We start from the raw sequence: 113329 nt of genomic DNA on the forward strand, positions 1-113329 counted from the left end.
CTGACGTCTATTTAAAAAATTTTTTTTTTTTTTTTAATGCCATGCGATCTACCCACACTACCTTTGCGATCGACCGGTAGATCGCGATCGACGTATTGGGCACCCCTGGTCTATAATATACTCCTCATGTTGGCTATGTTGTAAACTGCTTTAAAAGACTACATTAACCGACAGCAGTGCACAGGTTAAAGGACTACAAACTGAATGTTTCCTCTGCTGTGATTGGCTGAGAGGGGCGGGACTTCCGACGGCACAGTTTGGACCCTAAAGTGACAGACTTCACCTCCTTAAAACTGGAAGAAAAACCGAAGGACGACGCGTTACAAGTTTTAAAACAGTAAGGAACCAACACGAGACAAATAGGCGTTGAATAGTGTGTGTATAACCTGAGATATAGTGATGTTTACGGTACATTATTAGACATAAATGCTGTAATGTTGAAAGTAGCTCGCCGGCCAACAGAGTCACTGCCTGTAGTTTGGGAAATACGATGCTGCGTTTAGGGTAGGCTCGGAAAAGGGTCAAACGGATAAGTTAACACGCAACAAGTAGCTAATAATATGAGGTGATAGCTCGCATATTTGTTCACTTTATCAAAACACATTACCAGTTACATCCTCAACTATTTTATTCAGTCGTATGTGATGTTTACGGTACATTATTATCCATATTGTTTTGCCAACCGAGTCCTGCCTGTAGTTTGGGAAATACTACGCTGCGTTTATGTTTGGCTCGTAAATTGGAGATGTTGACACGCAACAAATAATAATATTATGAGGTCATAGCTCGAATATTTGTTTACTTTATCAAAAACATATTGCCAGTTAGATCCTCAATTATTTTATTCAGTCATATTTGGGCTGTTAAATTGGTTTAACATCACTTAAACAAATAGTCCATAATAGCCATAATTTCCAGGAACTAACAACATTCATGGACAGACAAATATCTATATAAAATATATCAAATAATATTATAAATATATTATAATAAAAATATATATATTAAATATTAAAAATATTAAAATATATAATATCATATAATATATTATAAATATATCAAATAATATATATATATATATATATCAAAACACATTACCAGTTACATCCTCAACTATTTTATTCAGTCGTATTTGGTCTGGTAAGTTTGTTTAACATCACAATAGCCCATAATAGCCAGAATTTCCAAGAACTGACAACATTCATGGACAGGCAAATATCTATATCAAATATATCAAATAATATTATAAATATATTATAATATAAAATATATAAATTAAATATTAAAAATATATAATATTATATTATAAATATATCAAATAATATTATCTGACTGATAAACATTTTTTTTCAGGTTTCAAATTGTGATGGACCTTTTTAATTTTTATTCTGAAATTTTATAGACTAAATTATTGATTGATTAATTAAGATAATCATCGGCAGATTGATAAATGATGGAAAATTATCATTACTTGCAGTCCTACACCAGTGAGACATTGAGTTAAAATGTTGGCATTTATATGTTTTCAGTGTTTCAGGTAGAGAAAGACCAAAAACACATGACTGAGTCAGGGTGTGTCTTATACAAAGGCATTTACAGGAGAGCCAGTCTACACTTGAGTCAGTGTGAGTTCAAATGGGGTGGAAGTCACCCTAGGGAGACACCTGACCATCACAGGTCCAACACAAATAGGAAACTCACGTTTGTGCCTGTAGGCAGTGTACAATCACTGTCCAGGCCTTTGCTTGTCTCTGGAATGTGGGATTAAATGTAAATGGAAAAACACCCGCGCACCGGCTCCTAGCTGGAAGGGTTTGGCCTGACGATCAAAGCCAGGTCCTTCTCGTTGTCAGGCAACAGTTGTAATCATGTTATGGTCAAAGAGGTTTGGTTCTAAGGAGGACCTGTGCTGTTTTTTTCCTCCAACAAGCTTTTATGGCTATAACGATTAACACTGGAACATCTGTAATGTTTCAGTCAAAAAAATCATCAGGCACAAATTAAAAACATAAATTGTTTTCAGATGAATATCTAATGTTTGTTTGCCTTTAATACATATTTTCATTTGTTTTCCTTGTCCCAGATTGTAATGATTTTCAGACATGGACGACATAAACCTTCATTATCGCTTTCTGAACTGGAGGAGACGAATTCGAGAAATTCGTGAAGTGCGAGCGGTGCGATACCGGGAGCGGCTCAAAAGGATGCTGAGAGACGGAGAAATACTCAGGTAACGGAGATGAGCAATGCCACCATGAGAGACACAGATTTGTTATGTTGTTTAGTGAAGTCCCTCATTTTATGATAAATCTCCTCCTTTGCTTGCTGAATCAGCATCCCACTTTGCTTACATTTGGCAGAAGTAATGATAATAGTAATATTTAGTTTTTTTTCTTTTTGCATCTCTTTGTAGGTATCATGGGAATTCAGATGAAGTTGGCTGTTTTGTGGCAGCCAGGCCATTGTCAAGAAGAAATCGCTATTTTGAAGTAAGAGTTGATCATTTCCTTTCAATCCCTGACTATTAATATGATAAAAAAAATCACTATGTCAGGGAAATAGTAGAGCAACACACGTCATTTAGTGATTTGATCTGACTCATTAACACTAATTCTTCTAAACTTTGTGTCCTTACTAGTCTCAGTGTGATATTCAATGATGAACCCAAACTGAACTCTAAACTGATTTTCACAGCTTCATTGTTGATTACCTGCCAATTTAATATTGTTTTGTACACAAATAAGCATCATCAGTCCAACAGGTTTCCTGCCACTCTCACTAGTTATATGCTGTACTCTATTGACTGCACAGCTGGCTGATGTTGACAGTTTGATGGCTCTGAACTCTTTTAATTATGACCTTTTAGCAACTATGTTTTAATTTAAGAAGAATGTGGTGTGATAAAACAGCCCAGTTGCTCAAGATTGTTTTAACAGAAGTCACTTTATTCCAGATGAGGATAGAAGTGAAAAGTCCTGGGAATTAATCAAGAGTGCAAGCTGTGCATACTATATGTGAACATACGTATGTGCTGAAGTACTGTGTCCCCATTTCCACACTACATACTAATTTAAACAGGGCTTTTGAGTTTGTAATTCACACTGGAATTTTTACAAAAAACTAATATAATCAAGGATACTAGTATGCATACAAATCAATAGTTTTTGTGGTATTGATGGACACTTATTGTCCCACAATGCAGCACACAACAGAAATGAAGGAGCACCTTTTTTGACCACAAGACATTGGTTATGTAGTACCCGAGGTTTCAGCTCAGATACATTTCAGACAGCAACAAAAAAATAAAGTATTTAGTATTTGGTAAAAACATTCTGCAGTATTTTTGAAACTGTCAGCAGTGATCCACATCTAGTTTAATTTCCTGTGAGTGGAAAGTAATAAAGTATATTCATGTACACTAACTGTCAAAACAGTGTACTGTAAAGATTAGTATAAAGATTTAGGACACAGCCCTTGTTCTGTGTCTGAGACTTGGCAGGCTAATGTGTCTGACTGCTTGCCTTCATCTTGCTGAGCCACACATCATTACACTTTTATGAGAAACAAAGATCTTTCAGCTTGGAAATAAATTTGTTGAATCACTTGGCAGCTCTTTCTAAATTGTGCGCTGGGACTGTGAGTACAGTAATGACTGAAGCTAATGCTGATTCTTTGAGTCATATATGCCAAAATCATTTACACCAAAGTCAGAAGCAGTGTCAGCAATTAAGTCTCAGTCCCAGCACAGAAAATAGCAACAGATTCACCTCTGCATGCCGCTCATCTCTTCTTAAACTTTGATGTTCGCACACTGTTCAATCAACCTACCAAGTTCAGTTAGGGTTAAGAAAATATGTCTTCATGTCTTTTGATTGCATCATTTTAATTCTAAAACCTTTGTGTTAAGAAGAGACAACTGTATATTTCTGGATCAGACGAGAAACCAAGTACGAAGAGCTGTAGGGTTGCACACATTTCCTAATTCATGCTATTAACATTGATTCACTTCCACTTGCTGTTGCTATGCCCCTTAAAGGACCAGTGAGTAACATTTAAGGGGATCTATTGGCACAAATGGAATATAATATTAATAATTTTCTTAGTGTATAATCACCATAGTAAGAATAGTTGTGTTTTCGTTACCTTAGAATGAGCCATTTATATCTACATACAGAGCGGGTCCTCTCTTCACGGCGCCGGCCATTAGAATCAGAATCAGAATCAGAATCAGAAAGGTGTTTATTGCCAGGTGTAAGGGGTATACACGAGGAATTTTCTTTGGCTTTGTTGGTGCGAGACAAATAGTATAATAACAAGAAATAGATAAAACGTTAGAATTATGTTTCTATAGTAGCTGAGAACGGACAAACCACTGTGTTAACTTTTCCTGCTTGGGCCGGAGTCGATAACGTTACTCGCTCCTGAGTTAACCCCCATCACTCCACAAGACATGGAAAACTTCTGTTGGTCTTGAGGAGATGCAACTTCCATTGTACATTCACGTAATTTTCTCAGAGCTAAACTAACTAACTCACTTGTACTCTCACACCATACACACATTCGCCACCGCTCTCTCTCTCTCTTGCTTCACCACTCACTTCCCACGTACACACTTACACTCTACACACTGGCTCTGCCCCAAATGACCTAAGCTACTTTTACAACAGCTCCAGATAGCTCCATTTGCGTTTTCACGTCAGCCACCGAAGTTCTCCTACACGCCTGGCACACAGGAGAGGCTGCAATCTGCAATCTCACCGCTAGATGCCGCCAGATGTTACACACTTTACCTTTAAGCCTTCCACCCTAGCATGGAACATATGTTGTTTACAATGATAATAACAAAGGCAGATTTTAACTTCAAATTCTTTGTCATTTTTAAAACGAGTCCTTTAATTCAGACAGAGGCAGACAAAAACAGGCTTCACATCTCTAGCCAGCAACTGTCGATTTTGGCGGCTGAAATTACAGCTGTTGTGGGCTAATTAAGATGATGTTAGCTCCATGAGTTGTTTGTTCAACTAATGTTTCAAGCGGACTCATTTCAATATGAAAAATATGCACTTGATAGCTACTTGCATGCCAGCAACAAGTCTTAGTTGCGGCTAGGGGGCTAAAATGAACAATACTGTGCTGTTGACACCATCTGAGTCTGATTCTTTATGTGTAAACAGCCTCAACTAGCAGCCAGTAAAACTCCACTATGAAGGGTCAATACTGTACTACGTACTGCAGTATATAAAGTTTCAGTGGTGCTTTTGCTTTGATGGGTGAACTGACTGGATCTGATACAGGGGCTTTCTTATCTTAGCCCCAACAAACTGGTTTCACAAAGCCAAATAAGTCTCAGCTCATTACAGATCAAGTGCTGGTTTGTTTATTTCATGGCTCTTGGTAGTCTAGACACTGTAGTGCACAAACATCCCAGGACAGTGACTGTCTCTCAGAATAAACCATGTTCAAACTTGCCTAACACACTCACACACATCCTGCCCCGGTGTGACGTGTAGTGAAACAGTAACTAACCCTTGCAACCTTTATACTTGCGTGTGCTTCATCGCTGTGACTCACTTTGTGGGAGTCACGTAGGAGGAGGCGATTTGCGTAAATGGGCATATGAGCTACATTAATAAATGATAGTAAATTGGATGCTGATTGTAGATTTGACGGGAGATTTTAGGGTTCATCTGAATGTTTTATACTAACAGAAAAAAGAGACGTATTACTTCTCACTCTCAGGAGGCCAGTGTTGAGGTCATGGGAAAGAAGAACTTACAAGTTTCCTCTGCTCCTTGCCCTGGATTTGCCAGCGGTACTCCGATTGCAGTGCGTCCATGTACGGCTCCCTGGGGATGATGTCATATGGCCAGTATTCAGTTATGATAACAATGGTGAAGGCCAGCTCTGTACTTCAGGGTTTTCCCTTTGAACCAACATGCAGTTTTGTACAAAGAGATGCTGTATAGTTTCAGGTTTGTTTGGAAATTTCATGAAGTGAAAAGAGAAGCAGTGCCAACCCAAAAAGCAAAATGTAAAAAGCCTGAAGGAGCAGAAACGGAAACAGAAAGCTTTTCTGGCAAACAAACCTGCAGCACTCAAGTGGGCATTTTGAAACTTTTATGTCACCTTGAATGATTTCCTACCATAAAATCTGTACAACTAGGAGCTATGAAATGTCTCAACAACTATTGGGTGGATTGCCATGAAATGTTATATTCATACTCTGCAGAGAATGAATCCCTCTGACTTTGGTTAAGCGTGTAATGATATCGATGTGGATCAATATATCGAGTCAACGATCGACGATCCAATATCATCAATGCAAAGTGAAAATATTGATACACATCATCTTTAAGATACACCTTTATTTAGAAATTTCCTACTTTATATTTATTATTTTTATTTAAAACGATAGATTGTTTTTCCTTTAAATGTCTGGAAGTGCTCAGTAATAAAATAAAATCATATTTTAGTTGCTTTAGTTGTTTATATAAATCTAACTGATTGTGTTAAATGGGTATATCATATCGTCTCATATCGATTGCAAGCGCCTGAACTGAATCAAAATCGGAAATCGAGTCCAAAGAATCAATATAATATTGTATCGTGATGAAACTTGTGATTTACACCCCCAGCTCTGGTGATCCTTTGACACCGGTAGCAGCACCACTACTTTAGTTTAGGACTAAATACCCACAAAACTAATGATATTCCCATCAACATCAGCTGTATTTTGTGTTTAATTTTTTTGTATTTTGTGTCTAATTAGCAAATAGTACATGGTAACACGCTAAACTAAGATGGCAAACATGCAGCCTGTGTGTTCCATGTGTTGGAAATTTACTTTTTTGTCCACCTGCCACTGTGGCTGATGGATTCCCAAATCTACCAGCCACTCAATAGATTGTCATTGATTCTTTGGCCGGTGAGTGAAGCAAATCTAGCAGCCACTTGCATATTTGACCAGCATTAGGCTTGTTGCTGGTGCTAATTTCCAACATAGCTCCAATACCCATACTACCATACTATTTAGTATGCCAAAATAAAATTTAGTATGTCCCAATGCATAGTATGTCAAATGTAGTATTCCAAAAATACCAGGATGTCTGACCATATCTGGTCACATTTTGCAGTATGAAAGCCAGCAGGTTTTTCTGGCTGACCATCAATCCTCTGTGCAGCAGATGTATGAGTAAGGGGGTCAAAGTCGCAATGTTATGAGGAAGTAGGATGTCCCAAAAACCTGTTTATTTGTGAACATAACATTCTCATACTGTTCATGTTATTTGATATATCTCAGTGGCTGAATCACCCATGTGTGACAACATCCACCAAAAGAAAAGAAAATTCTAATGAAAATAAAAGCCATCTGAGTCCTTCACCCTTGTTCCCCCTCCTTTCATACTCCTCCTCTTCCTCTTTCTCTGCCTCAACAAAGGTTGTTCTTCTTATGCACAATACATCAGCCTCCCACACATGACGTGTAATGAGTAGTCCATGACTTGTCGCTCTGGATGTTTAAAACAGCCTCTTTTGAATTCAAGGTTGACATCCTGTTGAGAGAGATGTGTCACAGCAAGAATAAAGTGACTCCTTGCATTATCTAGAAGAAACCATGTTTTGATGTTCACTTCTCTGAATATAAGGTTGTTCGCAGATTGTAATGACACCCTTCTGATTAAAATGAAATCCCATTTTTTGTTTTTGGAGTCCTTAAAAAGTAGAGCTTAAATTAATCGCCAACTATTTTGATTCCAGCTTCTTAAATGTTAATATTTTCTGGTTTCTTTACTCCTCCACGACAGTAAACTGAATAACTTTGAGTTGTGGACAAAACAAAAACACATTTGAGGACATCATCTTGGGCTTTGGGAAACACTGATCGACATTTTTCACCATTTTCTGACACTTTATTAGACCAAACTAATCGATTAATCAACAGATTAATTGACAATGAAGATGATTGTTAGTTGCAGTCCTACTAAAAAGAATAAAATGATCAGGAGAATGGGAATTTCTAACTGTAGTGATACTTCCTCTCTTGTTTCTCGGTGATGATTCAACCTGTGGTGTTTGCAGGTGACCATCATGGATACAGGAGTGAGGGGAATGATTGCTGTTGGTTTGGTGCCTCAGCTCTACAAGCTGGACCATCAGCCGGGCTGGCTCCCGCACTCTGTGGCTTTTCATGCTGATGATGGCAAGTATGTAATAATGTAGATTTTCTTTACATATACTGTAGACTGAACATGTTGTTAGTGATACATGGAGATGCAGCAGAATAATATACTTATGACACAACGTAATGTTATACATACACAAGCTCACAGAACACTTGTTGTACTCATGTTCTTAAAGCAGTGGTTCGACTCCCCAGTTTTGTTTAGTTTGAGCAGCTAGTACCCAGTGGGCAACTCTGGGGTCTGAAAAGTGAAGCAAATGCGGAAGTGCCTTAAACTTGCATTCTTTCTAACAGCCAGCAGGGGGCGACTCCTCTGGTTGCAAAAAGAAGTCTGATTGTATAGAAGTCTATGATAAAATGAGCCTACCTCTAACTTGATTTATTACCTCAGTAAACATTGTAAACATGAGTTTATGGTCTCAATCTGTAGTTTCAAGTCTCCTTCAATACAGCATGATGTTCATTTAGTAAATTATGGTCCCATTTAGAGTCAAATAGACCATAAAGCAGAGGATGCTTTAGGGCGTGGCTACGTTGTGATTGACAGGTTGCTACCGCGACGTTGTTCGGTCTGGGAGTTGTCCGTGTTTTCGTCTTACAAGTTTAACTTAATTTTTTTTATACTTATTCGTCTTATATCTTTCACTGTGTGTTTTCAGTTCATGAAAGTAAATTGATATTTTGGTCGCCTAAAAATGTCTTATTCAGCGTTCGGTTCTGTTTAGCTCCGCCCTCTTGTGTCATCTCTGGTTGCAAATAACTATAATGGTGGCAGCCAAAAATGCTATTGCTATGCTACTACTTAGGCGTTGTCCAATGTGCTCCAGACACTGTGGATTTTTCATGCATTCCTTGATTTTTTCCTCTCCCCAACCTGCTTTAAATCCCGTCAGTAGCTCATGTGCACGCACACTTTGACTCTCACAAACACACTCAACAAAATCTATTCTGAGGCAAATTATATCACTGGTACAGGTGATGTAATGTAAACATTCCCCAGTCTAAAATATGTTATTTTATGTTTTTTATATTATTTTAATTTAATTCTCCACAACCATCTGGCGACATCCAGGTTGAGGACCACGGTTCACAATTTGTTTCCTGTCTCTCTTAAAACAATAGTCAGGTACCCTTATGAACGTTGAAACTGGTTTTGCTTGCTGTAATCACCTCTGCTGTCCACATTGGCCATTAAGGGGTCCTTTCTCTACCTTTTTATTACTTAGAGGGAGATTATGCAAATGAGCTGTTGATTATGTGCCATTTTCCCTTCATTTTCTGTTACTGGAAGTATTTTCTGAGTGTTTTTCTGTGAACATCTTCAAAATCTGAAAATGATGAGCCATAATGATAATCCATTCGACCTCCCTTACTTCTCTTTCCACAGGCTGTATAATGGCAACACTGTAGGACAGCAGTTTGGTCCAAAATGCTGCAGAGGTGACAGGATCGGCTGTGGAGTATCCCTTGACTCTGATGATGGACAGCTAACTGTGTTTTTTACCAAGAATGGCAAAGAAGTAAGAGCTCCGTCACATCATTTATTCAACCATTACAATTTTTTACATGAATGTCTTCAAAGTTCCCAGCTACATTTCCCTGAACCGTACTGTATCTGAATGTTTGTTTTTCACTGCAAAGAGCTGCTAAACTGTTTTTCGTTGTTTTCAATGACAATGACAATAAAGTATATCTATCTATCTATCTATCTAATGTGTTCCTAGGTCGGCTGTGTGGAAATCCCAGCATCTCCTGAAGCTCTCTACCCCGCCGTGGGGATGCACTCTCTGGGGGAGGAAGTGCAGCTGGACCTGAACGCTGAATGGGGGATGGATGAGGATGATGGACAGATGATTGTGGATAGTCATGAAGAGGACTGGGGCCGTCTCCATGACATCAAGGTGACCGGCACGGTAAGTCCTGTTGCTGAGAGATAGACGAAAGAAAAATATATATAAAAAAATGGACATCATTTTTTTTTTACCAATTTTACTGTGAGCAGGTCTGCCGGTCAAGAACATTAAATGTAACACACATAGACTGTACATATAGTCTCCACTTCCTCCCACTGCACAGAAGTGAAAGCTAAAATATCCCAAATATGTGAGCTGCCATCTTGAGATTTTGACGTCATGTGTAGCCGGAGTATGTGTAGGCAAGGCAAGGCAAGGCAAGGCAGCTTTATTTGTATAGTGCATTTCAACAACAGGGCAATTCAAAGTGCTTTACATAAACATTCAAGAACATTGCAACAAAGTGCAAAAGAACATTAAGACGTAATTAAAACAGTTATAAAAACATTAAAGATTAGAAAATAAAAACAAGCTAAAAATAAAAGCTAGGATAGAAGCTAAAATACAATAAAACACAAAAGAGTAAAAGCTCTAATAAAAGGCAGCAGCAAACAGGAAAGTTTTAAGCTTTGTTTTAAATGAAGTGAGAGTTGTAGCGGTCCTGCAGGTTTCTGGGAGCTTGTTCCAACTTGAACTTCTGCATGTTTAGTTCTGACTCTGGGGACACTAAGCAGACCTGATCCAGATGACAATGAGAGGTCTGGATGGTTCATAACACAGCAGAAGATCAGAAATATATTTTGGCCCTAAACCATTTAGTGCTTTGTAAACCAGCAGCAGTATTTTGAAATCAATTCTCTGAGAGACAGGGAGCCAGTGTAGAGACCTCAGAACTGGACTGATACGATCCACTTCCTTGGTCTTAGTGAGGACTTTAGCAGCAGCGTTCTGAATCAGCTGAAGCTGTCTGATCGATTTTTTTAGGAAGTACAGTAAAGACGCCGTTACAGTAGTCAAGTCGGCTGAAGATAAATGCATGGACTAGTTTTTCCAAATCCTGCTGAGACATCAGTCCTCTAATTCTTGTTATATTCTTCAGGTGATAGAAGGCTGTCTTTGTAATTGTCTTAATATGGCTGTTAAAGCTCAGGTCAGAGTCCATGACTACACTAAGATTTCTGGCTTGGTCCGAGCTTTTTAACATCACAGATTGTAGGTGAGCACTAACCTTTAATCTTTCCTTTTTGGCTCCAAAAACTACGACCTCAGTTTTGTCTTTGTTCAGCTGAAGAAAATTCTGGCACATCCAATTATTGACTTGTTCAATGCACTCACTCAGTGCTTGTATTGGACTGTAGTCTCCTGGTGATAGAGTTATGTAAATTTGTGTGTCGTCTGCATAGTTATGGTAATTTATTTTGTTGTTATCAAAAATCTGACCCAGTGGGAGCATGTAGATGTTAAACAAAAGAGGCCCCAAGATGGAGCCTTGGGGAACTCCGCATGTGATTTTGTTCAGCTCAGATTTGCAATTACCTTTAGACACAAAGAAGTCCCTGTCTTTTAGGTAGGATTTAAACCAGCTGAGTGCTATGTCCAGTAATATATTATGGTCAACCGTGTCGAATGCAGCACTGAGATCCAGTAAAACTAAAACCGTAGTTCTACCACTGTCTGTGTTCAATCGGATGTCATTGAAGACCTTAACAAGAGCCGTCTCAGTGCTGTGGTGAGGTCGAAAACCTGACTGGAAGACATCAAAAGAGTGAAGTAGAGATCGAGGGGTTGTCTCCCTGATGAAGTTTCATGCTGTGTAATGATTGGCTCGTATCAGTGGGAGGATGAAGCACGGGGAGAATCTGCGTGCACCAGATTATTAGTCTGACATACATCAGACAGTTTTAATTAAGGTTGGCTGCTAACTGATGTCTGAAGCTTGACTCCTTAACCACATTTCAAAGGCGGTGCATCACTTGTTTGTGTCAGTCCATCACTCCTGTACTGTAACAAAAACATTTAGAATAAATTTAATTTACATCAGCATTTAAACTTTTAACATAAAATATGTATATAATTTAAGTAGCCCAAACTGTTTTAAAGGATAATTTTACACATAAAAGTCTTTTTTTACAGCTCTTTTTTAAATTTATTTTTATTTGACCTTTATTTAACCAGGTAAAATCAATTGAGAACCAATTCTCATTTACAATGATGACCTGGCCAAGAGGCAGTAGCAAGAGTATAAAGTCACAGTCCACACAAGCGACACAAACAGCACAGATACAGTACAGTATGACAAACATACTTTACTCTCTTGGGGAGTAAAAAAGAAAAAAAGTTTTGTAAAGCATTTTGAGGCTCCAGAGGGAGCTACATTAAGTATGATAAATTACCTCAAGGGTCTGTTGGGTCTCAAGACTACAAAAAACTATGGTGTGGAGATAAAAAGTAGCGAGCGGACCAGACCTCTGTAGCCTGCTCTTCATCTCCGCTTGAGGCTACATTAGCTGCTACTAGCATAACACACCCATAACTCCAACCTAACTGTCAGCAGTTAGATTTGCATTGTGGGTAATGTAGGTGCCAGGTTTTGACAAAGGATGAATGGAAAAAAAATGACTGCTCTGATTCTGCTGCATCGATCTAGATTCTTTTTAACATGTCCACTGTGAGTCTGACAATATAAACCCGATGGAGTACGCTTATAGAGTTTGTGAAGAAGCCTAACCCCAGCAGTGTATAGACCATTTCACAGCTCCAGTTCCAAAGGTGTCACAGTTTATTTCCTGTTGCAGTATTTGACATAGGCTGTGTCCGAAATCATTCACTCAATTACTACTCCTGACCCGCTATCCAGGGAGTTCTATATAGTGAGCTCAACGGCAAAATGAAAAAACACTTTCGGACAAAACTCGGGTCATTTTCTCAAGAACACCAACATATGCAAACATCTTTCTTATGCAATCAGAACAGTGGGATCTGCATTTGCATTTATCCCAGTCCCTGTAAACTCCAACATTATAGCACTACTTTCAGAGGGCACATTTCATTGAAAATGAAATCATGTATTGACTTAACTGTAAACTATTAATTAAAAATTGATACAGTTGTTTTTGAGAATCGATACTGTACTAACATAATATCGCGATATTCAATTTTTTCGCTATTTCCTTACACCCCTAGTCATTGCTGGTACACAATTACAACGTGCCAGATCAACGCCGGCTGGTAGACCATCCATAATATATACTGACATGTGTTTTTGTGATGAATACATATAGTAAGCTGATGCAGTGTAGGGATTTTATTGTGAAAGGTAACAACGGAAGGTGTAAAGCGGTGATGCGCTGCCGTCTGCCGTTGTGGCAATACGCATATTTTACCCAAATTAATAAATACAAAGTACTTTGTTGCTGTTTGTGTTGTGATGCTCTGCTCATATTAAATATATTATTTTTGCTTCACAACTCATGGATTTATCCCAATTGCTCCGCTCTCTCTCCTCTCGTTCGTCTGCCATTGCATGATGGTATTTACATTTAGTGCCTGTTTAGTGACCATCGTTGTCCACTCCTTTTCACAGTGCATTGTGGGATACTCACTATACATTTGGATGGCAGTACTAAATGGCAAACTTTCTATAGTCCACTATATAGTGAGTAGTGAGTAGTGAGTGATTTCACTAAGCTGTTGCCTAGCAATGAAACACTGTACACTCTGGCCAACATGTCCAAGTCCTGACACATTACCGACACTCCCCAAGTCTGCCTCCGTCTGCTCACATGAGTTCATTCAAGATTGTTGGAAGAGATTAAATGGAACAGGAATTGATCAAAAGTCAAACATAGTATCAGTGACCCTCTATGGAACTGCTGGATCTGTGTCAAATCCAAAATCAGAAAAATCCATATTGAAGATCAATAAGGCAAAGTGCAAACGTTTAGATAGCAAGTCCTCCTGATCCAAATCTCAGAGAGTCAATACAGAAATTCACACGTAAGCTTTTGCTAAATACCGGATAAGAAGAAACCAATATTTCATAACGTGCTACTTGACATCTTCTCTCCCTCTCTCTTGTTTGTCTGGGACTCCACCCCTCCCTGTGACGGCAGGGCTGCAGTGTTTGTGTCTGACTCAGGCGTTGATACGCACAAAACCTGAATAGAAAGAGGATGGGAGGGGATTTCAGCTGAATAGCCCTACGGCAGTTAATGCCACCTGCGCATTTAATTATCCTTTATTTCTACAAATGTCCTGTATGAATGCAGGGCCCACAAACCGCTGTCTGTACATCTCCATGCAACTCGTCAATTACACGTGTGCACGTCTTAACAGTACAGGAGAGCTGTCAGGACACAAAAAAAACCAAAACATGTTATTAACGAAACAAGAGTGTTGTTTTTCTCTGGAATTTCAGGGCTGGAGATTATGGGAGTAAGAAAATATCGGAAAAAATCGAATATCGTGATATTATGTTTTTTGATACTGTATCGATTCTCAAGAACACAGTATTGAATTTTATTTAATAGTTTACATGCAAAGATGAACTCAGTCAATACTTTATTTCATTGGCAAAGAGATGAGCCCTCTCAGTGTGTGTGCCCTCTCAAAATAGTGCGATGATGTTGATGTTACAGGGAATGTGATAAATGTAAATGCAGATCCCACTGTTCTGATTACATAAAAAAGTAAACTTTTTTTAATCAGATTTTACGCATATGTTGGGGTGTTCTTTATACTACGACTGTTTTCCAAAATTTGTTTAAAAAAACTGCAATATATCGCCTTACTTACTATATTGCATATATTGAATTGTAACCCCCGACTCATGATACGTATCGTATTACCAGATTCTTGTCAATACACAGCCCTACTGAAGAGGGATGATGAGATATTTTAGTTTTTGGATTACAGGTTTGTGCTTTATAGTTATTAGACATCCTGGTTTCTGGGTTTCTTCATCTACTTGCATTTGCACCAGAGTGGCTGCCAGAAAGGGAAGAGAAGGAGGTGTTCTCTGAAAATTAATCAGTCTATAAATGCTGATGGTTGAGATTTGATATTTATTTTTTATAATTTAAAAACAAAAAAGGTGTATGGTTTAAGTAGAGCTGCAACGATTAATTGATTAGTTGTTAATTAAATGATCGGACAGGTTTATTACAGTCCTGCGAGGTACCAGATTTCTTTTCTTTATTTGTCAGAGCATTTGATTTATTGATTGCTGCCAGGATGTAATAAGAATTTCAACAAATATAACACAAATATTTCTAAAATACAGTACCCACCCTAGCTTTAAGTAGATAGGGCTATATAACTGGGTCAGTTAGCTGCCTTTATGATCTTTTCTAGAGCTACAACAATTAATCAATTAATTGATTAGTTGTCAACTGTTAAATTAATCGTTTGGTTTGAGTAAAAAAAAGTAAAAAATTCTCTGATTCCAGCTTCTTAACTGTGAATATTTTCTGGTTTCTTTACTCCTCTATGACAGTAAACTGAATATCTTTGAGTTGTGGAAAAAACAAGACATTTGAGGACGTTATCGTGGGCTTTGGGAAACACTGAGCGACATTTTTCACCATTTTCTGACATTTCATAGACCAAACAACGAATCGATTAATCGAGAAAATAACCGACAGATTAATCGACAATGAAAATAATCGTTAGTTGCAGCTCTAGATTTAAGATATAAGCAAATAAACTGGTGTCATATTATCATTATTAGTGATGAAGTGACAGTGGTTGAGTTTAATGATATCAAACATTTAAAACACCATTAGACTATTTTTGAAATCTCACACAACCTGCTGTTTGTTAATGAAAGAAGAGTGAATTTAACTTTGCTAATTGGCAGCCATGGTAATAGTGAGATGTTGGGCCTGGACACTAATGTATGCCAGTCTTTTTATCTTCAGACGGTTGTATTGTGGTGCCATAAGTTCATTACTGCTCTGATGACATTTGGGAAGGTCACTCTGGAAATGGACTCAGCTCTGCTGGTGTTGTCATCCTCTGCTGCTGCATGTAGTTAACAGTGATGCTGTCTCTGTTGCCGTAGCTTTGCTTTTAGTTCCCAAACAGTTCGGTGCATTGAAGACGCATCCAAATCCTGCCCCATTTTTCCAGATAAGAAAGAATTGCATGACGTTGCGACCTAGTTTTTCACCTCGTCATCTAACGTCCCTAATAGGATAATGTGTGAATAAAACATGCTCTCCCATCTTATTCAGCTCCTGTCTCCACCAGCATGAGAGGGAGGCAGAGGCAAATCTGACATGCTTTAACCAGCAGTGAAATGCAGTGTACAGTCTACTGAACCCAGGAGTTTTGGGGTTATAATGATTAGAATAAACTCTTCTTCCAGTTTTGTTGACATGCCTAAACATTAACAACCTGCTTGAGTAAAGCTAGGCAGTGTTTCCATTTATTTATCTAAATATCAATAAGATTGTATAGATCTAAAAGCATGTTATTTAATGAATCTGCATGGAATAGCAAATACAGAAAGTAATTCTTGTCACACGGTTTGAGCTGTTTCAGAAAAAAAACAGAAGTGCTGCATAATGCATTGTAGAGGTTAGTGAAACAGACGCTACCTTGGAAATGGAGCAGGACTTCAGCTCTCTATATGGGACAGATATGCTGCTTAAAGCGAGCCTATGTCTCTTTTTGCAAACAGCTGTTGCCTCAAGTGACAAATATGGGATGATGCTATATGCTAAAACATAATGTAACAGTAACACATCTACACGAGTAGATAAGTGTCATAAAGTAATGTTAGTTATATAACCCTATCTACTTAAAGCTAGGGTGAGTAATGTATTTTTGAAACATTTTTATGCCTCTGCGCCAGCGACAGCCATGGCCGGAGGCATAAAAACAGGATAAAATGATGAAGTGATGACATTTTGGACCAGACATGGATGTAAACTGCAACTTGACTGGTTGGCGGAGGCAGACAACCACAAGGTGGTAATTCTATTGTTTTATCCATCCATCCATCTTCAACCGCTTATCCGGGATCGGGTCAATCGGGCCCCAAATTACTTACCAAAGCAACAAGGGTGATTTGGAAGGATGGATTTTATATATAGTTTCAGTAGGACCCACATTAATAACAACAAACTGAAGAGTCACAATTTTGTTATCTTAGTTGAAATTCTCATTACATCCCGACAGCGATCTATAAATCAAATGCTCTGACAGAAAAAGAAAAACAATCTGGTATCTGTGGCTGTCGCAGGACTGTAATATACCCGTCCAAACACACTCTGCCCTCACTGCACGTCACCGGAGTCTTCCACAAGCTGCTTTCATACTAACAATAGCCATGTTCGTTGTTTACGTTGGTGAGTTTCTGGTTAGATTTAGGGACATATGGAGCAAGTGCTGCTAGCTACTTTCATTGGAAACGAGATTGCACCAATGGCTGGGTTCTTTGGTTGGATAATATTTAAAATGTAGCGTACTCTTGCTGGTTTCTCCAACGTTACCTACCCAAGCTTTAAGTTAGCTAACATAAGCAAACGTTAGCCACTAAAAGCTTCTGGTCATACCAAACTAGATAAGGCTGTAGAATATATTGACTTAGGCAAGGGTGTGTTTGTGCTGAATACACAACACTGACTTATTAACATCTTACAAAGTTGCTGTAGTGTATGCAGTAACAACACATCCAACAGCATATGAAGCAACATTAGCATTTATTTGGAGTCATGTGTTCGGCCACCCCATAAATGTAAATCCAATATTCATTCTCCTTTTAGCTCATGAGAGAAATGTCTGTTTCTTTACTTGCTAGATGCTCCACTATGTTCACCAACTAGCCAGTTGCTAACATTGTCTGTTTTGTGTCACTGTCTGTCTGCGTTATCTCCACAGCTGCTGGAGTACGTGGGTAAAGGGAAGAGCATCGTGGACGTGGGCTTGGCTCAGGCCCGGCGGCCTCTCAACACACGCTTCCACTACTATGAACTGGAGATCACAGATGCTGGAGAGAAGTGTTACATCGCCCTGGGGCTGGCACGCAGGGTTAGTCATCACCATAATGATCACATGTCATTATCATTGACACACAATGTTACTTACAGTACAGCACACTCTGCGGTTATCTGTCGGTAAAGAAAACTTCACTCCCCCCCCCTTCGCCCCTCGTCATCGCTCTCCCTCATATGCACCACTGCTCTCACTGTTTCCAGTCTGAGTGATGGATGACCGAAAGAGGAAAAGCTAACAACAGAATAAATATTGTCTCATTTTACCCTCACATCTGGTTTTCCGTAGAAAGCAGGTTGTTCCATTTACATGCTAATCTACCATGTCAAATAGAACACTGTGGTCCAGTACGTGAAAGGTTAGTTATGAGATAAGATGAGAGTATCTGATTGTTTTCCCTCTTCAGATTCTTTCTTTATTTTACTTCCTCTTTCCACACAGTCCGTAGACAAGAAGGGGTAAATAGAAAAGAATTAGAAGTATGCAGGAGTTCCTCAGGCTAAGCAATTAAAGCTTGGTATCCTAATTAATTAAGTAGTATTAAATCAGAAATGATGAAAGCGAGCAATGATGCATATTTTGGAAATAAGTTGGGTCTGAGAAGACTTGTTGAATGTTTACACATCAGAGATCAGCTTGCCTTTGGCCTCACATGACATTGTCATAAACTCGTGTGCACACGTTTAATAAAAATATAACCGCGTACTAATGACGGCTGAGGATGCAGTTTAAACAACAGATATGAACTGAAGTGTGGCTCCGATATCGCTGCTCTCCGCTGGGATTCTCAGTTATTGGATGCTAATTGATTGAGCATCAATCTTGCTAATCACACTGCTGTTTTGCCAGCTGTGACGGCGCTCACACAGCCTGGGAGGTGGCGGATCACTCTTCCACTCACCCTCGACATTAAGCGCCGTTAGTTACTGTGTGTGGGCACGTCGCGCCCTCGGGTCAGACGGCGTGGAGAATAGAGCTCTGTCATTTCGCTGATTGTTTTCCTGGAATTGTTTTTCTCGATGTGTCTGCGGTTTTGCTGGAGCATTATAAATCCATCAAACGGTCATTCCTGAGGTTTTGTTCCATCCCTCGTCATCTCCTGCAAGACGCACCAATCTGCTGAGGGGAAGAAGCATTACCTCTCGCTACAGGAATCAAAACAAAGGTGTCTCTCTTTGGCTCAGGATAACACGTGCTTAACACTTACTAGTTGCTCAGTGGTTGCTTATATTGGATGAAGGAGCAATTGTTTGTGGTGCATTCCTTTTCTCTTTTGTTGCTTTGGGGGAAAGTCTTCACACCTTATCTCTTTAATTATGTGTTTCTTCGTCTTATCTTCTTGTGTTTTATCTGCCGTTCTCACCTGTTGTTGTGCCCATCATCACATCACATTAAATAGTTACGTAGACTTTATTACAGGCAATCTAATTCAAGAATCCCTCCCTGCATAGAAAGTCGCGTACACTCTGTTTGTTTTACTGATGAGAGGAAAAACATGAGCCTGTTAACTCTGCCTAAATGTATTTATTCTGTCTCATTTATAAAGTATTTATTCATGTTTTCAATAACACATGCATATTACGAAGCCTCGATTTATCAAACGTATATCTCTTTGAAATGGCTGGTTTACTATTCAAGATAATATAAGGTGATGTGGAAATGGAATAAAATAGAAAATAAGTTTGGGAAACTGATATAACCCATAGATGACGTCGTTTTTTTCTGCAGCTTGTCGAATCTGTTTGATGTGCAACCCAAATTTAATCAGCGGAAACTTCTTAAGATAATGCGCAGAAATACTTTCCCTCGTCTTTGTCGAGATATCCCAATCAAAACATACATTTATCATATATATAGACATACATTGAGTTTTCTCACAGGCGTGTGAGGTGACAGCTGGTTTGGTGTTTTCTCACTGTAGAGTCTTCATGTTGTTTCTGCACCTGTCTGAGATCATCCATCAGCTTGGATTCCTAACCTCCTAACCTGTCAGTCTCAACACTGACATGTCTGGATGCCAAAGGCCACAAACAATGTTTGTAATGCTGAGCATGAGGCAAAATCTTTGCTTTTGTTTTTTGAAATTTGAGTCTGTCAGCCGTTCAAGACAGAAAAAGAGAGAGAGAGAGAAATGTCCTCAAAACTTCCATAAATAAGAAAAAGAAATAAATGTATGGAGACATTGTTTAGACTATCTGATGTATCAATCAATCATAAGATGACACTTTCTCTTTTGTCTCACAGGACTACCCCAAAAACAGGCATCCAGGTTGGAGCAGAGGGTCTATAGCCTATCATGCAGGTGAGTGTCGGCTCATCATGATGATCTGTATATGTATATATCCATGTTACACTACCGCTGTCATTATGGGCAGCGTCAGCGTCTTATATAATGTAATTGTCACTCATGTTTCTGGCTAGTCGAGCTGCCTCCTCTTGGTTTAAGTCGACTAACCGGTTGTTTTGGTTTAAGTTGACTAAGATTTCTTTAGTTCATTAGTCGTTTTTATGCTTCTTTTTTTTTCGAATGAACGACTTATTTCTAAGAAACCTATGAGCACATCTCTGGTAAACACAAGATTTAAAGTGCTTTTGTGTGGTTCTTTGTGGAGAAACTCAGTTTTATAGATATGTCCATTAAATCAGCAAATCAATTAGTCAACGAAATCTGTATTTGGTCGAGGACAGCCCCACTGACGATGGTAGAAAGTACAGATTTGTTACTATTTTATTATTATTGGCAGCCATGTCAGTAATAATTACATATTTAAAAGGTTATTAATGATTTTTATGTAGCTTTCTTTGGCCTCCACCAGCCAGAAAAAGCCAGAACTGTGCATTGCTCAAAGTAGTTCCCAATAACTGTACGAGTAGTACTGTTCCCACTTAATATTTGATACATGTTCTTCCCTGTGTCTGCGTGGGTTTCCTCTGGTTGCTCTAGTTTCCTCCCACAGTCTAAATCATGCAGGTCAGGTGAACTGGAAACTATCAATTGCCTGTAGGAGTGAGTGGGAATGAGTTTGTCTGGCTATACAGTGTGTCGGCTGAGCAATACCAGTGGTTCAGAAAATGAATGGAAGGATGTTACTTTACACTCCTCTTCCGAACAAAAAGATTTATATAAATGTTAGCAATGGCAGATGTTGTCGTTGTATCACACTCTCTCTTGCATGTGACTTACAGCACTAATCAACGTCTCCCTGTTGTTCTTTGTAGATGATGGAAAGTTGTTCCAGGGCAGCGGGGTCGGCGACGCGTTTGGACCGCGCTGCTTTGAAGGGGACATCATGGGCTGCGGGATCATGTTTCCACGCGACTACAGCCTCGATGGTGGAGGTGAACAACATCTTCATATTGTTTCCAAAGCACTGTGCCTCATCGTGTACAACCTCTAATCATCTTTCTGTTTCTGGGTTCTCTCAGATGACGCAGACGACTGGGAGCTCGATGTGATTCCCAAACCTAGTGAAGTTCAGAACGACTTGTATGCAAACAATGAAGATGAAGACGATGAAGAAGGAGAAGATGTGGAGGGGAGGAAGGTCACGGTGAGATGCTGTCAAAATCTGGGAATAAAAAACTAGGGACTCTGAAAGCAACAGTGTGTAACATTTCGGGGGATCTATTAGCAGAAATGGAATATAATATTCATAACTATGTTTTCATTAGTGTATAATCACCTGAAACTAAGAATCGTTGTGTTTTCGTTAGCTTAGAATGAGCCCTTCATATCTACATAGGGAGCGGGTCCTCTTCACAGAGTCCACCATGTTGCTCCGCCATGTTTCTACAGTAGCCCAGAACGGACAAACTAAACACTGGCTCTAGAGAGAGCCACCGTAGTTCTCCGACACGCTTGGGAAACTGCGGTAATGTGAGCCGCAGAGTGCAAAACTGTGATACAGATACAAGTAGTGCTATTACTTATAGTGGTAAGGATGGCCTCTGAGCGAGGCGAACGCTGTTACCACGGTTTTGCACTCGGCAGCTCACGTTACCGCATTCTTGGAAAGGGAGGGGTGAGCGGAGGGGTACTCCGGTTTAGTTGCAATCTCCAACTAGATGCCACCAAATCCTACAAACTGTACTTTTAAACCTTCAGTGCAAATATTCATATCATCTCGTTGCTGTGTTTGAACAGGTGTTCTTCACCAGAAATGGAAAGGTGGTGGGCCGGAGGGAGGTGGCCTTGCCTGTAGGAGGCTTGTACCCCACAATTGGCATGATGAGCACTGGGGAGAAGGTCAGAGTGGACCTGCACCCCCTCAGCGGCTGAGCAGAGTGGAGGAAACCTGAGTGGAGAAATCAGAGCACGGACGGATGATTGAGCTCTGGGACATTTTTGGAGATCAGGTGATAAATAAAACCTCCACATCAACAAGCTCCAAGATGTTACTTGAAAAGTCACTCCAGTGTAGAAGGTGACTGAGACTCATGCTGTAGGAATGATCAAAATAAGTTGATACATGTGTGCCCTCAAAGAAGTGCTTTATAATGAACTGGTTTTACAGAAAACCGTCAAACCAGATGTTTGTATAGGTGAAACACACACAATCACACAGAGTAAAGTTCATGAAATGCCAAAAAGGGTCTCACCAGAATAATGAATGTAAAAATCAAACAAGCGGATCCTCTTATCAGCGACAGATATGTAGCGCCTCTCTCACAGCCTGAAGCCACACAGTCTGCTGTGCCTCTTCCTATCGACGGTGTGCTACTGACACTCAGTGGTGAGAGTGATGCTCTGAAATATAATGCTCGGAAAGTCTTCCCAAAAAAAAAGGAATAGAAAAAAAAGAGTAGTGCACTGAATGAACAGTGAGTTTACCCCGTGAAGCAATGTCAGTCAAATTAGCTGCTTTATGAATGTGGTTCTGTACAAGTATGAGTTCTTGTTCTGACATTGAGCCATGTTTGATGCAAGCCACATGCATTAGGAATTATGGGATGATTAAATGTAAGAACAATTTGTTGAAGTTAAATGTTGTTTGTTAAGTTGGAGAAAGCAGTTTTAAAAGCAAAATCCCAAATTAAGGTTATTTTATATCACAACTAGCTGCTGTCCTTTTTTTAATCAGGTTGATTTTAACCGAACTGTAGACGATGTACTGTCATTAAATAACATGTGCGGGTCATAATCACTCCAAAGTTTGTGGGAGAAACATCATGTCTAAACTTTTAGACTCTAAAAGATGAAACAGTTTAACCAAAATCATGTCAGAAGAAGAACCCCAAACAGACTTCTTTTTTTTTGCTTTGAATGTGTTTTTCCAGTATAGAGATATTTGGCATCCAAGTGTAACTACATACATGTTCTCCGAGTATATACCTCACAGTTTGCCTTCCAGACAAACAAACACAAAACATTACTAATATTTAAAGAGGACCTATTATGCTTTTGTGCTTTTTCTCTTTCCTTTAGTGTGTCATATAGTTTTTTGTGCATGTAAAAGGTCTGCAAAGTTATAAAGCCCAAAGTCCACACCAAAGTGAGGAACTCTCCCCCACAGAAACACTGCTCCTGAGCTGCCTGAAATGCCTTGATTGACGTCTTGCCTTTTCTTCTTGCCTTTGCACGGCCTCAAACAAAGCTGGTTAGAGTGGAGTCCAAAGAGTTTGGTTCGGTTGACCAATCACAACACAGTAGGAGCTCAATCAGAGCGTTTCAGACAGAGGGTGGAAAGAGGTGCTGCAGCACAGCCGGTTAGAGAAAAATAAAGTGTTTTTCGAACATTACATCATGTAGACATGTTCTAGTAGGAACCCAAAATACAAGTATGCACCTGAAGATGAGCATAATAGGTCCTCTTTAAGTTAATGAAAGTACAGTAGTGCCGAACTCAGTGGAGCTTTTTTGATAGAATTGAACTTTACAGACACAAAAGACACATCTTAAATCATGAATGTATTTTCTGTGGATCATGAGGATGACATGGACACCAAATGTCTCAAAATGGGGAAAAAAACGTGAAGAGCAACTCTGTTGAGTATTAAACCCCGGCAGGACGAGAATAATTAAGGACTAAACATGGTATAGTTTCCTACTAGTTCAACTTTTGGATATCTTACAAAAGATGTGAATGTTGACAATGAAGCCATACTGTTACTAAGATTTGCTGCTCAGGTATATTTGAAAATCAAAATGAAATACCTTGTCTTTTTCTATGGTTATTCTTGTGATCTTGCTGTATGTTAAAGTCAATCGATTGCTAGAAACCTGTAATGCATTTTGTTTTTGTGTGGTCACACACTCAGCTGTTGTTTTCCAGTGAATCTTTTTGACATTGAATACTGTTAAATTAGTAGACTTTAACTGTTTTCCTCCCTGAAGTCAATGTTAAAAGATGTTTTCTTTTTGTGACACCAAATTTTATGCACAACACCTACCTTTTACAAACATTGTAGAGATAAAAGGAGCTGCTTCTGGTATCAATTCACATTTATAACAGGTTTCTCTGCAGATTTCTGTGCCAAAAGTTGTGAATCATTCATAAAAATATAACAATAGGCTGTTAAATGCAACTGCAACTTTTAGAGGATTTACTTACTGTATATTATTTTATTTTATTCATTCATTTTTTTTTTTTAAATCTGACATTAACAGATATAAGAAGTTCTTCAGGCTTTAAAACCAGACTGATTTTAAACATTTGACCTAATGAGCAAAGTGCCTGTGTGAATAGTTCCAGTCTTATTGAATAATCCATGTAGGTGGTGGACGTTCACACTGAAAACCTTCTTCTACGCCTCATCCTGAAGGGTCCATGTTGGACTCCACATCTTGCTGGGATATTCATTTGAATAAGGAATATTTGCGTCCATGAAGTGCCCCCCTGGTCACCAAAAACAAGTTTATAGACTGGTGTTCATGTGATGCTCAACTGCTGCTAATCGTGTGCCGAGGAAAACACTGCACATCCTCATATCAGCCTGTACTGTAGACGGGGTGTACTCATGTTTTCACTTTTTACCCTCATCGTCCAGTTTTGTGTCGTTGATCATTTTAGCTCGCAGGAGCTAATAATGGTCTTCTGCTGCTGTTGGCTGTCTGTCACGCTTTTAATATTTAGCCTTATTTTATCTTTTGTGTAATTAATCATGAATGAAGTTAAACATCAGTCTCTCAATCCAGCCCCTGTGTACATCCTGTCATGTATGTTTTTATTTAACTGTTCTCTCATTCACTCTGTCTCTTTTCACTTAAAGCAATCAGGTAAACATGCCAAAAATGATTTTAAAAAATAAAGAATATTTACACCCTGCGTTCAGGCTTTTCTGTTGCATCAAGTTGAATATAAATAATATTCAGTGCTGTCTGCTGACTCTAATGAGATCTTCTTAGATGTTTTATAAAATGCAGACCTAATATTTCAATCCTTAAATTATGTATGTAAATGAATATTCTTCCCACATTTGTCTCGTAGTAGCGGAGTAACATTATGAAAGAGATTCTTGACTTTTTTTTTAAGTGTTAAATCTTTGATCATTTCATATAGCAGTTTTTCTATCTAACAGTATTTCAAAAGAAGTGATGATCTTAAGAAGCTGTTCAGAGAAGCATTCATTTATGGTGTTATTTGATGTGACACATTTTGTGTCAATGTCTTAAAACGATTAAAATTTAAGTACTTACAACAGTGGTACTTTAAGCTCAACAGTGACTGCTGCATGATAGGGAGATTTGTCAAGTATTTAATACTCTTATCAACATGGGAGTGGGCAAAGATGCTTGCTTTATACAAATGTATGTATATATTTACTATCAGAAATCAATTAACACAAAACAACGACAAATATTGTCCAGAAACCCTCACAGGTACTGATGTTACGTGCTGTGCCGAGGCTTCGGAGCGTGTGTCGAGTAATCCAGGAAGTTTTCCGCGATGCGTGTATCGAGGCTTGTATCGTTTTAGACCAATGACGTCATTGATGACATCCGAAGCCTCGCTGCCCGGCCGTACCGCCCACTGGTTCATGAAGTGTTTCAGATCTTCACTGGTTCAACCAATGCCGCTTTCCAGAAGTGACACAGAACACTAATATTAACCCTCCTGCAATTATTATATTATATTACACTCCACTACAATACAATTATTAACTTAGGATTGGTTTGCACACATAAGATGAATTACTCACAAAACAATTACAGTTTATTATACATGTATCTTATATACTCATAATATACTTACTAAATAGAGATTTTATTAAATATGATATATATATATATATATATATATATATAAATTGATTACATGGTAATAGATTTTTTTTCATTGTTTATAGTCATTCCCAAAAGCCTTTACTGGCGCAAAATACAGTATATCACAGATCTGTGTTCCCAGTAGACCACAACCAGCACTGATCCCAGTAGAGCACTTACACTTACACACCAAAAACTGACAAACTGACAATAACCTGATATTTTCAGGTGGATTTTCATTTAATTCTCACTGCAATATCATTTTCCACTTGTGCAATTTTGTTAATAGTCTGTTTATTGCCAATACTGTATAGACTCCTATTTTTATACTTCCAATCTTTATACTTGGTTCATATTTTGTTACACTTTGTTTAGCTCTTTTTTACTGTGTTAGCTTATGCATCTTGTTTCTTGCACTATCCCCTTTGCTGCTGTACACTGCAAATGTCCCCACTGCGGGACTAATAAAGGAATATCTTATCTTATCACATGGTTAAGATCATATTTGTGTTTTACACTCTTTGACCACCAGGTGGTTTCGTGAGCACATGAAGCCTCGAGCAATGAACCCTTTTCCGAACCAATTTGCTGGAAAGCTTCAAAGCTTCATGAGGCTTCATCTCGCCATCACTACTCACAGGTACTGCATTTAGCATAAAAAGCATAACAGCTGTCAGTGTGCTGACTTAACTATGACTTGCCCCAAACTGCATGTGATTATCATAAAGTGGTAAAAAAATCATAAAAGGGGGGACTCGTGGGTACCCATAGAACCCATTTTCATTCACATATCTTGAGGTCAGAGGTCAAGGGACCCCTTTGAAAATGGCCATGCCAGTTTTTCAAAGCCAAAATTTTGTGTAAATTTGGGGCGTTATTTAACCTCCTTCTGAGCCTGCTACAACCTAATTGCGTTAATGTGTTAAACAAATTAGTGGCGTTAAAATGAATTTGCGAATTAACGCGTTATCGCATTAACTTTGACAGCCCTAATGAATAAATATATAAAATCTATTTAACCAAGTTCTCTAAAGGAGATAATATCCATCATTCAGTTAAGAGTGGGCTTTTTCTTTGGCTCAATTGTTATAATGACTGTCTCTTCTCAAATAGATGGCTTCAATGACACTCGTAACAAGACATAAATTCATAAAGATAATATTCTGACTAGCCTGCAAGAGAAGAAATCTGTGTTGATTAAAAACAATTGTCTTCTGTTAAAAAGGTGCACTCACCAGGAAGCTGGTACTTCTGTGGTTTTTAGTATGTTTCATTAATTTCTGAACTCAAGTAAAAGTCCGGATGGACTGCAAACTCTGGATTTCCTTCTTGATACATTTTAATGGTGTGTTTCAACAACAGTTCAGACTGTAATGCCCAATGTGTCATACAAATTATTAAAAAATATTCTGCGGGGAAAACATATATTCCACTTCACATTTTAAAATACAAAGTGTTTTACAAACCATATAAAGTGGATCATATTTGTAAACACAAATCCAGAAGGCCCAAGGAGATGATACTGTATACTATATACTATTAGACTGAAAGGATAGCTATCAGTCAAAACCTTGATTAATCATATTTTCTCCTATTATTGTGGTAAAGGTGATTAGAACAGATCAGGAGCAGATTTTGGACCAGCACCAGGGAAATTCTTCACCAAACCAGAGCCCCCTGCAGGATGGTGTTATTAAGGTTTACCGACTCATCTGTTGGTGCTGCATATTGTCTGCTCTACAGTATTTTAACATTTCCAGTAATTGTAATAGTTGTAGTAATTGTGTTGGTTTGCTAAAATCTAATCCAGATATTTCTCATTTGGGTTCTGTTTTGTATTTTTCTTCAATTTACAATTTAAATTGAGATAATGTGTAAAACTATGAACCGCAAAAGGCAAGGACATTTACTCTCCAAAAACATCTAAAAAATACAGTACTGGTGTGCGCTTTTTGGTATAAGATATTTAGGTCTTTTCTGCATTCTAGGAAGGGCAAAAATACACATAATGACTGGATGCAGAAGGGTACTCTGTCATTAAAAAGCACTTAAAGTGCCGCATGAAGCATAATGGCTTTTGGACACACTACATGCAAATAATACGCCACTGACGGTGAATGTAATTATCAAGAGATGATTCAGTTTAATAAAGGCCCACCTTCCAGTATAATCAGGATTCATATAAAAGCTGTATTAGATCTTTTTTACAGTATATAATTCAAATGTAAAAAAAAAAAATCAAGCATTTGTACTTTAACAATTAAAGGCAGTTATTGTAATATAAATGCACGTATACACACCTATTACATTGTTTTTTGCATCTCTCCTATAACACTATAAAATCTGGCAAAGCTACATTTGTGATCTATATGAACTGAGAGTGTTATGTGGTGGATGGATGTGACAATAAGATGTTCCTATGAGTCAGAGTCCTCCTCGTCGTAGTAGCGGTTCCTCTTGATTATATCCTCTGCACTCAGCTCCTCGGCATCACTTCCTTCTTTGTCCTCCTCCCAGAAGCCCACATCCTGGGAGGCGCGGTTCTGTTTTGGCTGGAGAGGTGGAGAGGGGGACGGTGAGATGTCCGGGGAGATGCTTCTAAGAGAGCCTTCTTCTGCCGCCATCTTCTCTGCTGCTGCCTCTCCTTTCTGTACTTCTCTTACTTCTTGTCCATCGGTCTCCACGTCCTCCTCGCCTGCATTTGCGGCGTCTTCGCTCGGTATTTGAGGCTTCGTCTTCTCTTTCTTTTCCTGCTGAATCTCTGGCTTGTTTTCTTTGGGTGGTTCTTCAAATTGGTGTTTTTCTTCGAATGATGTTTTCCAATCCAGCAGGGATTTGAGAGGGCGGCGAGGTTCCTTGGGTACCAGACTGGCTGCGGGGCTGGGTCTAACTGCGATTGTAAAAGGGCGACTGCGCTCCTTTAGAGAAGAGCTCCTCCTCAGGCTCTTCAGTTCAGCCCGCTCTGTGCTCTGGAAGGATGAAGCCACCTCGTCTCCTGGGGGCCACTTGGCTCTCCAGGGTCGGCCTGAAGAGACTCCCTCCGTGACTGGACTGAGTGCTTCTGTCCCAGAGGGGCCCTCGCCAGCCGGCGGAGGCCAGGCGACCCTCAGCCTGCGTTTCTCAGCTGGCTTCTCCATACATTCAAGCTGCTCATCAGACCTGGTACGTGTCTGCACACGTGTCTCCAGTAAGGCTGTCAGGTCTGTAACCTTAACCTGTGGGGATGTTTCCATAGCCGGGGTCTCCTCTTTGTCTGAGACGCTCTCAGCTGGACGGGTCACCACTGCTGCTGCTGGTACCTCTTTTTCCTTTGGCGTCACCGGTTCCTCGTCTTCCTCTCCTTCAGCTCGAGGCTCCCAAAGCTCCTTGTGAGGCCGATGGCCAAAGCCCTCGTCGTAGTTGCCTTTAGCTTTGAACAGCTGGCTGAAATGGGGCTTGCAGTAGACGTTGCCATGCAGAGAGGCGTAGTTCCCAAGACTAGAAATACAGAGAGAGTAGCAAAGATATTATTCTGCACATATCCCACTGAGGAGGCATTTTAAAATCAAATCAAATGAATGAAAATTCAGGACATATGCAACAACTAACCTGAGCGTTGTGCTGCAGTGAATGCAACGGAAGCAACTTTTGTGGTAGACGTGCTGAAGAGCCACCAGTCTCTCCAGCGGGTACACCGTCTTCAGACAAGCGATGCACGTCTCCCTCACCGGGGGGCTGAACTTCTAAACACAATAACAGCAACGTATATCCATAATTAATAAGGGTTGAAATTTGATTTTTCTTTTGATGATTCATGCATGTCTCCTGCTTGTGATGACTAACTCACCCTGGATGCTTTGGGTTGCTCGCTGCTCTCCCCTGAAACAGACGAAACACAATAAAGGGCAATCAAACCAAACTGTATCTCATTCTGGATGCCAAAGTTATTTGAGTATATTAATATTGTAGTTAATGTTATATTTCCCATTTTATATTACAGGTAATACTGTATCAAGAACATTAATGTGGGAACTCGTCCTTGGAGTATCCGCTAAGTCTCACCGTTGCACTCAGGTGCAGCAATGAGTTTCTGATTTACTGGTGCAGATGTTTTTGGAACAGGCACCTCTGGAGTCAGACCCTGGAGGGAAACAAACACCCGTATCAACTGGCTGTTACATAATGAACTGTTGTGTATTTTTCCCTATTTATGGTGTAGGCAGGAAGGATGTAATTAAAGAAAAAGGAAGACGTCAAAACAATGAACAAACGGTAGCATTAGTGGGGAGATCTGCAGAGAAAGTATGTAAGAATGTAAATCACCAATGCAACATGTTGCCTTCATTACTACATGTCAATTTTACTTTTGGCTTGTTAACAGATTTGATCGGAGCTCAGTCATCTTAAAGCCTAGTGCATGAGAATTAACTTATTTCAGAACATTTTTGGTGTCAATCAAAACCAGTGTCAAGGTGTCAACTATATTATTTTTTAATGTGGGAGCAAACTCAAATAATCTGGGAAATACTGTGATGATCACTGAGTTTTTTTTTTTTTTGGATCACTTATCTATTTATTTACTTTTTTGCAACAATTATTGATTATTGGGAAGTTTCTTAATTCCCATTAATTAGAAAAGACATTTCTTATTTAACAATGCAATAAATTAGGGCTGCAACTACCGATTATTTTCATTGTTGATTAATCTGTCGATTATTTTCGCGATTAATCGATTATTTGTTTGGTCTATAAAATGTCAGAAAATGGTAAAAAATGTTGATCAGTGTTTCCCAAATCCAAAGATGACGTCCTCAAATGTCTTGTTCTGTCCACAACTCAAAGATATTCAGTTTACTGTCATGGAGGAGTAAAGAAACCAGAAAATATTCATATTTAAGAAACTGGAATCAGAGAATTCTGACTCTTTTTTTTTCTTAAAAAATTACTCAAACTGATTAATCGATTATCAAAATAGTTGGTTATTAATTTAATAGTTGACAACTAATTGATTAATTGTTGCAGCCTACACAACAAGTAGTTATATAAAAATCAAAGATTTTTTATTGATGTGTGAAAACAATATATTAAAACTGTCCCTTTGATAAACTGCGATCAAAATTACTTTATTTAGGATTAAGACTATTGGCCTTTAAAAACACCCACTGTTAACCTCTAATTTATAAAACACATTAAAAACTCTCTTTTTGTGGTTTTGAATATTTCTTTTTACAAAAGTTTAATATTTCATTCATATTTTAGAGATTATATTTTTGTAGTTATATGATTTGAACTGTATGAACTTACAGAGCGCTTGGCGCCTTGTTTAGAAACAGCAGCCTGGTACTTGGCCATCTTCTCCCTCATGTTCGTCGACTCCAACACTCTGTCAAGCACAGACTGACCTAAAGCAGAAGAGACAATCACACTTTATACTTTTACTGTATTCTGCAGTAAACTCACATGAAAACTACGTCTACAATTCTCTAAAACTGCAAATGATATCTCTTCGGTTTAAAAGTATTATTCATGATCCAGTTGTGGCTCGTACTATTGTGTTCCCAGAAACAAAACTGCTTGTAACTCAGTAGTTTTGACATTAAAGTTTAGCACTTAGGAGATGACAGTTAATTTAATTCTCTGTATGGCATCACCTTCACAATGATGTACAGAGCCTCAGTTAATCAGTCAAAGGACTGTGTGTATTTATGTGTGTGTTTGTCTTTACCGCCATGTTGGTCCATGTCCTCAGATGAAGTACTGCGTATACGTGTTGTCTTGCCTCCCTGTGAGAGGAAAATGATTGGTGGAATCAGTTCATAAAACTGGGGCTATAAACTCATATGTGCACCAAGAATGTGCAACACCATCCCTGTTTCCTATCCTAGCTTTAGTTTATGGGATTTATCAATCATGACATTTGTTTATCTGCAACATCCATCAATTCTACAAAGCTTTAATATCGTTCAGCCAAACAAACTATAACTCTTACATTCTCATAAAAAAACGGCCCTTTGCATTTACGTTTCTGTATTTGATACAAGGTTTTTAAGACCACCATGCTGCTGTGATGGGAAGGCCATAAGAGATTTTGATGCAATAAAGTGGACCTACATAGAAAATGTAATTTTACTCATCAGTATTGTTCTGGAGGTTTTACAGCAATGGACAGAATAGATTTTTACTAAAACAACATATTGTGAAAGTGGTTCAGTTTGTGTGTGATTTAATACTAAAGGATACTATTTTAGCCTCTGGCAATTAGTGTAAAGGGTCGTGCCTAGAAGGTAACCCACAAGTTGGGAAATTCTCACATGACGGTTAAGGTTAGGCATCGACCTTGAATAGTTATGGTTAAGATAGGTTGTCGGGCAGCGAGTCTCGCATGATTTATTGCAAGTTTTTGCAAGATTTAGCAAATTTCCGGGTTACCTAATACACACAACCAGTGTAAAGGTGAAAGAGAGTGTCAGAAATTCTAATTATTTCTGAGAGAAAGATATTCAGGTTAAACTACAAGATTAACAGCTGGTATGTGAGACGCTGCCTGTCCTGTTTCCCACATGGATATATCACAAGCCACAAGCCGACTGGTGTAAAAGCATCCCAACCAGGTCAGCACTGTGTTAAGGAACATGAGCAGTACCTTCAGTGTAAAACTGATAGAAGATATGAAGCGGTTGTGTCCTCATAAAATTATAAAAATATAGCTAAAGCCACAGATTTTCAAATCAACTTAAAATATCTTCCATTGTTTCAGGTATTGTCCAGAATATTATTTTTGACAGATGTACAGCTTCAGAGACTCTATACCTTAAATCCTGTTATAGTAAGTAGACATAGTCACTGGTTTGTGAACTGCCGTTTTGAAGCCTCAAGTTCGGCATTTTGGCTGTCGCCATCTTGGTTCTTCGCAACCAGAAGTGAGAGGGTGGAGCTAAGTACTACCGAACTCTGAATAAGACATTTTTAGGTGACCGAAATGTTACAATTAACTTTCCTGAACTGAAAACACACTGTGAAAGGGTTAAAGCTCTAAGATGAAAACACAGACAACACCCAGACCGGACAACGCCGTGGTAGCGACTTGTCAATCACAAGGTAGCCACGCCCTAAAGCATACCCTGCTTTATGGTCTATTTGACTCTAAATGGGACCATAATTTACTAAATGAACATCATGCTGTATTGAAGAAGACTTGAAACTAGTGATTGAGACCATAAACTCATGTTTACAATGTTTACTGAGGTAATAAATCAAGTGAGAAGTAGGCTCATTTTCTCATAGACTTCTATACAATCAGACTTCTTTTTGCAACCAGAGGAGTCGCCCCCTGCTGGCTATTAGAAAGAATGCAAGTTTAAGGCACTTCAGCATTGGCTTCACTTCTCAGACCCGGAGGTTGCCAACTGATCCTGACTCAAACTACAGGCTCCATGTCAGCAACACTTCACTAAAGATAAACCAAGTCTAGTACGAGAGTCTCCTGTTATTACCATTGGCCAGTTTGATCTCAGTTTAAATTATCACGCATCTGCATGGACAGCCACCAACATGCCTTTGACCTGCAGTCCAAAGCACCAAAACGATTCCACTGCACTTTACTAAAAGAACGAGCTTTGTATGTGCCCACGTGTCACCAACTCTAATGAATAAACCAGACCGTTTCTCTCAGCAGTTATCCTGCACACACACCAGTGGAAAAGACTTTTGGCCAATTCAAATAGCCCATTCCTTCAGGCTGCTTCACTGGTCTGTGGAGTCCTGTTGTGCCACCATCTTCCACGTAAACACAAGCTGCATTATAAAGCACTCAAAGCTTCAGTTAGACGAGGACACGGGTGCACTAACCTGCAGTACTTGTGTTCACTGAATAAGGAGAAATTCAACCTTTTCAGCCAGTATTGACAGAGCGAGTGTTACAACACTCCTGGTCGACCCTGTAAATGTTCACCAGCAGCTTTTTTACTTCTTCTTTCCTAGCGGTGACGTAATGCTGTTAGTCATACTGTTAAGCATTTTAAGAGAGCTGGAGACACCATATCAAAAGTGACAGTTAAGTGAAAAAGGACACGAGTCACGAGGGTTGTGTTCACTTGGTGTGATGACTGCTGCATTTACACCGAACCGCACAATGTGACCTAAAAACTGGAAAACCAAAACCTAAAACCGAAGCCCAGAGGCCTGTACTACGAAGCGAATTCAACATACCATGGGGTATCTTCTTGTTTATCTGGCTTAACTAGCCCTAACAAATGAGATCCTGCTAAGCGGTCCTACGAAGGTGGTTATCATCTCGGTAACTCAACCGAGGGTTTCTCAATCTGGCTATGAGCGCGTTCACATAAACGGGGCGCTGTTTGCAGCATAGGACCAATCACAGACACAAACAAGTCTGTCAGCAGAGCGGCACATTTTACAAACGAAGTGCAAACTATAATATTAATCAAATACGAAGAAGTTAAACACATAATCCAGACTAAAATTAACACAATTAAAGCTGCCAAATGCAGGAAGGACAGCTGGCAAAAGAAAAAAATGCAGATGTGTGAATGGGTAAATTAACAGACTTATTAATTTAACGGAATACTCAAAAGTTAGATATAGTCGTCTAGATGGGGCAGTGATGTATAAATAGCTTTCAGAAGTGTAATTTGGCATGTATGACTATTTCAGCCTTCTTTATGAAACGGACTTGAGAAAATTAATATAAAAACATAATTCAAAGCAGTAAACACCCACAGCATACAGCCAGCTGTTTATGATTTACACTTCTTCGTATTTGTGTAATATTATCATACGATCTGCAGAAACAAGCTTTGATTGGTCAGTAGGGGAGTGATTTTATACGAGTTGATCTCTTATCTGGAGCATAACCTGCCCCGGAGCAGGTTAGCTGTTCAGCATAAGTTACCATGGTGATCTACCCCGGTAAGAAGTGAACCACCGTCATAGGACAGAAAACCCTGAGTTAACCCTGAAGTTACATCGCTAAATGCAAATCCTGCTTCGTAGTACAGGCCTCAGGACTGTTTGTAAATCCAGAATACACACTGTGCCTAATGTAAAGTGAGATAACGCCAGTTGCTCCTCAGAGGTGATCCTCTGTCTGAAGAAAGAAACGGCCCTGGGTCAGGAATGTTCCTGCATTCCTCTGTTATGGAAGGTGAAGAGAGGAGGGCTTGTTGTTTTGGGCTGAGAGGGAGAGACAGAGATGGTTGGGGGGGGACGGGACGGGCCAAAAACCAGGTGGAACACGACGTCTTCAGAAAATACAGGGAACAGAGAACACTAGGAAGAATATGAAACACATAACTATGCTAGTATTTAAGGTCAAAGAAAGGAGCTCGGCTTTAACTGTTATTGCTGGATGGAAAAGTTATCATTATGGTGACTTCTTATTTTTCTTTCACATGTGAAACTAAACTAAACTAATTACATAGTCCCAGACAGCGTTGCCAGATAATTATCGTATTTGTACGATCATTTTGCCCTCTGTCTGATGTACGATAAACAAGGCCGAAAGTGCCATAATGTACAATAATTTCACCATTTTGTGATGCTTACAAATAGTAGTTGGTTTCATTTCCGGATCTATCCTGCGTCTGTGTTTACGCTTCTCTTTCTCTCACATGACCTCTTTCCAGCCAATCATGCTTGGTGTAGGCTACGATGTTGATGAACGTGACTCGCAAGCACGGCTGTCGTTCTCTCCCTCCGGCTGCTCGACGCTCATTTGAGAGTTTGCAGAAGATATAGCTTTGAATGCACCAGTTTATTTATTCATTTTTTAGTTATCTTATGGCCTCAACTGTCTTCATGCAGAAAATTAACAGGCTTCCAATCATGCTGTCTTGTTATTTAATTTTGTAATAGTAAGCTATTAGTTTTTTTACGTTTAAAAAAAACTAAAACTTTGTGGGTAGATTTGTAGGCTTGTCAAAAAGTTATTAAAATACATGTTTTGTAAAATTATTACACATTTATGCCTATTTGTTTTCGTGATTATGTCTCATGTACGATAATCATCCTCAAAATACGATAATTTTAAGCCTCTGGTACGATATTTAACTATTCCCATCTGGCAATTCTGTTCCCAGAGTCACAATATAAATAATATTACTAATTACTGTGTTCTGTTTAGTTTAATATCTCCTGTCAGGCTGGATAATTAGTGCAAGCCTCATAACGTAAATGAGGATCTAAGTGGTTAAGATAATGCTGATTAAAGCCGCTTCATGTTACGCAACATAAAGTTAACCGCATGAGAAAAACATTCTGCCTTTTTTCTCAAGAGGGGTTCAGAAAATGTGTTTTACAGGGCTGACCAACATCAGAGCAGTAAATCTCAACCATCAACATTGTGGTGCTTGAAACGTGGCCAGTAGATGCACAGCATTCGCAAAGCATTAATGCAAACAAATATGATCTCAATTAATGTCTGATGTATGCCCAAACTGAGAACTTTTGTGCCAGATTTGTAGATACTTAAATAATGTATTAATGAATATATTGAGAGGACATCCTAGTGCTTGGAAATCTGTGTCTCAAATGTATCAGAAGAAGAAGCTGCCAAAGCAGAAAACAATCTGATCTCTCTGTAACATGTCATGTTGCTTTTTCATACGTCGGTGGACTACTTTGCCTAATCTTTGCAGGCCTTTAGACCACGATGGAAACGCAGACAAAAATGGGCTGAAGGAACCTTTTAGTTCCTTGAAAAGTAGTCCCGGGACTAAAATGACAAGGAACATCTTGGTGGAAACCCGGCTTACCTTGCCCATGTTGTCCTCTCCCCTCTCAAACTTCATCTTCAGGTTGTTCAGTGGCACGCTGGCTTTTTCATAAGAGGCACGGGGGCTGGTTGGAACTTGCTCTTCAAGCTTGTCAGGTCTTTCACGGTGTGTCAGCTGATCCCCGTCCATCCCTCTCTGCTCTTCACCTTCTGGAGCTGCTGCGGACTGCTGGACACGACTGGCTGTAAACTGACCTCCCTGAGCGGTCGGCAGGCCGGGGCTCTTTAACGGAGGACAGGGCTCGATGATAGAAGCAGGCCTGGACAGAGCAAGAGGCCGGCTGCGAGAGCTGGACTGGCTGGGAGGCGGGACGGTAGAAGGCTTGTTCTGTGCCTGCTCCCAGCGCTTCTTCAGAGCGCTGAGGTTGCCGGTTCGCAGCGAGGGTGACGCAACCTCAGAAGACTGTGAGGAAGACAAGAGATTAACAAAAAGTGAAGATAATGAATGAATAAATTCACAAACCAATCAAAAGCAACAGTCTGTTCTTCTTCTTGTCATTACAGCCTCATTTAAAACAAGTATTTCCATTTGGCAACAAACATCTACAGTACTAAACACGCAGCTTAAAAGCCCAATTCAGAACGACGGAGTAGAGGAAATGCCAGAATGTGAGCCTGGCTTCACTGACAGATTAGGTGAACAGCTGTTCAAAGCTGGTCCAGGAAGCAGATGTTTTGCTGCGGCCGCTGAAGGCAACGATTGGCTCAAGATGGAAACAGCAGGGCTGAGCATGTAGACAGTCGCATTCCTTTCCACGCGACAACTTCACCTTTCCCAAAAAACACACTGAGGAGGGCTCTGTTCACCACTCAGCCGGTCATGACAATAAAACATAGTGAGCAGCAAACAGAACAACAGGAGGCACATTACTGCCGTGTGACCTCCGGGAACTTCCTTAATTATGAAAGAGGAATGACACGTTGAAGAAAGAGGATGTGGACATGTTCATAAATCACTCTCATATAAGTAAACTAATCAACTAATAAATCTTAGAACACATTGTGAGCTTTTGTAGGCAAGCCTCCCAGCTGACTTGAGGTCAGTGGGAAACATTTAAACACTATTATATTATGAAAACCACAATTCCACAAAAAAACAAATTTAAACTTAATTTAAAGATTATTAGAGATGAAAAACAAACAAAAACACACACTTAACTACTGTATTAGTACATCATACTAAATCTACGAATAAGTTATATGAACATCCACAAACACAGACAAACAAACAAAGACGAAATAAATAAGAACATAAGAATAAAGAAGTGAACAAAAGGGACAAAACCCCCAAAGTGCACAAAAAAACGCACAATTACTGTCTTTGTGAGGCAAGTCCAGGGTGAGCGGAGAGGACTGGACAGTGACAAGATTGTTCCCGTTTTTTAAAGCAAAAGACAAAAAGAAAAAGAAACCTCTGTGAATGCGTGTTGGAGAACCCAAATGAGGTGTAACCACAACTTGACAGCAAGGAAAGTGAGAGTCCTTTGGTTGGTCCTTCTTTACAGGTCAGTGTGCTGAGAGACGGAGCTCTCCCAGATGTTAGCAGCTACACAAAAACCTACTCGTAAGAGCTAGTCCAGCCCCTTTAACAGCCGGAAAGTGAATGAGAGAGAGAGAGAGAGAGTCAGAATAGCTAGGAAACCAGAGCAGGAAATGATACATTCAGGGAAAAGTTAACTCTTTGTTCGCTGTGTTTGTGGCTTTGACATTTTTTCCACTCACAATGATATCTGAAGATAACCGCACTAAAAAATGTGTCTACATCGCACTTATTTTCACAGACTGGCACAAAGGTTTTTTAGATGAGGCAAAGAAAATGACACAAAATACTGAATACACACCAAGATGGAGGGAAAAATACCGGGACAATAAAAGAACAAAAGCCATTAAAAATGAAAGCTGAATTGCTAGCCGTCACAGAGTTTTATAGATACTTTTAAACACTATTCAGAGCTCAGATACTCTACTAGATACTCTACTAGATACTCTACTAGATACTCTACTAGATACTCTACTAGATACTCTACTCTACTCTCACATCTACTGTTCCACAAAAAACAAGCTCTACTGACAGATGATAACTTGAGTCCACATCAGGGCAGCGTCAGAAGACACATACCACACAATTACAAGGAAAGCATTCATCAAGCAAGCAATTCATCTTGGGGGTAGGGGTGTAAGAAAATATCGAATATCGCGATGTTATGTTTTGTGATACTGTATCGATTCTCAAAAACACTGCATCGATTTTTAATTAATAGTTTACATGCAAAAATTAACTCAGTCAAAGCTTTATATCATTTGCAAAGAGATGCGTCATCATAGACATGAACGAGCATCGATCAAAACAGTGAGGCGACACACGTCAGCTAAAACCACAATTATCACTCTATATTTCGCCTGCCTAGCAGTAATGTTAGCTGACCAGGCGAAGGTCTCTCCATGAATCACTGCTGATCCTGTGTTTCCTGCTTCAGCCTCTGAGAAAAGCAGCAAATGTTCTACAGCTGTTTTGATTAATCAATTAGTTGTCAACTATTAAATTAAACGGCAACTATTTTGATAATCAATTAATCGGTTTGAGTTTTTAAGAAAAAAAATTTGAAACTTCTCTGATTCCAGTTTCTTAAACGTGAATATTTTCCGGTTTCTTTACTCCTCTATGACAGTAAACTGAATATCTTTGAGTTGTGGACAAAACAAGACATTTGAGGACGTCATCTTGGGCTTTCTAATTAATCGACAATGAAACTAATCGTTAGTTGCAGCCCTAAAAACTTCTCATGTTGTATCTATGTAATTTATCTAATGGACTAATCGTTTAACTGTTGTGTTTGAAAAGTCCCCCCCTGCCCCCAACTCCCCCTCACCCACACACACAGACAGACAGATGGTCTTTTGCGCTGCTCATTCAAACTTGTGTTATCCTCTATTTGAACTAGACTCCCGTATCCCTGTAATAGTGTCATTATCTCATATCCATACACACTATTGGTTCCTGAAAATGAAGAATCAATCACCCTGACATGAATATAAAGAATGAACCTGATAAACTGAACTTGTGGACAGAAATTTGCCTTCAGAGCATCTTTTCTATTCTTTGAACGCAGCATGTAAGTAAGTAACACATACAGTACATTCATATCACGTTTCTACTGGAGTAAAAAACAAATAATGCCTTCTTGTAACTGTCATTACCAACCACATCATTAAACAAAGGAGTTAACAGGCTTTTAAAGCAGATGGTTCACAAACTGGTAAACACATTTCATTAAGCACATTCACAGAAACATTACCTTATATTTCTCCATGGCATTAGCTGATCAGTTACCCATTTAATCTCTGTCCTGCTTTGTTTATGAGTCTTTCACACTGACAAAGCAGCTAACCTACAGTTGGAGCCACAAAGAGCATTTCAAGGGGATTACACCAAAGTAGGATTATGGGTTTGATAGCCTGCCCATCACAACAAGTGGCCAATGAGAGGTCAGCCGAGACAAGACATTTGGCCCGGACAGACACTGTGTTGGCATGGTGAATGTGTGTGTGTGTGTGTGTGTGTGTGTGTGTGTGTGTGTGTGTGTGTGTGTGTGTGTGCAGTAATTATCTTAGCACCAGCAGCTACTGAGCAAATGGAGCAAGACATGAAGCATACACACCCTTCATTAAATCATTTAGTTTGCCAGGAGAGGCTTATCAAAATGCTGTAAACAAGATGTAGATTTTCATGTGAGAAACTTTGTACACGACTAGTTCATAAACCCCAAGAAATAAAATGTCTGAAGCATCCTTTACATACTTACTCCTTTTTTCTTCTCGGTGTTTGCCACCTCAGCAGCTCTCTGATACCTGAGAGACACAGAAACAACAGTGACCTCTGGTGACTCAGAACAAAAACATCAAAACAAGAATTGTGCCATTTCTTCTTTCAAGAACCTTGCAAGGCGTTCAACGCTGTGAAAACTACGATTTTTAAAAATATTTTTTAGATCTTAGTTTGTTTGATTTTATTTTAGCTCGCAGCTTGTTTACATATAATTTCAATTTAGTTTCAGTTATAATTCTTAATTTTTTAGAGGGTCATATTTTTTAGATTGAATGACAAATTGAGAAGATGTATTCTTTATGCATTTTAAACATGCACCGTTTGATACAAAATAATAAATCAAGGGCTGTCAAAGTTAACGCGATAATAACGCCTTAATGCAAATTTGTTTTAACGCCACCAATTTCTTTCACGCATTAACGCAATCGATCTTTCGGAGGTTGTATCGGGCTCAGTTTTTACAGCTAGAGTGAAGATACTGGTATCCTATGAAACTAGAAAAACCTAAGGAATCCATTGGTATCAATCATGTCATACTAATTTGTTGCAAAGGAGGCTAAATAACGCTCCAAACTTACACTACATTTTTGAGAGGAAAAACTAGCATGGCCATTTTCAAAGGGGTCCCTTGACCTCTGACCTCTAGATATGTGAATGAAAATGGGTTCTATGGGTACCCACGAGTCTCCCCTTTACAGACATGCCCACTTTATGTTAATCACATGCAGTCTGGGGCAAGTCATAGTCAAGTCAGCACACTGACACACTTTGATTAATTTGCAATTAATCAAAATCAACTCTGGACAACCATGCGATTAATAATGATTAAATATTTTAATCGATTGACAGCCCTAAATAAATCATAAAAATATTGAGAGGTAATTTTCTATACATCATCAGCTCAGTTAAAAGGTTAATCACTTGTTTTCTGGCTGCAGAAATTAAACGCACAAGCAGACTCAACAACAGTCTAATAACTGAAAAAACACTGATGGAACTGGAAATGTAATTAAGGTTCAAGAGGGCTAAACATGATAACGTTATCTAGAAATGCATTTATTATAATTTTTTTCATATTACAGATAGTTTTCCAAGTGTAAATTAACAACAAACATGACTTAAAACCAGGTGTTACTCACCTAGAGAAGCGTTCAGCGAGGGCATTGTTTCTCCCTCGGCCACTGAGTGACAGCTCCTTCGCAGTGACACGCAGGGACTGTGCCGCCCAGGCCCGTCGATTGAATGGACCGCTTTCCATCTCTGGCAGCTATCTCGATACCTGAAATACAAACACAACCATTAGCCATGTTCATTACTACACCTGATTGTAACTCTTCACTTCTAAATTATTTCTCAAACTTTTGACTTGCTTCTTAGCAAGATAATAAAATTCTCCTCTTCATCCTCAAGTCTGCATGTGTTCACCAGTCTACTTTTCATTTGACAGAAAATGTGAGTCCAGGTTTGTGCATGTAGTTGAACTACCCAGGGCTGCAACTAATGATTATTTTCATTGTCGATTAATCTGTTGATTATTTTCTCAATTAATCGATTAGTTGTTTGGTCCAACAAATTTCAGAAAATTATGAAAAATGTCAATCAGTGTTCTCCAAAGCCCAAGATGACGTCATAAAATGTCGTATTTTGACTTTCTTTCTTTAAAAAAACAAGGCAAAAGTGAGCATGGCTCACATACCCCCGCTCACTGCTTGACCCCTACTAAAGTAGGGCCAAAGGTTTTGCCCCTTTGGAATTAATGGAATCACAGTTTTCTGCCAAAATTTCAAAAATGTTGGGTACCCAGGACTTCTAACCCCCAAAAGGCACAACTAGACTCCAATGTCAACCATCATACCAAATTTGAAGTACCTAAGTTAAATAGTTTCCGAGTTCTGCTCCAGAAACGAAAGTGTGACACGCGAACGGACAGAAGGACGGACGCTCTATATACCCCCAACTACGTTGTTGCAGGGGTAAAATTACTCAAATTATCAAAATAGTTGGCCATTAATTTAATAGTTAACAATAACAACTGATCAATTGTTGCAGCTCTAGAACTATCTGCTGTCTGAGATCACTGATGTGCAAGTTTGTAAGATGCTCTCCATGTGTTTACCTCTTATCACAACCCAACTTCCTGACATACATACCACAGAGTGGTTGCTCATATATGTGATCATGCAACTATGCATGCAAACAAACAGGTCGAAATGTTCAAACTTGCCCTCCGGCTCGTGCCGCATGATTGCAAAATGGAAACGCAAGAGTGCGAGCACGTTATCATTACGAGAGGTAAACTCGCCACGGGCAACATTCACAAAAGACCAGAGAGGAAAGCAGTACACTGTATAACACACAGTCTTTCTTTGACTTCACTCAAACAAACAAACAAACCCACACTTAAATAAGTACTACAGACGGATGATGAGCCTCTGATGCAGTTTATGTGTCTGGAGACCATGAATCCCCCTTTTAGTGCTCAGACAGTATATTATAACCATGTGTTTAAATCACCACTGTGCGCAGCTGATAGACCTAATAATCATTTCTCTTACTGTCTGGGCCTTTTCACTCAGGTGCACCGATTACATCACCACTCAGATGCAAAGCGACACTGGTGACAAGTAGTGTGAGGACTTTGGACTGAACTGAATTTCAACACAGCCCTGATTTAAAAAAAATCAACAACTGTAAAATGCAACTACACATCTGACTGTATCACCTACACTGTTACCTGTTTAGATATTTATAACATATTAATAATATGTAATAATTTAATGTAATTAATTAAATCTACTGTCAGGCTGGTGTTTGTATTTCTAGATGGGCGGATACGGATAGTTAGACACAACACAATGATATGTAGGATGGTCCACTGCTCAATAGGCCTCTTACAGCTTCGGGGCTGTTTACTGTTGCTACAGGTTTTGAGGCCTGATGGGCAAGTTAGCTAACCTTGTCTATGGATTAGGGTTAGGGTCTATCTGTGTATAGGTTTTATTTAATGGACCTGGTTTTAAGCACAAAAAAATGAACTTGATGACCATGCTGAAATCATTGTCCTTTCTACCATGTTAGTCCTTTTGCAGGACCAGCATGCGCTGAAAGACAGACAGGTAGGGACACACCCTGAACAGTTCTCAGGAGCTATTAACACAGGTGGACTGAGTCTAGAGTCTTTTGCATATCCTCAAATATGTTGAAGGAAGCCAGAGCAACTGAAGAAAACAGAGACAACACATGAACTCCGTGCAAAAAACGATATGGGTTGAGAATCAAAAACTCAAACTTTGTCTCACTCGTGCAAAAGTGCACAGAGAGAGTAGCAGAGCTGCTGAAAATCAATACATAGCAGGAAATGTTTGGGATTTAAATAAGGAGTAGGGTGGGGTCATAGCATGCTTTTCCTGTATGTGAAAACAATCTTAGTGCTTTACATGGTTGTCTTTTGTGTGACCTAGTTTGGAAACCTCAGAGTAAAACATTGTCTTCTATTATTACCAATTTATCTCACTGATTAGGACATGTAGGTCACTATTCAAATTAAAATAGAAACTGCACAAACCACAATTTGTAACACATTTAAGTTCCCATCTACCACATGTGCAAAACCCTTTGCAAGTCCAACAGATGATAGATAGATTTGCAATAATTGGTTTAGTTGTTAATGAAACTTCTTCATTATAGGATTTAGAGGTACAGTTTGCATAACTATTATTAATTAACATTTTAACATGTTTGTATGACAACAGGTACATTTAATCTTTTATAAAATTGCCACACTATCAGCTTCACATTGCACTATTTGCTTTACCTTCCCACCTCTGATGCCATTAATTTGGGAGAGAGAACATTTATTAAATCCTTAATCAGAGGTAACTATTAACAAAATGTAAATAAAGGTGGCCCTGTTTGTTTCAGCCTGCATAGGGTGAGGTAGCTACACTGCAAGTGGAGCCTAAAAAACACCACAGGTTATGTGATTAATGAGCTTTTGAAATCTGATAATCTAAACAGCAGCATTGAGCTTCATCTCCATCACCTTGTTATCAGTGAAAGGTGCGTACTGACCTTTAACCTTCGCTTTAAAGCCAAGTTTTCCTTAACAACAAGTAACCAGAAGAACACCAGATACAGTATGACTCATGAGTATAAGGAGGAGTCCACATTGCTTAACGCATGATTGAGCCAAGACGCAATTCTTATTAAAACAAAAAGCACAAAATATGTTGTTTGTATGGAAAATAATTGAGTTTGACCAGAAGAATCAATAAAACAATTTGTTGAAGATTGCTGCTCAGAGGCCAACATGATATTTAATAAGAAGTTTAATGTTCAGGTAACACTGTAAGCCAGGTAGAGGACGTTTGTGGCATAAAAAAGCCAAATTGCAGCCTAATTATATGCTATACAGTGTATATTATATACTTTTATGTAATTTTGTTACATGTAAATTGTATTTAAATTGGGAAATATAAAGTGAAAGCATTAGCTTATAGCAGCTGGACTGGTTTGGCATCGATTATCTCGAAAAGACAAGAAGTCCTTTGAGAGCAAGACAGAGTATATATGAGCACGTGTCTTATTATAATAAAAACCAACCATCTAAACACCAACAAATAGCCTACAGACATACATTTGGTATTTTTTTTTCAAAATAGCTCGAGTTATTTACATATATTTTCACATCTTTGCTCCGAGTTTTGTCTTACCTGCGCGAACTTCCGTTGAGTCACTCCTTTAGTGGAACCTGGAGACACCTGACACTCTGCACACCGCCTCTGCGTCAGACAGACAGAGGGACAGAGGAGGGAGGTGGAGGGAACAGCAAGGTGACATGGGAGTGGAAGAGCTGGGTCATGTGATTTGATGCACCAATGACCTTAGGTGTTGCATTACCCCTACCTGGTACATTTTATGTCTGTGTGAGCACACCTATACCCACCCACCCAAATTCCTGAGAACAACAACAAGCCATACTCCTTCATTTTACAAGTGCAAAGAGAAATTCCGAGGAAGAAAACGAGAGAAAGCAAGCAGACACAGTGAACAACTCAGGTTTCTTCCACAGATCAGCATGATTCCTCAGAGACTGCCAATGCAGTGGTGCAGACAGAGATTGGTTGAACACTGGATTTATTTAAGATTCAAGATTCAAGAGTTTTATTTGAGTTTTATTTGCCATTTGCTCCTATAATAAGTACATTGGAATTCTGAGCAGTTTACACCGAGTCAGCTTTAAGAAAAAAAAAAAGGTAGAAAAGGCACAAGGTAATTACAGTACAAAATAAGTAGCACATTCAAATCAACACAATAAATAAATAAATTATTAGAATATAAAACGCCCTCAATGTAGTCAATAAATAAACTAAACTACCCTCTGCATAGGAACGATACCCTCAGAATACAAATATACAGTAAATGCTCCATGACCATGTCAAAAGAACTTGTAACTCTCAAAAATATTTAAAAAAAGAAATAATTAATATATTTCAGACAATTACACAGTGGAAGGCAGCATATTGCACAGCATTACAGTCCATTCAGTTCAGGTTTACTGTGTGTCAATAATGGTATGGAGGTGAGATGTGGGGTATTTGTGTCCCTCTTTAACATCCTTTGCCACAAGTCTTTTTGTAGGTTACATTAGAGAGATAGAGACAGATCTGAAGTGCTACATTTTGTAATAATAACATTACAATACTAGCCCACTACTAATAACTAATACTAATAACATTAATCATCATTATAAACTGTATTTATATAAAACCTTTCATTAACAAAATGGAGCTCAAAGTGTTTTACAACAAAAAAATTAGAAGTGAGCAGCAGACATACAAACAATACATTTAAAGGTCCAATATTATGAAAAATTAGATTTTCATTTTTTTTTTATTGTAGAGCAGGCTTAAGTCCTATATAAATACTGTGAAGGTATCGAAACAAGAGAAAGCAAGCAGACATTGTGAACAACTTAGGTTTCTTCCACAGATCAGCAGCTGATTCCTCAGAGACTGTCAATGCAGTGGTGTAGACAAAGTTTGGTTGAACACAGTGTATTTATTTAGGTTACATTATTAGAGAGATAGAGACAGATCTGAAGTGTTACATTTTGTAATAATAACATTACAATACTGACCTACTACTGATAACTAATACTAATAACAATAATCATCATTATAAACTTTATTTATATAAAACCTTTCATTAACAAAATGGAGCAAAGTGAGCAGCAGACATACAAACAATACATTTAAAGGTCCCATTTTATAAAAAAGTGAGATTTTCATGTTTTTTTTATTATAAAGCAGGCTTAAGTCCTTTATAGAACTGTGAAAGTATTGAAAACACTCAATCCACAGGGAAATACACACTTTTTTCAGAAACTCTGCATTTGAAACAAGCTGTCTTTTCTGCCCATTCGTGATGTCACGAATATACAATATTTAGACCCTTGACATAATTTTAAATGTAAATATTCTAAATGTGTCCCAGTTTATTCCTGGTTGCGGTGTATGTGAATGTCATCAGCTGACAGGAAGTACACATAGACCCAAGCTGTTGCCTAGCAATGCAATTCTGTTGCAATTCTGTTGCAATTCAGTCAAAATGCACTAAAATGGAGCGTTTCAGAGAGAGGGTAAATACAGGCATATTCAGGCTGACAGTATGAGGAAAATAAACTGTTTTTTGAACATTAGAGCATGCAAACATGTTCTAGTAGAAACAAGAAAATACAAGTATGAACCTGAAAATGAGCATAATATGGAACCTTTAAAAAGAGATCTCTGATTCAGACATGGTCAGAGGCGACAATGTAGGGACAAGTGTCATTACTTTACAACAAGCTACATTTTAACAAAGTGCCATGCTACCTTTGTGAGATTTTGCATTATTCATTGTTAAATGGGAATAAAAATAGGTTGTCGATGTGCATGGTGCGTTGAATGTTTGCATTACATTTGACTTCTAAATAAAGCCAGCTGGGTGGTGTAGTGAGAAGGGAGCAGTGGCGGTTTACGATGGGCCCTAGTGCACACTTGTTACTAGTTATAGGAAGCACACAGACACCATTAAAGGTATAATATGCAAGAATTAACTAAAAAAACAATGTATAGACTGAAAATAATCCCTCTCAATCATCGGTTATGCCCCACTAGAAGTGTGGTTGTGTCTGTTTCTGCAGAGACCCTGCAGCCCTCTGCCTGTATTTTCTCTTTTCTTATTATTTTTGCTATTCTTGGGACGCTTCTGGGCGTCTGCAAACAGCCTTTGTGCTCCACGTGGTCAGTCAATAACAACAGCGTAAAGGGTGTGAAGCCCATTCAGGTGGTCAAATGCTGCTGCTGAGAAAGTTTGTGACCCAGCAGCCATGTTGAGATAAGTTGAGGAAATACCAAGCACCGCCCACCAGCCGGAGCAAACTTTCTCACAGCTAAACAGTACACGACAAGATGTTCCTGAAAACATTTGAGGTGAGAAATAGGCATTACAGTAACAGAATATTGATTCATATTTGATCAGCGCTGCCTGGTTTGACCGTTTCATCGGAGTTCATGAGTGATTGACAGCTGCCTCCGTTGAATGAACAGCCAATAGGAACGCTCTCTCTCTGAAATGACCTGTGATTGGCCTAAGTCTAGATTTTTTAAAGCCTGAAAACAGAGCTATGAGGAGGTGCAGAAGTCTAGTTTTCTCTCAGAACACTTGAATCACAATATGCTGAAAGGTTATTATTGATTTTTTGCCCACTGATGCCAAAAATATTCTTCCTACTGCAGGTTTAAAGCAAAAAGATACACAGTCAATGTAGGAGCCTGTTTGAGCACAGCTCCGAGATGATGTTTCCATAGTATTGGTATGAAAAACCGCCTAGTAAGGACTTTAGGCAATCAGTAATCACACAATTTAAGATTTCCCCAAATGTAATACATTTTTACAAAAGTTCAAGGCCAAAAACAAACATTATGCCCCATGCTACAAACCAATTAAGAAAGACAATGTTTATTTTTAGTTTCAGGTAAACATTCACCTCAACTATTAAACACAAAAAAGAAAAGAACAAAATGCAGAGTTGTAAACTCACTAAAAGAAATCAACATCCAAAGACTGCAGTTGATACAAAACGCTGCTGCCATCACACAAATCCTTGCTGCCCTTCACTGGTTACCTGTGAGTTTTAGAATTGATTTTAAGATTTTACTGCTTGGTTTTAAAGCCTTGAACGGTCTGGCTCCTGCAAATATCTGTGATTTGCTGACTCCCTATGAGCCTGATCGATGCTTGAGATCCTCTGGCAGGGCCCAACTAACGGCTCCAAAATCCAAACTTGTCAACAAAGGTGACAGATGTGGTACTCCCTGCAAACTCAGTATCTTCCTTTAAATCTCACTTTTATATTATGACTTTTTCTTAACTGATGGTGCATTGTTGTTACTATTTATGTGACGTTATTTTGTATTTATATTCCATTCGATTCAATTCAATTCAAACTGAATTCAAAATTTAAAAAAAAAAAAAAAAAAGTGTGAACTGGCCGCTGGAGAGATGCCAGTTTGCCTCTTGGACACGAGCGCATGCACGTGTAGAGGTGGAGCGAGACAGCGAGAACGTGCGCGTTGTGTTAGTGAAGGCAGGCAGCGGAGCAGAGACTCCGACCACACGCGAGTGTGCATATTGAGCGTGCATGGGATCCCGACCCGGTAGATTTATATGTGTAATAAGTTACAAACAGTCCCTTTAAGTTCTGGGTGTTAATTATGCTTTTTATTGTAAAGCACTTTGTAACCTTGTTTTGAAAGGTGCTATATAAATAAAGTTATTATTATTATTTATAATAATAACAATAACACTGACACAATTGACGATGACGTCACCTCTCGTTAAACGGCAGTTTGTGGGAGGAGCTATCTCATAACAGTAAAAATCATTTTAGATTAAAAGGTTCAATATTAGCAGTCATATTGTAATATTTACTATTATTAATTTGGCCACCTCAGACTAACAACAGGGGGCAAAAAAGGGGGGCAGCTGGATTGAGCCACAATATGTCTGCACGTCCCTGTCTTCTGTCATCTCAGTCTCCACTCCTTCCTTCCTTTCTCATCTGCGTCTTTTCCGTCGTCGTCTTGAATCTGCTACAAACTGAGACACAGGCCAAAACAAATGGATTAACAGAGACATCTTGTGAAAGCATCTCTCTGTGATATCTGGTAGAAGAAGATGCCCGTGTGCTCCTCGCTTGAGGAGTCTGAGCTGCTGCTGCTGTCTCTGTGTGGGGGAGTAGAGGGAGTGGAGGGCTTCAGCTACATCCTGTGGCGTTTCCTGTGTTTGTAAACTAGAGACGGTCTGGTTGAGAAAACGTCGGCGGAGTGAAGCTGTGAAAAGGAAAGGTAGATAAATAGCTTCTTCATGTTTTCCTTTCGATGCACGGTGCATTTTGACTGAATGATCTGCTATTTCATTTGTTAAACCTTCACGCTCGGAGACGTTAAAAGAGATGCACCTTTAATATATTACAGAACGTTAACGTTGGCCGTTGGTTGGCCGTTTGGCCGTTGCTAGCTCGCGAAGCTAACAACCGTTAGCGTCGAGAGGGGGAGGCTCTCTCAAACGACGGCCATCACGACAACGTCTTTATCGCTTTAATCTTTATCTTAAACTAGTATTATCACGGTGAAAAAAAGATTCATAGATGCAGTCTGCAAGGTAGATATCATCGTGAAACTGCTGAATCAAACGGATGACCAGGTGGGCTTTAAAAATGTTCCGATTGCTAACAGTTCAGTGGGCGAGGGCGCCAGCTAGCGAGAGGCTAACGAGCTAGCTGAGGTTAGCATTCAACAACGTTAGGTTTGTAGGTAGTGTGAAGGCCAGCTCAGGCACTACCTGGAAAATGACTAGTATGTTCAAAGCAACATTATGTTATGATTATGGCATTTCTTCTGTTTGCAACCAACGCAACAGAAGTCAGTGAAATCTGAACTATGCGACGTGGTGAAGTCTTTTTTCTATTAGCTGTTAGCCTGTTAGCTGTCTGTAACCAACGCCGACGACCAAAACGACTAGCGTTATATTACAGCGATATATATCTGCCTCCGTGTGGCTATCGTTAATACACTATGTGATGTATACTTATGATATACTTGTGCCACAGTTGGAGAAAAGAGCAAACCCTGAAAAGCCATCACAAGATAGAGCAGTGTGTTTCTTTGAGTGAATTAATGGGCCTCCTCTTAGCATACTTGTTAAACCCCTCAAATATCTACCCCCTTAATGTAAAGTTACCAGAGTAGCATGGCTGCAGACTGATTGAATATATAGTAAGTAAGTAAGTAAGTAAAGCTTTATTTATATAGCACATTTTAAAACACACCGTTACAAAGTGCTTCACACACAAGAAGAAACATCAATTAATGATAAAAACAAGGACAAATTACATATATGACACAGAAACAATGAGAAACAGATCAAACAAACACAGACAAACACACATGTGGATGAGGCCTATAGAAAGGCTTGCCTACAGATATATAGCTATATATATATATATAACGTTGTATTTTTACAGCCAAGTTGGTACCTTTTAAAATATGCTCTCATTTAGTTAAACAAAAGTTTTGTATACTTATGCTATACTTGTGCCACAGTTGGAGAAAAGAGCAAACCCTGAAAAGCCATCACAATATAGAGCAGTGTGTTTCTTTGAGTGAATTAATGGCCTAATAGCATACTTGTTAAACCCCTCAAATATCTACCTCCTTAATGTGAAGTTACCAGATTAGCATGGCTGCAGACTGATTGAATATATAGTAAGTAAGTAAAGCTTTATTTATATAGCACCTTTTAAAACACACCGTTACAAAGTGCTTCACACACAAGAAGAAACATAAATGAATGATAAAAACAAGGGAAAATTACGATATGACACACAGAAACAATGAGAAACAGATCAAACAAACACACATTTGGATGAGGCCTATAGAAAGGCTTGCTTAAAGACATATAGCTATATATATACCGTTGTATTTTACAGCCAAGTTATTAGCTTTTCAATTCCCCTTCTAGAGTAAATGTAGAATCACAATCACTCTCAGATTTTTTTTTTTAGGTACCTTTTTAAAATATGCTCTCATTTAGTTAAACAAAAATTGTTTCCAAAGTTGTACTGTGTACAAGGTGAAAGATGTAATATATATTTTTAATCAGGAATGGCGCTTCCATTAAAAACAACAAACAGACTCACACAAGCAGTTAATAAATTATAACTACTCTTATCTCATTATTTTTCATTTTTTTGCCATATTCTGTATACCTTTTTTAAAGCTGTATTGTATTCTTATGACTTGGATGTTTTACAGCTATGTCCTACATAAACCATAACACTAATACACTTGAATCCCATATAGACATTTGAATCACATGTTTCTTTTGATATTGGTGGTGTGATTGGTTGTATCTTATGGTGAGGCAGAGAATGAGGGCTAATATGAACCCTCTTTTTAACCACAGCATGTCTAGTAGTAAAAACATTTCTATGTCTTGATTGATTGACACTCTCCAAGCATTTACTGTATAACAACTTTTTTTTGTGCTATTATATATGTTGAATTTTGCTCTGTACTTTAGGAACCTTTTGTCTAATGTCGTCTAACACGTGATGTGTCTTTTAGAACTTGTTAATGCATAAGTTTAATGTTTTGACGTACTTGAAGTTCTCAGATTTAAGAATATTAGTTGTCTCATCATACTTTAAAAAATTACATTATTCGTTTTGTTTGTCTGGCTGTGCTGTAGAGATTTTTCCTCCAGATTCTTCCCTTTTGCGAAATTACCGTGCAGTACCCTCTTGTCTTCATGTTTCAACTTGTTTCCCCTCATTTCATACAAAAGTACAAATTATTTTAACCTACTATATTACTTACCCAGAACATTCAGGTGTGCTTTGTGGTTGGATTGTCAGCATGCAGTTTACTGGCGTGCAAACTAGTGGAGAAACTTGGATAAGTGGTAGCTAGGTAACCAATGGAATATAAAATAATAATTATATATTGTAGGGATGGGGGAAAAGTATTGCCTTTTTAATGGTTAGTGTTTGGTGTCTATAACTGAATCCGAGCTGGTTCCAGATCTGTAAAAATAAGCATGCTTTTGGATTCCACTTATTGATTTACAGAAAGCAAAGTTTGGTTATGCTTCCATATGCTTGAGTGGTCATGGTATTCAGCATGAGAAGTGTATAGTTTTTACAACAGAGGATCAGAGCTACCCCTTACAAAACATTGATGAGCTCCACAAAACAATATAGTGATAAAGAAACATGTTATCACTGTGCGAAAAATAAGTTCATTCAGCTGGGAGGTTTGTCTTACCCGAGGAAGCTTTAAGTGTAGCATATAGTGTATGACTGGACTGTAGCAGTCATAATTTGAGAATGTCAGGCGGATATCGCAGTTCAAGTGGACTTTAAGTTACCCTGCAGTTCAATGAATCTCAGCTAAACAGGAGATTTGATACATGATAATGTTATTAGTGTTTTATTTAAAATATATTTTTCCTGCGTGTCACCCAGCAGTGAAGTAGGTAGGATGTTAAAGTTGTAGTCCCAACCACAACTTGGTTATGGGCAGATCATTTTATTATTCAGAAGCAAATAATTGTGGAAGTCCATCGGTTGCTTACCAACTAGGGTAGCTCCAAAAAAGAAAAAAAGCTATACATGCATACAGTATGATTAATCACATTGGCCACAACCTGTAAACTCTGTTTATGGTCAGTTTTTGTAATGGCAAGTATACTGACTTATTTCTTATAAACAAAATCTACTAACATAGTTATGGAATGAAGAATATTTATGTGTGTTATATTTTGTGATTTTTAAATGCCATTGGGGAAAATGATTGTTAACTGGACTTAATGGAGTATGTAGCCTAATGAGAAAGACAGCGAGTGATGCTGTTGTCATTTAATGATTGTCTGTTTCATCCACATCCTCCTCTTCCTCAGTTTTAATGCTAGATGAGTGAGGTGGGTGTGGCTTCCCACCAGCCCGACCATCCTGACTGACGGATCTCTGGATGACCTTGTCCCCACCCCTGTCCCTGCGCTCACATACACCACAGCAATGTCACATCTGCCCAGCAGCTCAGTCCGCGACCATATGAAATGGGTTTGTTTTGAGAACACCAAAAGTGGTTACAGATAACTTTCCTTGCAGTCTTGTGTCACTCAGGATGTTGTCGTTGATGACTAGCTTGGCAAATGCCATGTGACCGGCAATATTGTCTTAGCTATAGATACTTTCAAATTGCAGACTGTTCTTAAATGTTTGACATAGCTGGTAAACTGTCGCTCTCCATTGTTTTTCTTCGCAGGCGGGGCTGCTTGGCTGCGAGGCTGTCCTCTCCAGCATGGCCCTGATGCAGGCCAGCTCCATGGCTGCTCCGCCCAAAAAAATGATGGCTCCACTTGGCCATGGACCACCGCAGAGAGAGGCACCTGACCGTGCTCCCCAGAGCCATATGATCCTCCCGTCTGGAATGAGCTGTCCGCCCCTGGTTAGGACCCACTTCGGAAATGTAGAGTGAAAATTGAGATGTTACATGCTACAATTCTAATATTGTATATGGTGTAAACTTGTGAAATTGAAAAATTAAGTGTGGGAGGACTTTCCCTCTGAATGCAGTCATGATGATTTATTCTACTTTAAAACAACCCCCACTTCTACTTAGTAGTGTTTTACTTATAAATTGGAATAGGAATTTATGTCATACATGCTTTTAATAATCACTACCAGGTGATACATAACCTATATATGTATATGTGCCCCACTGGCCTTATACCTCCACAAACATCAGTTTTCTTGTTTATTATTATTTAGATTTGTTTAAGATGAACATAACCTTGCCCTAACCAGCACAGTATATAAATGATATTCCTCCTCCATCAGAAATTATTCAAAATTAAAAAAATTGGGTTACTTAAATCAAGATCCTAAATTTACACAACCAGCCCTATTTAACACTGGCTTCTTCAGCAGGCAGTGGCAAGGAAAATGCACGTGATAATTAATTTTCGTCATGTTCAGATATACTGTTTTTAAAGTGGAAATGAAACGTTCAACCAAGTTAAGCTGGTTTACTAAAGGGATTTCCACTCTAGTGAACTATTATATAACAAACATGACAAATGTCAGCATTTAAAAGAAAAAGGAAGATCCATTTCATCTTTCGTGGCAAGAGCGCCGCTATGTTGCAGTACTCTAACCTGTGACGTCACGAGGTTGGTTGGCTCGGCTGAGTTACACAGAATACAACGGTAGACACCGGAAAAGACGTAGACTGTGGAGACACGGGACAGAAGAAAACAAAAGAGGGGACACTATTGTATGTAAAGATGAGTTTTACAATGTTAAAACCAAGAACAAAACAGTCTATTTCATAAATTGCCACTGAAATGGAAATCAGAACTCTGTTTCAGCGGCAGTTTATGGACTGTTTTGTTCTTGGTTTTAACATTGTAAAACTCATCTTTACATCCAGGAGCAATACAGTAGTGTCCCATCTTTTGTTTTTTTCTGTCCCATTTCCCATCAGTCTACGTGTTTCATGGTCTCCATCGTTGTATCTGTGTAACTCAGCCGAGCCAACCAACCTCGTGACGTCACAGGTTAGAGTACTGCAACATAGCGGCGTTCTTCCCACGAAAGATGAAACAGATCTTTTTTTTTTCTTTTTTTTTTAATGCTGACATTTGTCATGTTTGTTATATTAATAGTTCATTAGAGTGGAAATCACTTTAGTAAACCAGCTTAACTTGGTTGAATGTTTAATTTCCACTTAAAAGGTTACAGATCTGAAATCAGGAAATAATTGACCTTTTCTGGCTTTACAGCTTATCCGGAAGGAAGGTGAATTCCAAGCTCCCCGCCTGCTGGATGAGAAGGAGATGAGGGCCAACGAGGACATGCAGCAGAAAAAAAAGAACAGGAAATCAGTAACGCCCTGCAAAGTGAGAGAACAAGAAGGAAGGGGAGGGAAGGTCAGTGCCTGTGGTGGCTAAATAGGGAAGGGTCTATGTAGTGAGTTTTCATTTTTCCTCATTACATATAATGCGGCCGTGGCTGCTTGCACACATTTTTGTAAAAGCATTTAACTTTATTCAAGAGCGCCTCACTTGGAGCTTTCATGAGTGCACATTTTGTTTGTGTGGGGGTGGGGGGAGGAGTTCAGGGAAGATGTGGAGGGGGTGGAGGATCTCTAGAGAGGAAAGAGGGGGAGGGGAGCAGAGCGAAGCGGAGCACAATAACTGCAGTTGTGTGCATAACAGGGGGAGCAGTAACATGAGGGCATTAGGCCATTGGAAGGGATTGCGAGGTATTTTTCAATTCAAATGTTAATTACATGTAGTAAAAAACAAAGCATTCACGTCTTCCTGTTAATACTAAATATAATTGGGATTTTAGAGAAGATAAACCATTAAAACATACAGGAAAAAGTAGGATTTTGTGTGCAAATCATAGGCCTTAGATTTACTGAAATTTTACAGGGGTTTTAGATTTTCATCCAGTTCTGACCACTTGTGGGTGGGAATGTGTTTGTAAATTGTACCATTGTGTTTCTTGTAAAATAATGCACTGTATCAAGTTTGTATTATTAGTGCACTGTGAAACTGGCATTTGAATCATTGTTCCTACTGTCCTCATTAGGGCACAGGTGGAGATGAGAATGGTCCATCATCCAAAGTGCAGAAAAACTTTATTTGTGATCACTGTTACGGAGCTTTTAGGAGTGGATACCACCTGAAGAGACATATCCTCATTCATACAGGTATGGGTCACGCTTGGAACACTTCAGATTTACAGCCAAAACAGCTTTTTAATGCCTGATTACATAAATCATTTGTTGAAAGAGGCCCTGAAAGTTTCAGTTGGAATGAATCTTAAGAGTGTGCAGCAACTGTAAGGTTTTGCAATGGCCTGCTTAAAAACCTTGTTTGGTGATAGTTTTTTTGCCTCACAGCTAATTGGTGGTATCTGTGGGGACTTTGACTAAAACTGGTGCTCTTCGGTTTAGGGGAGAAGCCGTATGCTTGTGCCGTATGTGACATGAGGTTTATTCAGCGTTACCACCTGGAGAGACACAGCCTCATTCACACGGGTATGCGTCCTTTAACCGTACCCATATTACATAAATCAGACTACATCTGTAGTCTTTCTCTTGAATCAATGGACAGATGCTCAGGGTTCATTTTGTCTGTGGACAGTAATTTCCAACAAAGCCACCCCTCCCCCCACCCCACCCCCAAATCTGTTCACCCCAAAATATAAAGCACAATATTTGTCTTAACAATATTGGTCCCCCAACACCAGGACAAATTTACAGAAGGCAATGTAATACAGTGCGGTCCAGTAGTCCTGAGTCCACTATTAAAAACGGTTGTTTCAACATTTATGATAAAATTGATGTGTTTTGTTATTTACTATAATCATAGCTTACATTTTGACTGGCATCAGTTGTAGAAATGTTTGCAGTATTTGAGAATCCATATTATTTCCGTGCAATTTTAGAGAAGATCCCAGAGATGTTGGAGGAACATTCCTCCTTTTTCTCCAGAATGCTGTTGATCTCTGGTGTCTGTGGAGGGAGAAATTAGCCTCTCTTGTGACATAAACTCTTATTGCAGATTCAAACTTGGATTCGTCTGTAAAAACGAATCTCTCCTTGGTTTCAACTGTGATACTTTGACTTTGTTTTGCTTGACTCGTTTTGTTGTTAAATCGTTTTAAGGAGTCAGATAGGAGGCTCTTTGTTCATTTGAATTCGTATTGTTCATGCAAATGCTGTTGGGTCCTGCAGAGATATCAGCTTGATACACTAGTCTTGATCGTGGTGGTGTGGTCACTTTAAAGAGTAACGACACCCAGGCTGATAATCCTGCACGTTCTGCCATCTAGCAGTTGCTGCATGCTCTGTAAACACTTCACAATGCGCTATTGGGTAATGCTGGATCACAGCTGGTTGTGGTCCCAACACAACAGACCACATCTCACAGCCCACGCTGTTTGACCATCCGACAAGCACTTCTGTTGAAGCATACTGGCCGCTTTATTATTAAAGTCTGCCACGTCCTGGTTTGGATGATTTGACTTTAGAAAATCTTTCCAGTATGCAGTCCCTTTCAGTTTAAAAGCAGATTGGTGCTGGAAACGTTCTGATTACAGCGGAGAACCACTTGGCTCCACAATATTGGTTTCAAAGAAAAACAACATTTGACAAGTTGAAAGTATGTTACAGTTGAAACTCAACGTTAAAGCACCAGCGACACATAGACGACCATATTAATTTGGTCAACGCATGGTATTCTGTTTAAAAACTAAAATAATTCTCACAATTTATTATTGTGCTACTGTTTGAATATTCCGATTTTTGTTGTTTTTCTCTGTGCAATTCTTAGATCTGAAAATACTGATTTGCATCAGTACCAAATAAGTTATTCTTGAATTAACTGAGAAAAAGAAATTGTATCAATTACATTGCAAAAATGATGACAACAAACAGTTGTGTAAACAAGACTTTTTAATAGTGGACTTGAAAATGGACTCAAACTTGTGGACCCCAGTGTATGTTTGTGAAAGCCTCAAAGCACAGGCCACAAAAAAACATGCAAGATGTATTTGTTTTATTCTGTATTTTATTTTTGTATGTAATTATTACTTTGTCAGTGAAAATAATTGCATGGACATCAAAGGACTATGTTCTTAATTGTTTATAGAAAATGAAAATTGAGGACTTAAGTTTAAAACATATGCATAGTGTCAATATATGCGTTTCACCCTTTCACACCAAATTCTTTGTTTTTCATTTTTTAAGAAGTATGCACTGTGGGTAAGTCAACTTCCAACCTAATCGTTTTTCCAAGTCAGTGACTACTGCCCCAGTATTCACCAAAAGAAATGCACCAAGAGTAAACTAATATTGACCACATCAGTTGGCATAATTTATATATTTGTATATACAGTATGTAATTTTATTCCCACTAGCTTGAGTAAGCAGTTGCTCTTTGTGGCAACACTGCATCTGTTATTTCTGTTTTCCACATAATACATTTTGTGATTTTTCTTTTCCACATTTTCGCTTACTTAATCGACTGAATAGCTAATAATTGTATGCTCTGTGTGTGTAGGGGTGAAGCCGTACGCTTGTTCCATGTGTGACATGAGGTTTTTCCAGCGTTACCACCTGGAGAGACACAGACTCACTCATACGGGTATTTCAAGTTAAGAAACTTTATTTCAACCGGGTAGTCTCATTGAGATCAGATTTCTTATTCAGGAGAGGCGTGAGAACAACCACACAACATAAACAACCTTTTAGGGGTTGATCAGAAAAAATCCAGCATTGACCTTTTATATATTGGACAGATCATTGACCTTAAACATAATGTTTAGACAGTATTTCACATATTATAAAAATATTATTGACTTGAAATAATATCAGTAGTAGACTGAAATATAAGCTAAATAGTGACAGCAACACTGAAATGCCATAGAAAAAGTAATAAGTATACAGTATAATGTAATCTTATACAAAAACCCTGCAATAAATCCTACTGTTAAGAAACATGTAAATCTTCTGTTGAATTGGGTTGACAAAATATAGAAACATCTTTTTGCCATCCAATACAACAACAGGTTGAATTGTCCCTTACACAGAATGGCTTGTTATTGATTATGTCCAATAATGGGTCATTTAATGTAACGCACTGTATGAATAGATGCAAGTAGACACCTGACATGAATTCAAATTGTTCCTGTGGACCCCTCAAAGTGTATTATCCCTCTTGTACCATCGCTGCTCAACAAAATATACAAAATTATATTTTTCTATGATATTTTTTATTCTCTAAGCATATTGTTACCGGTGCTTTATCGTGCTAGCAGAGCTGAAGAGATAAAGTTAGCTGTTAGCTATCATACATTTGTGTAATGTACATTAGTTTTACACGTTTTGTGTATACTGTCAAGTATTAAATGAGCTGCAATATATGCTATATTTATTTTTAATATTATTAATGGGTGTATCCATCATGATTAGGATCCTTTGAAGGAAGTGACACGGTGCCAAAGCCACAGTATAAGAGATAGGGGTGATTGGTCACAATGTATTAAGGACAAAAATGTAATTAACGCACACAATTTTCCAGGAGACTATCTCACTCAGGTGTTTATTAAAATGTGGTTGTGCATGGCTTAACTAGAAAGTTAAAATTTGCAAATGAATATTTGTTATTTCAAGTTAATAGTTAACAGTGGGTAACAGTTTGCGTTAATGCCCTCCTGTCTGATCCAGCCATATTGAAGTAGCTGATTAACATGGGCCATGGTATATTACGGGAATAGTCCTTTGATGTCCACACATATTTCACACGCAGATTAATGGCTGCACAGCTCATGTGTCTTAGGCGTAACTGCCTGGCTTTTTAAATTAATATTTCAATTGTATAGTTGCACAGTTGCGTATACAGATGCTTCTGCTGTGAGTTTATGGCGGAGATCAGATTGGAAGCTTTTTGAAAGTTGAGGCAGATCATCACTTTGGAGTGCTAGAAAACAAGCACACTTGTAACACTTCAAAGCAACACACGCCACTATAATTTGAATAAATGTGCACTATATAGATATCTAAAACAATGTCGACACACGTAATAGTGAACTGTGGAGAAGTGTGCTGACGTTTCTGCCTTCAGCTGGCCAGTGTGATCACCGTCTTAGATGTTTCTTTGCTATCTTGCTGCTGACTTGAATGTCTTGTTTTAAATGTGCTTGGCTTATATCCTGTTGTTGCTTTTGTTTTATGCTGTACTCCAGATAATTTGAAAATGCTCCCCAAAACAGAAGACACTTTTACTAATTAGAAGAAAAACAAATCACCCGTTCGCATGAAGCTTGATTGGAATATGTAATGTTTGCCAGGTCCTAGTGATTTAATACCTGTGAATGATGCTTCCCTTTGATGCTTAAGGAACGTCTTAGCTAATATGTTGATACTTTGTGTATGTAGGGGTGAAGCCGTACGCTTGCTCCATGTGTGACATGAGGTTCTTCCAACGTTACCATCTGGCAAGACACAGCCTCACTCATACTGGTATGCGTCCGCTCACCCTAGCTCATTAGGTTGTGGTGTTTTAGAAGTGCCTTAACTTTTCAACTCATAGCAGTGTAGACAGACATTTAGGGTGTCTTAAATCAGTTTCAAAAATTCACATATTCAGAGACATGAAGATGTATCGAGACATGTATTAGGAAAATATGAAACCTAGCATCTTAAGCTCTTGATGTAAATACATGCATACATAGTTGGGCACCTGAATGTACACAACTTATAACCCACTTGTAGTCACAATACACATAGCCATGTACTGCAAAATAAGCATTTGTTTCTCAGGCTGATGGTATCATGTGTAGAAGCAATAGAAGAGTCATTGTAAGGGAAGAGTTGATGGTTATGTGCTGAAACTTTTGACATTTTCTTTTCTGTTTCTAGCTTATATTTACATACTTTCTTGTGTGTGTAGGGGTGAAGCCATACGCTTGCTCCATGTGTGACATGAGGTTTTTCCAACGCTACCACTTGGCAAGACACAGCCTCACTCACACGGGTAGGGGTACGCCCTTCTTTGCTACATTGGAGCTCAATTACCCAGTTTATCTGTCCTTTGTTTATAGAATGACTTTAGTCTGGTTTTTAAAACATTCACTAGCATCAAGCTGTTTTTAACTGTTGGGGCATGGTGGAGGAGAGCATTTCAGTTTTAGCCTTACTCCTTTAGGGCTCTATTTTGGATTCCTCAAGTTAACTCCATTGGTACTTCACTGCAGTTCCTGTAAATTACATATTGACTTGTGTCAAGCAATGTCGGCATTGAAAAGCTGCATTGAGTTTAGCAAAAAAAGGCATTTTCATTGAGGTCCCTCCTTTCTCGCATGTCAACAGATTAGAAAATGTTAGTGTTGCATCATACTGGTGCCATTGCTTTTGGCATGTCTGGATACATAATATAAGTGAGTGTGTGTCCTGATCAGTTTATTGTGTTTTTACAAAATATTTTGCTCTGTGTGTGCAGGGGTGAAGCCATATGCTTGCTCCATGTGTGACATGAGGTTTTTCCAGAGATACCACCTGGCAAGACACACTCTCACCCATACGGGTATAAGTTTTATTTATCCCTCTCACTTGACAATATCTGGGGTTGTGGGCTTGTGCGTAGGCATCACCTACCTGTGAATGTGTGTATGTGAGATGACATATTTTGTGTACATGGTTCATGAGAACTCTTTTCTAAAGTTTGGTACTGTATGCGTTTAGGGGTGAAGCCGTACGCTTGCTCCATGTGTGACATGAGGTTCTTCCAGCGTTACCATTTGGCAAGACACAGCCTCACTCATACTGGTATGCTTGAATTATTTGTTCCCCTTTCACTATGAAACCTTTCATATAAACAATCTGCACATGATTTTTTTCTAATTGATAAGTCCCTCTCTATACAATACCATAATCATGCCATTGTTGATAAATTAATTTCCCCTCCTAAAAAAATGTTTAATAGCATTTTTAGGCTTTGTTGGAAAACTGTCCACAGAAAAAAGTGACTCCCTCTGTCAGTTACCTTGTTTTGTGATTTACACCGTAATGGTACTATTGCATGTGTATTGTTGAGTACTATGTTACATATCCAATGAAAGGCACATTACACTAAAAAGCATTTTAAACGCAGGCATCAATAATCTAAACTGTCAAGAAAATGAGGCTATGTTTCTCAAGACTTTATCAGGCAAATACAAGACTGTTGGGCCTGACTGAATAGTGAAATGGTGCATCTTGAAAAAAAGCTTCAATATGAAGTTAAAATGTTATTTCCACCACCATCAAGTGTTGGTTTGCAGGATGACTGAATGTTACTCAAGCTGGTCCAAATTGCAACATGTAAGCCCCGTTTCTCCTTAAAGGATGATGCACCTTAACTCTTGATGTCTGCGGGTTCTTAGACTCTTTTTCGTGTAATGTCTCTGACAATTTTATCTGTGATATAGCATGCAGTAGTAGACAAGCTGAGAGCATTTCATTATGTCTTTTTAAATCTTGGTGTTCATGAACTTCATCAGTGCGTTGAAATGTACTAATATTCTTGTGCTCTGTTTAGGAGTGAAGCCGTATGCTTGTACCATGTGTGACATGCGGTTTATACAACGTTACCAACTGGAGAGACACAGTCTTACTCATACGGGTACGTCCTCATTCTTCTGAACCTTGACACTCTCTTTCCCTGTCTTTGCTCATGCATGTGCCCCACATTAATGTTTACATGGCTGCTTCAAACTCGAGTTTGTATTGCTTTCTGTCACTGTATTGATAAGTGCTAATGTTTCATGCAGCATCCACACATAAGCTTCATAAGCACCTGCATAACAATGCCTCTCCTATACTTTGTATATGAAATGACATGATGACAATGGAGCAAAAAATGCCATCACTCATTGGTTTGTAGTTTTATTCAGCTATTTTACTTAATATTGTTAAATGTGTTTAGATTTTAGACGTCTGCAAGTCAAAAATAATTTACATTACGGTAGGGAATCATATGGAAATCGCAATAAAGCCTACTGCAAATTTCTAATCGCAGGATGAGGAGGAAATCACAGTATTTGTTAAAGGTAAAATGTGTGTCAACATTTAGATTAAATATTGTCATGCTGCAGAGATGTCCTAGCCTACACATCATATTCTACAGACTTAAGAAAACAAATTTGTTCGATACAGATCCCCACAAAAATCACACAATAATCATTTTAATGTTTTTCAATGAAAATGAGAATAATGATGTAAAATTATCCTTTCCTCTAAACATCGCAAGTCCTATTGCAATTACAATATCAGTCAAAGTAATCGCAATTAGGTATTTTTTCAAAATCGTGCAGCCCTACATTCTGGACAAATTTCCTTTTCGGACTTTTTTTGTATGCGATTCATCACAGGTGTAACTAGAAATTCTACTTTAACACGATACAGCAGCCCGATAGCTAGATCTTTCTTGTCAAAAAGCAAAAGACCAACAGAAAGTTTTGTTGCTTATATTATTCTGCTTACATATTTCCAAAAAAAAACAAAACAACCAGATTCATAAATACATGAAACGCCTTATTGCTGAGAAGAGCATATGAAAATATTTCATAGACACTTTAATTCCAAGACTGATGGTGTCTGTGGCTTGCAGACTTTAAAACATGCACATTAAGATCTCTTTTTTTTTCTTCTATTTTGACACATATTTTTGTGATTGAAGTCGAATAGGAACATTTTATAACACTCCATTCCCTCGTCTGAAAATGTCATTGACATTATTAATAAACATTAACGCTGCGTGGGGAAGGTTCAAACTGCCCAAAAAGATAATCACCTAAAATATTAAAAATGCAAGACCTGTAAAAACCGGGTCAAGGAAGGCTGCAGGCGTGCGACTCAGTTTCCAGTTTCCAATTTTCTAGTTATGGCAATTAATATCAAATTATATTATTATTATATTATCAAACATTGTGGGGGCTCATTTGATATGAATAGGACTTCATATTTAGTTTATATTTAGGCTAAAATCCACACAGTGATTTTTCTTTTCCTGTAAAAATTCACTCATGCAAATTTCGAGCTGACTGCTCACACAGCTTAGTCATGTCATTTCACATTCAAAGTATGTCGAAGATATAACATAATCCTCTGTTATGAATAGTTTAGTGTCATTATCTGTCATATTTGAAAACAGGTTTTATGTAAGGATATTCTCTATTTTGTTAGTTTGCTTTTACAGTACAGTTTTTAAATTTGAAGATAGAGCAGTTAGAGATAGACAGTTAATGGTTTATTTTTGCTTAGATCACAAGCTTTGTATGATGGTTTCAGAGTAGTTTGTGTTAATATAAAACAGTTTTTCAAGTTAAATGATAGAGTTGCTCTGCAAGCAAATGTCCAATCTTAATGTGTTGTGCATAGTTGTTTACCAACTGCCTAAAATTGTCTAACCTTTGCGATCAGCGTTACCAAAACTCAAAGTATTTACGTTAACAAATCAATTCTAGAAATCTGTATGCGGTATGCTGAAATTATATGTTCTCAAGCACCTATTGGCATCGTCGTGAAAAACCTGCTTTTGTGTTAGTTCGAATGTGCCCGCTAGGGGCCTCAATTTGTCTGGTCATTTTGAAGTTTTTTTAGCTTTGAAAATAAGAAAAATTTGCTTTCCACTCAGGATATTTTCATTTCACCCAATTTGTCCAATTTTTAATTTTGGCCTTTAGCAGTTACAGTGGAACTCAAATCCGATGTGAAAATGTAATTTCCAATTGGAATGAATGATTTTTGAAGCACGCTGGAATTTCCAGTTTTACACAAAGCGCTGATAAGTGCAACCAAACTTTACTAAGCAATTAGTAAAGTTTAACGTCGATCATTTTTGGCAGTTGAGTGTTTCATGCTAAAGCTGGTACTTTGTGTGTGTAGGGGTGAAGCCGTACGCTTGCACCATGTGTGACAAGAGGTTTTTTCAGCGCTACCACCTGGCGAGACACAGCCTCACTCATATGGGTATGCGTCAGACAATCTTAACCCAGTCACAAAGATTAGGATGCTGCAACACCTGTATGCTTGATCTAGTCTCATATATCTGTATTTATAAAACACAAATTATTCAAGTGTAATATCAAATAGATGACATCATCCTCTCATGTGTTGTTTAGGTGGATTTTAGATCCCTTATATCATATTGTACCTTTTTTTTGTAAGTAATTTTAGGGAATGACATTGGTTATTAACCACCGATATCAATTTAGAATAAATTATAGATTAGGGGTACAGATTTATTTGATCTATCCTGGTGGCAGAGACGCAAAAATAATTCTCTTAATGCTCTGCGTTTAGGTGTGAAACCTTATGCTTGCACCATGTGTGACATGAAGTTTTTTCAGCGTTACCACCTGGCAAGACACAGCCTCACTCATACGGGTATGCGTCCGTGCACCGTGCCCATGACATTCACTGTTAGAAATCAGCGTGGACATTTCATTTTGTTAGTTCACTTCAGACATACGCCTGTTACATTTAAGGGAAATGTCAGTATGAAGTTTTAAGAAGGTTATCTAGTCTGGTGATGTTGGGTATTATCAGTTGAGCAGGATATTTGATGTTTGTTGGTAACTACAACACTACGACATGGATAAAAGCATTATGAAGAAAATATATATATATATAAAAAAAAAAGTTTTGTGTTTTTGCATGAATTGGCAATTGTGTGGTTAATAACCAATAGCGTATATTTTAATTCCTGAATTAAAAAAATGGAAATTGAGGCAAAGTAATATAATACTGCTACTTTGCATTTAGGTGTGAAACCTTATGCTTGCACCATGTGTGACAAGAGGTTTTTTCAGCGCTACCACCTGGCGAGACACAGCCTCACTCATATGGGTATGCGTCCGCCCACCTTACCCATGTCACTGAGATCAGACTGTAATTACATTATGTCAGATACAGAGTCAGCCATCTAAGGTAGTTATCAGTACTCTCTTAGATCATTTCTTGATCAAGCCTACCCTACATTATGTGTGTAAATGCAACATTAAAGCAAGTCTTCATGTGTAAAGAGATACAGGACTGCAACATCATCAGCTCATGTGATGTGTTAAGTTGTGGATTTGAGAATTGGTTCATAACAGTTTGATGTATTATTTATTGGATTTGGAGGAAAAAACAATTAATTTCTTAAAAAAGGGACATTTCAAAACGATTGAGAAAAGTGGTAAACAACCCATCAATCCTGATTTAGATATTTGAAGTACATTGCTTATTGATGGATTGTGAACACACACAAAAAGTCTGAAAATAATACCATAATGCTCTGCGTTTAGGTGTGAAACCTTTTGCTTGTACCATGTGTGACATGAGGTTTGTTCAGCGTTACCACCTGGCGAGACACAGCCTCACTCATACGGGTATGCGTCAGTGCACCTGCCCTTCTTACATTTTGTAGGCCATTATTACACAGTCTGTATTGTGCTAATATCAGCAGCACAGACACTTTCAACACAGATGTCTTATTTTAGAGGTAGCCAAATCAGTAGCTGTTTGTAAATGTATTTGCGTTAAATTTCTGTAACCTTTAGTCTAAGTACCTTAATGTAGTTCACTTATAATGATAATAATTGATGCCCTCTAGAACATTTAACATCTTTTAATGAAAATTAACTAAAAAGTAAAGGCCAGAAATAATGTTTGTGCTTTTAAAAAACCCTGGTAAAGCAAAATACTCTGTTAATATTAGCATGATTTAAATCCTACTTCAGTAAATAGGCTATTAACACAAGATACACAAAAGTAAAGGCATTGATTTGAGTGCCTCCTGACTGTAATTGTAATTCTTAAGAGTTAAATTTGCAGAATACAAATCTTTTTGATTGGTGATGTAGCTAAAATGGTTAGTTGTGTAGCTGTCTTTGTTGGAAACTATAAGTGTTACATGAAGGAAACATTAGACATATCTTTTTGTTTTTGCATGAATTGGCAAATGTGTGGTTAATAACCAATAGTGTAGGTATTTATTTCGTAAGGAATGGAAATTGAGGTAAAGTAATATAATATTGCTACTTTGCATTTAGGTGTGAAACCTTATGCTTGCACCATGTGTGACAAGAGGTTTTTTCAGCGCTACCACCTGGCGAGACACAGCCTCACTCATATGGGTATGCGTTCGCCCACCTTACCCATGTCACTGAGATCAGACTGTAATCACATTATGTTAGATAGAGGGTCTGCTGTCAGGCAATTATTATTATTATTATTATTATTATTATTCTGTAAAAGTAACTAGTTGTACTGACATTTTTCTTGATCAAGGCTATCCTGCATTATGTGTGTTAAATGCAACATTAAAGCAAGTCTCTACATGTAAATAAATACAGGACTGTGACATCAGCTCATATGATGTGTTTAGCTGTGGATTTTAAATTTGATCGACACAGTTTGATGTATTCATAATTGGATTTTGGAGTAAAAACAAAAATGCATTTTATTTTATTTTTTAAAGGAAAATTTCATATAGCAAGAGAAAAGTGTTTAACAACCCATCATTTGTAAATAGATGTTTAAAGTACAGCACTGATTGATGGATTGTGAAACAGAAATTAAAAAGTCCTGAAAATAACGTATTGATGCTCTGCACTTAGGTGTGAAACCTTTTGCTTGTACCATGTGTGACATGAGGTTTGTTCAGCGTTACCACCTGGCGAGACACAGCCTCACTCATACGGGTATGGGTCCGTGCACCTGCCCTTCTCACATTATATAGTTCACTATTTTTACTCTTCATAGTGCTAATATTGGATACCTTTGTGTGGTTACAGTAAGAGTCAGAACGTGTTTTTGTTTTTTTGTGCTCCGGTTAGTTGGTGTTAGTGAGACATTTAAATTACTAGTATTTACTCGTGATCTCACATTTACTATACTTGAAACTAGGTTAAGTTATTTTGCAAAAAAATTATGTTGCCCTCCAGAATTGTTAGCAGACTGTGAATCTTCATTCATTATCTTGGTTGAGAAAAATGCTTGTTAGGCGTTAGGCATAGGTGTAAATGCAATCTGTACACAATGACCACATTCTTGAGAAAATCCACCTAGCAAGTTGAAAGGATACCTAACGTAGGTAGCGTTGAAATGCCATTTTCCCCGAGCCCTTCTAAAAACGTTTTCCCACATGACCTGACGTAGGTTGCTGCATGATGACACTGCCACATGTATAGTATATATACATCCTTATGGTCAGTGTAGTAACTTAGATGGCGGCCATCATGCTCCCAGTTTGGACAAGCAGACAGGAATACCGGCATATCAGCATAACTGAAAAGCACAAAACTAAACAAATCTACAGTTCTTCTGTATCATCATAATAAAAGTCTTACAATATCTTTTATCTCTCTACAGCATTTTGAGAAAAAAGTAAAATAAAAGTAGACGATGGCTTAAGGAAACTTCATATCCAGTAATAACAGGTCCGGATTCAAACTCAAAATGTTAGATACTTACTGCTAATTATTTGTTAATGTCTTTTGTAGTGCAAATATATAGGCATACTAGATCGAAGGTGATAGGATGCTGAAATAGTTGTTGCAGTGTGAAGTGAGGATGTTACTAATGTTTATTCAGACAAAGCATACAGTGATTGGTGATAAATGTTATGACAGACACATGTGACAGATGTTTTTGCTTTTGAAACCAGACAGGTTTAACTCCAAATTATGTTAACATCTGACTCTATTCACAGTTTAACTTTTTAGTTGCATGTCTGAACATTTCAACATATTCTCTAAAAAAAAGTAAATGAACATTACATACAAAGAAATGATGAGGTGTTATCTCTGTCAGTGTTTTAGTCCTAGTGCTAGTTTGAGCTTGAAAGTTGTATTTCTTGCACTTGTGGGTGGTAGGGCTAATATATTGCTCTGTGTGTGTAGGGGTGAAGCCGTATGCTTGTTCCATGTGTGACATGAGGTTTATTCAGCGTAACCACCTGGAGAGACACAGCCTCACTCATACGGGTATGCGTTCCTTTACCGTACCCTTGTTACTGAGAAAGGCTCTGGCGCTTCCAACAGAACGAGGTCACAACAAACTCGAGTTTGGATTGTCAAGTCATTTGATGGGATGTTGAACCAGCCTCAAAAATATTTGCCCCAGTTTTTGGGGCCCACTATGTTGCGTAGATCTGGGCCAAGAAAACACAAAATTCCACTCTGATCTACACATAATGAGTTGATGACGAGGCCTTTTAGAATGTACATTTTCAGATGCTGAAACTACACTGTTGAATTTTACAGATTTTTGTAAGTGTTGGAAATATATTTTGCAAATAAAAAAAGATTAGTAAGTGAAAATTGCACCCAGTTTTGTTGGTACGAGACGCTAAAATTGATTCATTGACTCTGTATTTGTGTGCTCTTTCAGGAGAGAAGCCATTTGCTTGTGACATGTGTGATATGAGGTTTATCCAGCGCTACCACCTTGAGAGACACAAGCGTGTCCATAGTGGGGAGAAGCCTTACCAGTGTGAACGGTGCCAGCAGGTATGCACGAATGTAAACAAAGCAATGTGACCCAAATGTTATATTACAGTATTCATTTGTGGCTTAAATTCATTCTTTGTGTCGCATTTGGATGTATAAAATGTGCAATATGAAATTTTGTGATATTTCAAAATAGTTTTTTTTTTTCTTGGTCTTTATAACTATTGAAACAGGGGCCCAATTCAGACCTGGCATTAACATGCATCCTGGGTGATTCGATCACAAGTGGACAGCTCTAACTACGTCAGTTCACACCTGGCATTAGAATGCGTCTCCACATGTGCCTTGAGTGACCGCTTGTGATCGGATCTCACTTCCCGCTCTATATGCAAATGAACACAATGTTGTTTTTAACCAGTTTGTGTTTTGAATAATTTAATGACTTACTTGTGCCGAGCAAATGAAGCAGTTAGCTAGCTATGGACTGATAAAAAATCGTTTAATTCACTGTGCCGCTCAAAGGCTACCGGCAGCTACGGCAACTTTTAAGGTGGAATGTTACTAAATGCGTGAATCGTGAGTCAATATGACAACTTTGACCATTCCACTTGTTTTTATTGACTCTTTTGCATGACATACGATCCGATGATGATTGGATCTTCAAACACTTAAAAAATTGTATATGAATTCAAACCGTCATTATTTATTTTCAAACCAACAACCTCGGTGAGGTGCTGATTTTACTTTCGTACTTTCACACTTGATTAATGAAAACATTCTTGGCAAATGCTTTCGCTTTCGCCCGTCTTGCGCCGGTCCAAGAATTTCACCTCTAGCGGCACAATACGAATGCCCCCGGAGCTGTCCACTTGTGATCGGATCCCCCAGGATGTATGTTAATACCAGGTCTGAACAGGGCCACATTTACCCCCCCCCCCCCCCCCCCCCCCCCCCCACACACATTAAATTGAATTACTAACTAGTATAATTACCAAATAATGTCCAATTTGTGTGTTATGAAGAACTTTTCAAGGACAGACCGGCTGTTGCGACATCGGCGGTTGTGCCAGGGTCGCGGCGTAGCCAAAGTAGAGAACCAGCCATGCTGCGAACCACGCCCATACCCCCAAGAACCCCCACCCGCACCCCCGACCTGGAGTCCCCTGCACCCCCCTCCAGGACGACTGGCGGTCTGACATTCCACCTTCCCGACATCCACCACACCGCCAGAGACGGGACAAGCCACAGGGTTTCTTCTTCTCAGCTCTGCGCTGAGTGACGCCACACTCTAGCACAGACTGATCTTGCAGCTCCAGTCTTGGGATTACTAATGACAGAGGGACATTTGTGTTTTTGTTTTTGTTGACTTTTTACTGTGTTTCCTTTTCTCCCCCATTTTTTTAAAAGATGAGACTTTTCTGTGATGAACAGTTGTCCTGTTTTGTACTTAATCTATTTGATTTTTGCAAAAAAAGAAAAAAAGTTTTTATTGTTGTTCAAAATATATCTGCATTTGGTGGTACTCGGGAAGGGCTGTGGGTATTGTTTATCCTGACATGTTAGCATCAAAATGGGATGAAGTGGTGAGGAAAAAGTATTTGAGCTTCTTTCTAATTTTTCCTCATGTGGCCCATTTTGACTCAAAAAGTTTGTCACTTAGGTCAGAATTGATAAAACTGAACTTTCCTTCCAGGTAAAGCAAGGAAACCCACTCTGTTGACATCTCATGTAGACCAGATCTTGCTTGCCAATGTCGCCAACATAGTGCTAAGCATTAAGACATTTCACTGAAAGCAAGATCTGGTCTAACTATGATTTGAACAATAGGATCCCTGAATTTATCAACATAGGAGGTACAGTTTTAATGCTAACTTTGTGTAAATAATTGAAAATGTTTATTATTATTTCACTATGGGACTTAAGTGTTGATTTCTTTTTTTTCTTTTTTGGTGCACAAAATGGGCCAAAAACAAACTGATCATTAGAAATTGGTTCAAATACAGTCTGTTCCACCTTTTCAGTGAAATCCTAAGGAAACCCTGAATAACTTTGAGTGTTTATTTAAAAAAGAAAAGAAAAAAATAAGTAATATCGAACAGTGCTTCATAACTGTAAACCAGGACTTCCAAGAAGTGGATGATTAGAGGGGCAGCCTGCAGTTGATTGGCTCTGTGTCAGACATGAAGGGATGGGTCACAGGAGTATCACCTGTGTATCTCGTGTCGTGTGTGACGTTGCTGGTGACTCAGGAAATGGCACAGGATGGCAGCCTTGGCAAGTCGTCCTCCCACACTTACCGAGAGTCCTGCTATTGTAAGTTCAGCTGTGTATATATACAGTAAATAGGCACAGATGTCCAGTACATAACAGAAAGGTGTCTCGCCCTGCTCTGTCCATAGATTCTGGTCTAAAATAGCACAGGTTGGCCACTTGAAGTCCCATTATGTTGTTTGTACAGATACTCTCATCGTGAGATCAGCGGGGGTATACAAAATCTTGTGGCCTTAGTGTGTTTTTTTTTCTTCATTTGCCTTTTTTCTCAACAGTTTATTATTGTGGATCAGATGTATTTACTAAGACGAGACAGCCTTTCATCATCATGGTGTGTTTTTTTTTTTTTTTTTTTAATCCTAAAGCTGTCATGGTTACAGATTGTTGATGGCTTCAGTGGCGCTAAAACAAAACTAATGTGTTCTCCTGTCGAGAGAGGCTGTCTTTTGATGATGATGATAATGAATATTTTGGGTCATTGTTACTGATTACAGTGTAACACAGTATGTAATCCTGAAGGAGCCCCCGGGGAGTTTGACAGGGAGTCGTCGGTAGTGCTAAATTGTTTCCCCACTGCAGTGCTTTGGCTGGTCGCACACCATAGCAGAATCAGCACTTGCTTGACTCTACTACACACTAACAATTGCCTTTTTTATCCAAATATGTGGTTGGTGTGTAATAATGGATGTCTGTCATGTCATTGGGTTTAGCCTTAAGTAAGTGCTGATACACAAATAATCATTGTAGTACTAAATGATATTGTAACAAACCATTTTGTTTTTACCTATGATGAACTTTGATCGTACTGTGTGGAAAGTCTTTGACGGTCGGTCAGTCAGCAGAGAGCCGGATGATCAGGGCCACTTTGCTGCCTGTTGAAAAAAAAGTTTCTCAAACTTGATCCTTTCTGTGACTGGTGAGCTATAGTGGTTGCGTTGTCGTAGCTGTTCTGTTTAAGCCAGAAATGTCAGCAATTTTGTGGTAGGATTAGTCTGCTGGCTGAACATACATGTACATATCGAGACATCACAACTGTTCTTTGATGGCCAGAGCAAGAAACCATCATGGTTGATTTCAAGGGACAAGAGGACTTTTTTAAAATTCACATTATTTAAAGGTCCAGATAAGATTCAGTGAATGTGGAGATGGAATCTCGGAGCGCATTATCTGATTTCTGATTTCGAGGATGAACAGATGTTTGTGTGCGATACAAATGAGATGCAGATTACTGAGTTAAGTGATATTTTACCAAAAGTATTATTGGGAAGATTTCTCTTAAATGGTCCATTGATATCAAGGCAAAGTTGTGCAACGGTTTAAGTGTGTAGAGATGGGTTTCAGTGTTTTGATCAGATTAAGGCAAACCCAGTGGCAGCAAAAGGGCCAAGTTTGAGAAATGCGTTCTTTAGCTCTGGAAACACTATTCCAAATCTGTGGAAGGGATACTGCTGGTGCGAGCACATACTAAAAAGGCTAAAGGGCAATACAGTATATAGTTGACATCACTTGTTAATACCTTTTTGTCTTTTATTGTTTTTAGTATTATCAATCTCATTGTTAAAATGCAATAGAATCCTTGAGTCTCAGATCATTTGTTCATAAGTTTGAGGTTTAATTTTTCAGACGGATCCGAGGGTTTATTTGTCTGAGAGTTTCACATCACATTTTGATGATTGTTTCAAGGACCTTTTTTTATTCTGATGAAATTGTAAACACTGGAGTGAAAAGGAAAAAAAGACAAAAGATATTTTTTTCCCATCAGACTGTACTAGATTTTAGGTTTTAGACAAAGCCTATTTCTCCTCAACTTGACACAGAAGGTGGACAGAACATTTGGATCAGTACAGTTGAGAGCCCAGTGTGTTTGGTAATTTTGACATTAGAGACAGTATCGCAAGAAAATGTTTTCTTTCTTTATACGAAGTCCCTGGTATTTGTAGTAAATTATATTGATAATGGTATTAGATGAACAACAGCATAACAGTAGCTATCACAGATTAGTTGTTTTCTTTTATTAGTCTTGCATGCAGAGTTATGGTCCTCAGTTAAGATAGGATCTTGATATTGATTATTTTGTGTAGGAAAATGAGTGCATAAGAATAACTTCCTAAAAAAATATGTTACAATGATTATTGTAAAATGGGCTAACTAATATGTACCCTTGTGATCCAATTAGTTTCAACTATATGAAAATCAGAGGAGAGGCTTCTTACTATTATGCTGAAATAAAAGAATTTGTAAAGGACTTTTTGTATGCTTACTGGCTGTGTTGACTTAATAAGAATCCATCAGGTTTTATAAAGCACTTTTCAAAGTTCTCAAAGACATTTTACATACTGCAAGATGAAAATAAGGAAACAAAACACCAATAGCACTGCCATTGATGAAATTACTTAGGGGATTATTAATGGAGTTGTTTGATTGGACGATTTTGGACGCGTTCATTAAATATTCATGACGTTTCGACGACCATGAATGGAATGCGGAGCCAAATCGAATCTTGCTGACGTCATAGAATAGAACTCTAGTATAGAACTAACTTTTTAGGGCATAGTCTAGAATCCAGAGCAGAGGAGTCCAGCAGAGAGAGACACACAACACAGACCAGCACCAGAGGACACCAGCATAATATCATCTTCTAACTCAGGTAGGTCCTTTTTTGAACTATACATTTTCCAAGAGTTTATTATAGATATCACCATGAAACTTTCCCATTTGGATTACCAGATTAAGACAATTATTTTTTTGGATTGCAAGTTTTCTTAAATTGTATGTTAAAAATGCAGCAATATGAGGCATTATCTTTGCTAATTTACGTATATTTCCAGATCAGAAATGTAAATATGGATAAAGCCAGGTTCAAAATAATTGTTTCCCTTTGTTGACATATTGGAGTCAAAGGTTTTTACAGAGGGTTTTTTGGATATCTCTTATCACTCACATAAAAACAAACAAATTTCTGCATGTTTTTAGGAATAAAATATATAAATCAGGCTATGAATGATATATAAACAAACCCCTATGTAAATATCTTAAGTATATAGATCGGAATGAGATGTAAGTGCTACTGAAGTGGAGATTTCTGGCTCAGAGTCTGAGGAAAAACCTAATTTTGAGAAAAATGCCTTAAAGATACAGTATGTATTGTAAAATTCCATTCATTTTGCAAGACACTACAGGTGAATAGGTTAAACTTGTTTAATTAATAGGTGTAACCATGAAACTTCCCCAGATGATTGCCTACATTAAGACAATTATATTGTTTATTACAAGGTTTCTGAAATGCTATTTTTAAATATGCAAATGATGTGTTTTCTAATGGTAAATTCTGGTGAATTCATTCCATACATTTCGCAATACACTGCAGGTGAATAGGGTTAACATGTTTAATTAAATATATCACCATGAAACTTCTCTAGTTGATACAATACAAAGAAATATTCCCATGACACAGTAACTGTATGTTAGAATAAATAAGATATAGACTACATTTAACATGGCAGCATTTAATGTGCATTTTGCAGTTGCTTTTGTGTAGACTTCTTGTTTTAGTGATCTTGCTGCTTGCCTCAGACCTGTGCTGACATGCAAATAGTTAAAGTCCTTTTAAAACCAGGATAATCAGTATATGCTACGTGATCTTAATACCACAGGGCAAAAATATATGCTAAACCTTGGAACAAGTGCCACTGAAAGACTCAAATATTTAAATGGGATGGATCGAATTTAGCCACTAAGCCAGGCTCTATAGTTCACAGGTAAAAGGTGGTTGTATACATTTTATAACAGTTAATGTGGGGTAGGATGATTTCTTGGTGTTTATGTCCATATGTTACAGTGGTAATGTGGTGTGTAATGGATAGCTGTTCACTCGCACCAATAACACACCATTGATTAAATTAATTCGGGGATTATTAATTTAGTCGTTTGATTGGACGATTTTGGACGCACTCATTAAATATTCATGACGTTTAGACGTTCAAGAATGGAATGCGCATCAACAACGGAGCCCAATCGAATCTTTTGACGTAATAAAATAGAATTCTAACTTTTTAGGACATAGTCTGGAATCCAGAGCAGAGGAGTCTAGCAGAGAGACGACACACAACACGGACCAGCACCAGAGGACACCAGCACCATATCATCTTCTAACTCAGGTAGAGTTTATTATAGATATCACCATGAAACTTTCCCATTTGGATTACTAGATCAAGACAATTATTTTTGGAATTGCAAGTTTTCTTAAATTGTATGCAGCAATATGAGGCATTATCTTTGCTAATTTACCTAGTTTCCAGAACAGAAATGTGAATATGGATAAAGACCAGGTTCAAAATAATTGTTTCCCTTTGTTGACATATTAGTCAAAGGTTTTAGATTAATTATTAATAATATTAATTATTTTGTTAGAATAAATAGAAGGATAGCCTACATTTAACATGACTTGTTGTTTTAGTGATTTTGCTGCTTGCTTCAGACCTGTGCTGACATGCAAATAGTTAAATCCTTTTTAAAACCAGGACATACAGTGATCTTAATACCATAGGGCAAAAATATATCCTAAATCTTGGAACAAGTGCCTCTGAAAGACTCAAATATTTAAATGGGTTGGATCGAATTTAGCCACTAAGCCAGGCTCTAGAGTTCGTAGGTAAAAGGTGGTTGTATACATTTTTACGACATTTAATGTGGGGTATGATGATTTATTGGTGTTTATGTCCATATGTTACAGTGGTAATGTGGTGTGTAATATATTGCTGTTCACTCGCACCAATAACACGCCATTGATTAAATTACATAGGGGATTATTAATGTAGTTGTTTGATTGGATGATTTTGGAGCAGCTCATTAAATATTCATGACATTTAGACGTTCGAGAATGGAATGCCCATCAAAGCCAAATCGAATCTTGCTGACGTCATATATCTCTAACTTTTCAAAGGATTTGCCAGTTCAGAGCAGACAGCAGAGAGAAAGCACACACAGCCACTAGAGGGCACCATGGATCTATAGGAGGAAATCAGCAGTATGGAGAGAGGTATGGTATTATCTTCTAACTCAGGTAGGCCTACAGCTTTTGGACAATATTTTTTCAAAGAGTTTATATAAGGAGAGACACCCAAGGTGAATAGGGCACAACATTTAACTAATAGCTATCGTCATGAAACTTTCCCAGCTGATCAATTACGTTAAAACAAATATTTTTTTGTATAGTAGTTTTCTGAAATATTATGTTTAAATAGGCAAATGATTCATTATCTTTACTAATTTGCTTGTTTCTAAATGGCCTCTAAAGTGAGGCCAAATTACGATTGAAAGAGCTTTCCAGACAGCAAATCAGAGAGAGAAATGCAGAAGCTTAAAACGCTGTCATGGAAACCAGCAGATGAGTCCCATGCTGCCCCGAATAGACCTCTAGGGTCTGGAGATCCCACTCCAAGTTAAACCGTAAGTTGCCAAGGTGAAGAATCACCTGCAACAATAAGGTGAGAGAAGGTAGTATCTCACCCCTTAAAAGTGACACACATGTCAAGACAGACGAGCAGATTGACCCCAAGGCACTGTGGAGCTTGATAGAGGTGGCACTCCTCAAGTAATTAATGGTCGAAAAGGGCAGTCCAATTGGCTTCTGCGGTGAAGCCGATTACAGAATAAGGTGAGAGAAGGTAGTATCTCACCCCTTACAAGTGACACACATGTCAAGACAAATAAGCAGATTGACCCCAAGGCAGTGTGGAGCTCGATAGAGGTGGCACTCCTCAAGTAATTAATGGTCGAGAAGGGCGGTACACCTGGCTTCTAAAGTGAGGCCGAATACAGAATAAGGTGAGAGAAGGTAGTATCTCACCCCTTACAAGTGACACACATGTCAAGACAAATAAGCAGGTTGACCCCAAGGCAGTGTGGAGCTCGATAGAGGTGGCACTCCTCAAGTAATTAATGGTCAAGAAGGGCAGTCCAATTGGCTTCTGCGGTGAAGCCGATTACAGAATAAGGTGAGAGAAGGTAGTATCTCACCCCTTACAAGTGACACACATGTCAAGACAAATAAGCAGATTGAGCCCAAGGCAGTGTGGAGCTCGATAGAGGTGGCACTCCTCAAGTAATTAATGGTCGAGAAGGGCAGTCCAATTGGCTTCTGCGGTGAAGCCGATTACAGAATAAGGTGAGAGAAGGTAGTATCTCACCCCTTACAAGTGACACACATGTCAAGACAAATAAGCAGATTGAGCCCAAGGCAGTGTGGAGCTCGATAGAGGTGGCACTCCTCAAGTAATTAATGGTCAAGAAGGGCAGTCCAATTGGCTTCTGCGGTGAAGCCGATTACAGAATAAGGTGAGAGAAGGTAGTATCTCACCCCTTATAAGTGACACACATGTCAAGACAAATAAGCAGATTGACCCCAAGGCAGTGTGGAGCTCGATAGAGGTGGCACTCCTCAAGTAATTGATGGTCGAGAAGGGCGGTACACCTGGCTTCTAAAGTGAGGCCGATTACAGAATAAGGTGAGAGAAGGTAGTATCTCACCCCTTACAAGTGACACACATGTCAAGACAAATAAGCAGATTGAGCCCAAGGCAGTGTGGAGCTCGATAGAGGTGGCACTCCTCAAGTAATTAATGGTCGAGAAGGGCGGTACACCTGGCTTCTAAAGTGAGGCCGATTACAGAATAAGGTGAGAGAAGATAGTATCTCACCCCTTACAAGTGACAGACATGTCAAGACAAATAAGCAGATTGAGCCCAAGGCAGTGTGGAGCTCGATAGAGGTGGCACTCCTCAAGTAATTAATGGACGAGAAGGGCGGTCCAATTGGCTTCTGCGGTGAAGCCGATTACAGAATAATGTGAGAGAAGGTAGTATCTCACCCCTTACAAGTGACACACATGTTAAGACAAATAAGCAGATTGACCCCAAGGCAGTGTGGAGCTCGATAGAGGTGGCACTCCTCAAGTAATTAATGGTCGAGAAGGGCGGTACACCTGGCTTCTAAAGTGAGGCCGATTACAGAATAAAGTGAGAGAAGGTAGTATCTCACCCCTTACAAGTGACACACATGTCAAGACAAATAAGCAGATTGAGCCCAAGGCAGTGTGGAGCTCGATAGAGGTGGCACTCCTCAAGTAATTAATGGTCGAGAAGGGCGGTAGACCTGGCTTCTAAAGTGAGGCCGATTACAGAATAAGGTGAGAGAAGGTAGTATCTCACCCCTTACAAGTGACACACATGTCAAGACAAATAAGCAGATTGACCCCAAGGCAGTGTGGAGCTCGATAGAGGTGGCACTCCTCAAGTAATTAATGGTCGAGAAGGGCGGTACACCTGGCTTCTAAAGTGAGGCCGAATACAGAATAAGGTGAGAGAAGGTAGTATCTCACCCCTTACAAGTGACACACATGTCAAGACAAATAAGCAGGTTGACCCCAAGGCAGTGTGGAGCTCGATAGAGGTGGCACTCCTCAAGTAATTAATGGTCAAGAAGGGCAGTCCAATTGGCTTCTGCGGTGAAGCCGATTACAGAATAAGGTGAGAGAAGGTAGTATCTCACCCCTTACAAGTGACACACATGTCAAGACAAATAAGCAGATTGAGCCCAAGGCAGTGTGGAGCTCGATAGAGGTGGCACTCCTCAAGTAATTAATGGTCGAGAAGGGCAGTCCAATTGGCTTCTGCGGTGAAGCCGATTACAGAATAAGGTGAGAGAAGGTAGTATCTCACCCCTTACAAGTGACACACATGTCAAGACAAATAAGCAGGTTGACCCCAAGGCAGTGTGGAGCTCGATAGAGGTGGCACTCCTCAAGTAATTAATGGTCAAGAAGGGCAGTCCAATTGGCTTCTGCGGTGAAGCCGATTACAGAATAAGGTGAGAGAAGGTAGTATCTCACCCCTTATAAGTGACACACATGTCAAGACAAATAAGCAGATTGACCCCAAGGCAGTGTGGAGCTCGATAGAGGTGGCACTCCTCAAGTAATTGATGGTCGAGAAGGGCGGTACACCTGGCTTCTAAAGTGAGGCCGATTACAGAATAAGGTGAGAGAAGGTAGTATCTCACCCCTTACAAGTGACACACATGTCAAGACAAATAAGCAGATTGAGCCCAAGGCAGTGTGGAGCTCGATAGAGGTGGCACTCCTCAAGTAATTAATGGTCGAGAAGGGCGGTACACCTGGCTTCTAAAGTGAGGCCGATTACAGAATAAGGTGAGAGAAGGTAGTATCTCACCCCTTACAAGTGACAGACATGTCAAGACAAATAAGCAGATTGAGCCCAAGGCAGTGTGGAGCTCGATAGAGGTGGCACTCCTCAAGTAATTAATGGTCGAGAAGGGCGGTAGACCTGGCTTCTAAAGTGAGGCCGATTACAGAATAAGGTGAGAGAAGGTAGTATCTCACCCCTTACAAGTGACACACATGTCAAGACAAATAAGCAGGTTGACCCCAAGGCAGTGTGGAGCTCGATAGAGGTGGCACTCCTCAAGTAATTAATGGTCAAGAAGGGCAGTCCAATTGGCTTCTGCGGTGAAGCCGATTACAGAATAAGGTGAGAGAAGGTAGTATCTCACCCCTTATAAGTGACACACATGTCAAGACAAATAAGCAGATTGACCCCAAGGCAGTGTGGAGCTCGATAGAGGTGGCACTCCTCAAGTAATTAATGGTCGAGAAGGGCGGTACACCTGGCTTCTAAAGTGAGGCCGAATACAGAATAAGGTGAGAGAAGGTAGTATCTCACCCCTTACAAGTGACACACATGTCAAGACAAATAAGCAGATTGAGCCCAAGGCAGTGTGGAGCTCGATAGAGGTGGCACTCCTCAAGTAATTAATGGTCGAGAAGGGCAGTCCAATTGGCTTCTGCGGTGAAGCCGATTACAGAATAAGGTGAGAGAAGGTAGTATCTCACCCCTTACAAGTGACACACATGTCAAGACAAATAAGCAGATTGAGCCCAAGGCAGTGTGGAGCTCGATAGAGGTGGCACTCCTCAAGTAATTAATGGTCGAGAAGGGCAGTCCAATTGGCTTCTGCGGTGAAGCCGATTACAGAATAAGGTGAGAGAAGGTAGTATCTCACCCATTACAAGTGACACACATGTCAAGACAAATAAGCAGATTGACCCCAAGGCAGTGTGGAGCTCGATAGAGGTGGCACTCCTCAAGTAATTAATGGATGAGAAGGGCAGTCCAATTGGCTTCTGCGGTGAAGCCGATTACAGAATAAGGTGAGAGAAGGTAGTATCTCACCCCTTACAAGTGACACACATGTCAAGACAAATAAGCAGATTGAGCCCAAGGCAGTGTGGAGCTCGATAGAGGTGGCACTCCTCAAGTAATTAATGGTCAAGAAGGGCAGTCCAATTGGCTTCTGCGGTGAAGCCGATTACAGAATAAGGTGAGAGAAGGTAGTATCTCACCCCTTATAAGTGACACACATGTCAAGACAAATAAGCAGATTGACCCCAAGGCAGTGTGGAGCTCGATAGAGGTGGCACTCCTCAAGTAATTGATGGTCGAGAAGGGCGGTACACCTGGCTTCTAAAGTGAGGCCGATTACAGAATAAGGTGAGAGAAGGTAGTATCTCACCCCTTACAAGTGATACACATGTTAAGACAAATAAGCAGATTGAGCCCAAGGCAGTGTGGAGCTCGATAGAGGTGGCACTCCTCAAGTAATTAATGGTCGAGAAGGGCGGTAGACCTGGCTTCTAAAGTGAGGCCGATTACAGAATAAGGTGAGAGAAGGTAGTATCTCACCCCTTACAAGTGACACACATGTCAAGACAAATAAGCAGATTGAGCCCAAGGCAGTGTGGAGCTCGATAGAGGTGGCACTCCTCAAGTAATTAATGGTCGAGAAGGGCGGTAGACCTGGCTTCTAAAGTGAGGCCGATTACAGAATAAGGTGAGAGAAGGTAGTATCTCACCCCTTACAAGTGACACACATGTCAAGACAAATAAGCAGGTTGACCCCAAGGCAGTGTGGAGCTCGATAGAGGTGGCACTCCTCAAGTAATTAATGGTCAAGAAGGGCAGTCCAATTGGCTTCTGCGGTGAAGCCGATTACAGAATAAGGTGAGAGAAGGTAGTATCTCACCCCTTATAAGTGACACACATGTCAAGACAAATAAGCAGATTGACCCCAAGGCAGTTTGGAGCTCGATAGAGGTGGCACTCCTCAAGTAATTAATGGTCGAGAAGGGCGGTACACCTGGCTTCTAAAGTGAGGCTGATTACAGAATAAAGTGAGAGAAGGTAGTATCTCACCCCTTACAAGTGACAGACATGTCAAGACAAATAAGCAGATTGAGCCCAAGGCAGTGTGGAGCTCGATAGAGGTGGCACTCCTCAAGTAATTAATGGTCGAGAAGGGCAGTCCAATTGGCTTCTGCGGTGAAGCCGATTACAGAATAAGGTGAGAGAAGGTAGTATCTCACCCCTTACAAGTGACACACATGTCAAGACAAATAAGCAGATTGAGCCCAAGGCAGTGTGGAGCTCGATAGAGGTGGCACTCCTCAAGTAATTAATGGTCGAGAAGGGCAGTCCAATTGGCTTCTGCGGTGAAGCCGATTACAGAATAAGGTGAGAGAAGGTAGTATCTCACCCCTTACAAGTGACACACATGTCAAGACAAATAAGCAGATTGACCCCAAGGCAGTGTGGAGCTCGATAGAGGTGGCCCTCCTCAAGTAATTAATGGATGAGAAGGGCAGTCCAATTGGCTTCTGCGGTGAAGCCGATTACAGAATAAGGTGAGAGAAGGTAGTATCTCACCCCTTACAAGTGACACACATGTCAAGACAAATAAGCAGATTGAGCCCAAGGCAGTGTGGAGCTCGATAGAGGTGGCACTCCTCAAGTAATTAATGGTCAAGAAGGGCAGTCCAATTGGCTTCTGCGGTGAAGCCGATTACAGAATAAGGTGAGAGAAGGTAGTATCTCACCCCTTATAAGTGACACACATGTCAAGACAAATAAGCAGATTGACCCCAAGGCAGTGTGGAGCTCGATAGAGGTGGCACTCCTCAAGTAATTGATGGTCGAGAAGGGCGGTACACCTGGCTTCTAAAGTGAGGCCGATTACAGAATAAGGTGAGAGAAGGTAGTATCTCACCCCTTACAAGTGACACACATGTCAAGACAAATAAGCAGATTGAGCCCAAGGCAGTGTGGAGCTCGATAGAGGTGGCACTCCTCAAGTAATTAATGGTCGAGAAGGGCGGTACACCTGGCTTCTAAAGTGAGGCCGATTACAGAATAAGGTGAGAGAAGGTAGTATCTCACCCCTTACAAGTGACAGACATGTCAAGACAAATAAGCAGATTGAGCCCAAGGCAGTGTGGAGCTCGATAGAGGTGGCACTCCTCAAGTAATTAATGGTCGAGAAGGGCGGTAGACCTGGCTTCTAAAGTGAGGCCGATTACAGAATAAGGTGAGAGAAGGTAGTATCTCACCCCTTACAAGTGACACACATGTCAAGACAAATAAGCAGGTTGACCCCAAGGCAGTGTGGAGCTCGATAGAGGTGGCACTCCTCAAGTAATTAATGGTCAAGAAGGGCAGTCCAATTGGCTTCTGCGGTGAAGCCGATTACAGAATAAGGTGAGAGAAGGTAGTATCTCACCCCTTATAAGTGACACACATGTCAAGACAAATAAGCAGATTGACCCCAAGGCAGTGTGGAGCTCGATAGAGGTGGCACTCCTCAAGTAATTAATGGTCGAGAAGGGCGGTACACCTGGCTTCTAAAGTGAGGCCGAATACAGAATAAGGTGAGAGAAGGTAGTATCTCACCCCTTACAAGTGACACACATGTCAAGACAAATAAGCAGATTGAGCCCAAGGCAGTGTGGAGCTCGATAGAGGTGGCACTCCTCAAGTAATTAATGGTCGAGAAGGGCAGTCCAATTGGCTTCTGCGGTGAAGCCGATTACAGAATAAGGTGAGAGAAGGTAGTATCTCACCCCTTACAAGTGACACACATGTCAAGACAAATAAGCAGATTGAGCCCAAGGCAGTGTGGAGCTCGATAGAGGTGGCACTCCTCAAGTAATTAATGGTCGAGAAGGGCAGTCCAATTGGCTTCTGCGGTGAAGCCGATTACAGAATAAGGTGAGAGAAGGTAGTATCTCACCCATTACAAGTGACACACATGTCAAGACAAATAAGCAGATTGACCCCAAGGCAGTGTGGAGCTCGATAGAGGTGGCACTCCTCAAGTAATTAATGGATGAGAAGGGCAGTCCAATTGGCTTCTGCGGTGAAGCCGATTACAGAATAAGGTGAGAGAAGGTAGTATCTCACCCCTTACAAGTGACACACATGTCAAGACAAATAAGCAGATTGAGCCCAAGGCAGTGTGGAGCTCGATAGAGGTGGCACTCCTCAAGTAATTAATGGTCAAGAAGGGCAGTCCAATTGGCTTCTGCGGTGAAGCCGATTACAGAATAAGGTGAGAGAAGGTAGTATCTCACCCCTTATAAGTGACACACATGTCAAGACAAATAAGCAGATTGACCCCAAGGCAGTGTGGAGCTCGATAGAGGTGGCACTCCTCAAGTAATTGATGGTCGAGAAGGGCGGTACACCTGGCTTCTAAAGTGAGGCCGATTACAGAATAAGGTGAGAGAAGGTAGTATCTCACCCCTTACAAGTGATACACATGTTAAGACAAATAAGCAGATTGAGCCCAAGGCAGTGTGGAGCTCGATAGAGGTGGCACTCCTCAAGTAATTAATGGTCGAGAAGGGCGGTAGACCTGGCTTCTAAAGTGAGGCCGATTACAGAATAAGGTGAGAGAAGGTAGTATCTCACCCCTTACAAGTGACACACATGTCAAGACAAATAAGCAGATTGAGCCCAAGGCAGTGTGGAGCTCGATAGAGGTGGCACTCCTCAAGTAATTAATGGTCGAGAAGGGCGGTAGACCTGGCTTCTAAAGTGAGGCCGATTACAGAATAAGGTGAGAGAAGGTAGTATCTCACCCCTTACAAGTGACACACATGTCAAGACAAATAAGCAGGTTGACCCCAAGGCAGTGTGGAGCTCGATAGAGGTGGCACTCCTCAAGTAATTAATGGTCAAGAAGGGCAGTCCAATTGGCTTCTGCGGTGAAGCCGATTACAGAATAAGGTGAGAGAAGGTAGTATCTCACCCCTTATAAGTGACACACATGTCAAGACAAATAAGCAGATTGACCCCAAGGCAGTTTGGAGCTCGATAGAGGTGGCACTCCTCAAGTAATTAATGGTCGAGAAGGGCGGTACACCTGGCTTCTAAAGTGAGGCTGATTACAGAATAAAGTGAGAGAAGGTAGTATCTCACCCCTTACAAGTGACAGACATGTCAAGACAAATAAGCAGATTGAGCCCAAGGCAGTGTGGAGCTCGATAGAGGTGGCACTCCTCAAGTAATTAATGGACGAGAAGGGCAGTCCAATTGGCTTCTGTGGTGAAGCCGATTACAGAATAAGGTGAGAGAAGGTAGTATCTCACCCCTTACAAGTGACACACATGTCAAGACAAATAAGCAGATTGAGCCCAAGGCAGTGTGGAGCTCGATAGAGGTGGCACTCCTCAAGTAATTAATGGTCGAGAAGGGCAGTCCAATTGGCTTCTGCGGTGAAGCCGATTACAGAATAAGGTGAGAGAAGGTAGTATCTCACCCCTTACAAGTGACACACATGTCAAGACAAATAAGCAGATTGAGCCCAAGGCAGTGTGGAGCTCGATAGAGGTGGCACTCCTCAAGTAATTAATGGTCGAGAAGGGCAGTCCAATTGGCTTCTGCGGTGAAGCCGATTACAGAATAAGGTGAGAGAAGGTAGTATCTCACCCCTTACAAGTGACACACATGTCAAGACAAATAAGCAGATTGACCCCAAGGCAGTGTGGAGCTCGATAGAGGTGGCCCTCCTCAAGTAATTAATGGATGAGAAGGGCAGTCCAATTGGCTTCTGCGGTGAAGCCGATTACAGAATAAGGTGAGAGAAGGTAGTATCTCACCCCTTACAAGTGACACACATGTCAAGACAAATAAGCAGATTGAGCCCAAGGCAGTGTGGAGCTCGATAGAGGTGGCACTCCTCAAGTAATTAATGGTCAAGAAGGGCAGTCCAATTGGCTTCTGCGGTGAAGCCGATTACAGAATAAGGTGAGAGAAGGTAGTATCTCACCCCTTATAAGTGACACACATGTCAAGACAAATAAGCAGATTGACCCCAAGGCAGTGTGGAGCTCGATAGAGGTGGCACTCCTCAAGTAATTGATGGTCGAGAAGGGCGGTACACCTGGCTTCTAAAGTGAGGCCGATTACAGAATAAGGTGAGAGAAGGTAGTATCTCACCCCTTACAAGTGACACATGTTAAGACAAATAAGCAGATTGAGCCCAAGGCAGTGTGGAGCTCGATAGAGGTGGCACTCCTCAAGTAATTAATGGTCGAGAAGGGCGGTAGACCTGGCTTCTAAAGTGAGGCCGATTACAGAATAAGGTGAGAGAAGGTAGTATCTCACCCCTTACAAGTGACACACATGTCAAGACAAATAAGCAGATTGAGCCCAAGGCAGTGTGGAGCTCGATAGAGGTGGCACTCCTCAAGTAATTAATGGTCAAGAAGGGCAGTCCAATTGGCTTCTGCGGTGAAGCCGATTACAGAATAAGGTGAGAGAAGGTAGTATCTCACCCCTTATAAGTGACACACATGTCAAGACAAATAAGCAGATTGACCCCAAGGCAGTGTGGAGCTCGATAGAGGTGGCACTCCTCAAGTAATTAATGGTCGAGAAGGGCGGTACACCTGGCTTCTAAAGTGAGGCCGATTACAGAATAAGGTGAGAGAAGATAGTATCTCACCCCTTACAAGTGACAGACATGTCAAGACAAATAAGCAGATTGAGCCCAAGGCAGTGTGGAGCTCGATAGAGGTGGCACTCCTCAAGTAATTAATGGTCGAGAAGGGCGGTAGACCTGGCTTCTAAAGTGAGGCCGATTACAGAATAAGGTGAGAGAAGGTAGTATCTCACCCCTTACAAGTGACACACATGTCAAGACAAATAAGCAGGTTGACCCCAAGGCAGTGTGGAGCTCGATAGAGGTGGCACTCCTCAAGTAATTAATGGTCAAGAAGGGCAGTCGAATTGGCTTCTGCGGTGAAGCCGATTACAGAATAAGGTGAGAGAAGGTAGTATCTCACCCCTTATAAGTGACACACATGTCAAGACAAATAAGCAGATTGACCCCAAGGCAGTGTGGAGCTCGATAGAGGTGGCACTCCTCAAGTAATTAATGGTCGAGAAGGGCGGTACACCTGGCTTCTAAAGTGAGGCCGAATACAGAATAAGGTGAGAGAAGGTAGTATCTCACCCCTTACAAGTGACACACATGTCAAGACAAATAAGCAGATTGAGCCCAAGGCAGTGTGGAGCTCGATAGAGGTGGCACTCCTCAAGTAATTAATGGTCGAGAAGGGCAGTCCAATTGGCTTCTGCGGTGAAGCCGATTACAGAATAAGGTGAGAGAAGGTAGTATCTCACCCCTTACAAGTGACACACATGTCAAGACAAATAAGCAGATTGAGCCCAAGGCAGTGTGGAGCTCGATAGAGGTGGCACTCCTCAAGTAATTAATGGATGAGAAGGGCAGTCCAATTGGCTTCTGCGGTGAAGCCGATTACAGAATAAGGTGAGAGAAGGTAGTATCTCACCCCTTACAAGTGACACACATGTCAAGACAAATAAGCAGATTGAGCCCAAGGCAGTGTGGAGCTCGATAGAGGTGGCACTCCTCAAGTAATTAATGGTCAAGAAGGGCAGTCCAATTGGCTTCTGCGGTGAAGCCGATTACAGAATAAGGTGAGAGAAGGTAGTATCTCACCCCTTATAAGTGACACACATGTCAAGACAAATAAGCAGATTGACCCCAAGGCAGTGTGGAGCTCGATAGAGGTGGCACTCCTCAAGTAATTGATGGTCGAGAATGGCGGTACACCTGGCTTCTAAAGTGAGGCCGATTACAGAATAAGGTGAGAGAAGGTAGTATCTCACCCCTTACAAGTGACACACATGTTAAGACAAATAAGCAGATTGAGCCCAAGGCAGTGTGGAGCTCGATAGAGGTGGCACTCCTCAAGTAATTAATGGTCGAGAAGGGCGGTAGACCTGGCTTCTAAAGTGAGGCCGATTACAGAATAAGGTGAGAGAAGGTAGTATCTCACCCCTTACAAGTGACACACATGTCAAGACAAATAAGCAGATTGAGCCCAAGGCAGTGTGGAGCTCGATAGAGGTGGCACTCCTCAAGTAATTAATGGTCAAGAAGGGCAGTCCGATTGGCTTCTGCGGTGAAGCCGATTACAGAATAAGGTGAGAGAAGGTAGTATCTCACCCCTTATAAGTGACACACATGTCAAGACAAATAAGCAGATTGACCCCAAGGCAGTGTGGAGCTCGATAGAGGTGGCACTCCTCAAGTAATTAATGGTCGAGAAGGGCGGTACACCTGGCTTCTAAAGTGAGGCCGATTACAGAATAAGGTGAGAGAAGGTAGTATCTCACCCCTTACAAGTGACACACATGTCAAGACAAATAAGCAGATTGAGCCCAAGGCAGTGTGGAGCTCGATAGAGGTGGCACTCCTCAAGTAATTAATGGACGAGAAGGGCAGTCCAATTGGCTTCTGCGGTGAAGCCGATTACAGAATAAGGTGAGAGAAGGTAGTATCTCACCCCTTACAAGTGACACATATGTTAAGACAAATAAGCAGATTGACCCCAAGGCAGTGTGGAGCTCAATAGAGGTGGCACTCCTCAAGTAATTAATGGTCGAGAAGGGCAGTCCAATTGGCTTCTACGGTGAAGCCGATTACAGAATAAGGTGAGAGAAGGTAGTATCTCACCCCTTACAAGTGACACACATGTCAAGACAAATAAGCAGATTGAGCCCAAGGCAGTGTGGAGCTCGATAGAGGTGGCACTCCTCAAGTAATTAATGGTCGAGAAGGGCGGTACACCTGGCTTCTAAAGTGAGGCCGATTACAGAATAAGGTGAGAGAAGGTAGTATCTCACCCATTACAAGTGACACACATGTCAAGACAAATAAGCAGATTGAGCCCAAGGCAGTGTGGAGCTCGATAGAGGTGGCACTCCTCAAGTAATTAATGGTCAAGAAGGGCAGTCCAATTGGCTTCTGCAGTGAAGCCGATTACAGAATAAGGTGAGAGAAGGTAGTATCTCACCCCTTACAAGTGACACACATGTCAAGACAAATAAGCAGATTGAGCCCAAGGCAGTGTGGAGCTCGATAGAGGTGGCACTCCTCAAGTAATTAATGGTCGAGAAGGGCGGTAGACCTGGCTTCTAAAGTGAGGCCGATTACAGAATAAGGTGAGAGAAGGTAGTATCTCACCCCTTACAAGTGACACACATGTCAAGACAAATAAGCAGATTGAGCCCAAGGCAGTGTGGAGCTCGATAGAGGTGGCACTCCTCAAGTAATTAATGGTCGAGAAGGGCAGTCCAATTGGCTTCTGCGGTGAAGCCGATTACAGGATAAGGTGAGAGAAGGTAGTATCTCACCCCTTACAAGTGACACACATGTCAAGACAAATAAGCAGATTGAGCCCAAGGCAGTGTGGAGCTCGATAGAGGTGGCACTCCTCAAGTAATTAATGGTCGAGAAGGGCAGTCCAATTGGCTTCTGCGGTGAAGCCGATTACAGAATAAGGTGAGAGAAGGTAGTATCTCACCCATTACAAGTGACACACATGTCAAGACAAATAAGCAGATTGACCCCAAGGCAGTGTGGAGCTCGATAGAGGTGGCACTCCTCAAGTAATTAATGGATGAGAAGGGCAGTCCAATTGGCTTCTGCGGTGAAGCCGATTACAGAATAAGGTGAGAGAAGGTAGTATCTCACCCCTTACAAGTGACACACATGTCAAGACAAATAAGCAGATTGAGCCCAAGGCAGTGTGGAGCTCGATAGAGGTGGCACTCCTCAAGTAATTAATGGTCGAGAAGGGCAGTCCAATTGGCTTCTGCGGTGAAGCCGATTACAGAATAAGGTGAGAGAAGGTAGTATCTCACCCCTTACAAGTGACACACATGTCAAGACAAATAAGCAGATTGAGCCCAAGGCAGTGTGGAGCTCGATAGAGGTGGCACTCCTCAAGTAATTAATGGTCGAGAAGGGCAGTCCAATTGGCTTCTGCGGTGAAGCCGATTACAGAATAAGGTGAGAGAAGGTAGTATCTCACCCCTTACAAGTGACACACATGTCAAGACAAATAAGCAGATTGACCCCAAGGCAGTGTGGAGCTCGATAGAGGTGGCACTCCTCAAGTAATTAATGGATGAGAAGGGCAGTCCAATTGGCTTCTGCGGTGAAGCCGATTACAGAATAAGGTGAGAGAAGGTAGTATCTCACCCCTTACAAGTGACACACATGTCAAGACAAATAAGCAGATTGAGCCCAAGGCAGTGTGGAGCTCGATAGAGGTGGCACTCCTCAAGTAATTAATGGTCAAGAAGGGCAGTCCAATTGGCTTCTGCAGTGAAGCCGATTACAGAATAAGGTGAGAGAAGGTAGTATCTCACCCCTTACAAGTGACACACATGTCAAGACAAATAAGCAGATTGAGCCCAAGGCAGTGTGGAGCTCGATAGAGGTGGCACTCCTCAAGTAATTAATGGTCGAGAAGGGCGGTAGACCTGGCTTCTAAAGTGAGGCCGATTACAGAATAAGGTGAGAGAAGGTAGTATCTCACCCATTACAAGTGACACACATGTCAAGACAAATAAGCAGATTGAGCCCAAGGCAGTGTGGAGCTCGATAGAGGTGGCACTCCTCAAGTAATTAATGGTCAAGAAGGGCAGTCCAATTGGCTTCTGCAGTGAAGCCGATTACAGAATAAGGTGAGAGAAGGTAGTATCTCACCCCTTACAAGTGACACACATGTCAAGACAAATAAGCAGATTGAGCCCAAGGCAGTGTGGAGCTCGATAGAGGTGGCACTCCTCAAGTAATTAATGGTCGAGAAGGGCGGTAGACCTGGCTTCTAAAGTGAGGCCGATTACAGAATAAGGTGAGAGAAGGTAGTATCTCACCCCTTACAAGTGACACACATGTCAAGACAAATAAGCAGATTGAGCCCAAGGCAGTGTGGAGCTCGATAGAGGTGGCACTCCTCAAGTAATTAATGGTCGAGAAGGGCAGTCCAATTGGCTTCTGCGGTGAAGCCGATTACAGAATAAGGTGAGAGAAGGTAGTATCTCACCCCTTACAAGTGACACACATGTCAAGACAAATAAGCAGATTGAGCCCAAGGCAGTGTGGAGCTCGATAGAGGTGGCACTCCTCAAGTAATTAATGGTCGAGAAGGGCAGTCCAATTGGCTTCTGCGGTGAAGCCGATTACAGAATAAGGTGAGAGAAGGTAGTATCTCACCCATTACAAGTGACACACATGTCAAGACAAATAAGCAGATTGACCCCAAGGCAGTGTGGAGCTCGATAGAGGTGGCACTCCTCAAGTAATTAATGGATGAGAAGGGCAGTCCAATTGGCTTCTGCGGTGAAGCCGATTACAGAATAAGGTGAGAGAAGGTAGTATCTCACCCCTTACAAGTGACACACATATCAAGACAAATAAGCAGATTGAGCCCAAGGCAGTGTGGAGCTCGATAGAGGTGGCACTCCTCAAGTAATTAATGGTCGAGAAGGGCAGTCCAATTGGCTTCTGCGGTGAAGCCGATTACAGAATAAGGTGAGAGAAGGTAGTATCTCACCCCTTACAAGTGACACACATGTCAAGACAAATAAGCAGATTGAGCCCAAGGCAGTGTGGAGCTCGATAGAGGTGGCACTCCTCAAGTAATTAATGGTCGAGAAGGGCAGTCCAATTGGCTTCTGCGGTGAAGCCGATTACAGAATAAGGTGAGAGAAGGTAGTATCTCACCCCTTACAAGTGACACACATGTCAAGACAAATAAGCAGATTGACCCCAAGGCAGTGTGGAGCTCGATAGAGGTGGCACTCCTCAAGTAATTAATGGATGAGAAGGGCAGTCCAATTGGCTTCTGCGGTGAAGCCGATTACAGAATAAGGTGAGAGAAGGTAGTATCTCACCCCTTACAAGTGACACACATGTCAAGACAAATAAGCAGATTGAGCCCAAGGCAGTGTGGAGCTCGATAGAGGTGGCACTCCTCAAGTAATTAATGGTCAAGAAGGGCAGTCCAATTGGCTTCTGCGGTGAAGCCGATTACAGAATAAGGTGAGAGAAGGTAGTATCTCACCCCTTATAAGTGACACACATGTCAAGACAAATAAGCAGATTGACCCCAAGGCAGTGTGGAGCTCGATAGAGGTGGCACTCCTCAAGTAATTGATGGTCGAGAAGGGCGGTACACCTGGCTTCTAAAGTGAGGCCGATTACAGAATAAGGTGAGAGAAGGTAGTATCTCACCCCTTACAAGTGACACACATGTTAAGACAAATAAGCAGATTGAGCCCAAGGCAGTGTGGAGCTCGATAGAGGTGGCACTCCTCAAGTAATTAATGGTCGAGAAGGGCGGTAGACCTGGCTTCTAAAGTGAGGCCGATTACAGAATAAGGTGAAAGAAGGTAGTATCTCACCCCTTACAAGTGACACACATGTCAAGACAAATAAGCAGATTGAGGCCAAGGCAGTGTGGAGCTCGATAGAGGTGGCACTCCTCAAGTAATTAATGGTCAAGAAGGGCAGTCCAATTGGCTTCTGCGGTGAAGCCGATTACAGAATAAGGTGAGAGAAGGTAGTATCTCACCCCTTATAAGTGACACACATGTCAAGACAAATAAGCAGATTGACCCCAAGGCAGTGTGGAGCTCGATAGAGGTGGCACTCCTCAAGTAATTAATGGTCGAGAAGGGCGGTACACCTGGCTTCTAAAGTGAGGCCGATTACAGAATAAGGTGAGAGAAGGTAGTATCTCACCCCTTACAAGTGACACACATGTCAAGACAAATAAGCAGATTGAGCCCAAGGCAGTGTGGAGCTCGATAGAGGTGGGACTCCTCAAGTAATTAATGGACGAGAAGGGCAGTCCAATTGGCTTCTGCGGTGAAGCCGATTACAGAATAAGGTGAGAGAAGGTAGTATCTCACCCCTTACAAGTGACACATATGTTAAGACAAATAAGCAGATTGAACCCAAGGCAGTGTGGAGCTCAATAGAGGTGACACTCCTCAAGTAATTAATGGTCGAGAAGGGCAGTCCAATTGGCTTCTACGGTGAAGCCGATTACAGAATAAGGTGAGAGAAGGTAGTATCTCACCCCTTACAAGTGACACACATGTCAAGACAAATAAGCAGATTGAGCCCAAGGCAGTGTGGAGCTCGATAGAGGTGGCACTCCTCAAGTAATTAATGGTCAAGAAGGGCAGTCCAATTGGCTTCTGCAGTGAAGCCGATTACAGAATAAGGTGAGAGAAGGTAGTATCTCACCCCTTACAAGTGACACACATGTCAAGACAAATAAGCAGATTGAGCCCAAGGCAGTGTGGAGCTCGATAGAGGTGGCACTCCTCAAGTAATTAATGGTCAAGAAGGGCAGTCCAATTGGCTTCTGCGGTGAAGCCGATTACAGAATAAGGTGAGAGAAGGTAGTATCTCACCCCTTATAAGTGACACACATGTCAAGACAAATAAGCAGATTGACCCCAAGGCAGTGTGGAGCTCGATAGAGGTGGCACTCCTCAAGTAATTAATGGTCGAGAAGGGCGGTACACCTGGCTTCTAAAGTGAGGCCGATTACAGAATAAGGTGAGAGAAGGTAGTATCTCACCACTTACAAGTGACACACATGTCAAGACAAATAAGCAGATTGAGCCCAAGGCAGTGTGGAGCTCGATAGAGGTGGCACTCCTCAAGTAATTAATGGTCAAGAAGGGCAGTCCAATTGGCTTCTGCGGTGAAGCCGATTACAGAATAAGGTGAGAGAAGGTAGTATCTCACCCCTTATAAGTGACACACATGTCAAGACAAATAAGCAGATTGACCCCAAGGCAGTGTGGAGCTCAATAGAGGTGGCACTCCTCAAGTAATTAATGGTCGAGAAGGGCAGTCCAATTGGCTTCTACGGTGAAGCCGATTACAGAATAAGGTGAGAGAAGGTAGTATCTCACCCCTTACAAGTGACACACATGTCAAGACAAATAAGCAGATTGAGCCTAAGGCAGTGTGGAGCTCGATAGAGGTGGCACTCTTCAAGTAATTAATGGTGGAGAAGGGCAGTCCAATTGGCTTCTGCGGTGAAGCCGATTACAGAATAAGGTGAGAGAAAGTAGTATCTCACCCCTTACAAGTGACACACATGTCAAGACAAATAAGCAGATTGACCCCAAGGCAGTGTGGAGCTCAATAGAGGTGGCACTCCTCAAGTAATTAATGGTCGAGAAGGGCAGTCCAATTGGCTTCTACGGTGAAGCCGATTACAGAATAAGGTGAGAGAAGGTAGTATCTCACCCCTTACAAGTGACACACATGTCAAGACAAATAAGCAGATTGAGCCTAAGGCAGTGTGGAGCTCGATAGAGGTGGCACTCCTCAAGTAATTAATGGTCGAGAAGGGCGGTACACCTGGCTTCTAAAGTGAGGCCGATTACAGAATAAGGTGAGAGAAGGTAGTATCTCACCCATTACAAGTGACACACATGTCAAGACAAATAAGCAGATTGAGCCCAAGGCAGTGTGGAGCTCGATAGAGGTGGCACTCCTCAAGTAATTAATGGTCGAGAAGGGCGGTACACCTGGCTTCTAAAGTGAGGCCGATTACAGAATAAGGTGAGAGAAGGTAGTATCTCACCACTTACAAGTGACACACATGTCAAGACAAATAAGCAGATTGAGCCCAAGGCAGTGTGGAGCTCGATAGAGGTGGCACTCCTCAAGTAATTAATGGTCAAGAAGGGCAGTCCAATTGGCTTCTGCGGTGAAGCCGATTACAGAATAAGGTGAGAGAAGGTAGTATCTCACCCCTTATAAGTGACACACATGTCAAGACAAATAAGCAAATTGACCCCAAGGCAGTGTGGAGCTCAATAGAGGTGGCACTCCTCAAGTAATTAATGGTCGAGAAGGGCAGTCCAATTGGCTTCTACGGTGAAGCCGATTACAGAATAAGGTGAGAGAAGGTAGTATCTCACCCCTTACAAGTGACACACATGTCAAGACAAATAAGCAGATTGAGCCTAAGGCAGTGTGGAGCTCGATAGAGGTGGCACTCTTCAAGTAATTAATGGTGGAGAAGGGCAGTCCAATTGGCTTCTGCGGTGAAGCCGATTACAGAATAAGGTGAGAGAAATTAGTATCTCACCCCTTACAAGTGACACACATGTCAAGACAAATAAGCAGATTGATTCCAAGGCAGTGTGGAGCTCGATAGAGGTGGCACTCCTCAAGTAATTAATGGTCGAGAAGGGCAGTCCAATTGGCTTCTACGGTGAAGCCGATTACAGAATAAAGTGAGAGAAGGTAGTATCTCACCCCTTACAAGTGACAGACATGTCAAGACAAATAAGCAGATTGAGCCCAAGGCAGTGTGGAGCTCGATAGAGGTGGCACTCCTCAAGTAATTAATGGTCAAGAAGGGCAGTCCAATTGGCTTCTGCAGTGAAGCCGATTACAGAATAAGGTGAGAGAAGGTAGTATCTCACCCCTTACAAGTGACACACATGTCAAGACAAATAAGCAGATTGAGCCCAAGGCAGTGTGGAGCTCGATAGAGGTGGCACTCCTCAAGTAATTAATGGACGAGAAGGGCGGTCCAATTGGCTTCTGCGGTGAAGCCGATTACAGAATAAGGTGAGAGAAGGTAGTATCTCACCCCTTACAAGTGACACACATGTTAAGACAAATAAGCAGATTGACCCCAAGGCAGTGTGGAGCTCAATAGAGGTGGCACTCCTCAAGTAATTAATGGTCGAGAAGGGCAGTCCAATTGGCTTCTACGGTGAAGCCGATTACAGAATAAGGTGAGAGAAGGTAGTATCTCACCCCTTACAAGTGACACACATGTCAAGACAAATAAGCAGATTGAGCCTAAGGCAGTGTGGAGCTCGATAGAGGTGGCACTCTTCAAGTAATTAATGGTGGAGAAGGGCAGTCCAATTGGCTTCTGCGGTGAAGCCGATTACAGAATAAGGTGAGAGAAAGTAGTATCTCACCCCTTACAAGTGACACACATGTCAAGACAAATAAGCAGATTGATTCCAAGGCAGTGTGGAGCTCGATAGAGGTGGCACTCCTCAAGTAATTAATGGTCGAGAAGGGCAGTCCAATTGGCTTCTACGGTGAAGCCGATTACAGAATAAGGTGAGAGAAGGTAGTATCTCACCCCTTACAAGTGACAGACATGTCAAGACAAATAAGCAGATTGAGCCCAAGGCAGTGTGGAGCTCGATAGAGGTGGCACTCCTCAAGTAATTAATGGTCGAGAAGGGCGGTAGACCTGGCTTCTAAAGTGAGGCCGATTACAGAATAAGGTGAGAGAAGGTAGTATCTCACCCCTTACAAGTGACACACATGTCAAGACAAATAAGCAGATTGAGCCCAAGGCAGTGTGGAGCTCGATAGAGGTGGCACTCCTCAAGTAATTAATGGTCAAGAAGGGCAGTCCAATTGGCTTCTGCGGTGAAGCCGATTACAGAATAAGGTGAGAGAAGGTAGTATCTCACCCCTTACAAGTGACACACATGTCAAGACAAATAAGCAGATTGACCCCAAGGCAGTGTGGAGCTCGATAGAGGTGGCACTCCTCAAGTAATTAATGGTCGAGAAGGGCGGTACACCTGGCTTCTAAAGTGAGGCCGATTACAGAATAAGGTGAGAGAAGATAGTATCTCACCCCTTACAAGTGACAGACATGTCAAGACAAATAAGCAGATTGAGCCCAAGGCAGTGTGGAGCTCGATAGAGGTGGCACTCCTCAAGTAATTAATGGTCGAGAAGGGCGGTAGACCTGGCTTCTAAAGTGAGGCCGATTACAGAATAAGGTGAGAGAAGGTAGTATCTCACCCCTTACAAGTGACACACATGTCAAGACAAATAAGCAGGTTGACCCCAAGGCAGTGTGGAGCTCGATAGAGGTGGCACTCCTCAAGTAATTAATGGTCAAGAAGGGCAGTCGAATTGGCTTCTGCGGTGAAGCCGATTACAGAATAAGGTGAGAGAAGGTAGTATCTCACCCCTTATAAGTGACACACATGTCAAGACAAATAAGCAGATTGACCCCAAGGCAGTGTGGAGCTCGATAGAGGTGGCACTCCTCAAGTAATTAATGGTCGAGAAGGGCGGTACACCTGGCTTCTAAAGTGAGGCCGAATACAGAATAAGGTGAGAGAAGGTAGTATCTCACCCCTTACAAGTGACACACATGTCAAGACAAATAAGCAGATTGAGCCCAAGGCAGTGTGGAGCTCGATAGAGGTGGCACTCCTCAAGTAATTAATGGTCGAGAAGGGCAGTCCAATTGGCTTCTGCGGTGAAGCCGATTACAGAATAAGGTGAGAGAAGGTAGTATCTCACCCCTTACAAGTGACACACATGTCAAGACAAATAAGCAGATTGAGCCCAAGGCAGTGTGGAGCTCGATAGAGGTGGCACTCCTCAAGTAATTAATGGTCGAGAAGGGCAGTCCAATTGGCTTCTGCGGTGAAGCCGATTACAGAATAAGGTGAGAGAAGGTAGTATCTCACCCCTTACAAGTGACACACATGTCAAGACAAATAAGCAGATTGACCCCAAGGCAGTGTGGAGCTCGATAGAGGTGGCACTCCTCAAGTAATTAATGGATGAGAAGGGCAGTCCAATTGGCTTCTGCGGTGAAGCCGATTACAGAATAAGGTGAGAGAAGGTAGTATCTCACCCCTTACAAGTGACACACATGTCAAGACAAATAAGCAGATTGAGCCCAAGGCAGTGTGGAGCTCGATAGAGGTGGCACTCCTCAAGTAATTAATGGTCAAGAAGGGCAGTCCAATTGGCTTCTGCGGTGAAGCCGATTACAGAATAAGGTGAGAGAAGGTAGTATCTCACCCCTTATAAGTGACACACATGTCAAGACAAATAAGCAGATTGACCCCAAGGCAGTGTGGAGCTCAATAGAGGTGGCACTCCTCAAGTAATTGATGGTCGAGAAGGGCGGTACACCTGGCTTCTAAAGTGAGGCCGATTACAGAATAAGGTGAGAGAAGGTAGTATCTCACCCCTTACAAGTGACACACATGTTAAGACAAATAAGCAGATTGAGCCCAAGGCAGTGTGGAGCTCGATAGAGGTGGCACTCCTCAAGTAATTAATGGTCGAGAAGGGCGGTAGACCTGGCTTCTAAAGTGAGGCCGATTACAGAATAAGGTGAGAGAAGGTAGTATCTCACCCCTTACAAGTGACACACATGTCAAGACAAATAAGCAGATTGAGCCCAAGGCAGTGTGGAGCTCGATAGAGGTGGCACTCCTCAAGTAATTAATGGTCAAGAAGGGCAGTCCAATTGGCTTCTGCGGTGAAGCCGATTACAGAATAAGGTGAGAGAAGGTAGTATCTCACCCCTTATAAGTGACACACATGTCAAGACAAATAAGCAGATTGACCCCAAGGCAGTGTGGAGCTCGATAGAGGTGGCACTCCTCAAGTAATTAATGGTCGAGAAGGGCGGTACACCTGGCTTCTAAAGTGAGGCCGATTACAGAATAAGGTGAGAGAAGGTAGTATCTCACCCCTTACAAGTGACACACATGTCAAGACAAATAAGCAGATTGAGCCCAAGGCAGTGTGGAGCTCGATAGAGGTGGCACTCCTCAAGTAATTAATGGACGAGAAGGGCAGTCCAATTGGCTTCTGCGGTGAAGCCGATTACAGAATAAGGTGAGAGAAGGTAGTATCTCACCCCTTACAAGTGACACATATGTTAAGACAAATAAGCAGATTGACCCCAAGGCAGTGTGGAGCTCAATAGAGGTGGCACTCCTCAAGTAATTAATGGTCGAGAAGGGCAGTCCAATTGGCTTCTACGGTGAAGCCGATTACAGAATAAGGTGAGAGAAGGTAGTATCTCACCCCTTACAAGTGACACACATGTCAAGACAAATAAGCAGATTGAGCCCAAGGCAGTGTGGAGCTCGATAGAGGTGGCACTCCTCAAGTAATTAATGGTCGAGAAGGGCGGTACACCTGGCTTCTAAAGTGAGGCCGATTACAGAATAAGGTGAGAGAAGGTAGTATCTCACCCATTACAAGTGACACACATGTCAAGACAAATAAGCAGATTGAGCCCAAGGCAGTGTGGAGCTCGATAGAGGTGGCACTCCTCAAGTAATTAATGGTCAAGAAGGGCAGTCCAATTGGCTTCTGCAGTGAAGCCGATTACAGAATAAGGTGAGAGAAGGTAGTATCTCACCCCTTACAAGTGACACACATGTCAAGACAAATAAGCAGATTGAGCCCAAGGCAGTGTGGAGCTCGATAGAGGTGGCACTCCTCAAGTAATTAATGGTCGAGAAGGGCGGTAGACCTGGCTTCTAAAGTGAGGCCGATTACAGAATAAGGTGAGAGAAGGTAGTATCTCACCCCTTACAAGTGACACACATGTCAAGACAAATAAGCAGATTGAGCCCAAGGCAGTGTGGAGCTCGATAGAGGTGGCACTCCTCAAGTAATTAATGGTCGAGAAGGGCAGTCCAATTGGCTTCTGCGGTGAAGCCGATTACAGGATAAGGTGAGAGAAGGTAGTATCTCACCCCTTACAAGTGACACACATGTCAAGACAAATAAGCAGATTGAGCCCAAGGCAGTGTGGAGCTCGATAGAGGTGGCACTCCTCAAGTAATTAATGGTCGAGAAGGGCAGTCCAATTGGCTTCTGCGGTGAAGCCGATTACAGAATAAGGTGAGAGAAGGTAGTATCTCACCCATTACAAGTGACACACATGTCAAGACAAATAAGCAGATTGACCCCAAGGCAGTGTGGAGCTCGATAGAGGTGGCACTCCTCAAGTAATTAATGGATGAGAAGGGCAGTCCAATTGGCTTCTGCGGTGAAGCCGATTACAGAATAAGGTGAGAGAAGGTAGTATCTCACCCCTTACAAGTGACACACATGTCAAGACAAATAAGCAGATTGAGCCCAAGGCAGTGTGGAGCTCGATAGAGGTGGCACTCCTCAAGTAATTAATGGTCGAGAAGGGCAGTCCAATTGGCTTCTGCGGTGAAGCCGATTACAGAATAAGGTGAGAGAAGGTAGTATCTCACCCCTTACAAGTGACACACATGTCAAGACAAATAAGCAGATTGAGCCCAAGGCAGTGTGGAGCTCGATAGAGGTGGCACTCCTCAAGTAATTAATGGTCGAGAAGGGCAGTCCAATTGGCTTCTGCGGTGAAGCCGATTACAGAATAAGGTGAGAGAAGGTAGTATCTCACCCCTTACAAGTGACACACATGTCAAGACAAATAAGCAGATTGACCCCAAGGCAGTGTGGAGCTCGATAGAGGTGGCACTCCTCAAGTAATTAATGGATGAGAAGGGCAGTCCAATTGGCTTCTGCGGTGAAGCCGATTACAGAATAAGGTGAGAGAAGGTAGTATCTCACCCCTTACAAGTGACACACATGTCAAGACAAATAAGCAGATTGAGCCCAAGGCAGTGTGGAGCTCGATAGAGGTGGCACTCCTCAAGTAATTAATGGTCAAGAAGGGCAGTCCAATTGGCTTCTGCAGTGAAGCCGATTACAGAATAAGGTGAGAGAAGGTAGTATCTCACCCCTTACAAGTGACACACATGTCAAGACAAATAAGCAGATTGAGCCCAAGGCAGTGTGGAGCTCGATAGAGGTGGCACTCCTCAAGTAATTAATGGTCGAGAAGGGCGGTAGACCTGGCTTCTAAAGTGAGGCCGATTACAGAATAAGGTGAGAGAAGGTAGTATCTCACCCCTTACAAGTGACACACATGTCAAGACAAATAAGCAGATTGAGCCCAAGGCAGTGTGGAGCTCGATAGAGGTGGCACTCCTCAAGTAATTAATGGTCGAGAAGGGCAGTCCAATTGGCTTCTGCGGTGAAGCCGATTACAGGATAAGGTGAGAGAAGGTAGTATCTCACCCCTTACAAGTGACACACATGTCAAGACAAATAAGCAGATTGAGCCCAAGGCAGTGTGGAGCTCGATAGAGGTGGCACTCCTCAAGTAATTAATGGTCGAGAAGGGCAGTCCAATTGGCTTCTGCGGTGAAGCCGATTACAGAATAAGGTGAGAGAAGGTAGTATCTCACCCATTACAAGTGACACACATGTCAAGACAAATAAGCAGATTGACCCCAAGGCAGTGTGGAGCTCGATAGAGGTGGCACTCCTCAAGTAATTAATGGATGAGAAGGGCAGTCCAATTGGCTTCTGCGGTGAAGCCGATTACAGAATAAGGTGAGAGAAGGTAGTATCTCACCCCTTACAAGTGACACACATGTCAAGACAAATAAGCAGATTGAGCCCAAGGCAGTGTGGAGCTCGATAGAGGTGGCACTCCTCAAGTAATTAATGGTCGAGAAGGGCAGTCCAATTGGCTTCTGCGGTGAAGCCGATTACAGAATAAGGTGAGAGAAGGTAGTATCTCACCCCTTACAAGTGACACACATGTCAAGACAAATAAGCAGATTGAGCCCAAGGCAGTGTGGAGCTCGATAGAGGTGGCACTCCTCAAGTAATTAATGGTCGAGAAGGGCAGTCCAATTGGCTTCTGCGGTGAAGCCGATTACAGAATAAGGTGAGAGAAGGTAGTATCTCACCCCTTACAAGTGACACACATGTCAAGACAAATAAGCAGATTGAGCCCAAGGCAGTGTGGAGCTCGATAGAGGTGGCACTCCTCAAGTAATTAATGGATGAGAAGGGCAGTCCAATTGGCTTCTGCGGTGAAGCCGATTACAGAATAAGGTGAGAGAAGGTAGTATCTCACCCATTACAAGTGACACACATGTCAAGACAAATAAGCAGATTGACCCCAAGGCAGTGTGGAGCTCGATAGAGGTGGCACTCCTCAAGTAATTAATGGATGAGAAGGGCAGTCCAATTGGCTTCTGCGGTGAAGCCGATTACAGAATAAGGTGAGAGAAGGTAGTATCTCACCCCTTACAAGTGACACACATGTCAAGACAAATAAGCAGATTGAGCCCAAGGCAGTGTGGAGCTCGATAGAGGTGGCACTCCTCAAGTAATTAATGGTCAAGAAGGGCAGTCCAATTGGCTTCTGCGGTGAAGCCGATTACAGAATAAGGTGAGAGAAGGTAGTATCTCACCCCTTATAAGTGACACACATGTCAAGACAAATAAGCAGATTGACCCCAAGGCAGTGTGGAGCTCGATAGAGGTGGCACTCCTCAAGTAATTAATGGTCGAGAAGGGCGGTACACCTGGCTTCTAAAGTGAGGCCGATTACAGAATAAGGTGAGAGAAGGTAGTATCTCACCCATTACAAGTGACACACATGTCAAGACAAATAAGCAGATTGAGCCCAAGGCAGTGTGGAGCTCGATAGAGGTGGCACTCCTCAAGTAATTAATGGTCAAGAAGGGCAGTCCAATTGGCTTCTGCAGTGAAGCCGATTACAGAATAAGGTGAGAGAAGGTAGTATCTCACCCCTTACAAGTGACACACATGTCAAGACAAATAAGCAGATTGAGCCCAAGGCAGTGTGGAGCTCGATAGAGGTGGCACTCCTCAAGTAATTAATGGTCGAGAAGGGCGGTAGACCTGGCTTCTAAAGTGAGGCCGATTACAGAATAAGGTGAGAGAAGGTAGTATCTCACCCCTTACAAGTGACACACATGTCAAGACAAATAAGCAGATTGAGCCCAAGGCAGTGTGGAGCTCGATAGAGGTGGCACTCCTCAAGTAATTAATGGTCGAGAAGGGCAGTCCAATTGGCTTCTGCGGTGAAGCCGATTACAGAATAAGGTGAGAGAAGGTAGTATCTCACCCCTTACAAGTGACACACATGTCAAGACAAATAAGCAGATTGAGCCCAAGGCAGTGTGGAGCTCGATAGAGGTGGCACTCCTCAAGTAATTAATGGTCGAGAAGGGCAGTCCAATTGGCTTCTGCGGTGAAGCCGATTACAGAATAAGGTGAGAGAAGGTAGTATCTCACCCATTACAAGTGACACACATGTCAAGACAAATAAGCAGATTGACCCCAAGGCAGTGTGGAGCTCGATAGAGGTGGCACTCCTCAAGTAATTAATGGATGAGAAGGGCAGTCCAATTGGCTTCTGCGGTGAAGCCGATTACAGAATAAGGTGAGAGAAGGTAGTATCTCACCCCTTACAAGTGACACACATGTCAAGACAAATAAGCAGATTGAGCCCAAGGCAGTGTGGAGCTCGATAGAGGTGGCACTCCTCAAGTAATTAATGGTCGAGAAGGGCAGTCCAATTGGCTTCTGCGGTGAAGCCGATTACAGAATAAGGTGAGAGAAGGTAGTATCTCACCCCTTACAAGTGACACACATGTCAAGACAAATAAGCAGATTGAGCCCAAGGCAGTGTGGAGCTCGATAGAGGTGGCACTCCTCAAGTAATTAATGGTCGAGAAGGGCAGTCCAATTGGCTTCTGCGGTGAAGCCGATTACAGAATAAGGTGAGAGAAGGTAGTATCTCACCCCTTACAAGTGACACACATGTCAAGACAAATAAGCAGATTGACCCCAAGGCAGTGTGGAGCTCGATAGAGGTGGCACTCCTCAAGTAATTAATGGATGAGAAGGGCAGTCCAATTGGCTTCTGCGGTGAAGCCGATTACAGAATAAGGTGAGAGAAGGTAGTATCTCACCCCTTACAAGTGACACACATGTCAAGACAAATAAGCAGATTGAGCCCAAGGCAGTGTGGAGCTCGATAGAGGTGGCACTCCTCAAGTAATTAATGGTCAAGAAGGGCAGTCCAATTGGCTTCTGCGGTGAAGCCGATTACAGAATAAGGTGAGAGAAGGTAGTATCTCACCCCTTATAAGTGACACACATGTCAAGACAAATAAGCAGATTGACCCCAAGGCAGTGTGGAGCTCGATAGAGGTGGCACTCCTCAAGTAATTGATGGTCGAGAAGGGCGGTACACCTGGCTTCTAAAGTGAGGCCGATTACAGAATAAGGTGAGAGAAGGTAGTATCTCACCCCTTACAAGTGACACACATGTTAAGACAAATAAGCAGATTGAGCCCAAGGCAGTGTGGAGCTCGATAGAGGTGGCACTCCTCAAGTAATTAATGGTCGAGAAGGGCGGTAGACCTGGCTTCTAAAGTGAGGCCGATTACAGAATAAGGTGAGAGAAGGTAGTATCTCACCCCTTACAAGTGACACACATGTCAAGACAAATAAGCAGATTGAGGCCAAGGCAGTGTGGAGCTCGATAGAGGTGGCACTCCTCAAGTAATTAATGGTCAAGAAGGGCAGTCCAATTGGCTTCTGCGGTGAAGCCGATTACAGAATAAGGTGAGAGAAGGTAGTATCTCACCCCTTATAAGTGACACACATGTCAAGACAAATAAGCAGATTGACCCCAAGGCAGTGTGGAGCTCGATAGAGGTGGCACTCCTCAAGTAATTAATGGTCGAGAAGGGCGGTACACCTGGCTTCTAAAGTGAGGCCGATTACAGAATAAGGTGAGAGAAGGTAGTATCTCACCCCTTACAAGTGACACACATGTCAAGACAAATAAGCAGATTGAGCCCAAGGCAGTGTGGAGCTCGATAGAGGTGGGACTCCTCAAGTAATTAATGGACGAGAAGGGCAGTCCAATTGGCTTCTGCGGTGAAGCCGATTACAGAATAAGGTGAGAGAAGGTAGTATCTCACCCCTTACAAGTGACACATATGTTAAGACAAATAAGCAGATTGAACCCAAGGCAGTGTGGAGCTCAATAGAGGTGACACTCCTCAAGTAATTAATGGTCGAGAAGGGCAGTCCAATTGGCTTCTACGGTGAAGCCGATTACAGAATAAGGTGAGAGAAGGTAGTATCTCACCCCTTACAAGTGACACACATGTCAAGACAAATAAGCAGATTGAGCCCAAGGCAGTGTGGAGCTCGATAGAGGTGGCACTCCTCAAGTAATTAATGGTCAAGAAGGGCAGTCCAATTGGCTTCTGCAGTGAAGCCGATTACAGAATAAGGTGAGAGAAGGTAGTATCTCACCCCTTACAAGTGACACACATGTCAAGACAAATAAGCAGATTGAGCCCAAGGCAGTGTGGAGCTCGATAGAGGTGGCACTCCTCAAGTAATTAATGGTCGAGAAGGGCGGTAGACCTGGCTTCTAAAGTGAGGCCGATTACAGAATAAGGTGAGAGAAGGTAGTATCTCACCCCTTACAAGTGACACACATGTCAAGACAAATAAGCAGATTGAGCCCAAGGCAGTGTGGAGCTCGATAGAGGTGGCACTCCTCAAGTAATTAATGGTCAAGAAGGGCAGTCCAATTGGCTTCTGCGGTGAAGCCGATTACAGAATAAGGTGAGAGAAGGTAGTATCTCACCCCTTATAAGTGACACACATGTCAAGACAAATAAGCAGATTGACCCCAAGGCAGTGTGGAGCTCGATAGAGGTGGCACTCCTCAAGTAATTAATGGTCGAGAAGGGCGGTACACCTGGCTTCTAAAGTGAGGCCGATTACAGAATAAGGTGAGAGAAGGTAGTATCTCACCCATTACAAGTGACACACATGTCAAGACAAATAAGCAGATTGAGCCCAAGGCAGTGTGGAGCTCGATAGAGGTGGCACTCCTCAAGTAATTAATGGTCGAGAAGGGCGGTACACCTGGCTTCTAAAGTGAGGCCGATTACAGAATAAGGTGAGAGAAGGTAGTATCTCACCACTTACAAGTGACACACATGTCAAGACAAATAAGCAGATTGAGCCCAAGGCAGTGTGGAGCTCGATAGAGGTGGCACTCCTCAAGTAATTAATGGTCAAGAAGGGCAGTCCAATTGGCTTCTGCGGTGAAGCCGATTACAGAATAAGGTGAGAGAAGGTAGTATCTCACCCCTTATAAGTGACACACATGTCAAGACAAATAAGCAGATTGACCCCAAGGCAGTGTGGAGCTCAATAGAGGTGGCACTCCTCAAGTAATTAATGGTCGAGAAGGGCAGTCCAATTGGCTTCTACGGTGAAGCCGATTACAGAATAAGGTGAGAGAAGGTAGTATCTCACCCCTTACAAGTGACACACATGTCAAGACAAATAAGCAGATTGAGCCTAAGGCAGTGTGGAGCTCGATAGAGGTGGCACTCTTCAAGTAATTAATGGTGGAGAAGGGCAGTCCAATTGGCTTCTGCGGTGAAGCCGATTACAGAATAAGGTGAGAGAAAGTAGTATCTCACCCCTTACAAGTGACACACATGTCAAGACAAATAAGCAGATTGACCCCAAGGCAGTGTGGAGCTCAATAGAGGTGGCACTCCTCAAGTAATTAATGGTCGAGAAGGGCAGTCCAATTGGCTTCTACGGTGAAGCCGATTACAGAATAAGGTGAGAGAAGGTAGTATCTCACCCCTTACAAGTGACACACATGTCAAGACAAATAAGCAGATTGAGCCTAAGGCAGTGTGGAGCTCGATAGAGGTGGCACTCCTCAAGTAATTAATGGTCGAGAAGGGCGGTACACCTGGCTTCTAAAGTGAGGCCGATTACAGAATAAGGTGAGAGAAGGTAGTATCTCACCCATTACAAGTGACACACATGTCAAGACAAATAAGCAGATTGAGCCCAAGGCAGTGTGGAGCTCGATAGAGGTGGCACTCCTCAAGTAATTAATGGTCGAGAAGGGCGGTACACCTGGCTTCTAAAGTGAGGCCAATTACAGAATAAGGTGAGAGAAGGTAGTATCTCACCACTTACAAGTGACACACATGTCAAGACAAATAAGCAGATTGAGCCCAAGGCAGTGTGGAGCTCGATAGAGGTGGCACTCCTCAAGTAATTAATGGTCAAGAAGGGCAGTCCAATTGGCTTCTGCGGTGAAGCCGATTACAGAATAAGGTGAGAGAAGGTAGTATCTCACCCCTTATAAGTGACACACATGTCAAGACAAATAAGCAAATTGACCCCAAGGCAGTGTGGAGCTCAATAGAGGTGGCACTCCTCAAGTAATTAATGGTCGAGAAGGGCAGTCCAATTGGCTTCTACGGTGAAGCCGATTACAGAATAAGGTGAGAGAAGGTAGTATCTCACCCCTTACAAGTGACACACATGTCAAGACAAATAAGCAGATTGAGCCTAAGGCAGTGTGGAGCTCGATAGAGGTGGCACTCTTCAAGTAATTAATGGTGGAGAAGGGCAGTCCAATTGGCTTCTGCGGTGAAGCCGATTACAGAATAAGGTGAGAGAAATTAGTATCTCACCCCTTACAAGTGACACACATGTCAAGACAAATAAGCAGATTGATTCCAAGGCAGTGTGGAGCTCGATAGAGGTGGCACTCCTCAAGTAATTAATGGTCGAGAAGGGCAGTCCAATTGGCTTCTACGGTGAAGCCGATTACAGAATAAGGTGAGAGAAGGTAGTATCTCACCCCTTACAAGTGACAGACATGTCAAGACAAATAAGCAGATTGAGCCCAAGGCAGTGTGGAGCTCGATAGAGGTGGCACTCCTCAAGTAATTAATGGTCAAGAAGGGCAGTCCAATTGGCTTCTGCAGTGAAGCCGATTACAGAATAAGGTGAGAGAAGGTAGTATCTCACCCCTTACAAGTGACACACATGTCAAGACAAATAAGCAGATTGAGCCCAAGGCAGTGTGGAGCTCGATAGAGGTGGCACTCCTCAAGTAATTAATGGACGAGAAGGGCGGTCCAATTGGCTTCTGCGGTGAAGCCGATTACAGAATAAGGTGAGAGAAGGTAGTATCTCACCCCTTACAAGTGACACACATGTTAAGACAAATAAGCAGATTGACCCCAAGGCAGTGTGGAGCTCAATAAAGGTGGCACTCCTCAAGTAATTAATGGTCGAGAAGGGCAGTCCAATTGGCTTCTACGGTGAAGCCGATTACAGAATAAGGTGAGAGAAGGTAGTATCTCACCCCTTACAAGTGACACACATGTCAAGACAAATAAGCAGATTGAGCCTAAGGCAGTGTGGAGCTCGATAGAGGTGGCACTCTTCAAGTAATTAATGGTGGAGAAGGGCAGTCCAATTGGCTTCTGCGGTGAAGCCGATTACAGAATAAGGTGAGAGAAAGTAGTATCTCACCCCTTACAAGTGACACACATGTCAAGACAAATAAGCAGATTGATTCCAAGGCAGTGTGGAGCTCGATAGAGGTGGCACTCCTCAAGTAATTAATGGTCGAGAAGGGCAGTCCAATTGGCTTCTACGGTGAAGCCGATTACAGAATAAGGTGAGAGAAGGTAGTATCTCACCCCTTACAAGTGACAGACATGTCAAGACAAATAAGCAGATTGAGCCCAAGGCAGTGTGGAGCTCGATAGAGGTGGCACTCCTCAAGTAATTAATGGTCAAGAAGGGCAGTCCAATTGGCTTCTGCAGTGAAGCCGATTACAGAATAAGGTGAGAGAAGGTAGTATCTCACCCCTTACAAGTGACACACATGTCAAGACAAATAAGCAGATTGAGCCCAAGGCAGTGTGGAGCTCGATAGAGGTGGCACTCCTCAAGTAATTAATGGTCGAGAAGGGTGGTAGACCTGGCTTCTAAAGTGAGGCCGATTACAGAATAAGGTGAGAGAAGGTAGTATCTCACCCCTTACAAGTGACACACATGTCAAGACAAATAAGCAGATTGAGCCCAAAGCAGTGTGGAGCTCGATAGAGGTGGCACTCCTCAAGTAATTAATGGTTAAGAAGGGCAGTCCAATTGGCTTCTGCGGTGAAGCCGATTACAGAATAAGGTGAGAGAAGGTAGTATCTCACCCCTTATAAGTGACACACATGTCAAGACAAATAAGCAGATTGACCCCAAGGCAGTGTGGAGCTCGATAGAGGTGGCACTCCTCAAGTAATTAATGGTCGAGAAGGGCGGTACACCTGGCTTCTAAAGTGAGGCCGATTACAGAATAAGGTGAGAGAAGGTAGTATCTCACCCCTTACAAGTGACACACATGTCAAGACAAATAAGCAGATTGAGCCCAAGGCAGTGTGGAGCTCGATAGAGGTGGCACTCCTCAAGTAATTAATGGACGAGAAGGGCGGTCCAATTGGCTTCTGCGGTGAAGCCGATTACAGAATAAGGTGAGAGAAGGTAGTATCTCACCCCTTACAAGTGACACACATGTCAAGACAAATAAGCAGATTGAGCCTAAGGCAGTGTGGAGCTCGATAGAGGTGGCACTCTTCAAGTAATTAATGGTGGAGAAGGGCAGTCCAATTGGCTTCTGCGGTGAAGCCGATTACAGAATAAGGTGAGAGAAATTAGTATCTCACCCCTTACAAGTGACACACATGTCAAGACAAATAAGCAGATTGATTCCAAGGCAGTGTGGAGCTCGATAGAGGTGGCACTCCTCAAGTAATTAATGGTCGAGAAGGGCAGTCCAATTGGCTTCTACGGTGAAGCCGATTACAGAATAAGGTGAGAGAAGGTAGTATCTCACCCCTTACAAGTGACAGACATGTCAAGACAAATAAGCAGATTGAGCCCAAGGCAGTGTGGAGCTCGATAGAGGTGGCACTCCTCAAGTAATTAATGGTCAAGAAGGGCAGTCCAATTGGCTTCTGCAGTGAAGCCGATTACAGAATAAGGTGAGAGAAGGTAGTATCTCACCCCTTACAAGTGACACACATGTCAAGACAAATAAGCAGATTGAGCCCAAGGCAGTGTGGAGCTCGATAGAGGTGGCACTCCTCAAGTAATTAATGGACGAGAAGGGCGGTCCAATTGGCTTCTGCGGTGAAGCCGATTACAGAATAAGGTGAGAGAAGGTAGTATCTCACCCCTTACAAGTGACACACATGTTAAGACAAATAAGCAGATTGACCCCAAGGCAGTGTGGAGCTCAATAAAGGTGGCACTCCTCAAGTAATTAATGGTCGAGAAGGGCAGTCCAATTGGCTTCTACGGTGAAGCCGATTACAGAATAAGGTGAGAGAAGGTAGTATCTCACCCCTTACAAGTGACACACATGTCAAGACAAATAAGCAGATTGAGCCTAAGGCAGTGTGGAGCTCGATAGAGGTGGCACTCTTCAAGTAATTAATGGTGGAGAAGGGCAGTCCAATTGGCTTCTGCGGTGAAGCCGATTACAGAATAAGGTGAGAGAAAGTAGTATCTCACCCCTTACAAGTGACACACATGTCAAGACAAATAAGCAGATTGATTCCAAGGCAGTGTGGAGCTCGATAGAGGTGGCACTCCTCAAGTAATTAATGGTCGAGAAGGGCAGTCCAATTGGCTTCTACGGTGAAGCCGATTACAGAATAAGGTGAGAGAAGGTAGTATCTCACCCCTTACAAGTGACAGACATGTCAAGACAAATAAGCAGATTGAGCCCAAGGCAGTGTGGAGCTCGATAGAGGTGGCACTCCTCAAGTAATTAATGGTCAAGAAGGGCAGTCCAATTGGCTTCTGCAGTGAAGCCGATTACAGAATAAGGTGAGAGAAGGTAGTATCTCACCCCTTACAAGTGACACACATGTCAAGACAAATAAGCAGATTGAGCCCAAGGCAGTGTGGAGCTCGATAGAGGTGGCACTCCTCAAGTAATTAATGGTCGAGAAGGGTGGTAGACCTGGCTTCTAAAGTGAGGCCGATTACAGAATAAGGTGAGAGAAGGTAGTATCTCACCCCTTACAAGTGACACACATGTCAAGACAAATAAGCAGATTGAGCCCAAAGCAGTGTGGAGCTCGATAGAGGTGGCACTCCTCAAGTAATTAATGGTTAAGAAGGGCAGTCCAATTGGCTTCTGCGGTGAAGCCGATTACAGAATAAGGTGAGAGAAGGTAGTATCTCACCCCTTATAAGTGACACACATGTCAAGACAAATAAGCAGATTGACCCCAAGGCAGTGTGGAGCTCGATAGAGGTGGCACTCCTCAAGTAATTAATGGTCGAGAAGGGCGGTACACCTGGCTTCTAAAGTGAGGCCGATTACAGAATAAGGTGAGAGAAGGTAGTATCTCACCCCTTACAAGTGACACACATGTCAAGACAAATAAGCAGATTGAGCCCAAGGCAGTGTGGAGCTCGATAGAGGTGGCACTCCTCAAGTAATTAATGGACGAGAAGGGCGGTCCAATTGGCTTCTGCGGTGAAGCCGATTACAGAATAAGGTGAGAGAAGGTAGTATCTCACCCCTTACAAGTGACACACATGTTAAGACAAATAAGCAGATTGACCCCAAGGCAGTGTGGAGCTCAATAGAGGTGGCACTCCTCAAGTAATTAATGGTCGAGAAGGGCAGTCCAATTGGCTTCTACGGTGAAGCCGATTACAGAATAAGGTGAGAGAAGGTAGTATCTCACCCCTTACAAGTGACACACATGTCAAGACAAATAAGCAGATTGAGCCCAAGGCAGTGTAGAGCTCGATAGAGGTGGCACTCCTCAAGTAATTAATGGTCGAGAAGGGCGGTACACCTGGCTTCTAAAGTGAGGCCAATTACAGAATAAGGTGAGAGAAGGTAGTATCTCACCACTTACAAGTGACACACATGTCAAGACAAATAAGCAGATTGAGCCCAAGGCAGTGTGGAGCTCGATAGAGGTGGCACTCCTCAAGTAATTAATGGTCAAGAAGGGCAGTCCAATTGGCTTCTGCGGTGAAGCCGATTACAGAATAAGGTGAGAGAAGGTAGTATCTCACCCCTTATAAGTGACACACATGTCAAGACAAATAAGCAAATTGACCCCAAGGCAGTGTGGAGCTCAATAGAGGTGGCACTCCTCAAGTAATTAATGGTCGAGAAGGGCAGTCCAATTGGCTTCTACGGTGAAGCCGATTACAGAATAAGGTGAGAGAAGGTAGTATCTCACCCCTTACAAGTGACACACATGTCAAGACAAATAAGCAGATTGAGCCTAAGGCAGTGTGGAGCTCGATAGAGGTGGCACTCTTCAAGTAATTAATGGTGGAGAAGGGCAGTCCAATTGGCTTCTGCGGTGAAGCCGATTACAGAATAAGGTGAGAGAAATTAGTATCTCACCCCTTACAAGTGACACACATGTCAAGACAAATAAGCAGATTGATTCCAAGGCAGTGTGGAGCTCGATAGAGGTGGCACTCCTCAAGTAATTAATGGTCGAGAAGGGCAGTCCAATTGGCTTCTACGGTGAAGCCGATTACAGAATAAGGTGAGAGAAGGTAGTATCTCACCCCTTACAAGTGACAGACATGTCAAGACAAATAAGCAGATTGAGCCCAAGGCAGTGTGGAGCTCGATAGAGGTGGCACTCCTCAAGTAATTAATGGTCAAGAAGGGCAGTCCAATTGGCTTCTGCAGTGAAGCCGATTACAGAATAAGGTGAGAGAAGGTAGTATCTCACCCCTTACAAGTGACACACATGTCAAGACAAATAAGCAGATTGAGCCCAAGGCAGTGTGGAGCTCGATAGAGGTGGCACTCCTCAAGTAATTAATGGACGAGAAGGGCGGTCCAATTGGCTTCTGCGGTGAAGCCGATTACAGAATAAGGTGAGAGAAGGTAGTATCTCACCCCTTACAAGTGACACACATGTTAAGACAAATAAGCAGATTGACCCCAAGGCAGTGTGGAGCTCAATAGAGGTGGCACTCCTCAAGTAATTAATGGTCGAGAAGGGCAGTCCAATTGGCTTCTACGGTGAAGCCGATTACAGAATAAGGTGAGAGAAGGTAGTATCTCACCCCTTACAAGTGACACACATGTCAAGACAAATAAGCAGATTGAGCCTAAGGCAGTGTGGAGCTCGATAGAGGTGGCACTCTTCAAGTAATTAATGGTGGAGAAGGGCAGTCCAATTGGCTTCTGCGGTGAAGCCGATTACAGAATAAGGTGAGAGAAAGTAGTATCTCACCCCTTACAAGTGACACACATGTCAAGACAAATAAGCAGATTGATTCCAAGGCAGTGTGGAGCTCGATAGAGGTGGCACTCCTCAAGTAATTAATGGTCGAGAAGGGCAGTCCAATTGGCTTCTACGGTGAAGCCGATTACAGAATAAGGTG

The 113329-nt window shown here is 41.1% G+C and overlaps 3 protein-coding genes across 52 annotated transcripts; 2 read left to right on the forward strand and 1 right to left on the reverse strand.

Annotated features, from left to right (window-relative positions):
* Window positions 1-211: 211 nt before the first annotated feature.
* On the forward strand, window positions 212-25238 carry LOC141765881 (SPRY domain-containing protein 3-like). The gene is made up of 11 exons (XM_074632147.1): window positions 212-337; window positions 2084-2230; window positions 2414-2489; window positions 8080-8204; window positions 9570-9702; window positions 9907-10095; window positions 17860-18009; window positions 20218-20275; window positions 21193-21312; window positions 21400-21524; window positions 22118-25238. The coding sequence occupies exons 2-11, from the start codon at window positions 2103-2105 to the stop codon at window positions 22250-22252; spliced, it is 1239 nt and encodes a 412-aa protein (XP_074488248.1). The 5' UTR covers window positions 212-337; window positions 2084-2102; the 3' UTR covers window positions 22253-25238.
* Window positions 25239-28290: 3052 nt separating this feature from the next.
* On the reverse strand, window positions 28291-45617 carry LOC141765890 (LIM domain and actin-binding protein 1-like). Its single transcript, XM_074632162.1, has 10 exons — window positions 45486-45617; window positions 41913-42052; window positions 40751-40796; window positions 36928-37350; window positions 31881-31938; window positions 31460-31557; window positions 30218-30296; window positions 30003-30034; window positions 29765-29898; window positions 28291-29653 (listed from the first exon to the last, which is right to left on the reverse strand). Exons 2-10 carry the CDS (start codon window positions 42029-42031, stop codon window positions 28594-28596), a joined length of 2049 nt encoding a protein of 682 aa, XP_074488263.1. The 5' UTR covers window positions 42032-42052; window positions 45486-45617; the 3' UTR covers window positions 28291-28593.
* Window positions 45618-49804: 4187 nt separating this feature from the next.
* Window positions 49805-74387, forward strand: znf740a (zinc finger protein 740a). 50 transcript variants are annotated; one of them, XM_074632230.1, is made up of 21 exons: window positions 49810-50165; window positions 53779-53941; window positions 54147-54329; window positions 55666-55812; window positions 56480-56600; window positions 56847-56930; window positions 58957-59049; window positions 60834-60917; window positions 61348-61437; window positions 61897-61980; window positions 62139-62222; window positions 62974-63057; window positions 65322-65405; window positions 65739-65822; window positions 66201-66284; window positions 66725-66808; window positions 67472-67555; window positions 68039-68122; window positions 69323-69406; window positions 69813-69931; window positions 70894-74387. In XM_074632230.1, exons 2-21 carry the CDS (start codon window positions 53897-53899, stop codon window positions 71065-71067), a joined length of 1980 nt encoding a protein of 659 aa, XP_074488331.1. In that variant the 5' UTR covers window positions 49810-50165; window positions 53779-53896; the 3' UTR covers window positions 71068-74387. The 50 variants fall into 50 exon arrangements, with proteins under 50 accessions (XP_074488385.1, XP_074488429.1, XP_074488578.1 ...); XM_074632175.1 differs by having other exon boundaries at window positions 49811-50165; window positions 54147-54350; XM_074632210.1 differs by having other exon boundaries at window positions 49813-50165; window positions 54147-54350; window positions 58957-59040.
* Window positions 74388-113329: the final 38942 nt, after the last annotated feature.

This window comes from Sebastes fasciatus, chromosome 1, assembly GCF_043250625.1.
Source record: "Sebastes fasciatus isolate fSebFas1 chromosome 1, fSebFas1.pri, whole genome shotgun sequence".
NCBI classification, from domain to species: Eukaryota; Metazoa; Chordata; class Actinopteri; order Perciformes; family Sebastidae; genus Sebastes; species Sebastes fasciatus.

Coding starts and splice junctions, on each gene's coding strand:
- LOC141765881 (XM_074632147.1), top strand. CDS start 2,103: ATGGACGACATAAACCTTCATTATCGCTTTCTGAACTGGAGGAGACGA. Junction 20,276..21,192: donor GTCTATAGCCTATCATGCAG/GTGAGTGTCGGC, acceptor TGTTCTTTGTAG/ATGATGGAAAGTTGTTCCAG. Junction 21,525..22,117: donor TGGAGGGGAGGAAGGTCACG/GTGAGATGCTGT, acceptor GTGTTTGAACAG/GTGTTCTTCACCAGAAATGG.
- LOC141765890 (XM_074632162.1), bottom strand. CDS start 42,031: ATGGAAAGCGGTCCATTCAATCGACGGGCCTGGGCGGCACAGTCCCTG. Junction 31,558..31,880: donor GGACATGGACCAACATGGCG/GTAAAGACAAAC, acceptor CTTCTGCTTTAG/GTCAGTCTGTGCTTGACAGA. Junction 30,297..31,459: donor AACAAGGCGCCAAGCGCTCT/GTAAGTTCATAC, acceptor GTTTCCCTCCAG/GGTCTGACTCCAGAGGTGCC.
- znf740a (XM_074632175.1), top strand. CDS start 53,897: ATGTCACATCTGCCCAGCAGCTCAGTCCGCGACCATATGAAATGG. Junction 60,918..61,347: donor ACACAGCCTCACTCATACTG/GTATGCGTCCGC, acceptor TTGTGTGTGTAG/GGGTGAAGCCATACGCTTGC. Junction 63,058..65,321: donor ACACAGTCTTACTCATACGG/GTACGTCCTCAT, acceptor TTGTGTGTGTAG/GGGTGAAGCCGTACGCTTGC.